This window comes from Microcaecilia unicolor, chromosome 3 (assembly GCF_901765095.1).
Source record: "Microcaecilia unicolor chromosome 3, aMicUni1.1, whole genome shotgun sequence".
NCBI lineage: Eukaryota > Metazoa > Chordata > Amphibia > Gymnophiona > Siphonopidae > Microcaecilia > Microcaecilia unicolor.
The window spans coordinates 502,636,322-502,765,336 of record NC_044033.1 but is presented as its reverse complement, the minus strand read 5'-3'; the positions used below and the strand labels follow the sequence as shown (position 1 = coordinate 502,765,336).

At 44.1% G+C, this 129,015-nt stretch overlaps 2 protein-coding genes across 2 annotated transcripts; both read left to right on the top strand.

Annotated features, from left to right (window-relative positions):
* Positions 1-9,343: 9,343 nt before the first annotated feature.
* CASP8AP2 (caspase 8 associated protein 2) lies at positions 9,344-113,194 on the top strand. Its single transcript, XM_030195174.1, has 9 exons — positions 9,344-9,494; positions 26,998-27,093; positions 37,835-37,935; positions 46,482-46,556; positions 47,623-47,738; positions 64,940-67,101; positions 78,471-81,489; positions 106,542-106,641; positions 110,066-113,194. Exons 1-9 carry the CDS (start codon positions 9,344-9,346, stop codon positions 110,123-110,125), a joined length of 5,880 nt encoding a protein of 1,959 aa, XP_030051034.1. The 3' UTR covers positions 110,126-113,194.
* A 13,580-nt stretch (positions 113,195-126,774) lies between these two features.
* GJA10 (gap junction protein alpha 10) lies at positions 126,775-127,628 on the top strand. Its single transcript, XM_030195173.1, is given in 3 exon segments — positions 126,775-126,984; positions 126,987-127,335; positions 127,474-127,628. Coding segments are annotated over 3 exon segments (714 nt in total).
* The last annotated feature ends 1,387 nt before the right edge of the window (positions 127,629-129,015 follow it).

The window sequence follows — 129,015 nt, the reverse complement described above, 5'->3', positions numbered from 1 at the left end:
CCTGATGGGTTCACATGTTAACTGTTGTGATCTGTTTTGGGAAGCCTGGTGTTATAAATATGGAACACATTAAAATTAAATGGATGCAAAGGGACCTAGAGCTGAAGAAACAATTCTTGAAAGTGTGACAGGCATACTTGATCACTCTGTCCATGAGAGTCCATTCTACATTTTTTAATACATTGGAGGTGTAACCTTGCAATACTGGCATATTTCAGATTCCATGATTAAGAACTGTAAGGGTGAATAATGGATATCAGGATTGGTTGGGGGAACATTATATAAATCTTCTGTTGTACTCACATTACAGAATTGGTTTGTGTTGTAGATTTGCATATGTGTATATGCTTGCTGGTTGTATCTTTTGCTGACTTCAATAGAGGAGTGTGGTAGCCGTGTTAGTCCACTCTTAAGGTTATCAATAGAAATCAAACAAATTAAAACATGGAAAAGAAAATAAGATGATACCTTTTTTATTGGACATAACTTAATACATTTCTTGATTAGCTTTCAAAGGTTGCCCTTCTTCGTCAGATCGGAAATAAGCAAATGTGCTAGCTGACAGTGTATATAAGTTAAAACATTCAAGCATTACTATGACAGTCTGACACCTGTCAGACTGTCATAGTAATGCTTTAATGTTTTCACTTATATACACTGTCAGCTAGCACATTTGCTTATTTCCGATCTGATGAAGAAGGGCAACCTTTGAAAGCTAATCAAGAAATGTATTAAGTTATGTCCAATAAAAAGGTATCATCTTATTTTCTTTTCCATGTTTTATTTTGTTTGATTTCTATTGGTGACTTCAATAAAATATATTTAAATTAAAATTAAATTGGAGTAAAATTAAACTCTCTTTTCATTGGGTACATAGAATCACATCTCCATCTCATCTGATTTGTAGAAGTTTACATTTTAGATACACAAATCATTATTCTGTTTTGAGCATGTTTCAGGGACAAGTGGTTTTATAAGTCAAAATAAAAATAAGTATTTTGTTTCTAAGGGGAGTCACGTGACACGTTCCACGCAGCCTAGCATCCTTCTGGCCACAGCTGTCGCCTTGTCGCATTGTTTCTTCACCTTCAGATCCTCCAACACCAACACTCAGGAGAAAGACCTTGGGGTGTTGGTGTCGGAGATCTGAAGGTGAAGAAACAAAGTGACAAGGCGATGGCCATGACCAAAAGGATGCTAGGCTGCGTAGAGAGGAGCATAACTAGCAGAAGAAAGGAGGTGTTGATGCCCCTCTACAAGTCATTGGCCCACTTGGAGTATTGTGTTCAGTTTTGGAGGCCGTATCTTGCTAAAGATGTAAAAAGACTGGAAGTGGTGCAAAGAAAAGCTACGAAAATGGTATGGGATTTGCGTTACAAACTGTACAAGGAGAGACTTGCTGACCTGAACAAGTATACCTTGGAGGAAAGGAGAAACAGGGGTGATATGATACAGATGTTCAAATATTTTAAAGGTATTAATACACAAACGAACCTTTTCCGGAGACGGGAAGGTGGTAGAACTAGAGGACATGAATTGAGGTTGAAGGGGGGCAGACTCAGGACTAATGTCAGGAAGTATTTTTTCACAGAGAGGGTGGTGGATGCTTGGAATGCCCTCCCGCGGGAGGTGGTGGAGATGAAAACGGTAACGGAATTCAAACATGCGCGGGATATACATAAAGGAATCCTGTGCAGAAGGAATGGATCCTCAGAAGCTTAGCCCAAATTGGGTGGCAGAGCAGGTGGGGGGAAGAGAGGTTGGTGGTTGGGAGGCGAGGATAGTGGAGGGCAGACTTATACTTAATGGAATTAAAACATGCATGGGATAAACACAAAGGAATCCTGTTTAGAATGAATGGTTCCGTGGAATCTTAGCGGAGATTGGGTAGCGATGCCAGTAATTGGAAACAAAACAGGAGCTTGGCAGACTTCTACGGTCTACACCCTGATCATGACTGAATAGATAGGGATGGGCTGGAGTGTAAATTTTAAGGGGCTTCGATGTTAGCTTCAGAACTTAGTACAAGAACAGTACTGGGCAGACTTCTACGGTCTGTGCCATGAGAAAGGCAAGGACAAATCAAACTCGGGTATATATATAAAGTAGCACATACCATGTAAAATTAGTTTATCTTGTTGGGCAGACTGGATAGACCATACAGGTCTTTATCTGCCATCATTTACTATGTTACTATATTACTATGATGGACGCTTGATTGAGCAATTTCCCTGTGGCGATTGACTAATTACAGCTTTTTCAGACTACCAAATTACGGTATTGCCTCCTACAAAATATTTTCTGTTCACAGAGTTGTATGCCTGCAAAATCTACTAAAAATTAGCATTATTATTCTATTTCTTCTGCAATTAAGCACTCTAAATCAGATCCTCTGATGCCTGAAAAATGTGCCCTACCTCTGGACTCACCTCTACAACATAAGTGCATAAGTGTTGCCATACTGGGACAGACTGAAAGTCCATCAAGCCCAGCATCCTGTTTCCAACAGTGGCCAATCCGGGTCACAAGTACTGGCAAGATCCCAAAATAGTACAATACATTTTATACTGCTTATCCCAGAAATAAGCAGTGTTTTTTTCCAAGTCCATTTTAATAATGCCCTCCTAATCAGTGGCTATCTACCCTTCCAGAAATCACTAAAAACCCATCTGTTCAAAGTAGCCTATCCTAACGACCCAAACTAACATTATGAATCCTACTACCCATCACATATCCAGGAGGCAATGACCTTGACTATCTTTCCAACCAAAATTCCATCCACTTATCCTGTACCTATCCCCCTCCCGCCTCTTCTACCCTTGTTTACACCTTTCCTACTCCTTCACCCGTCCTTCTCTACCTACCTATCACTGTTGTTATTCTGTTATATTTAACTTTTATTTTCTTATCAAAATCCTATAATCCTTATTACTATGTAAGCCGCATTGAACCTGCTTTGAGTGGGAAAGTGCGGGGTACAAATGTAATAATAAATAAATAAATAAATAATTACTTACAGACTTTTCTTTTAGGAAGCCATCCAAACCTTTTTAAACCCCGCTATGTTAACTGCTTTTACCACATTCTCTGGCAACAAATTCCATAGTTATTACACGTTGAGTGAATAAATATTTTCTCCGATTCATTTTAAATTTACTACTTTGTAGCTTCATCGCGTGCCCCTAGTCTTAGTATTTTTTAGAAAGAGTAAACAAGCAATTCATGTCTACCCATTCCACTCCACTCCAGCAGTCTTCTCTTGCAGATGATATTACACTTCTCAGGGATATGATGCAAAAACAAAACTTTCTGCTATGGCTGAGATAACATCTGATATTTCTGAAATATCCAAGTCAAGTTTCAGGATGAGTGAGCCCTTGGACAGTGGTGGAACAACAGTGCCTGCCCGCCCAAAGGATCAGACAGACTGTGGCAAATGGTGGACAAGTCCCTGCAGAAGGGATTACTCCAGTAGAGGTGCTGAGGGAAACACGAAGCTGTACCCAGAAATGGAAGACTGTGCTGGTGCTGGAGCTGGAAGCAGGAGCTGTGCTGGAAGCTGAGGCTTTGCTGGACCTGGATTGGAAGCAGGAGCTGTGCTTAAAGCAGGAGTTGTGCTGGAAGCTGAGGCTGTGCTGGAGCTGGAACCAAGTCTAGAAGCAGGAGTTGTGCTGGAAGCTGTGCTGGAGCTGGAACCAAGACTATAAGTTGAAGTTTGTGCTGGAAGCTGTAACTAGGGCTGGAACTGAGTTGGAAGCTGAAACAAAGTCTGGAAACTAAAGCTGAGCTGGAAGCTGGAACCAAGGCTGGAAGCTGACAGTGCGAAGATCACTGGAAGCAGGATGACCTGTTGCAAGACAAAGAGGCAGACAGCAGCGACTGCAGAAGAAGGCCTACGTTGATGATGTCAGTGAGGGGCTGAACTGCTATGGATTTACAGCCTGCCTCACTAACACAGACTACCCAATAATTACTGTGGATTATTTTGGATTCGTATCAAGTAAATAAGACCTTTATTAGAGGAGCTAAATTCTACAATGATTAAGGTATATACAATGGTTAGCACATATACAATGATTAGCTCTATACACACAATGATTAGCTGTATAAACAATCATTACATCACTGGTCTCTACATCTAAGCAATGCAAAGAGTTCTTAGACCAGGAAAAGAAGCAATACATACACTATACATAAAATCACTGGTCCTTACATCATCCAGGCTTTTAACATCAGCTGGGGGGGCCCAGTTCACAGCGAGAGCCAGGAGCTTCTTGGACCAGGAACAGATCCTCTGCGCAGTACGTCTACTCACAGATGAGCCCCCACTCTGCTGTGACAAGCCCTCCCTTTTTATTAGGCTCTGAGCTCATGTTCAAAGCTAAGGAAAATTACAGAATGCTTCTCTGTTTAGGTAAAAAAGCCATACTGTGGGAACGTGGTCACATGATTTACAACTCCAGGTGGCCAGGCTGGACCTGGAAACAAGAACCATCCTTCCCTTTCCATACCAAATTAGTTAGAGCTGTGTCTTATCTTCTGTATTCCAACTTATTTTTTGTATTTACAAGAAAAGTTACTTTCGGTCAAAGACAGAGCTGAAAAACAATCTTTAAAATTCACTTCCATTACAGGGGCTGATCTGATCAGTGTCAACCTGAATCCAGCCTCACACAAAATTAGCATGCACAGCTGTCAGCAGTCTGGAGGAGGGAGCAGCGCGTAAGACGGGTGCATCACACGGGACCCCGATGTGGAGGTAAAGGAGCATGGGGGCAACAGTGACAGTGCCCCCTCCCCAAAGGGCCCCTCCTACCTACTGTCGGATTGGGTCTATGGGGAAAGATGTGATGAAATCTTCTAAACTTCAAGAGAGCATGAACACTAGATGCTGGTTCCCACAATTCTCTTCAGGCCCATAGCCTTTTCCATGTGATAAGATATTGAAGTCTGCTGTGGACTTTCCTAGCATCCAAAATGTCCTGGACCTCATACTCCTCTTCAGGATCCACAGATATTGCAGAAGGAACAGGTGGCTTTTTCCTCCTCAGATTCAATATCACAGGCTTGAGGAGAGATACATGGAAGACATTTCGCACCCGTAATGTAGGTGATAATCTTAGTTGATAGGAAACTTGGTGAAGAATCAGATATGGTCCAATAAACCAGGCTGCAAACTTAGTAGAGGGAATTTTCTGTTGTAAACTCTAAGTGGGTAGCCAAACCAGATCTCCAAGCTGAAATTGAGGAGCAGGGCATCTCTTCTTATCGTCCTGCCTTTTGTAACGTTCTGCGGCTAGTGTCAAAAGTCTCTTAGTTTTCTTCCACTGTTCATTTAAAAATATAGCGGTTGCTTTCACAGTCGTTACTGTAACTGCATCAGCCAAAGGCAAAGGTATCCTAGGGTGTCGTCCAAAAACAGCCTTGAATGGAGACATTCCAGAGGACTTGCTCACGTAATTATCATAGCTGAACCTGGCCGAGGGTAATACTTGAGACCGATACTTTTGCTGAACAGATACATAGCTGTGCAGGAAGGTTTTTAGGATCAGGTTGACACGTTCAGTTTGGCCATTGGTTTGCGGGTGGTAGCCAGATTAAAAGTTCAGGGTATACTCCACAGAGCATATATATCACAATATCAGGCTGCTAGAGCAGGTTGGGTGCCTGTTGGCCAATGTCCCAAATGGGGGGACAATACCTTTTTTTTCATGCTTTTGGTGATGTAGTGGCATTCAAGCGTTTGGATGGTTGATTCATCGATACTTAGGTATTATTTTTGGTTGCCATGTAACTTTTTCTTGGAAAGGAGTCTTACTGAATAAATGGGAGGCCTATGGGATCACAGACAAAAATTTGCACTTACTACTTACTAAAGTGTATGCATTGGGGAAGAAATGTATACTTATGTATTGGATGCAAGAGGAACTTTCCTCCTTTTGGTACTGGAGAAACAGATTGCATGCATTTATGTTATGGGAGGCAAGGGCTGCTAGGAATTCCCCAAAGGAAAGAAAGGTTTTCACTGTTATTTGCAAACCATCTCCCATAAAGCAAGAAGCGCTGTACTGAATAGTTTTCAGAGTGTTTCCTAGGTTGATGCTGTTCTATTAGGGGTTGTTTTGTGGTTCTCTGCTTGGGTTGGGGAGGGTGGACTGGGAACAATGTACATTATTATTTAAATAGATGACCTGGGGTCATAAGAGTCCAGGCGCCGGGTCATCTCAGTTGTCTAAGATATGGGTAATGATAGGGCTGGGGGGAGGGGTGATTCTGCATACATTTGTTACACTTGAATGGAAAATAGGGTTGTGGGGTAGGAGGGCAGCGGGAGGTGTCTCACCAAATTAAAAAAGGTATTGTATGATATCCAGTCTTTTTTTGCTGTAAGATGTTTTTGCTTGTTCTTGTTATGCGTGCTCATTGCAATGTAACCGCTTGATGTCTTGTTGTTTCGTTGTTTGATGTTGGGTGTTTTGATTCTGAATAAAAACCATTAAACCTTAAAAGTTCAGGGTAATATGCAGGGATTTACATAAATTCTGCCAAAACTTGGATGTAAACTGAACTCCACAATCAGACACAATAGAAGTGGGTAACCCATGGAGATGGAAGATTTCCTTGAGAAAATAGGTAATGGAATGAAATGTGCCATCTTCAAGAATCAGTCAGTGACCACCCAAATATTTATTTATTTATTTGTTGCATTTGTATCTCACATTTTCCCACCTCTTTGCAGGCTCAATGTGCATGGAAAACCCATCAGAATCAGGGAGGTCTGTTATAAAATCCATAGCTATGCGGGTCCAAGGTTTTTCAGGGACCGGGAGATGTTGAAGAAGGCCCCAGCTGAGAGTGAGAGGGCTTGTGGTGGGACCAGACAGGACAAGAACCACCAAAATTGGGCACACCCTTCTTTATGCTTGGCCACCAATATGTCTGAGAAATTAGCTCCAGGTCTTCCAAATACCGGGATGTCCAGCCTTCTTGGACTCATCCCTATGTCAGTCTGTGTCCCAGTGGCACTTGTGAACAACCATCTTATCACGTGGAATGGGTGTAGATGATGCAGCAAGAATTTTAGCGGGATCTATGACATGCTGGAACTCAGGAGTCTCTTCAGAATGTGGAAATTAATGAGAGTGTTGGCTAATGAGAGAGAGTGTCGGCCCGGAGGTTCTTCTTGGCTGGGCGAAAGATAAATCAGAATGAGCAAAGAACAAGGATTATCAAGCCTGCCTGTTGGGGATTAAGCTGTCGAGCTTCCTGTAAATAAATAGGTTCTTATGATCAGTGGTCACTGTGAAAGGAAGTGATGCCACTCCTCCAAAGCCATCTTGTGTTGACATTCTAAGTTGTATACTATGCCATACTTTGTATTGTTATTTTAATATTTTTACTAATGTAATTGTCTATTGCTTATGTTTGATTTATTCTTACTGTACATTGCCTTGAATTAATTATTTAAAAAATGCAGTAAATAAATCCTAATAATACATAAATAATAGTCCCCAGTCACCTATGGCATAGTTCTTCTCTGCTGGGGAAACTTTCCTGGAGAAGGCAGCGTAAGGTAACATCTTGCCCACATTGTCGGTTTACATAGTAACATAGTAGATGACGGCAGAAAAAGACCTGCACGGTCCATCCAGTCTGCCCAAGAAGATAAATTCATATGTGCTACTTTTTTATTTGTACTGTTCTCTTCAGGGCACAGACCGTATAAGTCTGGCCAGCCCTATCCCCGCCTCCCAACTACCAGTCCCGCCTCCCACCACCAGCTCTGGTACAGACCATATAAGTCTGCCCAGCACTATCCCTGCCTCCCACCACCGGCTCTGGCACAGACCGTATAAGTCTGCCCAGCACTATCCCCACCGCCCAACCACCAGCCCCGGCACAGACCATATAAGTCTGCCCAGCACTAGCCCCACCTCCCAACCACCAGCTATGCCACCCATTCTAGGCTAAGCTCCTGAGGATCCCTTCCTTCTGCACAGGATTCCTTTATGTTTATCCCACACATGTTTGAATTCCATTTCTGTTTTCATCTCCACCACCTCCCACAGGAGGGCATTCCAAGCATCCACCACCCTCTCCATGAAAAAATACTTCCTGACAATCTTCTTGAGTCTGCCCCCCTTCAATCTCATTTCATGCCCTCTCGTTCTACCGAGAGGGCATGAAATGACAGAGAATAGCCCCGGCCCTGATAGAGGAAGCATCTACCTCTACACTGAAAGGCTTCTTAGGATCAGGATGCCAGAGTAGAGGTGCTGAGGTAAAGGCATGCTTCAGATGCTCAAAGGCTTGAAGTGCTTCCTGGGGACACTCCTAGGTATTAGACTCCCTGTGGGTGAGGGTGGTGAGCGGAGCCACCGCTGAGGAGTAATTCTGGATAAATTGGCAATAATTATTAGCAAAGCCTAAGAAACGTTGCAGTGCTTTACACCTTTGGGGACAAGGCCAATCAAGGATAGCAGACAGCTTGGCAGGATCCAAGTTGAGGCCCTGATCCAAAATAATATAACCTAGGAAAGGGAGCTCCGTCTGCTCAAAAGTGTACTTTTCCTGCTTCATGTAAAGATGGTTCTCCTGCAGACATTGCAGGCCTCATGTCACTTGTTCATGATGTTGGGCCAATGTCCTGGAGAATATCAGGATATCATCTAGGTAGACTAGAATACAACTCTGTAAGAGATCTCGGAAGATGTCGTTTACAAAATTCTGGAAGACAACTGAGGCATTAGCCAGGCCAAATTCCATAACCAAATCAACATGGTGGCTATTGTTCTTCTCTCTTTCCTGTCTACTCAGGAGATTAGCATGCAGTTAAACAGAACATAAGGAGTGGGGGGTGGAGCAAATGTTTAAAAAATTTTGATGATGTGATTATCACCATCCGTGTATTCAGGTTGTCTTGTTTTCAAAGGTTACAAACGGAGTTTGTCGACTGTCAATTTTGTTATTTCATCAATTAAAAATTGTTGAACCTAAAAAAAAAAAAGAATATAAAACATCACTGTGAAGACTCAGAACTCTTTTACCAAAATCTTCTTTAATGCATTTCAAACAATAGGTCACGTGATGCCGAGCTAGGGAGCAGGTGTTGAGGCAAACTCCATCACCTTTTGGAGTTTGCCTCAACACCTGCTCCCTAGCTCGGCATCATTTCTGTTAAAAAAAACCCTACCGAGGCCATCTTCTTGCTTTGCACTACTTCACATACCTGAGAGAACCTACTAGCTTTAACTTTGTGGCATGCGACTTCCATACAATGCCAATATGACCTAAAAAATATTGGTAGCAGGAGTGGACTTGTGGGCGAACAGCAGAACCCAAGATGGCGGAGGATGACTTGGTGGGCCCTTCAACTCTCAGCTCCAGCTGGGTAATGGAGATAACTCAGGAGATTCGGGCCCTCTTAGAAACCACATTTGACCAGAAAATGCAGTGGATTGTGGATAAGCTCGACTCAGTTGATAATAAGTTAGGTACTTCAGGTTTTTTCCCTCTTATTGCTGATAGAAGTACTTTAGGTTTTGGTGCTGTTATGAGCACCTTTGGTAGTGCTGTAGGAGCTCTGTGATAGCTTGGTGGTTAGGAGTACCTGTGGTAGTCTTGTATTGTACCTTCCTTGCTTTTCCCTTGTGGCTTCCTTGCACTTCTGTTAGTGTAGGGCGTAGGGGCACCCCTGTTAGTTTACTGTTAGGAACACTTTTGTTGGTTTAGGGCTTAGGAGCACTTAGGTCAGTTTAGGATTTAGGAGTACTTCTGTTTCCAGTCCTGGTCCCTGTGTCATCCGGTATCCGGTAAGTCCTGCCGGCCACTCGAACCCAAGGGCTCAACCCTTGGTGGGGGGGCAGTGGCTAAGTGCAGGTGAAGCTGTACGGACCAGTCCAGTGTGCTCCAGTCCGGTGTGCTCCAGTCCAGTGTGTGTTCTGGTCCAGTGTGTTCCAGTCCTGTGTCCTCCAGTCCGGGGGATTCCAGTCCTTGTGTTCCGGCTCGCTGGGCGGTGCCTGCAGTCTTTGCCGGTGCCGGTGTGCTTGCCCAGTGTTGGTTGGGGTGTTTTGCTTGCTGCTGACGCTCCTCGGCAGCAGCCCAAGGGCTCACGATGACTCCAGAGCCCGACCCCGCGGGCTCCAAACCTGAGAACCTGACAGATTGCAAAGGCTCCGAGCCCGGCAAGATTACCCGCCCAGCTGACCCAGGTGGGGTCCAGCTCTATCGTTGTTCTTGATCCTTCCATGATGCTTCATAAGTTATCGTGGTAAACTTTTGTCTCATCCTGTTTTGAAGAAGACCCCTGAAGCGGCAGCTGAGAGAAAACGTGTCCAGCTGCTCGGGATCGTGGAAAACCCCGTTTCGGACGTTGACCCTTTTATCACGCTCTCTAAATATCGCCGCAACCTTGTCTTGAATTCAGCTTTGTGGGATACTCCTGAAGCTGTCGCTGAGAGGAGACGTCTTGGGAATTCCACGCTCTGGGCCCAGCAAGGGTCCAGTCCAGTCCCAGCTGCGCGTCCAGTCAAGTCTACAATTCCAGTTCAAGGGGTGCTTCCACTCAAGCCTCGGAGCCTAGTCCAAGGGACTGTTTTGTTTGTATAACCGAGTCCAGTCCAGAGGGCTCTTCGAACTGAGCCTCCTATCCCAGTTCAGGTGGCGCTTCCATTCGAGTCCAGTCCGAGGGATGCTTCCGACCGAGTCTCCGATTCCAGTCCAAGCAGCGCTTCAAGCCAAGTCTCTGCATCCAGTTCAAGTGGCGCTGTCTACTGAGCCTCCTAGTACCAGTTTGGATCCCAGTTCCAACCCCATTTTTGAGCTGGATCCGTTTCTGACGCTCCATGATTACCGTGTCAAACTGTTGTCTGATCCAGCCCTGAAGAATACTCCTGAAGCTGCAGCGGAGAGAAGGTGTGGTCTCCTGGCTGGGTTCGAAGAAAACCCAGTTTCTGCTATTGATCCCTCTACCAAGCTGTTCTTTTACCGCTTCCAACTCCTCTCGGAGCCAACCCTGCGGGATACTCCTGAAGCCCAAGCAGAAAGAAGGTGGCTTCCTGACTCTGCCCGCCAAGCTTCTGAGTCTGTTTTGAGTTCCAGCCCAGATGCTGAGTCCAAGCCGAGGCCCAATTCCAGCCAGGTTCGGAGGCCTGTCCGAGCAGCGCTTCTAACCGAGCCTCCAATCTCAGTTCAAGTAGCGCCTTCAGTCAAGCCGCTGAGTCCAGTCTGTGGGATGCTTCTAATTGAGCCTCCAATTCCTGTTCAAGTGGCGCTTCTGGCCGAGCCTCCGGTCCTAGTTCAAGTGGCACGGCCAGTTAAGCCCCTGAGTCCAGTCCAAGAGACGCTTCTGACTGAGCCTCCGATGCCAGTTCGAGTGGCCCTGCTAGCCAAGTCGCTGCCAAGTTCCAGTGGCAGCCAAGATGCTGAGTCCAGAGCGAGTTGCAGCAGTGACAGCCAAGATGCTGAGTCTGGATTGAGTTGCAGCGGTGGCAGTCAAGATGCTGAGTCTGGATTGAGTTGCAGTTCCAGTCAAGATGCAGAGTCTGGATCGAGTTGCAGTTCCAGTCAAGATGCTGAGTCTGGATCGATTTGTAGTTCCAGTCAAGATGCTGAGTCTGGATCGAGTTGCAGTTCCAGTCAAGATGCTAAGTCTGGAGCGATTTGCAGTTCCAGTCAAGATGCTGAGTCTGGATCGAGTTTCAGTCCCAGCCGGGATGCTGAGTCTACACTGAGTGATGAGTCCACGATGAGTGCTGAGTCTGCACCGAGTGCCGAGCCCAGCCGAGATAATGAGTCCGTGATGAGTGCTGAGTCTACACTGAGTGCTGAGCCCAGCTGAGATGCTGAGTCCACGATGAGTGCTGAGTCTGCACCGAGTGCAGAGTCCAGCCAAGATGCTGAATCAGAATTGAGTTGCAGCTCCGGTCAAGATGTTGAGTCCGGTGAGAGTTACAGTCCCGGCCAAGATGCTGAGTCTGGTGAGAGTTGCCGGTCCCGGTCAAGATGCTGAGTCCGGGTCAAGTTGCAGTCCCGGCCAAGATGCTGAGTCCGGGTCAAGTTGGAGTTCCAGTTCCAGGCAAGATGCTGAGTCCGGGTCAAGTTGCAGTCCCGGCCAAGATGCTGAGTCCGGGTCAAGTTGGAGTTCCAGTTCCAGGCAAGATGCTGAGTCCGGGTCAAGTTGCAGTCCTGGCCAAGATGCTGAGTCTGGAGCGAGTTCCAGTGCCAGCCAAGATGCTGAGTCTACGCTGAGTACCAAGTCCAGCCAAGATGCTGAGTCCGAATTGAGTGGCAGTTCCGGCCAAGATGCTGAGTCCGGTGTGAGTTGCAGTTCCGGCCAAGATGCTGAGTCCAGAGCGAGTTCCAGTGCCAGCCGAGATGCTGAGTCTACGCTGAGTACCGAGTCCAGCCAAGATGCTGAGTCCGAATTGAGTGGCAGTTCTGGCCAAGATGCTGAGTCCGGTGTGAGTTGCAGTTCCGGCCAAGATGCTGAGTCCGGAGCGAGTTCCAGTGCCGGTCGAGATGCTGAGTCTACGCTGAGTACCGAGTCCAGCCAAGATGCTGAGTCCAAATTAAGTGGCAGTTCCGGCCAAGATGCTGAGGCCGGATCAGGTTGCAGTCTCAGGCAAGATGCTGAGTGTACTCTGAGTTCCCACTTCAACCAAGATGTTAAACTCCTGAGTTCCAGTTCCAGCCAAGAGGCGAGGTCCAGTCCGAAGTCCAGTTTGAGTCCCTGTCCGGCTTCGGACTTCAAGATGGGTGTTGGCTCTAGCCCAGTTCCGGCTGCTACAGTGGAGTGCCAGGAGGTCAAGGAAGTTGTGGACTCCTTCAGGAGATGGTTCCTGTTGAATAGAACTCCACTTGTTGCATCCAAGACTCTGATCCTGCCTAGCAGCCGTCCTAAAGAGCCTCGTGGCTGCCAAAGCCACTCTGGTTTCCAAGTTCCAGATGTACTAGTTACTTCCTGCCCAGCCGTCCAGATTTATGTTGTCAAACCCATTGGGAGATTCCATCACAGTTACCCCTGGAGACCTGGAGCTCCCGTGGGGACATGGGAGCCTTGAGGGGGAGGTGCTGTTATGATCGTGGTCAGAACCCCTCTCAAACTTATCTTTTTCCTGGGGGTCAGCTTCTTAGCTGGCTTCTGTTTCTTTTGTCTGTCCGTTCTGAGCTAGCTCTCTCTCTCTATGCTGGCAGCTTCCAGCAGCATGACACTAATTGTCTCACTTTACTGCAGCTGTGGGTGTTGCCTGAGTTGCTCTGCTCCCTTTCTGGGTGTACTGGCTTCAAGTGCTTCACGGGGCTGCATTGGTGTGGGTTGTGCCTCTCTGGGTCTGTGTGCGTTGCCTGGGTATAGGGATTGTGACATCATCTGGGAGGGCCTTGATAAGGAAGTGGTGTTCTTTCCTTCAGGGCCTTTTGCAACGTTGGTGTTTGCGTGTGCTTTAGAACGTCTGCTGAAGGTCACGGTTAGTGCTTAGTGTTGAGGAGCACTTTCTGCTTTGTTAGCTTCCCCTTTGGTGCTTAGGAAGCACCTTGTTAGTTTTGTGTCTAGCTTGCCAGAGTAGTGCTTAGGAAGCACCTTGTTAGTTTTGTGTCTAGCTTGCCAGAGTAGTGCTTAGGAAGCTTGTTAGTTTTGTGTTTAGCTTGTTAGTGTGGTGCTTAGGAAGCACCCGTGCTGCGTAGGTGTGTAGCTTCCCTGCTTTTCCTTTGTAGCTCCCCTGCTTTCCCTTTTGTTGCTTATAGAAGTACTTCAGGTTTTTTCCCTCTTATTGCTGATAGAAGTACTTTAGGTTTTGGTGCTGTTATGAGCACCTTTGGTAGTTTAGTGCTGTAGGAGCTCTGTGATAGCTTGGTGCTTAGGAGCACCTGTGGTAGCTTTGTATTGTACCTTCCTTGCTTTTCCCTTGTGGCTTTCCTGCACTTCTGTTAGTGTAGGGCGTAGGGGCACCCCTGTTAGTTTACTGTTAGGAACACTTCTGTTGGTTTAGGGCTTAGGAGCACTTAGGTCAGTTTAGGATTTAGGAGTACTTCTGTTTCCAGTCCTGGTCCCTGAGTCATCCGGTATCCGGTAAGTCCTGCCGGCCACTCGAACCCAAGGGCTCAACCCTTGGGTGAGGGGCAGTGGCTAAGTGCAGGTGAAGCTTTATGGACCAGTCCAGTGTGCTCCAGTCCGGTGTGCTCCAGTCCAGGGTGTTCCGGTCCAGTGTGCTCCGGTCCGGTGTGTGTTCCAGTCCAGTGTCCTCCAGTCCGGGGGATTCCAGTCCTTGTGTTCTGGCTTGCTGGCGGTGCCTGCAGTCCTTGCCGGTGCCGGTGTGCTTGCCCAGTGTTGGTTGGGGGTTTTGCCTGCTGCTGCCGCTCCTCAGCAGCAACCCAAGGGCTCACGTTTACTCCAGAGCCCGGTCCCACGGGCTCAAACCTGAGAACCTGACACCATGACATCTTGTCTTTGACCAAAAGTAACTTTTCTTGTAAATATAAAAAACAAGTTGGGATTTAGAAGATAAGACACAGCTCTAACTAATTTGGTATGCAAAGGGGAGGATGGTTCTTATTTCCCAGGCCCAGCTTGGCCACCTGGCCTTGGAAAGCATGTGACCACGTTAAGCATTCTGTAATTTTCCATAGAAGCTTTCTGTTACTTTCCTTAGCTCTGGACATGGGCTCAGAGCCTAATAAAAGGGAGGGCTTGACATGGTAGAGGTGGGTTTAATCTGTGAGTAACGTACAGACTGCGCAGAGGGTTTGTTCCTGGTCTAAAGCTCCTAGCTCTCGCTGTGAACCGGGCCCCCCCCAGTTGATGATAAGAGCCTGGATGATGGAGACCAGTGATGATTGTATGTATATACTGTATTGCTTCTTTTCCTGGTCTCAGAGATGTAGCGGCCAGTGATGTAATGATTGTTTATATAGCTAATCATTGTGTTTGCTTCTTTTCCTGGTATAAGAGATGTAGAGACCAGTGATGTAATGATTATGTATAGAGCTAATCATTGTATATGTGCTAACCATTGTATATATATATATATAGAGAGATATTTTAATCATTGTAGAATTTAGCTTCCCTAATAAAGGTTTAATTACTTATTACGAATCTAAAAGAATCCACGGTAATTATTGAGCAGTCTGTAATTAGTGAGACAAGCTGTAAATCCATAGCAGTACACACACACAGAGGTACATACACATACACACACACACACACATACACATACATAAACACTCACAGGGAAGTTGGAAAGAAATTCATGAGCCATGCTCTGCATGCTTTCTCTACTTGTTTGCCTATAGTTTAACTGTGTTTATAGCTAATCTGAAATTTTCCTCAGCTACTGGATGTTTAGCACAGCTTAAAGGAGCATCACTGAAAGAAGAAGAAAAAAAGGACAGTAGGGGCACTTTTGAACACAACAGGGAAGGACCCCTTCACTGACTACCAGCTGCCTCCCCAGTACCTTTATTATTAATGGCATTATGCACACTGTTGGCACTCCAGCGAACTGTGTACCAAAAGAATCAAAACAATGCATAGCAAAATACAACATATTCTGGAAATATCACATAGTTAATAACGTACTAATTCATATTTATTCATCCTTGGCAGAAATCAGTGGCATTACTCTGGGTCGGAGTGGACAGACCGCAGTTCAGTTGGGACGGAGAGTGCGAGAGGCCGCCAGTGTAAAGAATTAATGACAAGTCTAAGCCCAACACAAGTTACAAGTTATTTTCCTGAGCAAAATGGATTGGATATAGCTCAAAGCGCGTTACATTTGGGTACAGTATTTGTCTTGGAGAGCTTACGCACCTGAGGCATTGTGGGGTAAAATGAACTGTACCCTTCTGATCTCCTATTGATCTAATTTGACTTCTTTTCGGAATGCCTTTTCATCCATAAAAAACTGCTGCTTCTGCATCTGCAACTCTGGCTATTTTATCCTTTCTCTGTCATTTCTTATCCATACCACCAGATTCCACACCAAAGAACAAGGTCCTATCACACAGCTTATCATCAGAACATGACCTATTAGTAGCCCACAGAGAATTGAAACCAAAATGAATACCTCCAAACTACTCCTAGCAATTTACTCCTTAACACTGATCCACCTAACACTAACCACCTCACTTGAAGAAAGTAACATCAAACCCTATTACATAATAATCAAAGATTGATCGGATACACCACACCTCATCAATTTAAACTAAGGAAAAACACCAACATGCGGACAACCACAACAGAAGGGAAAGAAAGGTCCTACCAAACTGATACGAACTGACAGAAATCACCAATGAAATCAAGCTCAGCTTGAACATCATGGACTCATGGGCAAATGCATTTCAACTAAAACTCAAAAGAAAAAACACAGTCTCATCCTCTCATCCCAATACAGCACAGACAACCCCACAAGTATCAACACCCCAGACTACATCCTCCCTATCTCAGACAACCTGAAAATCCTCAGCGTTACAGTGGACCGTAACTTAACACTAGAGAGCCAAGTGAAATCCACAACAAAGAAAATGTTCCACTCCAATGTGGAAACTCAAACGCGTGAAACTATTCTTCCCGAGGAAAGCATTTTGCTAAGCCACGTAGACTACTGCAACGGAATTTATGCGGGATGCAAAGAACAAACCTTAAAGAAACTTCAGACCGCCCAAAACACAGCAGCCAGACTTATATTTGGAAAAACGTGATTTGAAAGCGCAAAACCCCTCTGTGAAAAACTACACTGGCTCCCAATCAAAGAATGCACTGCCTTCAAAATATGTATCTTGGTTCACAAAATTATCTACGGTGAAGCCCCGAGACACATGACAGATCTCATTGACATACCAACCAGAAACACATCCAAATCAACATGAACATATCTAAATCTGCACTATCCAAGCTGCAAACGACTCAAATACAAATCAACTATGCATCCCGTTTTTCCTACATAAGCCCACAACTGTGGAACGCATTACCAAAAGCCTTGAAAACAACGTACGACCATCTAAACATCCGGAAATCACTGAAGACTAACATGTTTAAAAAGGCATACCCCGCAGATCCAACTTAAATGCCTGATCTCTGCACACCAACAAAAGTAAAGTACGTAATGGACATAACACAACTCTTCCGCTGACTATTCAACATGACCTTTCTTACCACAACATAACTTTGTATTTGCTCACACCGGAGTCTGCGAACGCCTCCCCAGTACTATGTAAGCCACATTGAGCCTGCAAATAGGTGGGAAAATGTGGGATACAAATGTAACAAATAAATACATATCGGAAGCTTTAAAATAAATAAAAATGTTGCAAAAGAAGTTTAAAGGGAAAAACAAAGAGGGGGTGAGATAGGCTCTTTTCAAACAATGGAGAAGACGTATGATTGTAAATAAAAAGTAATGTTTATTACAACAACTTGACTCAACACAGCCGTGTTTCGACGCCGTAGCGCCTTCTTCAGGAGTCTTCCACAGGTTTTAACCAGTACTTGAATGGTTAACACACCAGAGGTATAAACGGTGCTAGAACAGTTAACACATAAAAAAAAAGGCGGAACAAACGCACTGAAGGGTACGCAGTTCCTTCTCTCCAAGAACCATAGGAGTTTTGACGTGTAAGCACAATTCTGTTTGCTCATATCTCGTATGGTTCTTGGAGAGAAGGAACTGCGTACCCTTCAGTGCATTTGTTCCGCCTTTTTTTTTATGTGTTAACTGTTCTAGCACCGTTTATACCTCTGGTGTGTTAACCATTCAAGTACTAGTTAAAACCTGTGGAAGACTCCTGAAGAAGGCGCTACGGCGTCGAAACACGGCTGTGTTGAGTCGAGTTGTTGTAATAAGCATTACTTTTTATTTACAATCATACGACTTCTCCATTGTTTGAAAACAGCCTATCTTCCCCACCCCCTCTTTGTTTTTCCCTTACTTTGCTTTGTGGGGATCAAGTGCACCTCCACACTCTGTGTGGTACTCCCACACCCTGTACGTGTTTTTTTTTTTTAAAGAAGTTTTAAAAAATTCCTTTCTTCTCCACCTTTTAAAGCACTGTTTTAGGCATTTTACAGATGGACTACGCATAGGCAGTCCCTTATTTTTTGTTGTTGTTGTTTTCAATAGCGTTTGAAAAAAAATCCTTTCTCCTCCACCTTGTAAGGCACTGCTTAGACTTTTTAAAGATGGCCCACGCATAGGCAGCCCCTTATTTTTTTTTAATAAGCTTCTTTCTGTTGTTGGGTTGGGAGGCGGGGATAATGCTGGGCAGACTTATAGGTCTGTGCCAGAGCTGGTGGTGGGAGGCGGGGATAGTGCTGGGCAGACGGTCTGTGCCCTGAAGAGGACATGTACAATCAAGTATACACAAAAGTAGCACATATGAGTCAATCTTGTTGGGCAGACTGGATGGACCGTGCAGATCTTTTTCTGCCGTCATCTACTATGTTACTATCTTTTCAATAGCGTTTGCCATTGTTCTGGGTGAACTAAAACAGCAAAAAACTGCGCTTTACTGGCTTGAGCCCCCCATTATGGTTTACATAGGCACGTCATCATGCCCGCCTCCTGTTCTCAATCTAACCTCCGTCCTTGGGCAGTCCCTTTTTTTCTAAGAATGTTTGGTTATGGTTTTGAGTGGACCTTAATGCCCGTGAGCTCCCATCTCCGCGGGATTCCCGAAAAAAAAACAACCCAAAACACAACCCGCCCCGTTCCGCTGGCGCGAGGAAGTTTGCTCTTCTGGCGTCCCGCGCTCTCTTCTGAGTTCTGACACCACTTCCTGTTTCCGGCAAGGCGGGATGCTTCAGAGCGAGAGAGAGAAGTTGTGTCCAGGGGACGGGAGGAGGAGGATACCGGAGAAGGAAAGCGGTGGGATTGTGGTGGGCGACCTCGGGTATGAGTTTGAGGAGGGGGGGGGGGGGGTGTTTGAGGAGACGTGTTGGATCGCGGACAAAGGAAGAGGGAGAGGAGAGGTGTTGGATCTTGGACAAGGAGTGGAGTGGAAGAGATAACAGATATAGGGAGGGAAAACCGGTCCCCCGACCCCCAGATGCAGCAGGAGGGGTGCTCGGCGTGTGAGAGTGGGAGGGGCAGCCGAATGCATTTGACTTGGTGTCTGGTTGGGAGAGCATGGCTCTGGCCTCTTCACGGGGCTTTCACATTGGACTGCTTTGTGGCATGTTATCTTATGTTTATATGCATTGATTATTGCCTTTAAAATGTGGCCTATTTGAGAAACATAACATTGTCTTTATCACTTAACGTATGCATATTACATTAGAGAAAGGAGCGTGAGTTCCTTGATATTCTGAAGCAGCCCTTACTGCTGAACACGGTTTATGTTGAGTCCAGCTTAGCCAAGCCCATACTGATGAAAATAAACTTTGATGTGAGTTGTTGTTGTTGTTATGTTTCCGTTACCCCCCCCCCCCCCCCATTGTTTGTTCCAGTGATTGGTTTGCGGAGGATTGGTTCTTCTGTTTTTTCTACTACTAGCATAATGGGAAATATTTCTCTTATCTTTGTGGCTGTCTGGATTGTTTGGTATTTGAGATTTTGTTGTTTTTTTTTTTCTCTCCAGATGATGTACTGACCCTGTTACAGATGTTGTTTTCGTGTTTTTTTTTTTTTTTTAACCATGTATTAAATTTCATGTCAGTTGGAATGAGAAAGTCCTGGGTGAACATATAACCTCTTAATTATCCATAATTTGTGTAGGATCACAATTCTAATACTTTCTGGTACAGTGAGGTTGTTGTCTCATTATCAAACATGTTGAACACATCTTATGCCATTCTGTATAGAAACTTTGTAGACATCTACAAGATGAGTAACAGTTTCCAGCTTTTCCTTGCCCTGCACGTAAATCGAATTATGTAAGATATAGCTTGGCCATACTGTGATTCCCCCCCCCCCCCCCCCACACACACACTTTTTCTGTGGCCTAAGAAGTATAAAGAGGGTTTTTTTTTTTAATTGACAATTCTGTAATGCCATATATAACAGAGCTGAAAAAACTGTTACATCATAGAATTTGTGCTCAGCGCACATCATTCCAGTTCCTATTTTAGGCAAGTTGTAAAGAATTACCCCCTCTCTGTGCAGTGTTAGAAGCAGAGCAGGGTCTGATGATGGAGAGTAGAAGTGGGCTTCATCTGTGAACATCTTGAAATGAGTTTCTGATCATTTCAAAAGAACGAGTAGACATGCAAAAATCTTGAAGATTGTATATGCTTGGGGTAAAGCTAATGCTTGTCTGCTGATTACTTAGCTGATTTTCAAATCTCCCAGGGTGAATGGAGCCCTTAATATTTTATGTGATGTGTTCTAAAATAGAAGAACTTTATTGAAACTGATGATGCATGACTAAATTTCATAGCTAAAATTGCTATTTTTTTTCTTCACCCACAGATGGAAAATCTGTAGAGAGAAGAAATGATGGCAACAAACAATGGTGGTGATGCGACTTTCTTCACTGACCTTTATGGTAATGAACATTTTGAGGCAAGAATTGAAACATTGCAGAATGTTAACTATACTCAAAGGAAGATGAACTGCACTACATGGTTCTTTTTTGCCTACACTGGTTGGTCATGTGATTTTATCCTTCTGTAATTTTTTTTTGTTTTTGTTTTTTTATGAGTTCTTCATAGCTGTCTGAAAAAGCTTCCATATGTGCTTGAAGGTTTCTGCTATGGACCTATTGCTTTGTCAGTTGTCTTATTTTTATTTCGCTGGCAGAAGTCTTGTCAGATGCTCCCAGTGCTACTTTTGCTCTGCAAGCCATTTTTCTCTCTGAGTTTGGCAGCTGGTGTTCAGGATATCCCTAATATGCATGAAAGAGATTTGGTTTGTACTGCTTGAATTGTGTGCTAATCCATAAGGTTACAGAGGGGGATGTCTTGAAAGCCAAACTTTTTGACCTTCGAGGATAGAAGTGGGTCTCTCCTGTCATAATAAATTATTATGTCACTTCTGTACAGCACAAATGCTTGAGTTGTAGTTTGGGCTTTGATGAGTAGTATTTGTTGCTTCTAGTTTGGTTATAGTCTTTATTTCTGATTTTCTATTTCTAAACATTTCTTCAAAAAATGTTTTATAGTCTCTTTCTTAAACAACTTTGAGCTAGGAAGTCCTGTTTCTCATTGCATCCTTAAGGGCTCTGATCCAGGAGCTTCAGCCTAGATATTTCTAAGTATTAGTTTGTGTATTTCTCAGGTCTGTGGCTACCTCCTTTACTCTTATTCTTTGGTCTCCATTTTTTATTTTTTTTGTTCTTAATTTGTTTTATCATTTTAAGCTCTTGGGGAATAAGAAATTGTTTGTGCTTTTCGTGCCACGCCTCCAGAGTCTCTAATCACGGCTGGGCACTACTCACACAATACAATCCCCTCAACCGATACCTTAAAGAACCAGACAGCTGGTAGCACTATTTAGACTGCAACAAAGACAAAAAGAGACCAAGGAAGCGCTTCCTGGGGTTAACACTGGTTTATTTAATTATCAAGAGATTAGGATAAAAAAATAAGAAAATAGTCAAGTATAGTCTAGTATAGAAAAGAGGAGAAAAACATGTAATGACAATGAAAATGGTCAGGTCAGGCTCTCTATCCCCTGGCATGGGGCAGATTGCACTATACACTGACCAACTTCTTATCTGGCAAAGACATAATATATAGAACTTTCTTTCTCTTACAGTACAAAAGAGCAAGAGAGAGGGAGGGAGGGAGGGACTTTTCCCTCAATTAGCATCTTGTAGATACAGTCAGGATCTTTTTGACAAAGGATGTGCATGGCCTATGTTTACATTTCTTTTAGAAGTTACATTTTGGTCTATTGTCATGAAGTGACAGGGTGTTTTTAGATGAATATCTCTCTTCTGGTCATACCTTCATAAGAATATATTTCAGGTCTTTTGATCTTTTGTTTTAGTATATTTTCATTTATTCTTATTTATTATTCTAATTCTAAGAAGAGGAGGCAAGAGTTAATTACTTTCCTTTTGGAGGTCATGTTTTCTCAGGCTTTTGATAGCCAAGTCATTCTTATTCTAAAGACCAAAACTGCTTCCCTACAGATAGGTGTTAGATTTCTCTCTTGCCTGCTCAGATCCTGTGTTGCTATTATAACATGGGTTTTCTTTGTGTTCAGAGAGAACTATTGTTGCCTGTCATAAAACTATTGCCATTTGGCTCCAGAGATCCTTTTCTTAAAGGAGTTCGGTCTGCCTCTCCTTTGTGAGATACAGTATGGATCTTTTGTGTTAGACAGAAATATGTCTTCTGCAAGTGTTATGTCCTCTTTCAGTTACAACAAAAAGAGTCTTTGAAGTGGACTTTCCTCAAAGGACATGGGAAAGAAACTCTGTCTCAGGAATTCCCTTAGGCCATTCACACTTAGTGGGAGAAACTGTTATGCAGGAGGAGAGAGAAAGGGTGGGGAGAATTGCTATTCCAGCAAGCTTTCCCCTGTTTTTGGAAAGAGAGAAACCTCCATTTCTTCCTGTCCAAATATGAGGAATTTATTCTGTATATTAAATAATTGGAGGCCTTCCACCTCCTACAAAATGTACAACCTCTTCAAAATCATTAAAAAACATTAAAAAAAAAAAAAAAAAAGGATATAGGCCTGGTGCATCATTAATACAAATTTGGGGGGAAAAGTTCCCTGAATTAGAAAATGGTGCAGGCACCCCAATATTAGGAGTAGCAGCCGCTCGGACCCCCCCCCCCCCCCAAGATGTCTCCGTCCAAGGGGGTAGGAGCGCAGCCAGCAACTGTTGCAGGAGCCGCCTCAGCGGCACTCTTTAAAATGGTGCGCGGCCCCTGTGGCTCAGTGTGGAAAATCACGCTCTCCAGTGAACTAAAAGGCCCATCCCCCAATTAGATCAGGCTGGCCCCACAGCAGCAGGAGATGACATACAATTAAATTTCAAACTTGCTGGCAACCTGAGGAGCATGGAGAAAGTACATAGTAACATAGTAGATGACGGCAGAAAAAGACCTGCATGGTCCATCCAGTCTGCCCAACAAGATAAACTCATATGTGCTACTTTTTGTGTATACCTTACCGTGATTTGTATCTGTCATTTTCAGGACACAGACCGTATAAGTCTGCCCAGCAATATCCTCGCCTCCCAACCACCAGCCCCACCTCCGGCTCTGCCACCTGATCTCAGCTAAGCTTCTGAGGATCCATTCCCTCGGAACAGGATTCCTTTATGTTTATCCCACGCATGTTTGAATTCCGTTACCGTTTTCCTCTCCAACACCTCCCGAGGGAGAGCATTCCAAGCATCCACCACTCTCTCCGTGAAAAAATACTTCGTGACATTTTTCTTGAGTCTGCCCCCCTTCAATCTCGTATCGTGCCCTCTAGTTCTACCGCCTTCCCATCTCCGGAAAAGGTTCATTTTCGGATTAATACCTTTCAGATATTTGAACGTCTGTATCATATCACCCCTGTTTCTCCTTTCCTCCAGGGTATACATGTTCAGGTCAGCAAGTCTCTCCTCATACGTCTTGTAACGTAAATCCTGTACCATTCTCGTAGCTTTTCTTTGCACCGCTTCAATTCTTTTTACATCCTTAGCAAGATACGGCCTCCAGAACTGAACACAATACTCCAGGTGGGGCCTCACCAACGACTTATACAGGGGCATTAAAACCTCTTTTCTTCTGCTGGTCGCTCCCCTCTCTATACAGCCTAGCAACCTTCTACTTACGGCCACCGCCTTGTCACACTGTTTCATCGCCTTCAGATCCTCAGATACTATCACCCCAAGATACCTTTCCCCGTCCATACATATCAGACTCTCCCCACCTAACACATACGTCTCCCGTGGATTTCTACTCCCTAAGTACATCACTTTGCATTTCTTCGCATTGAATTTTAATTGTCAAACCTTAGACCATTCTTCTAGCTTCCGCAGATCCATTTTCATGTTTTCCACTCCCTCCCGGGTGTCCACTCTGTTACAAATCTTAGTATCATCCGCAAAAAGGCAAACTTTACCTTCTAACTCTTCGGCAATGTCACTTACAAATATATTGAACAGAATTGGCCCCAGCACCGATCCCTGAGACACTCCACTACTCACCTTTCCCTCCTCCGAGCGAACTCCGTTTACCACCACCCTCTGGCGTCTGTCCGTCAACCAGTTCCTAATCCAGTTCACCACTTTGGGTCCTATCTTCAGCCTGTCCAGTTTGTTCAAGAGCCTCCTGTGGGGAACCATGTCAAAAGCCTTGCTGAATCTAGGTAGATTACGTCTATATCACATCCCTGATTTAATTCTCCAGTCACTCAGTCAATGAATTCAATGAGATTCGTTTGGCACGATTTCCCTTTGGTAAAACACAAGTCAGGAGACTAGAACGAGCTTGGAACAAAAAGAGAGACGAACAAACACGAAACGACTTGAAACTACTTCGGAGAAAATACAAATATACCATAAAACAGACAAAAAGACTACACTACAAAACATTAATAGGACCAAACTACAAAGACACACAAACTCTTCAACCTCGTGAACAAACTGTTAGACACCACACCAGTCACAACCAACGACAAAGATACATCAAGTGTTGACAACCTTGCGACATACTTAAAGGAGAAAATTATACTATTACGACACAGAATACCCGCCAGCCCTACAGAATACACCACTCTTCTAGACTGTCTAGATCCAGAAGAAGGAACACACCCAGCAGACAGAACCTGGACCGAATTTGAACTACTGTCAGAAGACCTCATCTCGAAAACTCTTAAAAGATATGCCAAATCCAACTGTAAACTAGACATATGTCCAAATAGCCTCATGGAATCTGCTCCTCAACAATTCATAATAGACCTAACAAACCATATAAACCACATGCTACAAAATGGACTCTTCCCAAAAGAAAAAGGAAAAATCCTACTCACCCCAATTCCTAAAGATACAAAGAAAAACACGAGCGAAATAACCAACTACAGGCCAGTAGCATCCATACCACTAATAACTAAGATAACTGAAGGTATGGTAACTAAACAACTCACAAACTATCTAGACAAACATTCAATACTCCATGATGCCCAATCAGGATTCCGTTCGAATCACAGCACAGAAACAGTATTAGTCACCCTTATGACCAAATTCAAACAAATAATTGCAACTGGCAACAATATACTCCTCCTACTATTTGACATGTCAAGCGCCTTCGACATGGTCAACCATGGAATCCTACTACACATACTTGAATACTTCGGCATAGGAGGAAATGTCATGAACTGGTTCAAGGGGTTCCTAACCCTGCGTTCGTATCAAGTCACATCAAATTCAACCACGTCCAAGGCATGGACACCTGAATGTGGAGTCCCACAAGGATCACCTCTCTCACCAACTATATTTAACCTAATGATGATCCCTTTAGCAAAACTCCTATCAAACCATAACCTCAACCCATATATATACGCCGATGATGTGACAATATACATCCCATTCAAACAAGACACCAAAGAAATCTCCAACGAAATCAATCAAAGTCTACACATCATGAACACATGGGCAGATGCATTCCGCCTGAAATTAAACGCAGAAAAACCCAATGCCTGATACTCACCTCCCAATACAACACAAATGAATTCAACGCGATAAACACATCAACCCTAAACCTCCCAGTCTCAGAAACGCTAAAACTCCTTGGAATCACTATCGACCGCCACCTAACACTCGAAACCCATGCAAACAACACAACCAAGAAGATGTTCTACTGCATGTGGAAATTGAAAAGGATAAGACCATTCTTCCCAAGATTCGTCTTCCGCAGCCTAGTGCAATCCCTCGTCCTCAGCCACCTGGATTACTGCAACTCACTATACGCGGGCTGCAAAGAGCAAATACTGAGGAAACTTCAAACAGCCCAAAACACAGCAGCCAGGCTCATCTTCGGAAAACCAAAATATGAAAGGGCAAAACCACTACGAGAGAAATTACATTGGCTTCCACTTAAGGAACGCGTTACTTTTAAAGTTTGCACACTAGTCCATAAGATCATTTACAGCGAAGCCCCAGCGTACATGTCTGATTTAATAGACCTACCACCCAGAAACGCTAAAAGATCATCCCGAACACACCTCAACCTCCACTTCCCCACTTGCAAGGACCTGAAATACAAGACGCTACACGCGTCAACCTTTTCCCACATGAGCACGCAGGCTTGGAATACACTACCGCGCAACCTAAGAGTGATTAACGAACAAGCCTCCTTCCGTAAACTACTGAAGACTCACCTGTTTGAACAAACTTACGGAAAGAGCCAAAACACATAGATTTCATACTCACTGTTCATCAATGCAATATACACCCACTTCTGATCCCTCATCCCGCAATCCAGTCAATCATACACTTACTCACGGAACTATGTACACCATATGTCTTTGTCTAACATTGCCCTTTAGCTTCCCATTGTCTCCTTCCAATGTTTCTATGTTGATGTCCCATTGTCATATTCCTAATTGATATTCCAATGTCTCGCACAACTCTCCAGGATGTAATCCATAACCAAGTTGTAACAAATGTATTTCTATTATTCATATCGTATTGTAAGCCACACTGAGCCCGCAAAAAGGTGGGAAAATGTGGGATACAAATGCAATAAATAAATAAATGTTGTCTCGGATCTTGCAACTTATTGGCTTCCAGGAAATGAAGGGCAGAAAAGAAAAGGGGTAGCACAGCATCACATTGGGTCAGGCAGGAGTTTGGGTTACCCTTAGCCCAATTGATTGTCTGGAATTGGGATGGGAAAGGAATGACAGGCAATTTTTTTTTTTTTTTTTTTTTGGGGGGGGGGGGGGGGGCGTTGGTACCTCCCACCCCATGGCAACTCTTGTGCCGCCTTCTCAGTTTTCTTCTGTTGTGAAATTGCAGAGTTGAGCCTAATAATTGCATGACTAGATTTGCTTTACAGTTAATGATCTGTACACAAAATGGAAATATGTGAGCATTTGATTTCCTTTCTCTTTATAGGTGCTGCTGGTATGGATAATGAGGAGGAGGAGGACATCAAAGATGGTAACTCTGTGGATATTTATGCTGGCTTGGATAGCTTGTCAAGTGTTAGTGGTAAGCTGCTAACATATGCGCTTTTATTGGAACATTCCAGTGGTAATTTATTAACATGTTAGAATACCTTTTTAATCCATTCACTGTCTTTTCTGAAACAGTATTTTCTCAGAGCACAAGCAGGCCATAATTTTCACAATTGGGTAACATGATCCTATGTTACCCGGTCCAGAGCTTTTAACAAGCTTCAAAAGAGCTTTTGTGGAGCTTCATGGCGTATGAGTGAGTGCCTTCCCGCCTGCCACTAGAGTGCGGTTACCGCAGTTGTTTTTCTACCGCGGTGAAGAGTGGTCTACTTTTTGTCCCATTGCTGAATTCTTTCACGACAAGGTTCAAAAGATAAACCTTGATTCCTTGTCATCAAGCAGATGAAGCCATTACGTATGGGTTGTGTCCATCAACCAGCAGGGGGAGATAGAGAGCACTCAACTTTTCTCAGTGCCTCATGGCCAGCTAGTTCCACTGCCTCTTCAGTATTCTCTGTCTCCCCAAGCAGGGTGGCTGCAGCTTCTTCGAGCTCCATCAAAATCTGCCTGGGGGTGGCTCCTGGCTTGCCAATTGTTAGCCGGGGTGTTAGAGGCTATAACAGCTTCACTTTGAAGGCACATAGGTCAGCCCTTTCCCTGCCTTACCCATGCCCCCATGGATGTGAACATATTAGCTTGCTTTTCCCTGTCCTTTCCCACTCAGTGGATGCAGGCACATTGGTTCGCCTTACCCTGCCTTTCCCACTTATCTGCGCCTCCGGAGTGTTTTTATTTACCTCTTTTGCCTCTGCTTTCCTCACAGCGTTAAAAAATAAATAAATAATTAATTAAAGTTGTGTCACGCTTTAGCGCAGCGATCTTGGAAAAGAGGTTTTTTTTCTTGAGATTCTTCTGCAGGACCGGAGCTGTGATACTCGGTCTAGTGAGGTAAGAGCGTTTTCTGACTCCTCCGGGGTGGGCCCGCGATCAGGACGTTTTTGGCGCGAACCCCCATTTTTGAATTTTACCGCCGTTTTTGGTGATGGCTGCGGAGACTGTAAAGTGCTGTTCTAAATGTGACAAGCGCAAATCAGCAGCAGGGCTCTGTAATTCGTGCTGTACAGACGGTAGAGTCGGCCCGAGCATGGCAAGCAGCGATCTTTCACGCTCTGAGCTGGCAGCGGACGCCATTTTGGATTTTCCACATGGTGCGGGCTCCGTTGCGACAGAGCCCTGAATCCGGGGGGGGGGGGGGGGGTCCTCTGAGTGAGGCTAATAATAGAGCTGATAGCCCTGGGCAGGATCCGGGCGGTGAGGGAGCGGTTTTCTCCCCTGATTTTAATGCTGCATAGGGCATACATGCTTAAAAGATCTCTTCCAGAGCATCTCAACTCTTTTACCGAGATCGGGGGGGGGGGGGGGGGGGTTTGGGGATGTTGAATATCGGACTCCTTTCAATTGCCAGTAACATGCATCACCTCACGGATTGGTTCCGGGGATCGTCCTACTTCTCATGCACGAGGGCTGAGACGAGGCTGTTTGCCCCAGAGCACTTTAGTGCCTGGTTGCACGCGGCGCCGGGGAAGCTGCGGACACCTCCGGCTTATGCACCAATACTTATGCCTATGAGGAAAGCATGGCGGTGGGTCTGTAGGTTTTATGGCCTATCCGCAGAATCCTCTCTGTTGCTGCCAATCCAGGGTAACAGAGACTTCATGCCTGGTTCCACCTCGGCAGATTTTGCCATGTGGGGTACAAAAAATTTACAGTACTTATACCAGCTATATATTGAGGATGGTACATTAAAATCCCAGGCTGAACTGCAGTTGGAGTATGGAACTAAGGGACTAAATTTCTTTTCTATGTTCCAAGTGCGTCATTATCTAAGATCCCTGCCGGCTCCCACTATGAGAGCACAGGTGTTTGAACAATTAGTCACTATTTTGGGGTTAGACGCACAATTAAGGGTCCCACTCAAATACTATCATGCTTCCCTGCGGGAGCATCTGGGTGGGGTGGAATATGGTAAAGTAACCAATTGCTGGAATAAAGAGCTAGCGACAAACCTCCAGATGGAAACAGTAAAGGTCTGTCTCTTGGGAACCCAAAGACTGACGGAGAATGTGACGTTGCAAGAAAACATTATACATTTTTGATGCGGATGTATATTTCACCTCATAGAGCATATAGGGCATCCATGGGGACGGAAGATAGGTGTAAGAAGTGTGCCCAATCCCCAGCTGACCTAGGTCACATGTTTTGGAGGTGCCCGCGGATCCTTGGCTTTTGGCGCCAGGTTTGTCGGCATGTGTCTGGGCTGTGGGGGGTTGTCTGGAGACCAACTCCATCTCAGCTATTTGAGGTGTTCAGGGTGTCCTCGTCTGCTTCTCGGGGCCTTAGATGCTTCTTGAAAAAAACAATCTTGGTTGGAAAGAAATCGATTCTTCAACAGTGGATAACCGGAGATCCGCCCACACTGCAACACTGGCGATCCAACATGATTCACCTCGGCGCTTTGGAGCGCAGGGGAGTGGAAGACTTATCCTCGCCACAAGGAGACCGGCATTGCCAAGTCTGGTCCCCCTTCTGGGACTCATTGACTGCAGTAGCGCGTAGTAGAATTTTGAATTCTTAAGTGCGACATAGGGGGGAGGTGTTCTGGGGGGGGGGGGGGAGTTGAGTCGTTCAAGGGGATGGGGAGGAAGGTGGGAGGGGGGGAGACATAAAGTAAAAATGTATTTGTACTGAGTTGTATTCTACCCACATGACATGAGTTTAGTGGTGTATGGAGCGTTGTTACAAGGACAACATTGTGTTTGTTTATTTTTGCACCAATAAAAATATTTAAACATAAAAAAGATCTCTTCCACAGGGATCTTCGGACCCTCTGCCTGCCCCCCCCCCCCCCCCCCCCGGTGGATCCTGGCCTTTTGGAGTTGGCTTTGCCTGTTTCTTATCCTCCTGATAAACGCAGAAGGGCTAATTCCCCTTCTGAGTGTGGCGCACCCCCCTTCTCCCCCCCCCCCCCCCCCCCCCCCCCCCCCCCGTGGTCGGGCTATGAGGATTCTGAGGGGTCTGGCAGAACTTCTTGGGCTGAGGAGCCAGAGTCGGGTGCAGAATTGCCACAGGAGCTTGATGATCTGTCTGCGGTGAGGATTTTCCACCGTGAGGAGCTGCCAGCGCTTATTTCAGATGCCTTACAAGCCCTCTCGATTGAAGATCCTGGGAGTGGCACAGACTCCTCGGTTAATCCAAGGATGGCTAGTACCAGAAAGCCTGCTCGAGCCTTTCCTTTGCATGACTCCATCCAAGAGCTTATTTCGGCTCAATGGGCTGACCCCGAGGGACCTTTTAAGGTTGCCAGGGCTATGGGGCAATTATACCCTCTGAGTGAGGAACATTTGGCTCGCTTTGCAATGCCTAAAGTGGATGCCCTGGTCACGGCTGTGACAAAGAGAACTACCCTCCCTGTTGAAGGAGGTGTTGCCCTGAAGGATATTCAAGACCGCAGGCTTGATTCAGCTCTGAAGCGGTCCTTTGATTTGGCAGGTCTCACTGTTCGGGCGTCTGCATGCAGTTGTTATGCTGCTAGAGCCTGCTTGGCTTGGTTACAGCAGGCAGTGGAACAGCCAGGTGATGGAGCGGAGACCTTATCTGAAGTGGCTCCGTGGATGGAGTCGGCCTTGTCCTTTTTGGCTGACGGCCTTTATGATATGGTCAGAGCTTCGGCTAAACAAATGGCTGTAGCAGTGGTGGCTCGCCGCACTCTTTGGCTACGACATTGGGCGGCAGACATGGCCTCTAAGCAAAGGTTGGTGAAGTTGCCCTTTCAAGACCTTCTCCTGTTTGGTGAGGAGCTGGAAAATAAAGGCCTGGGGGATTCCAAACCTCAGTGCTTGCCCGAAGATAGGCCGAAGCCTTCCTCTAAGGGTCAGGCGGTCCGCTCCTCTTACAGACCTCGCTTCCGTGAAGCTAGAAGGTACCGCCCGGGGCATGCTGCTGGGTTCACTTCGCGTGCCCGCTTTCAGCAGAGAAACTCCTTTCGCTCAGACAAACGTTCCGCAGCTGCCGGTTCAAGGCCTGGAGTTCAGGGGCGACCCTCTCAATGATGGTGCGCCGGCCCCCTCCTCGTTTCCTGTCATCGGAGGAAGACTTTCTCTCTTTTTTGAGGAGTGGGCCAAAATCTCCGCAGATCAGTGGGTGTTGGACCTGATCAGAGACGGATACCGAATAGAATTCGATGCCCCGGTGAGAGACGTGTTTGTGGAGTCCCGATGCGGTTCTGCCGCCAAACGGGCGGCGGTAGAGGAGACTTTGCACAGTCTGTGCCAGATAGGGGCTGTGACTCCGGTGCCTCCCGCCGAACGAGGTCTAGGCTGCTACTCCATTTACTTTGTGATGCCACGAAAAGGCGGGTCTTTTCGCCCGATCCTGGACTTAAAAGAGCTAAACAAGTCCTTAAGAGTGCGGCATTTTCACATGGAAACCCTGCGCTCCGTCATTGCGGCGGTACAGCCAGGAGAGTTTCTCATGTTTCTGGACCTGAAAGAAGCTTACTTGCACATACCAATTTGGCCCCCGCACCAGAAGTTAATTCGGTTTGCGGTGTTGGGAAAACATTTCTAGTTTCGGGCCTTGCCTTTTGGCCTCGCCACAGCTCCCCGAACCTTCTCCAAGGTAATGGTGGTAGTAGCTGCCTTTCTCAGGCGAGAGGGTATCTGGGTTCACCCGTACCTAGACGACTGGCTCATCAGAGCAGACTCAGAAAAAGAGAGTCATCTAGCTACAGCCAGAGTGGTTTCAGTCCTTCAATCTCTGGGCTGGGTCGTCAATATGGCCAAAAGTCACCTGACCCCCTCGCAATCTCTAGAATATTTGGGGGCCAGGTTCGACACAGCCTCGGGCTATGTGTTTCTTCCCGAGCAAAGGCGGTGCAAGCTTCAGAATCGGGTCCGTCTGCTCCTGAGGATGCCCCGCCCGCGAGCTTGGGACATTGTCCAGCTGTTGGGATCGATGACAGCCACCTTGGAAGTGGTGCCATGGGCGAGAGCGCACCTGAGACCTCTACAGTATTCTCTACTTCAACAATGGTCTCCAGTATCTCAGGATTATCAGTGCAGACTTTCTTGGCTCCCTGCGGCCCGCCTCAGTATGGAGTGGTGACTCAGACAGCTGTTAATAAAACCGGCCCCAAATAAAAAATAATTGCAGCTCATAGCAATCCTACTCAACTGAACTCAACCAGCACTTTGTAGGCACCAGTTGAGGATGCAGAAAAAGATCTACAAATTCTTGAAGCACATCTAGCGCGGCTTATAGAGGAATACAGATGTACAAAGAACAAACATCCAATGTTACCATCAAACACAAAGAAGATAATACTAATTCCATGGATTGTAAAATCTGGAAAAAATGCATAATAGGTTGGACATAAAGCTTAACTTCCAGCAGACCTGGCTATAAAAATCAAACATATAAATTGCGAGTGACCGTACTCACCCGCAAATGCGCAATAGAGACCGAACGTTCAAGGAGCAACACTCCAAACCCCGCCTCCACCAGCAGCTCCTGTTCCTGTCCCAAACGTAATGCAGCCAATAGGGAGGGGAGGGGGCGTGGAAATTGGAGGAGGAAGTAATGCAGCCAATAGGGCGGGAAGGAGGGGGGCGTGGAAATCGGAGGAGGACGTAATGCAGCCAATAGGGAGGGGAGGGGGCGTGCAAATTTAAGGAGGACGTAATGCAGCCAATAGGGAGGGAAGGAGGGGGCATGGACATCGTGGGGGGGGGAGGGTGGGAGGGAGGGGGGATGGAGAAGAGAACCACGATGTACAAGGGCACAGCAGGAATGACGAAGTGGCCGAGGCAACAAAAACATCCGCAGCAGAAACCAAGTAGGGATCAGAAAACGTTCTGGGGCCAACAGAAAAAGGTAAACGGGTGCATTCACTGGCAGCACACACACACACACACAAGTCCTGCTTTGCAGCATGAAGCAAAGGCATAGCTGTCCCGCCCCTTTGGCTCACTGAACAGCACGAGTCAGCAGAAGGGGCAGAACAACAACATGTATGCAGGGAAGGGGGGGAGGGAGACCGGCACACACTGAAAAATGAGCCTGCCTTTCAAACTGCTCTAACAACTGCCTAAAAGGAGACACTGCCACACAGCTCCAACAACTGACTACAAGGAGACACTGAACCTCCACTGCCGCACAGCTCCACTGACTACAAGGAGACACTGAACCTCCACTGCTGCACAGCTCCAACAAACTGACTACAAGGAGACACTGAACCTCCACCGCCGCACAGCTCCAACAACTGACTACAAGGAGACACTGAACCTCCACTGCCGCACAGCTCCAACAACTGACTACAAGGAGACACTGAACCTCCACTGCCGCACAGCTCCAACAACTGACTACAAGGAGACACTGAGCCTCCACCGACACACAGCTCCAACAACTGACTACAAGGAGACACTGAACCTCTACCGACACACAGCTCCAACAACTGACTACAAGGAGACACTGAACCTCTACCGACACACAGCTCCAACAACTGACTACAAGGTGACACTGAACCTCCAATGAGACAGGGAGTACTAACAGCTCACAAGCACTCTCTCTCACTCACTCACACACAGAGACACACGCACACACACACTAGCTGCTCACTCTCACACTCACTGTCTCTTTTCCATAGAAACACACTTCATTTCTCACTCACTCTCACATACAGACCCACACACAATATTCTAAGAAGGGGAGGGGGACAAAAAAAACCAAAACCCTGATTTGCAGCTTATAACAAATGGATATACAGAGCCACTGACCACCACCACTGTGAGAGCTCACTCTCACGCTGTCTGTCTCTTTATCAGAGAGAAACACTTTCTTTCTCACGCACTCTCTGACCCAAACACACACGCACCCAATCAAACAAACATATAAAGGGCAAGTGACCAACTCACCTGCAAATGCACAGTACAGTCATTCAGAACGCTAAGAGTGTAGAAGTTGTTGAGAATAAAGGGGTCCCAAGCCCCCCCCAGAAGGCTAGAGTGACCTCAATCTGACTCCATCTCTAAATAACACTAGTACTGGGGTAATCCAGGAGTTATGAGGTTTTGGAAGGAATTGCCACTGAGAGAGACGTTAGGTCTCAAATACCCGCATTAGTCCGCCTCTCAGCACTGGCAAGGAATAGATACCAGCCTTATGACAAACTGGATTTAGGCTACAGGTTATATAATGCAGCGAATGATAGCCTGATGTAGCAAAAGCATTTGTACTTACAGCCTTTCATCATTAAGTGAAGCCCACAAACCATCATTTAGAATGAAGAGTTTATTTGCATATCAGACTTTAATCAGGTACATTCATCAGACAAATTCTGGATTCAGCTGACCGGAGCTCTGCTGCTTCCGAGGCGTTGGAGAAAAGTTCTCCCGAGGGCTTGCATGCACCCTGCTTTTATACAATTTGGTCACTATACAAGTCTATGGAGAGGGATTTTTCTCTAATATTGCTTAATCTATGAGTCATGACCTCCGGCCAGGTGCTCTTCCGTTTTAGTATTGCAACTTGTTGTGCAACTTCCCTTTTTGTAAACACTTCCTTAGATACGGACATCCAAACATCAAAACATGAACAAAACAACTTTTTTATGAAGATATCTAAATTTGGATATATTAGGTTCATATCATTTTGTGATCTGGGTTAGGATTTTAGCCATCAATTCCTTGATCTTGGCTTTTGCACTGCTTTTGAATGTCACACCAAATTCTAATGAGGCCTAGTCAGTGCCTTTTAGCAGTTTAAGCTGTTTAAGGTATGTAAATTGACCCACCACTATTCCAGTGGATGGATCCCAAGCGGGGACACATATTAACTTACAGGTAAAGCACGTCCTTGCTCAGCCAGTCATAGATTTTTAAACCTAGCTGGTATTTTTACAGCCTGAGTCCTAAAATCTGGCCTTCCACCCTTCCGGTGGGCATCCAGTGAGGGCCTCTTGCTGTAGTATAATTATACAAAGTCTAAGCCCCGCCTCCACCAGCAGTACAGCCCAATAGGGAGGAGGGCTTGGACATGGGCGTGGAAATCGGAGGAGGAGGGAGCAGGGAGGGAAGGAGGGGGTGGAACTGAGGGAAACACGGTGGGGGGAGGGCAGGGGAGAGAGCAGGGTTGGTGGACCCGGGGGGGGGGAGGGGCATAGGAAAACAAAAAAACTAGCCCATTGTTATGGGCTTAACGGCTAGTTTATCAATATATTACACAGTCTTTCCAACACCGACTGTATGTAAGATTATGTAATGACTATACCATATTAACACCCTGTAAGCCACATTGAGCCTGCAAAAAGGTGGGATAATGTGGGGTACAAATGCAATAAATAAATAAACAGAGAATCTGTAGCTGAGACTATTGGACAACCTGGCGGATGGCTTAAATTTTTATGAATTTTAGGGAGCAAGTAGAATATTTTTAATTCAAAAGTAGAGAAGGATTTGCATCAAATATCTGTTCAGATTAGAGTAGTCAAGGATATGGTTCTGTTATTGATGATACTTGGGATGTTTTTTTGAGAAATACAAAGGCATGTTAAATTTTGAAATTTTAAAATCCTAGTCACTTTTTCTGATCCTTGTTCTTCAGTGCTGAAAAGATTAGGTGAAAATGTTGCGCTGGCCCTTAGTGAGATTCTAAATAGATCATTGTTTGAGGGTTGGTTACCAGTCTGTTTTAAACATGTTGAAACCTCTTTAAAATAGATTTTTTTGTACCTTATGATGGTCACAAATTATTGACCAGTCTCTGTTTTACTTGCCTTGGCTAAGATATTAAATCTATTCTTGATCAACTAATTGAATATATGGACGAGCATGACTTAATCTGCATGAATATGAATTTTGTAAAAGGCATAGTATGGAGGCATTGTGTTCTGTATTTGATGTCTTTAGGATGGGCTTAGATAAAATTGTTTTATGTCTTTAGACATATCCTCTGCCTTTGATACAGTTAATCAGAGTATTTTGCTTGACAGCTTACACGAGTTAGGATACAAACCAATCATATTCCAATCTGTCAGGGTATACTATACAAGAATAGTTGGAAAGTTATTGAGCCCGATGTGTATGATATGCATACGAGGGTACCACAAGGATCAGTGCTATCAGCTATTCTTTTAGATTTTTATCTTCTTTTTGTTTGGTTTTGCAGGAGTTGAAGGTAGAGAATAGAATATATGCTGATAATTTTTTTTTCCTTTTGACAATTTTGTGCTGGGATGTGTTAGGCCGAAATCTTGTTTGAAGATTGGATGGCTGTGAATATATCAAAAACTGAGGTTATGACTGAAGAGTTTTTCAGGATAGGGGTTATGCTCCAGTTGAATTTTAAAATGTATCTATTCTAATAAAAGATCACATTTTGACTCTTGGTATTATAATCGATTTTCAATCGAATATGAAAGCACAGGTTTCAAGGATAGTTCAGGTGTGTTTTTATCAAGTTGAGTAAGATTAAACCAGTGTTACCTAAATTTGATTTTCATCTTGTAGTTCATACTCTAGTAAACGTAGAAACAGCCTGGTTTGCTTAGCCTCTTTAGCATTATGAATTGGAGGAAGAGCTTTATATTTAAATCTATTTTATTGACAATAAAATCAATACAAATATGCTGTAACATACCAAGAAAATATACCATAAGTACAGAAAATCAACAAACATTCCAATAATCGTCAATTGATTTTCTTCTTTATCCCCACTCATCCCAGTTCTTTCCCCTCCCCGCATATATGTTAAGTAGTATAAAAGGAACAAGGTGGAAACCACCCAGAATGAACCATCCTCTACACACAAACTCTATTCTTATTTAAACAAAAACCAACTCCTATCCCACCCAAACCGTTACTTCATCCCGAAACCATAATTGGGAGCGAGAACAACTACCCATTGTGAGAAGTATTAGGTACACTGTAGTCTGTCTACGACAACATATTGCCAAACTTAACAATTGTAAGGGGGTTGTCTTGACTCTTATAACATCCCCCGGTATATTTATCATAGATATCTGGGGAACCCTAGTGCCTTCCTTCCACCTATTCCGAGAATATAATCCCCATTGCCCTAACTATACCCACCCATCTTCCCGACTCCGTGCCCCTCCTATAAAGGAGAGAGAAGGGGGGAAAAAAAACTAAAAACCTTTGCGATAGTGATCAGGTCATACCCGATCCTCTTATTGCATATGTGATCCGCCCGCTAAAAGGAATTTAGTACTAAACTGCAGGCTCTATGAGGCAGGGACTGGAGATATTGATCCCATGTGCCCCAAAACATTTGCTTCCGTTTGTAGGTAGAGGAAGAGTTTTAAACTGTAAATTTTCTGAAGGATGATTCGAGCGAAGAGTGTTTACTTCCTTATCTTTCTGTTCCTAGAGAATATGTAAAGTTAGATGTGTTTGTTTTTGCTTTTGGAAAAACAATCTGAACGTGCATCTAGTCCTGACGTACGTACAGCTGCATAAAATATTTAAGTAGGATAGCCTTAAATTTTTAATTAAAGCAAAAAACTTAGAGGACTTGTTTTATGGTGTTGCTATTTATTTTTTCACTTGCAAAAAAAAAAAGTTAAAATCTGATAAGTTGGAAACAATATCAACATCGCAAAAGGACAGCCTCTTGTATATATAAGATTTAAACCACTTTATGGTACTATGATCGTCAAGAATAGAAAATACAGAAATTTTTTTTTGTGTATTTTGTTTTAGAAATTTCTTCCAAACCTGGTACACCGTCTAGAAACATTTTAGATCTCTATGAGGAAATCCTAACTGAAGAAGGGACTGCAAAAGAGGCATCTCATAATGATGTATGGCTTATCTTTTATTGTTTTTATTTATGTGAAATGTAGTCTAGTTGGTAAAGGTGGAACTTCTATGTATTGTGATTGCCAGTAGAATCAAAGAGGCCTTTTTACTAAAGCTTAGCGCACACTAACAGCTCGATGATCAGAAGCCCCACACTGTTCCAAACAGTGCTCCAAAATTAGCGCTGAAACAGTGTGGGGCAATAATGCCTGTGTGATCAGAGCTGATAGCATTCAAATTTAGGCACGCTATTAGTTCTGATCATAGGGGTACTTCTGATGGAGGATTGTGCCTCGGTATGCGCCCAAGACAAATCCTCCTGTAGAAGTTGTTTGACAGGTCCAGGCTGTCAAAAAAAACAAACAAAAAACCCAGACCTGTCAAACACTGATGTGGTCTGGAGGTCCAGTGGACCTCTGGCTCACCCAACCACTCCCCCAGACAGAGGCCTTAGTGGTCTAGTGCCCCCCTGAATCCTTGCAAGAGACCCGACCCCCACCCCTGCAAGAGACTTGTCCCCGACTTCCCCCTTGTACCTTTATATGAGAGAGTGAAGTCCCGCCCAGCACATCCCAGGATGCACTGGGCTAGACGCTGCCATTTTGGAGACTGCACTGGAAGGAGGAGGAAGTGCTACACCCTCCTCTATCATCCAAAGGTATGGGAGGGATTTGGGGAGCTCTAGACCACTAGGCTTTTCTGTCAGGGGGGTACGGGGGGGGGGGTCAGGGCTCTTGCGTAGGGACGTCGGGGTTTGGTCTTTTGCGGGGGGGGGGGGGGGGCTGTGGCTCTTCTGTTGGGGAGGGGCCTGCTGTCATGCAGATGCATGCTGGACAGGGCTCCCTAATGTTCTGTAAAACCCTAATGCCAGCTCTAAGCTGGCAATAGGGTTTACAGCTGTAGCAGCGCTCTAGTTTGGCACGCTACCCACTGAGCATTGGGGAGGAATACTGATGTCCCTGTTTAGCATGCATTTGCATGCTGTTAGCGTTCAGAGCCAGCATGCGCATTGTTACATGCGCTCGCCGGCTCTGATCCTTGGACGTAGGCCAACGCAGGCAGTAGTCTGACGCTAATGGCCTCTAGCGCCCAGGTTTGCTTTTGATCATCTGGGCCTAAATGATAAGAAGCCTATTTCATTCCAATGGGCTTATCAGTATTTAGCACGTGCTAAGTTTTAGTATAGGGCCCCCAAAGTAAATGAACATGTGATTGCAGAATAAGTTTGTTAGGTATCTTTCTGTACTATGTAGCATTTTGGCAGGAAAAGAGAGTATTTTTAAGCATAGAATCTTATTAGATGAGGTGCTCTGTGTGAGATCCCAGTACAGACATGGTAACTTTTTATCTTCAGTAACTTACAAGGCAACAAAAGAAGTATAGAACGTGATTTGAACCGAATAACAGTAGGCAGCTTCTAGTTCAGGAGTGTGCAAACTGTTTTGGCCTTGGGCCAATGTTGCATGTTCTCAGCCTAGTTAAGGGTTGCAAATACCATATGTCGTTAATAGATTTTAAATTTATGTAATACAGAGGGACATTTTCAATATGACGTTCAAATGGAAAATGTTTAGTCCATAATGGAAGAAAAAAACTAAATGTTTTCTGATGTTCGAAAATACATTAAAAAAAATATGTTTTGAAAGAGGACATACTGAAAAGTCATAAGCATATGGAGATAAACATTTCCACCAATCGAAAATACACTACACAAAACATGCAATGACGGTACCGGTCCCTGTCTTAAGAAAATGTCCGCAGGAACGGCAGGACATTCACTCCATGTGCAAAACTTTGCATGTATTTCTCTGCATGTGGAGTAACATTCCTCTTTGCACAGTTATTTCACTTCACAGGGAACCCAATTTCTTTGTGTAGCTCCTGGAAATCATGAAACAGCACGACCAACTGCATCCACCCAGTGTCTCCATGGAGATCAGAAAGGAGCAGCTTGGAAAGCTGAGTGTGAAGCATTGCCCCTCTAGGATCATAGCACCACTCATGTGCAAGCACATGAAAAGCAGAAAATTCTTACTGATCGGAGACTCCATTATCAGAGAAATTAACTTAGGAACACAGTTCAGGGGTTCCAACCTAGTGAAATGTCTTCCAGGATCTTCAGCTATAAGATATACAGACCAAATACTGAAAGTGATCTGGGAAGAGAGCAAGGCTTCAAACGCTGATGTTGTAATTCACCTGGGGACAAATGACCTGGCCAACAATAGCAAGTTTACAGCACAGAGCATTCCAGAAGCTTGGGGAGGGACTGAAATCTTTGTTCTCCGAGGACAAGCAGGCTGCTTGTTCTCACGACTGGGTGACGTCCGCGGCAGCCCCCACCAACCGGAAAGAAGCTTCGCGGGACGGTCGGCACGCAGGGCACGCCCACCGCGCATGCGCGGCCGTCTTCCCGCCCGTGCGCGACCGCTCCCGCCAGTTCCTTTTTTTCCGCGACTGGAGAGAGTTGTGCTTCTGCCACTCTCTCTGTTTCAGCCGCCGGATTTTTCGACCGCGTTTACGCGGATCGTCGCTTCGCTTCGGATTACCGTTCGGTTTTCCCTTTTTTTCTTGTTTGTTAAAAAAAAAAAAGAAAATCTCTGCGCGTGTGGAGCACGCGCTCCCCTTTTCCCTCGCTTCCAGCGGGGACGCCACGTTGCGGCCTAGTGGTCGCTCGGTCGTTTATCTTTTCATGGTGTGATTTTAGCCACCATTGACGACTTTGACTTCGCCGACGCGATTTTTCCGTCGATGTCCTCGAAGGTCCCGAGTGGATTTAAAAAGTGTGGTCGCTGCGGCCGGCCGATCTCGCAGACCGACACCCACGCTTGGTGCCTCCAGTGCCTCGGGCCGGAGCACAATCTCAAGTCGTGTGCTCTGTGTCTCGGTCTCCGGAAACGGACTCAGGTTGCGAGGCAAGTTCTGCGGGACCGTCTTTTTGGAACTTGCGCCGGCCCCTCGACGTCGACCTCGACGGCATCGGTATCGAAGGCCGGTTCTTCGGTACCGGTATCGATGCCCGAGACATCAGCACCGATGGCAGCGACCCCAGGAGAACAGGTCCCGTTGGCCCGCCGGTCCGCCGGTGAGAGTGGGGTTGAGAGGCCGCGTGGGCAGTCGGCCCCGGTCACTCCCTCAGCTCGTGAGCCACGGGACCGACCCCTGTCTGACCCGGTGCCTCGAGACCGAGGGGGATCGACCTCCTCCTCCTCCATGCCCTCCGGCGCCGGTGACGTGCATCGAAAAAAGGATAAGAAGCGTCGTCACCGGACGCCCTCGGTGCATCCCGAAGAGGAGTCGACGCCGAAGCGTCATCGTCGAGAGGAGAGGTCTCCGTCGGTTGTGGAGGTACCGACGCGTCGGGGTTCCGGCACCTCGGTGCCGTCTCCTGGCTCCCAGCAGCTTCCGGCACCGACACCCTTACCGGCCCCACCGCCTTTCCCGGCAGCGGGCCTGGACGAGTGCCTCAGAGCCATCCTTCCGGGGATCCTGGAAGGGCTGATGCGCCAGGCTGTGCCGGCGCCGGGGGTGCTTGCGCCCTCGGCGCCGATGACTGTGGCGCCGGCGAGCTCTAGCCCGGCGCCGGGGCTGTCGACACCGCCGCCGCTTGCGGTGCCGGTCTCGACTGCCACGCAGGTGGAGTCCCCGTCGACGTCGATGGAGGGAGCTCCGTCCCCGCCGGCGCGGGAGTCCACCGCTCGACGACACCGAGACCTCGGTGCCTCGACGTCGAGCCGGGCCCGGTACAGGACTCAGCTACATGAGCTAATGTCCGATACCGAGGATGAGGACTCGTGGGGGGAAGAGGAGGACCCTAGATATTTCTCCTCAGAGGAGTCTACGGGCCTTCCCTCGGACCCCACGCCTTCACCGGAGAGGAAGCTCTCACCTCCTGAGAGTCTCTCCTTTGCCTCCTTTGTGCGGGATATGTCTATCAGCATTCCCTTCCCCGTGGTCTCTGTGAAAGAGCCGAGGGCCGAGATGCTCGAGGTCCTCGACTATCCATCACCACCTAGAGAGTCCTCCACGGTGCCGCTGCACAATGTCCTGAAGGAGACGCTGCTCCGGAACTGGGTGCGACCATTAACTAACCCCACCATTCCCAAGAAAGCAGAGTCCCAGTACAGGATCCACTCTGACCCAGAGCTCATGCGGCCCCAATTGCCCCATGACTCAGCGGTCGTGGATTCTGCTCTCAAGAGGGCACGGAGTTCGAGGGATACCGCCTCGGCGCCCCCGGGGCGGGAGTCTCGCACTCTGGACTCGTTTGGGAGGAAGGCCTACCAATCCTCCATGCTCGTGACCCGCATCCAGTCATACCTGCTCTATATGAGCATTCACATGCGGACCTATGTGCAACAACTGGCGGACCTGGTCGAGAAGCTCCCGCCGGAGCAGTCCAGGCCTTATCAGGAGGTGGTCAGGCAGCTGAAGGCGTGCAGAAAGTTCCTGTCCAGGGGTATTTTGACACCTGTGACGTGGCATCTCGTGCTGCGGCCCAAGGTATAGTGATGCGCAGGCTCTCATGGCTGCGTGCCTCTGACCTGGACAACCGCACCCAGCAGAGACTGGCTGACGTCCCTTGCCGGGGGGATAACATTTTTGGTGAGAAGGTCGAGCAGATGGTGGACCAACTGCATCAGCGGGAAACCGCTCTCGACAAGCTCTCCCACCGGGCGCCTTCAGCATCCACCTCAGCAGGTGGACGTTTTTCCCGGGCCCGGCAGGCTGCACCCTATTCTTTTGCAAAGCGTAGGTACAACCAGCCGGCCCGAAGGCCTCGTCAGGCACAGGGACAGCCCCAGCGCGCTCGTTCCCGTCAACAGCGTGCGCCTAAGCAGCCCCCTGCGCCTCCACAGCAAAAGCCAGGGACGGGCTTTTGACTGGATCCACGGGAACATAGCCGCCCTCAAAGTGTCCGTACCGGACGATCTGCCGGTCGGGGGGAGGTTAAAATTTTTTCACCAAAGGTGGCCTCTCATAACCTCCGACCAGTGGGTTTTCTCCAAATAGTGCGGTGCGGATACGCCCTGAATTTGGCCTCCCTGCCTCCAAATTGTCCTCCGGGAGCTCAATCCTTCAGCTCCCATCACAAGCAGGTACTTGCAGAGGAACTCTCCGCCCTTCTCAGCGCCAATGCGGTCGAGCCCGTACCACCCGGGCAGGAAGGGCAGGGATTCTATTCCAGGTACTTCCTTGTGGAAAAGAAAACAGGGGGGATGCGTCCCATCCTAGACCTGAGAGGCCTGAACAAATTCCTGGTCAAAGAAAAGTTCAGGATGCTTTCCTTGGGCACCCTTCTGCCAATGATTCAGAAAAACGATTGGCTATGTTCCCTGGATTTAAAGGATGCATATACTCACATCCCGATACTGCCAGCTCACAGACAGTATCTCAGATTCCGCCTGGGCGCACGGCACTTTCAGTATTGTGTGCTGCCCTTTGGGCTCGCCTCCGCCCCACGAGTGTTTACAAAGTGCCTCGTGGTGGTGGCGGCGTACCTACGCAGGCTGGGAGTGCACGTGTTCCCATATCTCGACGATTGGCTGGTCAAGAACACCTCGGAGGCAGGAGCCCTCCGGTCCATGCAGTGCACTATTCAACTTCTGGAGCTGCTGGGGTTTGTGATAAATTACCCAAAGTCCCATCTCCAGCCATCCCAGTCTCTGGAATTCATAGGAGCGCTGCTGAATACCCAGACGGCTCAGGCCTACCTTCCCGAAGCGCGGGCCACCAGTCTCCTGGCCCTGGCTTCGCAGACCAGAGCGTCTCAGCAGGTCACAGCTCGGCAGATGTTGAGACTTCTGGGTCATATGGCCTCCACAGTTCATGTGACTCCCATGGCTCGTCTTCACATGAGATCTGCTCAATGGACCCTAGCTTCCCAGTGGTTCCAAGCCACCGGGAATCTAGAAGATGTCATCCGCCTCTCCACCAGTTGCCGCACTTCACTGCTCTGGTGGACCATCCGGACCAATTTGACCCTGGGACGTCCATTCCAAATTCCGCAGCCTTCGAAAGTGCTGACGACGGATGCATCTCGCCTGGGGTGGGGAGCTCACGTCGATGGGCTTCACACCCAGGGTCTGTGGTCCCTCCAGGAAAAGGATCTACAGATCAACCTCCTGGAGCTCCGAGCGATCTGGAACGCACTGAAGGCTTTCAGAGATCGGCTGTCCCACCAAATTATCCAAATTCGGACAGACAATCAGGTTGCAATGTATTACGTCAACAAGCAGGGGGGCACCGGATCTCGCCCCCTGTGTCAGGAAGCCGTCGGGATGTGGCGTTGGGCGTGCCGGTTCGGCATGCTCCTCCAAGCCACATACCTGGCAGGCGTAAACAACAGTCTGGCCGACAGACTGAGCAGAGTCATGCAACCGCGAGAGTGGGGCACCCCCTCGGTGGATCTTTTCGCCTCTCAGACCAACCACAAGCTGCCTCTGTTCTGTTCCAGACTTCAGACACACGGCAGGCTAGCGTCAGATGCCTTTCTCCTTCATTGGGGGACCGGCCTCATGTATGCTTATCCTCCCATACCTTTGGTGGGGAAGACCTTACTGAAGCTCAAGCAAGACCGCGGCACCATGATTCTGATAGCGCCCTTTTGGCCCCGTCAGATCTGGTTCCCTCTTCTTCTGGAGTTGTCCTCAGAAGAACCGTGGAGATTGGAGTGTTTTCCGACTCTCATTTCGCAGAACGACGGAGCGTTGCTGCACCCCAACCTTCAATCCCTGGCTCTCACGGCCTGGATGTTGAGGGCGTAGACTTCGCTGCGTTGGGTCTGTCTGAGGGTGTCTCCCGGGTCTTGCTTGCCTCTAGGAAGGATTCCACTAAAAAGAGTTACTTTTTCAAGTGGAGGAGGTTTGTCGTTTGGTGTGAGAGCAAGGCCCTAGAACCTCGCTCTTGCCCTGCACAGAACCTGCTTGAATACCTTCTGCACTTATCAGAGTCTGGCCTCAAGACCAACTCAGTAAGGAATCACCTTAGTGCGATTAGTGCTTACCATTATCGTGTGGAAGGTAAAGCCATCTCTGGAGAGCCTTTAGTCGTTCGATTCATGAGAGGCTTGCTTTTGTCAAAGCCCCCTCTCAAGCCTCCTACTGTGTCATGGGATCTCAACGTCGTCCTCACCCAGCTGATGAAACCTCCTTTTGAGCCACTGAATACCTGCCATCTGAAGTACTTGACCTGGAAGGTCATTTTCTTGGTGGCAGTTACTTCAGCTCGTAGGGTCAGTGAGCTTCAAGCCCTAGTAGCTCATGCTCCATATACCAAATTTCATCACAACAGAGTAGTGCTCCGCACCCACCCAAAGTTCCTGCCGAAGGTGGTGTCGGAGTTCCATCTTAACCAGTCAATTGTCTTGCCAACATTCTTCCCCAGGCCGCATACCCGCCCTGCTGAACGTCAGTTGCACACATTGGACTGCAAGAGAGCATTGGCCTTCTATCTGGAGCGGACACAGCCCAACAGACAGTCCGCCCAATTGTTTATTTCTTTCGACCCTAACAGGCTAGGGGTCGCTGTCGGGAAACGCACCATCTCCAATTGGCTAGCAGATTGCATTTCCTTCACTTACGCCCAGGCTGGGCTGACTCTTGAGGGTCATGTCACGGCTCATAGTGTCAGAGCCATGGCAGCGTCGGTGGCCCACTTGAAGTCAGCCACTATTGAAGAGATCTGCAAGGCTGCGACGTGGTCATCTGTCCACACATTCACATCTCATTACTGCCTCCAGCAGGATACCCGACGCGACAGTCGGTTCGGGCAGTCGGTGCTGCAGAATCTGTTTGGGGTGTAAATCCAACTCCACCCTCCAGGACCCGAATTTATTCTGGTCAGGCTGCACTCTCAGTTAGTTGTTCTTCGTAGGTCAATTTCTGTTGTACCCTCGCCGTTGCGAGGTTTAATTGACCTGGGTTATTGTTTTGAGTGAGCCTGAGAGCTAGGGATACCCCAGTCGTGAGAACAAGCAGCCTGCTTGTCCTCGGAGAAAGGGTATGATACATACCTGTAGCAGTTGTTCTCCGAGGACAGCAGGCTGATTGTTCTCACCTACCCTCCCTCCTCCCCTTTGGAGTTGTGTGTTTCATCTTTTTGCTAGTCATTCAACTGGCGGGAGCGGTCGCGCACGGGCGGGAAGACGGCCGCGCATGCGCGGTGGGCGTGCCCTGCGTGCCGACCGTCCCGCGAAGCTTCTTTCCGGTTGGTGGGGGCTGCCGCGGACGTCACCCAGTCGTGAGAACAATCAGCCTGCTGTCCTCGGAGAACAACTGCTACAGGTATGTATCATACCCTTTTTGGACTGTGGCTTTTTCTGAAGTAATTCCTACGTTGGGGAAGGAAGAGGAAAGCCTACGCAAAACAGTGGAATTCATTAAGTGGCGTTCACATACTTTATTTCAGCTTCCCCCTCCATTTTGTTAGCATCTATAAAGTTTGAACAAATAATGAAGTAGCACAATGATTGTGTGTGTAACTGTGTCCACACTGGCATTGCTGTGTTTGTGATGGTCATATGTAATAATTCTCAAATATTTTACAGTTACAGCAAAAACTTGAGAAATGTCAGAAGCAGATCAAAGAGTTGATGAGGAAGATGACGGAAATGCAAACTCAGGTATTGTACAGCAAGGTCACAGCTGTCTGACAGGTCCTGGAAGTGAATTGATTGCTTATCCCTGAGAATTATCAATATAACAGTTGGTTTCCCCAAGCCCACATTAGTAATGGTTTATGAAATTTTTCTTCTAGGAACTTGTATGAACATTAAAAAAAAAAACCAACCCTCCCCCCCAACAACAGCAACAAAAAAAACCCCTCTGTTACATTATTACACTAACAAGTCTTACCATATCCTCCATCAATTAATTTTGGGGCACACTGCTGTGTGGCCTGAGCTTGTGTTGTCATGGGTCTTGGTGCCTTGTGAGTGTCAAAAGTTGGTCTTCATTAGAGGAGGGCGTCTAGGTCATGGGAAAGATACTTCTATCCAGTGAGTCCTTGAGTTGAATCCCCTTCTACTTAAAGCCCATGTTCAAGGAGTATCTCCTCAATGTTAGGCTATTTGGAAGAAGGTTATACGCTAGACCTGTGTTATGATGGCTTAACCTAAGCAATTTATGTGAATGCATAGAGAGGGTAAACTTTTTTTTTTTATTATAATTTGTTTTTCTGTACCAATGTTTAGCTTGTTTTAACAATAAATGTGGCTTCAATGTTAAATGGTATAAAGCAGCCCCTGACTTTCATCCATTCGCTGTAAAGGTTATGAACAAGAGAGATTACAAAAACTCAGTTTCTTTTGAGGTCATTTCTTATATCATTAAGGTTGAATGGAAAATGACATATCAAAATATCGTGGTGAAATAAGTTGAACTTGTTATTGAAAATTGCATTCCTATTAAAGTAGATGTAGCCTTCTAGAACATTCTAAGTTTGGTGCCTGAATATTGCTGCTAACATGTATACATTATACTTGTAACTGGTGCCACCCTCAGTATGCCCCAAACCTTGTCCCTTTGGATAAATAATTCTGGACATACACTGATTTGTATATCTAGAATTATGTTTAGTTACTCCCAATTTGTTTCAAGCACTTGCACAGAAAGTGGTGATCAATATTGACCTGAAAGAATGTGAATAAATATTTGGCTATACAAAAATGTATGTTTTATCCAATACAGAACTCAGGGCTGCAAAATGAAAACTTAGTCCTAAAGAAGAATATTTCAGCACTTATCAAAACCGCAAGAGTAGAAATCACTCGCAAAAGTGAAGAGATAAATCATCTTCACCAAAGGTATAATTATTATTTATCGTTTATTATACTTGCTATACCGCTTTGTTGCATGCAAATTGAAGTGGTTTACAATTAAAAAAAATTAAAAACAAGAAAAACAGAAAGGAATGCCATTTGTAAATAGAACAGAATTAACTAACTTTACCATCCAAACACTGTTTCACTCATACAAGAAACATAGCCAAAAAACAGTCATACAAAAAAAGTAATTAAAAAACAAAAAACCAGGAGGTGACTGTAGCTTTACCTTTTCTCATGGCTCTCAGTACACTCAAATTTTTTTTGAGCTCTGGAAGATAAATAACAGGGAATATTTGTATTTTGTTCAGTGAAAATTGATACAAAAGGAGCTGTACTCAAAGGAGGAGTGACCAGAGATTTTCCATTAACACCTTCATTTCACCCATATAGATATGGGCCCTTTATTACATGTAACTTGATAATTGCTAGAGAATGTAAATGGTGCGTGCAGTCTCAGTACTTCAGCTATTACAAACACTACTCTTCACCTTATCATCTACTATAATAAAACTCACCCTCAACATTCTGAGGACACTGACGTCAGTGAAGCCAAGCCCTGACTTCCTTCAAAAAGGTTTGAAGGTTCGTGGTGGTGAAGCCACCAAAATCGCTCCGGGCCCCGCCCTCGAGGGCGGAGCAATGGCAGAACAACGAAGGGGTTGGCAGGGAGGGAGGTGGGGGGTGGGTGGGAAATCGCTCCGGGCCCCGCCCTCGCGTCAAACGTCATGACGTTGGGGGCGGAGCAATGGCAGAACAACGAAGGGGTTGGCCAGGGAGGGGGGGGGGGGTGTTGGCGACGAAAACCTTGCTAGCGCCCATTTCATTTGCTCTGAAACGGGCCTCTTTTACTAGTATTATGATAAGTCTCATAAAAGTTTCTCAGATGCACAGTCGTTAGTGGTTAATGTGGACTTACGAAGTCTAGTATGTGACCCTTTTCATGGGTTGGAGAATTGATCACCTGTGTGAATCCTGGTGCTGTCATCATGTCCAGGAAGACAGCTGTGGTGGTTTCTGGGGTTTTGATGTGTAGATCTCCCATTGTCGCCATCCTAGGGTAATTCAGTGTCACTTGTGTAATCAGATCCAGTAGTTCTTGCACAGTTGATGTATTGTTACGAGGTGCTCGGTATACCATGAGCAGCCAGATTGGTTTCTCCTTTTCTAGCTGGGTCAAAAGAGATTCTGATTCATTTAGCTGGGGAGTGGCAATTCTGCTCAGTTTGATTATATCCTGAATCAGGACTGTTACCCCTCCACCTCATCTTCCTTGTCTTGGTTGATGTTGGATGTTGAAATTGTTGGACGTAGTTCAGCCAGTTGTAAACCTCTGTTTCCATCTAGCTAGGTTTCACTTATTGCTAAGATGTCAAGATGCTGTTCATGGATGACATCATGGGTCATTGAGGATTTCTTAGCAACTGATGTGGCATTTACCAGTACTATAGTTCTAAGAGGTGGTTTGGGGTCCTGGGGTTAGCTTTGATATGGCAGTGAGGTGATCTGTTAAGTACTGTTATGTAGGTGTTGGCCCTCTTGCACTTTTGTCTTCTCTTTGGTTGGTGGGATTACTTAAACAGATAATATTGGCATAGTACTCACACTGTCCATATATTCAGTGCTGCTTATGTGAACAGATAGTGGAAGTTGAATATACTTATTCATTTAAGCACTGACGCTCAACTTAACATGGTGGCTATGCTGGCCGAAAATCTGGGCCATTGTTTTTATTTTGCTTAGATAAATTTAAATTTTTACTGCTTTAAAATAAGGTATTAGATGGCCATCCTAATTTCAACAAACCTTGAATACTACAGAGAGTAATTAATGCTCAATTCAATAATGCATATGCTTTTATTCATCTTTCCTGAGACTCAGGAAAGTTCAGGGGGGCAGACTCAGGAAAGATGTCAGGAAGTATTTTTTCACGGAGAGGGTGGTGGATGCTTGGAATACCCTCCCGCGGGAGGTGGTGGAGATGAAAACGGTAACGAAATTCAAACATGCGTGGGATATGCATAAAGGAATCCTGTGCAGAAGGAATGGATCCTCAGAAGCTTAGCTGAAATTGGGTGGCGGAGCAGGTGGGGGGAAGAGGGGTTGGTGGTTGGGAGGCGAGGTTAGTGGAGGGCAGACTTATACTGTCTGTGCCAGAGCCGGTGATGGGAGGCGGGAAGTACTGCTGGGCAGACTTATACGGTCTGTGCCCTGAATAAGGTAGGTACAAATCAAGGTAAGGTATACACATATGTGTCTTGTTGGGCAGACTGGATGGACCGTGCAGGTCTTTTTCTGCCGTCATCTACTATGTTACTATGAATTCAAAAACACCAGAGAGAAAGGATGCCTAAAAATGTTTTGTAGCGCTATAGAGGATATGTCATCTACCTCTTACCTTCCTGGTAGTGTATGCTTTTCCCCTTTGGGCACAGAAATGTGATTGGGGGGGGGGGGGGGGCTCAGAGGGTGGAAGAAAAGCAAACTTTGAAGATTGTTTTAGATTGGTTACATGAAGTGCTAACATATATAGTCATATGAAGGTAGAACAGAAAATAGAATGGCATGAGATGCTGAAAGTATAAGCACAGACTAAAAGCTTTCATATTAAAGCATTAGGTGTCAAAGTGTTACTATAAACACCAGGGTATACAGTGTAATGGGTTGTAAAAGATAGGTTTTAATTGAGGTCAAGGACCACTTAGATTCTGAGGTAAATTTAAGCAAAGTGATAAATACTCTTTCTATAAAATATTAGTGCAGTTTCCTGCAGACAACACAGGAAGAGAGACTGGACCTAAAAAAATTATGATTACAAAAAAAGCCTACTGACTGCAGCTCTGATGCTATAAACGACAGGCATAATTCTTGCTTCAAAAGAAGGACATAACTCATGTATGGAACAGAAATCACAAATAAAATCAACCGTAGGTTCCAAATAATGAATTCATGGGCGGATGCATTCCAATTGAAACTTAGTGAGGAAAAGACACAATGCCTTGTCCTTTCATCGCATTACAATAGAACTAATTATGCTAACATAAATATACCAAATCACACTCTTCCCGTGGCAGACACCTTGAAACTCTTAGGAGTCACAATTGATTGTAACCTTACATTAGATAGTCATGCGAAAAATTTGCACCTTAGCTCACAAATTTGGGGCTCATTTTCAAAGCACTTAGCCTTCCAAAGTTGTGGCCTAGTGGTTAGGGTGGTGGACTTTGGTCCTGGGGAACTGAGGAACTGAGTTCGATTCCCACTTCAGGCGCAGGCAGCTCCTTGTGACTCTGAGCAAGTCACTTAACCCTCCATTGCCCCATGTAAGCCGCATTGAGCCTGCCATGAGTGGGAAAGCGCGGGGTACAAAATGAAACAAAAAAAAAAAAAGGCTAAGTGCTTTGAAAATATGCCTAAAATCATCCACGGAGAGGCCCTGACTTAAACGTCAGACCTAATAGACCTACCAGCAAGAAATACTAAAAGTTCTTCACATGCTTTCTTAAATCTCCATTACCCTAATTGTAAAGGACTCAAATACAAATCATTATATGCATCCAGCTTCTCCTACATCTGCGCGCAACGTTGGAATGCACTGCCGAATACCTTGAAAACAACACACGACCTAGCAACTTTCCGGAGGTCACTGAAAACGAACTTATTCAACAAGACCTATAATATGAATTCTTCATAAAAGACTCATTTCACATTTGTATTAGAACAATCAACACTGAATTCCTTAAATTGGTTACTTTAATCATATTGTCATTTTACTCTTTGCATATTTGTAATGTATTAATCATTTCTTCATTTCTAATTTTCATGATATCCTATGTACCTTAACTGAAATAATACTTTGTTCTTCTTATTTCGCTAATGACGATTGTCATGGCGGCATAATGTAAGCCACATTGAGCCTGCAAAGAGGTGGGAAAATGGGGGATAAAAATGCAGCAAATCTCTCTATATAAAAGGCACCACCAACGTTCTATGAAGCCTCCAGCCGGAAGTGTGAAGGGGGAGAGATATCCGGTTTCCCCATGAGTGTCTGCCCCGCCCTCTCTGTAACACAAACAAAGCACGAAATCAAATCGCTCTCTCTGTAACAGTGAAGGACTCAGAGGGGAGAGAGGGCAGAGGGCAGGGACACACACACTCCCACATGCACACAGAAGAAAACCTTGCTAGCCCCCGTTTCATTTGCATCAGAAATGGGGCTTTTTTACTAGTAAATAAATAACTGGTCACAACGCACATACTTTGACACAGTTAAAATAAAATAGTAAGTGATTGTATATAAAAACTTGTTTGCCTATGTGAGTGTGTGTATATATATGGTGTGTGTGTGTGTGTGTATATATATATATATATATATATATATATGACATACCCCACATTTTCCTGTACAATATCAAGTTCAGTGTGGCAAAAAAGAAGTCATTACAAAATATGAAACAAAATACATGAACTCGTATATATCAGTAAGGAAACAACTGTAAATATATAAAGAATTCAATAATAAAGCATAATGGGGAGAATGGAAAGGGGAGATTAGGCACCAGGATCAAGTGACAGAAACCTTTTGAAACGGAAAGATTAAAAAACTTAGGAAAAAACAAATAATCATGTTGGGATCTTATTTTTATCGGCAAGGAATTCCACCATTTAATACCTTGGTATGAAAAAGTAGCTGAATATGTAGATTTATAAACTATTTTCTTACGAGTAGGAAAATGAAGACACAGGTAGTCTCTTGCACCTAAGATTGAATTGCGAGAAGGCAAAGTAACAAGATCTGCCTTGTTGAAATTGTTCCTTTCTGTTTTTCTTCCACTTTGGGAGGATACACGTAGAAGTAAACAGGGTCTCTGTCTACCCTTCAGTGGCAATTGCATTGTTGGAAACAGGGTCTCTACAACTTCAGATCCATGGAGCTCTCTTAGATTAAGCACACCAGTCCTGGGATCAGGATTTTAGGACCAAGGTAAAGCTAAGAATCAATTGCCCAAGTGCCCTTCTGATACAACCCTCAAATAAAGGCAACATGCTCCACCTTCTACTCCTCAGCCCCTGTGTAAGAACAAAAATCACCATTCTACAGGTCATGCATAAAATAATAAACAGCTGTACTAGCATCTACTGGTTGGGGCACAGCATGGAATATTATGTAAAGGAAAATAAGCACACAGGTTTGATATCAGATAGTAAATTAATACATAAACCAATGAAGGTATGTGTCGAGCATTTCAAATCTGGTCAGGATATATTTTTGTACAGGCCCAGGTCTATTATATGAGACTAGTAAAAGAGGCCCGTTTCCAACAGAAAGGAAACGGGCGCTAGCAAGGTTCCAGGGCCCCCTCCCTCCCTCCCCCCCCTCTCTGTCTCTCTCCTCTGAGTTCCAGCCCCCCTCCCCTCCGAGTTCCATGCCCCCCTACCTGCCTCCCTCCCTGTTCTCCGAGTTCCAGGACCCCCTCCAGTTCCAGGACACCCCCCCCCCCCGTGCCTCCCTCCCTCTCTCTCTCCTCCGAGTTCCAGCCCCCCTACCTGCCTCTCTCCCTGTCCTCCGAGTTCCAGGACCCCCCTCCAGTTCCAGGACACCCTCCCCTCCCCCGTCCTCTGAATTCCATGCACCCCCCCCCCCCGTGCCTCCCTCCCTCTCTCTCTGTGGCCTCCAAGTGGAAGCAGGACGTGTGCGGCTGCCCCTCCCGTTCGTAAGTGCCGGCTGTTCTTTAAAACTTTTTACCTCGTGGTCTGCTGGCAACAGTGAAGTCGAGCAGGCACGGCATGGCGCTTCAGACTGCCTTCGCTTCTGTTTCAGCTCTGCCTCTGGTCCTGCCCCCATTTCCTGTTTGCGGAAGGGTGGGACCAGAGGCACAGCTGAAACAGAAGCGAAGGCAGTCTGAAGCGCCGTGCCGTGCCTGCTCGACTTCACTGTTGCTGGCGGACCAGGAGCGCTATATAAATGATAAGTAGATAGATAAGTAAAAAGTTTTAAAGAACAGCCGGCACGAAAGGGAGGGGCAGCCGCACACGTCCTGCTTCCACTCGGAGGCCAGAGGGAGGGAGGCGCTGGCGGTGGAACTCGGAGGAGAGGGGGGGGCGTGGAACTCGGACAGGAGTGGAAGGAGGGAGGAAGGTAGGGGAGCATGGAACTCGGGGCGGTGGAACTCGGAGGATAGGGGGGGGCGTGGAACTCGGACGGGAGTGGAGGGAGGGAGGGAGGTAGGGGGTCATGGAACTCAGAAGGGAGGTAGCTGGAACTCAGGGGGGCGATTCTGTACTCACCTCCTGTGGCTGGTGCTGGCTTCCCTTCCCTCTCACTTCCCATTGGTCCACCCTGTGACGCCATCCCCAGGGCGGACCATTGGGAAGTATGTTACGAACCCAGGCATCCAGACGGAGGTGCAAATTATTATATAGGATACCCCAGTCTGTAGGTGGCTACTGGTTGAATACTTGACTTTTATTTTTGCAACCCCAAAGCTGAGACTTTTCTCCACAGTCAACTAAAATATTTAAGGAACTGAGTCATGGAATCGGAGGTAGGGTATTATTATGGATTAAGAACTGGTTGAAAGATAGGAAGCAGAGAGTAGGATTGCGTGGCCAGTATTCTCAGTGGAGGAGGGTAGTTAGTGGGGTCCCGCAGGGGTCTGTGCTGGGTCCGTTGCTTTTTAATGTATTTATAAATGACCTAGAGATGGGAATAACTAGTGAGGTAATTAAATTCGCCGATGACACAAAATTATTCAGGGTCGTCAAGTCGCAGGAGGAATGTGAACGATTACAGGAGGACCTTGCGAGACTGGGAGATTGGGCGTGCAAGTGGCAGATGAAGTTCAATGTTGACAAGTGCAAAGTGATGCATGTGGGTAAGAGGAACCCGAATTATAGCTACGTCTTGCAAGGTTCCGCGTTAGGAGTTACGGATCAAGAAAGGGATCTGGGTGTCGTCGTCGATGATACGCTGAAACCTTCTGCTCAGTGTGCTGCTGCGGCTAGGAAAGCGAATAGAATGTTGGGTGTTATTAGGAAGGGTATGGAGTCCAGGTGTGCGGATGTTATAATGCCGTTGTATCGCTCCATGGTGCGACCGCACCTGGAGTATTGTGTTCAGTACTGGTCTCCGTATCTCAAAAAGATATAGTAGAATTGGAAAAGGTACAGCGAAGGGCGACGAAAATGATAGTGGGGATGGGACGACTTTCCTATGAAGAGAGGCTGAGAAGGCTAGGGCTTTTTAGCTTGGAGAAGAGACGGCTGAGGGGAGATATGATAGAAGTGTATAAAATAATGAGTGGAATGGATCGGGTGGATGTGAAGCGACTGTTCACGCTATCCAAAAATACTAGGACTAGAGGGCATGAGTTGAAGCTACAGTGTGGTAAATTTAAAACGAATCGGAGAAAATTTTTCTTCACCCAACGTGTAATTAGACTCTGGAATTCGTTGCCGGAGAACGTGGTACGGGCGGTTAGCTTGACGGAGTTTAAAAAGGGGTTAGATAGATTCCTAAAGGACAAGTCCATAGACCGCTATTAAATGGACTTGGAAAAATTCCGCATTTTTAGGTATAACTTGTCTGGAATGTTTTTACGTTTGGGGAGCGTGCCAGGTGCCCTTGACCTGGATTGGCCACTGTCGGTGACAGGATGCTGGGCTAGATGGACCTTTGGTCTTTCCCAGTATGGCACTACTTATGTACTTATGTAGGAGAGGTCTCACTATGCCAATCTAGATGCACATCTGCAAAAAAAACCTCTGTGAGCATTACTTATTTCTGAGGGCCCTTTTTTTTTGTTGTTGTTATATTTGTACCCCGCATTTTCCCACTCATGGCAGGCTCAATGCGGCTTACATATTATATATAGGTACTTATTTGTACCTGGGGCAATGGAGGGTTAAGTGACTTGCCCAGAGTCACAAGGAGCTGCCTGTGCCTGAAGTGGGAATCGAACTCAGTTCCTGAGTTCCCCAGGACCAGAGTCCACCACCCTAACCACTAGGCCTTTTCTCATCTGACTGACTTCTCCATTTAATTCAACCACCCTCCTTCCCCCATCAGTCACTGGGCATAGGCTAGGCAGTTACCTTTTATTTCTTAGGGGAATTTTTCTCCCCAGCACTCTGGGACCGATGAAGAAAGCTATGTGGTAGAACCCAAAATCTATGGCTGAGCGCACAGCTTCTACAGCAAAATTAACAAAAAAAAAAATACTTTGGTGATATACGTAATCAATGAGCAAGTAAACTACTGCCAGATTCCACATCTGGGGGTCAGCATGATCAGGTTTCCATGTGATTACCTGCAAGTTGGAGATGGCAGCGAGGAGACCAGAAGCGGCTACTGCAGCATAACTCTGACCAGTATTTGTGCATTAGACGCTTTACCTTACCTGCCAGTTTTTTGTATTTGTCCCTGAAGCATGAAGAGGGTGCGAGTCTGGAAGGCTATCTATTTGTTGTGGGTTGCATATTCATCCCACAGGGATGCCTGCTGGTGTCCTTTGGATTGTCCATTGGATTAGGTTTTACTACTTCAGATGTGTATAAGAGAGTATTTTTTTCATGTGTTGGGATAACAATGGGACGTTGGAGCTGTTGGGTTTGATTCTGCAGGGGCTGAGGGATTGGAGAGGTGGCGATGCTTACTTTTAGGCCTGAATTTGTGGGAGGCCTCACTTCAAATGAGAGGGAGGGGGGGTGGAGGGGAGAGGGATTTATGGCTGGGGGAGTTGATTTAGTTTCTTAAGGGGACAGTTTGGGGTTTTTGTGGGGAATACTTTGAGTTTAATGATCCTTCCTTGGCCTCTGCAACAGATGAATCCAGAAACTGGTGGGTTGTATCCATCTACCAGCAAGTGGAGATAGAAAATGCTGAACTGAAGGCAGTGATACTGGATGAGCAGCACCTCAGTCGGTCAGTATATCTCTGTCTCCAGCAGGTGGTAGACGGCTTCTCTCCAGTTCCTGGATTCTGTGGCTTTGCTTTGGGGGTGCTCCTGGGCTAGGCCTAGCCAGTTGAGCCAGGATGTGTTTTGCCAAAGGAGCCATCATTGGGGGCATACTTGGTGGTCTGGGTCCCTGCCTCACCCCAAAATTCCCTTCTCCCAGTTTTTTCTGACTTGGTTTTCTTGGCTGTGCTGTAGCCTTCCTCACAAAAAACAGCATTTCATTCGGTTTCCAAAAGTTCTGACAAACAGAAGTCCTTTGCCTGAGAGAGAGTTTCTTCTGGTGAGCTGGTTGAGCAGCAGGCTTCCTTCTGAAGACTCCACTGCTGCCGGAGAACCAGGCTATTGCTTGTCTCCTGTGGTGAGTGATTTTTTTTTCTTCTTTCTGCTCAGTTGGGGATTTTAGCAGTGTGGTATATGACAGCGGAGATGGTTAAATGCCCCTCCTGCTGTAGGAAGAGACGATCGGCAACAGGGTTTTGTAGTGTGGGATGCGTAGAAGGTTTAGTAGGGAACTGCGCTTCACTCTCTACCGATGTGGCGGTTTCTTGCGTGGAGGCGCCTGGCATGTGCACCATTTTGCCTGCTCCCGCTGATTCAGTCCCAGCCTTTCTACAGTTGGCAAATTCAGAGCACTCGCGTGCAGCACATATTCCTGAGGTGGGCTCTGGTGGGGATGTCGCTTTCATCCTCGGGATCCGTTCTGAGTGTGGTTGCAGGGGCTGGGCTCTCTGGAGACTTTTTCTCTCCAGACTTTGTGCAGCTTTTGCACCAGACCTATTTATTAAAGATGGCTCTTCCACAGTCACAGCCGGCTCAGGTGCCGGGGTCTCTGGGGGGGGGGGGGGGGTTCCTTTGGAGACCGGGTAGCTCTCGCAGCCTTCTGCTGAGGACCCCACGCAGAAATGGAGGCAGATGGCCTTCCTTTCTGAAGGCTGGTCATTGGGTCCCAATTTCCCCTGTCCCTTGCTTGCAGAGTTTTCTAGGGAGTCTTTACGGCCTTCTAGGCTAGTGGAGGAGGGTGAGCTCCTCCAGGAGGAACCAAATGACCCTACGGCTGTGTACATTTTTCATAGAAAGGTGTTGTCATCTCTCATTTCTAGTGCTTTGGAGGCGTTGAATATTTCTGATTTCGAGGTGCAGGCGGGCAGCCTCTACAGTAAATCTTAAGATGTCGAACATGAGGAAGCCGTCTAAGACTCAGGACTAATGTCAGGAAGTATTTTTTCACGGAGAAGGGTGGTGGATATGTGGAATGCCCTCCTGCGGGAGGTGGTGGAGATGAAAACGGTAATGTTCCAATCTCAGTATACCTTGCCTTTCCAAATCCTGAAATGTCCTGTTACCACTAACTGGTAGGAATATCATATTACCATGGATAGGCAAAAGGTCTGAATTTCCACAATCTGTGCCTCAATATCTAGTTAGTCTTTCCATATATCCTTCAACAGGCGTAGCAGGACACCACTCCTTATTGATTTTGGGACCATTTTCAAAGGCACCTGCAAGCGAGTTTATATGCCAGGCATCAAAGTATTCAGCCTCAATCTTTCTCGGGGTATAATCTTGTCTTCCCAGTAACCAATCTCCAAGGTGACGGAACAGCCATGCCTGATTGTACTTTTTAAATCTGGTACCCCCCCCCCCCCGCCAAATACATTAGTAGTGAAGTTTTGGGCTTGCGGCCTCACTAACAAAATTTGGATATCAATCTATTCTAGTGTTTGCAAATCTTTCTTCAGTAGTCTGAGAGGTAACATTTTGCAGGATATACAACCATTTCAGAAATCTATCGGAACATTTGAATCCAGCCAATCAGACGTATTGGCAACTTCATTCAACCTGCCAGTGTTTTAGCAATGGAGTCCATCAAATAGGATATATTTAATTGGTACAATGTTGATACTGTACCCCCAAGTAATTATGTTTCAACAATTTTTATTGATGTACACATCGTATCACAACCAGAATCAGGGGTCTACAACAATTCGCCCCAGATGCTTCCAACCTTACAAACAGTGATAACATCATTCATCAATCTTTTAAACATTTTCTCCCCTCCCTTCCTCCCAGTCCCCATGAATCTCCCAAATGAGCCCTGTACTCTTCTGGGCCCCATTGACGTCTCTCCCCTTCCCCTCCCCCCCTCCCCTCCCCCCCCCTTACTTCCCTCCAAAGGAGCATAATCTCCCCTCTACTTCAACAATGAGAGCCATAGGTACAAATATATAATCTTATATTTAACAGGTAAAATTCAAAAGCAGACTGCGTCCTCGCGGGCTTAACGTATCTATATATCCATTCCAAACTTGCATAAAGGCCTGTTTCTTTTTGGGGGATCCCCGCGTCTCTCTGGCCTCCCAGGTGGCTAGCAAATGAATTTGATTCCTCCATTGCCAGTAGGACGGGGGATCTGGAGAAACCCAGTGTTGTAGTATAGTTTTCTTGGCCACTAAACATACTTTTCGACACCAAGTCCTTATTCCCTTATCCAGCATCCGAAAACCTGAATGTGTATCTAAAATATAGTGGTCCCAGGATCCCTTTATTACCCTTCCCGCTATAGTAGACATATACGTCTGGATCCGACTCCAGAAAGCTCTGATCTTGACACAACCCCAAAATGCATGATACAATGTATGTACTGTAGTATTACACTTAACACATCTATCACTACTTCTGGGGTTTATATGTGCAAGTTGCTGTCTGGAGAAATAAGCTCTCATTACTCCTCGGTATCCACTTTCTCTCAACCTCTCATCTACCGTAAGGGCAGGAATACTTCTCAGAGTGGCTCTTACATCCCAATTCCCTAAATTCCCTCCAGAATCCTTTTCCCACATGTGCTTAATGGACTGAAAGTCCTTGGGTGTGGAAATTAATGTTAATGCCCTATGTATAGCCGACACTGTTACCCCAGTAATCTCCAATTTTTGGAAGAAATCTCTCACTTTCTCCTCCGTTTTCAACTGCAAAGCTGGCTGGTCCAAACTAAGAATGTAGTGCTTAATCTGAGCAAATGCAAACCTATCTCCCCAATGTGTACCTAGTCTGGTTTGTATCATTTCAAATTCTATCATCTTCCCTTCCCCATCCAACATGTGTTCTATCCTTGAAATCCCCTGGGCTTCCCATCTTAGAAATGCCACGTTTTCCCGTCCCGGATCGAAGTTCAAATTACCCCTTATAGATAATAATCCAGTGATTGTGGCCTTTCCCCCCATAAGTTTCATGAACCCTCTCCAAGTCTCTCTCAAAGGCTGTAATATCACACAGTGTTTAAGGTTTATCGGCAGGTTTCGCCGTTCTTGATGCAAAAGTGTTAAAGGGTCGTAGGGCGAGAAGTATTCTTGTTCAATCTCTAATGGGGTGTATTCACTTGTCTGATTCACCCAGTCTCCTATATGCCTCAGTAAACAGGCACAGTTGTAACTACGAAGGTCCGGTAAACCCAGTCCTCCATTTTGCCAGCCCCCCATCAAGAAATGCATTTTCAATCTGGGCTTTTTCTTTGCCCAGCAGAATTGGCTAAAAGCCCTGTTAACCTTCTTCAAGTCCTTCTGCAATAGACGGAGGGGTAGTGTTTGCATGGCGTAGAGCCATTTAGGAAAAATCATCATGCGAATTAAATTTATTCTGCCTCTCAAAGATATGGGTAATCCTGCCCAATTACCTAGATGTTTCTTCGTGTCCGTTAATAGGCTATTTATATTAAGCGAGTATAACTGTTTGGTGTCCATAGTCAATCTAATCCCTAGATATTTGAATGAGTCTTTCGCCCAACTCAGGGGAAATTCTCGTCTCCATCCCTTCTTTACTTCGTCTGAGGAGGCTAATGCCTCCGATTTTAGGAGGTTCAATCTAAAACCCGCATAGTCTCCATATTCTTCAAACGTTTCCATTAAATTAAGAAGGGAATCCTGGGGCTCCGTAATCATCACTAGTAGGTCGTCAGCAAAAGCTGCTACTTTAAATTGATGTTTACCAATGGGCATCCCTTTTATCAAAGGGTTTTCTATGATGGTACGGATCAAGGGGTCCAACGTCAGTACAAATAGTAAAGGAGATAATGGGCACCCCTGTCTGGTACCTCTTCTTATCGGGAACGACTCTGTCTCCAATCCATTGACTCGAATTGTAGCCCTCGGTTCATGATATAACGCTTTAATGGCTGAAGTGAACCGTCCCGTAATTCCGTATCTTTCTAACGTGGCAAAGAGAAACTCCCAATGCACTCTATCAAACGCTTTTTCTGCGTCAAAGCTGATAAGTAGTGCTGGTGTGTTATTTCTTTTTCTCATCTCCAATGCCCCTAATATTCGTCTTAGATTCTTTGCAGACGTCCTCCCTTTTACAAACCCTACTTGTGTCTCATGGATTAACTTTGGCAGCACTTTCGCTAACCGGTTTGCCATTATTTTTGCTAACAATTTCACCTCAACATTTAACAATGATATTGGTCTATATGATTCCGGAATCAGTGGGTCCCTACCAGGTTTTGGTATAACTGTAATTTGTGCCCTAGAAAGATTGAATGGCAAACGCTCTGTATCTATTATCTTATTAAAGTACTTAGCAAGCGTGGGAGTAATGCTCTCTCTCATAAGTTTATAAAACTCCATACGCATCCCGTCTGGTCCTGGAGCCTTCGACAATTTCCCTCTCGTTATTTCCAGCTCTACTTCCTCTTCTTGAATTGGACTATTCAACACTTCTCTCTCACTTTGCGTTATTTCTGGGAGTTGTAATGTATCTAAATAAAGAGAGCCCTGGAGGCCTTGGTCAACTGGCGTTTCATATAATTGTTCATAGAATCTGGCAAAGATTTCTCCTATCTGCTCATCTTGCCGTACCATCTGTCCCTGGTTATTTCTCATTTGTAGTATCTTCCTATTTTGTGACTTAGGCTTAGCCAAGCGAGCCATCATGCGACCTGATTTATTACCATATCTATGTAATTGGAATCTATAATAAGTTTGTGATTTAGCCGCTCTCTTATGCAGTAGTTCATTCAGGGCCACCTGCAGCTCCAGTAACTTAGTGCGTTGCTCAGGCTGATTTGTCTTCCCATATGACTGTCTTGCCCTACAAATCATAGAACTCAATCTTAGTATTTCTCTATTTCGGGCCTTTCGGACATGATGTGTGTGACTAATAATTTCTCCTCTAAGCACCGCCTTGGCGGCATCCCAGAACAGTAAAGAGTCAGTCTCGTGTTCCTTGTTAATGGTCTTATATTCCTCCCAACTCTTCTGAAGCCTTTCACCCAACTGTCTATCTGTAGATAATTCCAGTGGGAACTGCCAGAATTTTTGTTTAGGCTTTCTAGTAGGCACCTCCCACTCCATATATACCCAGGCATGATCTGAAATCGTGTAGGGTCCTATATTGGTTGTGGCTACCTGTCCAAACAGATCTCTAGTGACCAGGAAATAGTCTATTCTAGCTTGTGATGCATGAGCTCGAGAATGATGTGTAAAATCCCTCTCCAAGGGGTGTAGCATCCTCCATATATCAATCAAGTCTATCATTTTCCCCAGTCTTTTTAATCCCTGGTTAGATGCTGCCACATCCCTCCTCTGTCCTTGGGAGCTGTCTATCGTTTGTTCCCATACTGTGTTAAAATCTCCCCCCACTATTATAGGTGACCCAGCATATTTCATCAGATGTCCTATCACCGAGTTATAAAATTTTTTGTCATACTGATTTGGTGCGTATACATTGCAGATCACACATTTATGCCCATCTATGTCTAGCTCTACTATGACATATCTCCCCCCGGGGTCTATCATGAGGGTTTTCACTGTGGCCGCCACTCCTTTGCGGACTAAAATCGCCACTCCTCCTCTTTTTCCCAGAGCATTTGCAGCTATGCACTCTTGTACCCACCAGGTGCGCAGCTTAGCGTGTTCTTCCTGACTTAAGTGTGTCTCTTGTAACAGTGCCACATCTATTTTATATCTTTGCAATTGCTGTAGGATTTTGGATCTCTTAATGGGTGAATTGATCCCGCCTACGTTCCAGGTGATCAGTTTAACCATGGAATCTTGGTTGGTCTGCGACTAATATTGCATGCTTTCTTGCTCCTAACCCTACCCGGTGGGCATCCCAGCCACTGCCCTCCCGGGACAAAATTTGTGTTGTACCCATAGACTCGTCGAACATTACTCCTTCCCTCCCTTTTGCCTGAACCTCCTCCCCTCACTTGATTCCTCTTTCTTCTTTTAATGTATCCGTCACTCTTCCCATTCCCCCCCTCCCTCCCCCCATTCCTATCCCTATCCCTCCTCCCCTTAACTCCCTCCCATCCCCTCATCCCCTCCTCCCCTCTTTTGACCGTTCCCTGATAGGGACTCATCACGTATAGTCGCCCCCCAACCTCTCTCCCTCATTTTTCCCCCCCCTATACACTGCTTGCCGTTTTTAAGAAAACCCCTGGTCCCTCCTTCCTCCCATTATGTCTGTTTTTGTCTCTTTATAACCGTGGGAGTGAGGAAACAATAAATCCAACAGATTAACCTTTAAACATTTGAACATACATATATACTCTTATAACTCGCCCATGTTCTCATACATACTTTACTCACTCCTTTTTCCGTCCTTCCTCCCCCTCCCAAGCCATATACTTGACCTCCTGCTAACATAGTCTCTCAAACCTGTTAACTTTATATCAACTCCGGTTATTTCCTCTAGTAGTCCAAGACTATCCTCTGTATCAATAGTTACCAGACATAAATGTCCATATATTCCATATATTCCATATTGACTCTTGGCGTCCTTTTTGCCAGTACTCAATCCGGTAAGCCTCCGCTCCGATTACTCCTCTCCTCCTGTTCCATCTGATCCACAAACTCCCTGGCTTCTTCTGGCTTTTCAAAAGTGCGAGTCGTTCCTTCGTGCATTATCCTTAAGACCGCTGGATACATCAAGGTAAAGCGTTTCTTCATTGCAAATAATTTGGAACAAATGGGTGAAAAAGCTTTCCTCTTTCCCGCCACTCCCACTGAGTAGTCTTGAAAACATATAATCCGTTTGTTTTCAAATGTTAGATTCTTCTCTCCTCGTGAGGCTTGTAAAATCCACTGCTTATGGGCAAAGTTTAACACCTTCAATATGACCACCCGAGGTCGGGAATCTGTATCTCTGCGTGTCCCCAAGCGGTGTGCCCTTTCTATCCTTAGTGGGCCTAGATCAGGGGGAAATCTCACTTGCTCCATTAACCAGCGCTCCAGAGCCGATGTTAGATCTCTACCTCCCAGCTTTTCCGGTAGGCCCACCAATCGGAGGTTGTTTCTGCGGGACCTATTTTCCAAGTCCTCTATCTTTTGTTCCAATGTCTCTACTGTTCGTAAAAGTGTATTTTGTGTCTCTTCTACTACAGTAACCCGGTCTTCTACCTCTCCGGTCCTAGTCTGGAAGGCAACACATTCGCGTGTGAGATCCTCCATTCTCGTTTGTAGTTTCTCCAATTTCGTGTCAATTGGTGTGAGGCGTCTTTCAAGTAGATCTTCTAGGACCGCGGTCATCTCTGTCGTTATTTCTGAGACCCAGATCGACGCTACTGTCGGGTCCGCGCTGCTGGGTACGGCGGCCATCTTAGAATCCGTTGCCTTTTGGCGCAGCTTATCTTTCTGAGCCGTTTTAGCCGCCATCTCCCTTCGCTTTTGTTCTATTAATTCCGTATCCGAAATCAGCTCTTTTTCCCCTTCCAGGAATAGCTTACAGCAAGTCAGAATCGTGTTTCAATGCGCGTGGGGGAGAGGTCAGGCGCCGGAGCAGCGTTCAGGTGCTACCACTCTCCAGCATGGCGTCACGTGCACCCCCAAGTAATTAAATGATGGGGTAGTCTATTTTAGCGGGAAATATTAAACTCTCATAACTAATGCGTTACTGGCCAGTAGTCTGATTGTGTTACCAAAAAAAGTCAGTCTGTTAAGACTATTCATTTTTTAATGTGTACTGTTTTACTGTTTAAGGAACATGTGAATAGATCAGAATGTGTATTTAATGATCCAACTACATAAACATGTTTTGGTGTACAGTTAGTTTTATGAGTACAGATTTTTAACTTCTGTTCATCATTGAGGTTAAAAGGAAGGACAGTGTATTCAGAATTTGAATTCTGTCTGATATCAAAACATTATCTGCAAAATTCTGTATTTCTTCTGCTGGTGGTTCAAGTAGACTGGAGTCTAATGTATTTTGTGCTTTATTTGTGTTTTTGTACAGGGCAGGCTTTTCAGTTTACCAAGGAAACTACTCTAGACATCATGGTTCAGTGGCATTAAATGCTAGTTGCGCAAATATATCAAAACCAAAAGATACAAGAGGAAGGAATATAGGTTCAGATGACTTGAAAGGAGAGTTTAAACATCAAGACTCCTCAAATGAAGAACATGGCTGCCATCTCAGCACAGATAAGGACAGAATACCCCACTTGGAAAAGAGCAGATCTTTGTATTTATCTAAATCTCCTCAAGAGAGACTTCCCAAAAATGATAAGCACTCATTCTTGCAGACCTTTTCACAAGAAAGCTGTTCTCATGAACAACATAAAGGAAGGATGGAAACTAAAGACGCCGAGCATTCCAGCAAGTTAACTGATAGGTCTAAGAAGGATGGTATCAAACATTGGAATGCAGACCCTAAGCAAAATATGCATGTGCAAGCTCACAGAACTGGGACAAGTGAACAGTGTCAACAAAGCAAAAGTACAACGGTAAGCAATAGTCCAGATATACAAAATGGAATCAGCAGGTATAGCCCTATTAGGGAGAAACAAATTACTGGACGGGAGAAACCACAGGCAAGGGAAGACTCTCATGGCAGTGGAGAAATGGAGAAAAAAAATGAAAAATTGCAAACCATGAACAAGAAAGATCATAACGCATTTGATAAAGATGACAAAAATAGAACAAGAGAGAGAGAACAGGAATATCCTAAGAGATCAAGTAGAATGAGTTATACTCATTCAAGGAGTGAAGCTGTTAAGAACCCACATATGTCTAGAAAAAGCTTGATAAATGACGGTCTTCATATCAATGAGGCCATCTCTTGGAGGGACAGAGATTCTCACTGCCGATGGGAAAGAAGGCCATTGGAGCACAGCTCAAGAGATGGAAGGCCCAGCTTCCCCCATAATAGAGAGAGTAAATGTACAGACTCCAAAAGGTTTCTCAGCAATTGTGAGAGAGAGAACAAACGATCAAAACTAAACTGGCACAGAAGTGAAGACAAAAGGCTGAATGACAAAGGAAGCCGCGAAGAAAGCAGACATCACAGAAGTGAAGAAAAAGTGGCAAAAGAAAATACGTTGAAGCCTGAGAAGCAGACTAGGAGAATTGTAGAGCCGAAGAAAAACGAGCCAGCCAAGCCCTCCAAAACAGAAGAGGGATCCAGACTTTCAGAGAGTACCAGCAGGTTGTCACTTGACAATGTAGAGTTTAGGCATTACGAGGCAAAAAGCAGCAAAGACCTGAAAGTGAGCTTTATGGAGAAACTTCATCTGACCATCTCCCCTGCTAAAAAAAATACCCTATCGGTGGATGAGCAAGCCAGTGAAGAATTAGGTATTGAAAACCAAAAGCATACTCCGATGTTTCTTGCCCATTCTATTATCAGCACTGGTATCAGCAAGCAGACTGAGTCCTCATTGGAGGACTCAAATATTCAGAATCCCTTAACCTTGGAGTTAGAATCACCTGTAGCTAAAACCACAGAAAAAAGTACAGCCGACACTTTAGAAACATCTGTAACACAGCCAATACAATCTGAGCCAGCCTATACTGGTACAGAATTTTTGCCTATTTTAGAAAAAATGCAGGGCAAAATTTCTGTTGAGAACCACCCAGCTTTTGACTCCTCATGCCTCACAGAAATAGATGCAGATCGGGGAGCAATCTTAGATGATAATTTGGAAACTATAACCTCTGATGAACTTGAAACCCGCAATTGTACAGATGAGAACCAGGAAATAAAATCAGACAACTTAATAGAAATGGTCAACATTGATGGCTACGCTGAGAGCATGGATCCATTAACTAAGCAAAACAGTGCTTCAAAAACAGTACCTGGGGAAGACTATATTAAATTATCCCAGACACCTCTTGAGGATATTGCTGTTAAAAACATTTTCACTGTGAATGCAGACCCAGCTGAACCTACCACAGATTTATTGCCATTGAGCAGTGACAGGATAGACTTGAAAACCAAAGTAACTGAAGTGAAAACAGATGTCCATGATGAGAATTCTGTAATAAGTATTGATCTTAATTCAATGAGACATATCCCAGCAATCATCAGTCCACTAGCAAGTCCGTTGCGGCCTCTGGTGAAACTGAACATGGTGGATTGTCTGTCCCAAGCTTCAGTGGTGCAGAGTTTAAATAAAGGTATGACATTTTATTTGAAAAATAGATTTGAGCCTTTTAAAGATGAATAACTATGGGGCTTTTTACTGAAGTGCATTAAGGCTTATCACATGCAATTCCAAAACTAATGCTGCATCAAAAAGAGGCATTGCCAGTATTTCTTTTTATTGTAGTTCTCATGTTAACATTTAACGCTCCAGGTCAGTGCAGAAGCACTTACCACTTCCTGTTAAGGCGGTGATAAGTCCTTCCGTGTTAACTGTGGATTAGCTAGTTAGCGCTCGGTAAGTGTAACGCACTAGCTGGCTAATGCTTCCATTCCCACTTTCCACCCTGCCACACACCCTGACAGGTACATTCAGAAAAATAATGTGCGCTTTAACACACAGTAACATGCAAACAACCACAAACCCCCAAAATGTGTCCTTGTGATAGCCTGTTTCCCGGCATTTACCATGTGTTAAGTGCTGAATGCACTTTAGTAAAAGGGCCCCTAAATTATGAGCACTTAAGGAATTGTAATCTGATCTAGGGCAGTTGTTCCCAACCATTTTTCATTTCCTTCAGTTTGCCTTTTCAAGCTGTTTGCGTGTTAATGACATTCATAGGTTCCTTGTGTTAATATGTGTCCCAGTTTGAGACCCATCCACTATTCCAGTGGGTAGGGAGGGAGGTAGTGGTGGTCTTTATAGATCTGTCTGTTAATTTCAACATTGCCATCTATGACATCTTAGTTGATTGGTTGAGAACGGCAGGCTTGGAGAAAATAATTTGCAGTGGTTTAGCATGGATGGACTAAAAGTCTGTCTGAACAAGTAAGTAGCTTCGGTAAATAGTTCTGCTTTTGGACAGCTTCAGATTATGAAATCAAACCATACCTTAATCCCAGATATTTGATTAGTGTCTCAGGCATTGGTGGTGCAGGTACACCGGGTCAACATGTCTAGATGGGGCTATATTTCACAGTTCTTTGCATGACTCTTGCAATGAATGAGCAAACCCACATCAGACAGCACAAATTAGGTTTAATTAGATATATGGGGGCTAATTAGGTTTAATTAGATATATGGGGGCAAAACAGATTACACCATCTCCTAGAGGATGGTGCAAATAAGAACATGAATTCTATTATTAACATTCTGGAAAATTCTGGAATTAGGGAAAATCACACTCGTTCTTTGATTCATAGATCCAAGTCCACAGCCCCTGTTATATTGGCAAGCTCAGGACCCAAGGCCCAAGTGTTATAAAAATAAAATTAGTTTTATTAGAAGCCAAAACAAATAATGACACAGAAAAATTGATATACAAAGACAGAATTGGTACAGAGAATAAAGAACTTAGGAGAAGTAAAAAAATAATGTAGAGTAAATGCACACTTAACTTAGGCCCCAGTTAAAGCCTTCTGATTATCTCCCCATTATGATAAAAAAAAAACTTGGCTACAGCCTGGTAAGGAAGGCTCTCTCCAGGTATTGGTAGTGTCAGATCCACAGCTGCTGTTTGCTATGGTGAGTCCCTCTTCCTGGAATGCAGGCAAGAAGGTGTTGTGAAGTCTTTTCAGGAGCAGTGATGTTTTTTTGAGCTGAGAGATGATGACACGGGATCACTAGCTCTGTTCCAGTGATAACATCAAACCCCCGTGATAGCACTAGAAAAAAAATATTGTCCTTGATGATTCTAGTGGAGGAGTGGCTAGTGGAGGAGTGGCCTAATGGTTAATTCAGCAGGCTTTGATCCTGGCAACATGGGTTTGATTCCCACTGTAGCTCCTTTTGACCTTGGACAAGTCACTTAACCCTCCGTAGCTCCAGGTACAAAAACTGATTGTGAGCCCTTTAGGGACAGAGAAAGTACCTGCATATATTGTGTAGAGTGCTTTGTACATCTAGTAGCGCTACAGAAATGATTAGTAGTATTATATACAGTTCTGGCTGTAGCACCTGGCCCATAGTCACTGCCTCTTGTTCTAGACCACCAGACCCTGTAAACTACAAGGACATCCAGTTTGTGTCATTAAGGGTGAAATTCCCAGACCGAACAGTCTAGTGATGTGGGTTCTGTGGCCTTTCTTCATGCCCAGGCTCCGAGGGACTGGGTTGGCCTGACCTAAGTTCTCAGTATAGCATAAGAGGATCAGGTTGCTATCCAAGGCAGGTGACCTGAGCAGTCTTTGAACAAATTCGTGGAAAAAGCAGCTCTCTTTGGGACACTGCACTGGCCATAGTAATATCAGGAAGTTGTTAAACCAAGCTCTCACCGTAGTTATATCAGCGGGGACTTAGCTCCTACAGATACTTAGCTTGTTATTAGAAATTTGGCGTCACAAGAATCTAGCTCAGCTGCTATTCATCAGATAAGAATCAACTCGATTAGAAGATAATCACAGTAAGCATATAAGCATGGTTCTTCAAGGACAAGCAAGCCAATTACTTCTTGCACATGGATGTCATTGTCTACGGCGCCTGGCACAGAACACTTTTATAGCACAGTATATCTTTAAGAGCTTGCAGCAGCGCGCCAACTGTGCACGTGTGAGTGCCTTCCTGCCCACTGCGAGTGCATGGGACCTGCAGTCTGTCTTCATCCACGGTGAGAAGAAGACGAGCTGATCACAACTCCTCACAGCGTCTGTTTTGAGATTTGTCTTTTTGAGCTAAGTGCTTTCACTTGGGTGTTTTTTGCCTTTATTTTGTTGTTTCCTTTTGGGAGTTTTGGTTTTCCTTCAACCCTTACAGTTTTATGTAATTTTTCCCAATATTTAAGTTTCCTTTCTTTTTCTTGGGCTCACAAGGCCCTCTTTGGCCTGAGCATTGGCTGGCATTTCTTCTCTTATTTTTTGGCTATTTGCTCCTTTTTTATATCACTATAGAGCCATTTGATTTAGCCTCTATGTCATCGATGGTGCCCCGTGGCTTCAAGCAGTGTGCTCGGTGCAATCGGTCCATCTTTGGGGCTGATGCTCATTCCTGGTGTATCCTGCATTTGGGGCCAGATCATAACTCATCTAATTGCCTTCTTTGTGTAGGCAAAAAAGAACATATTATTATTATTAATTACATTTGTACAATGCGCTTTCCCACACATAGCAGGGTCAATGCGGCTTACATAGTAAATAGAATTACAAAGTCTTGAAGGAGAATGTTACAAGTTGTAGTAAACTTAATAGTAGTGGGGTTTTGAGGATATGTAAATTGAGCATGGAGAGGTAAACAAAGATAGGATGAGCAAAAGGAGAAGAGATTGGGAATGGTAAGGAGTAGGAAGGATGGAGAGGAAGAGATTGAGGAATGAGCATAAAGAGATTGTGAGACATGGTCAAAGGTATAATAATCGTCAGGGCAGGAATCATGTGGGTGGGCTTAAAAAGTTAAGTTGGGTCATTAGTGTAAGCTTTTTTGAAGAGATGGGTCTTCAACATTTTTCTGAATGGTAGATGGTCGTTGATTGTTCAGATGGATGTTGGCAGAGCGTTCCAAAGCTGGCTGCCCAAAAAGGAGAAACTGGATGCATAGGAGGTCTTGTATTTAATACCTTTGCATTTGGAAGGTGTAAATTGGGGTAAGTACAAGAAGACGATGATCTATTTCTGGTTGGGAGGTTGATGAGGTTATTTATGTAGTTAGGGGATTCTCCATATATGATCTTATGAATCAGAGTGTGGACTTTAAAATTTATTCTTTCTCTGATGGGGAGCCAATGAAGCTTCTCTCAAAGAGGTGTTGCGCTATCGAATCTTGACTAAGTCTGGCTGCCGTGATATAGAAGTCCAGAGAAGCTCAAAAAGAGAAAAGTTGTGGAGCCAGTTCCGAATTGTCGACATTGGCATTGGTACCGTTGTGCATTAGTCCCCATGGCTTCTAGACCCATGTCTGACACTGGGAGTGGACGTGCATCGAGTAGCTCTCCACCTGCCTTGAGGCTGACCCACTATGCAAGGCCCTAGGACCGGTTAGCATCGGACCCAACACTGAGGAGGTGTGAGGATTCGATGACGTCCTTGTTGGCACTGAGGGGTGTCGATACTTGGCATTGGGCAAAGGCTAAGAAGCATTGGCATTGATCTCCCTCGACGCGTGATACTGGGAGCACTGGAGCACCGAGGGATCCAGTACCCGAGAGGCATTGGCACTGGGAGGAGCGCTCCCCCTCTATTGTGAAGGTGCCAATTCAGGTGTCTGCATGCAGCCAGGACCAGGTACCTGCACCGACCTTGGCAGTTCAGCAGGCTGTCTCTGACCCGATACCTCAACCATTCCTGATGCTGGCCCTTGATGAGTGCATCCAGGCCGTGCTCCAAGAGCATTTGGCGGAGCTTCTCCAGCACAGTGCATTGGCATCTAGGGTGCTTGTATCAGCCATGCCTTTTCTTGCTGCCCCGCAAGGCTCTAAGCCTGCAGTGAGATCTGTGACCGCGGTGCCACGTGCACTACCGGCATCTACAACTGCTTATGCTGGCACCTCCTCAGTACTGATGGAGGAAGCTTCACCAGAGTTGAGGTTGGAACCTGCATCTCTGTGCCGTTCCAGGCAAGGACATGGTTTCTCTCTTGTGAGGCAGGCTTGGTCTCGACCTTCCCATGAGGAGTTCTTTGCTGACACCAATGAGGAGTGCTCATGGGTGTCTGATGAGGATCCGAGGTACTTCTCGGAGGAGGAGTCCTATGGCGTTCTATCTCACCCCCTCCCCCAGAGGAAAGGAGAAAGTCTCCATCTGAGCGCATTTCCTTCTCAGTTTTTGTGAAGGAGATGGCGGCTGCTATCCCAATTCATTTGGAGACGGAGGACGAGCCCCAGGACTGAGATGTTCAAGGTCCTGGACTATGAGTCTCCTCCTAGAGAGGCTGTGATGGTCCCACTTCAGAAGATCCTGTGAGATGTTCAGTTGAAGAACTGGGAATCTCCTCTGTTGGTCCCTGTCCTCCCCAAGAAGATTGACACCATGTATCAGATCTAGAATTCCTCAGGATTTGATAAGCCACAGTTGCCTCATCATTCTTTGGTGGTGGAATCTGTGCTCAAATGAGCCAGGAGTTCCAGAGACTTTGCTTATGCACCCCTAGGCAGAGAAGTCCTCAGACCCTGGACTCCTTTGGGTGGAAGATGCATTGGGTCTCCATGCTCATCTCCCATATACAGTTGTACCAGCTCTACACGAGCATTTACTTGTGGAATCTGGTGCACAGTGTGACCAATTTGGTGGACTCTCTCCTACTGGAGCAGGCTGAATCTCTTTGCTAGCTGCCAAGGTGCAGAAGGTGTATCGTAAATTCCTGAATAGGGGCGCTTACAACACTTTTGATGTGGCATTCAGGATTTCTGCCTAGAGTATAGCGATGGCACTCTTATGGCTGCGTGTCTCTGACTTGGACCTGGCGGTTCAGCCAAGGTTTGCAGATGTCAGGTGCTGTGGGGATAATCTTTTTGGAGAGAAAGTGGATGAGGTTATGGACCTCGTAAAGAAACACACTGATACCATTGATACTGTCTCCTGATGGGTGCCTTTTGCACCCTTCTCATCCAGGACGTTTTTGGGCAAGTCAAAGTGGGGTCCATATTACTTGCAGAGGCATAAGTACACTCCTCACCAGCCTCAACAAGCTCAACCCCAGCACGCTCATTCTCATCAACAGCATGCAATTAAGGCCCAGCTGGCTCCCTAGTCAAAACAGGGGACAAATTTTTGACTGGTTCCAGCAGATCATAGCTGCCAAAAAAAGTGGCCATTCTGCTGGTAGAGGGAGGCTGAATTTTTTCCAGGAAAGGTGATCTCTTTTAACTCCGACTGGTGGCTTCTTCAAATAGTCCGCTTCAGTTACACCTTGCATTGTGTAAAGGGGTCCGCTTCCTTCGCTCTGGGTTGTGGTCCAGCAGCCCTGTTAGGCTCATAGGTTTCCAGCAAAGAACCAGACTGCCATACAGACTTAGGACCAAAGTGCTTTATTCTCAATTCAGTTCCACTCTCACAATTGAAATGCAGTTCACAAACAGGGTTCAGGCCGGGTTCAAAACTCCAGCCAACATTCAGTTCCTTAACAGTTCAGGACCACTTCCGTTGCCTCCCCTCTCCCTCAGAAGGGCTCAGTCAAAGTTCAGCCTACTGTTCTTTACATCCCAATAATTCAGCCCTTTCACAAACAGTCTCTTCAAAGGAAGCCACTACTTAATGCCCCTGTCCTCTTCACAGCACCCAGGAGGACCCTGTACCAAATAGGGCTGGCAGCTCTCCTCCTACCTCACAGCACCACGCCCTTGTGGCCTCTCACCCTGCCTTAATGTGCTGGACAGGGCTACATGTACATTCTCCCACTCCATGGCAGCTTACTCTTTCCTCCTAGGGAAGCTCCAGCAGCAGGCCCTTTCCGTCCTCCACCTACTCCATGGCAGCTTCTCTCTCAATCAGTTTCCTCTTCCTCCTGGTGGCTGGGAGCCACCTGGAAATATCTCTCCTCTCTCACAGCTGGAGGGAATTATATACTGGCGATGCAGCTAAGGGACTGAGCTTCACCTCCCCTTCTCCCTCTAGTAGGGAAGGGAGTAACTGGCTCCCCTTGCACTGAGCCACTGCTCCCCCTGCTGGGGTTGAAATCCGTTCCACCCTTTTGGGGCTACCCTCCTCTCTCCTTCTTGCACGGGCTTCTGGGAACCATAGTTCGGGGATTAACTGCTTCTCTGTGGGGCCCCGAGTGCTAGCTTTGTCACAATTGGCATCATACTTCCAAATTGCCCACCGAGAGTGTCTTCTCAGCTCTTCTCACAAGGAGATACTTGCAGCGAAACTCTCCGCCCTTCTAAAGGCCCATGTGGTCACGCCTGTTTCACCAGGACAAGAAGGGAAGGGAGTCACTTAACCCTCCATTGCTCCTGGTACAAAATAAGTACCTGAATATATGTAAACCGCTTTGAATGTAGTTGCAAAAACCTCAGAAAGGCGGTATATCAAGTCCCATTTCCCTGTCCCTTCTATTCCATGTACTTCTTTCTGCCAAGAAACAGGGGGGATGCGTCCCATCCTAGACCTAAGGGCTCTGAATAAGCTCCTGGTCAAAGAAAGGTTCAGGATGGTTTCCCTTATCACCCTTCTCCCAATGATTGAGGCTCAAGATTGTCTATGCTCTCTGGACTTAAAGCATGCTTACATACATATCCCGATACTTCCGGGCCACAGGGAGTATCTCCGATTTCAGCTGGGGATACATCGTTTCCAGTACCAGTTGTTGCCTTTTGGCCTCCCGTTGGCTCCCAGGGTGTTCACCAAGTGTCTTGCAGTAGTTGCGGCGTCGCTACTCACACTGAGGAGTCCATGTGTTTCTCTGTCTGGACGATTACTTATTAAATAGCTGAAAAAGATATATTTCAAGAGCCTTCTTAAATAATTTGAACTGAGTTATTTGTCTGATATTAAAGTATTCCATTAAAATAAAACAAACCTTCCTATGTGTCATCAGCAGATGAATCCAGAAACTGATGGGTTGTGTCCATCTACCAGCAGATGGAGATGGAGAATACTGTACTGAAGACAGTGATCCTGGATGGCCAGCCCCTAGTCAGTCAGTATATCTCTATCTCCAGCAGGCAGTGGATGGCTTCTCATCTCCTGGATTTTTCTCCTTTGAGGGCCTCCTGGGCTGTTGTGGCCAGTTGAGGCAAGGGGTGCTTGGCAAGTAGGTGTCCGCTTTGGGGGCATACCTGTTTGGTCAGGTCACTGCCTCACCCAGCCTCCCTTTCTTCTCCTCCTTGTCTGTCTTCTGGTGCTCTGTCTTCCTCACAAAAAAAGAAAAAAGTAACCCAGAAACTGCTCTGTCAGACAGTGCAGGGACTGCCTATCCTGCACAGGAGTTGAGTGCAGCATGTTGTTGGCTGGTTCTGCCCTAATAGGATTGCAGTAGAGGAGACCCGTTCTTCTTTGCGATGATGGTGAGTGATTTCTTTTCCCCCCTTCTTCGGGCTCTCGGTGTTTGCGGCATCATCCTGGGAGCAGGGTGGATGATGCAGTCAAGTGCTGCTCCTGCTGTGGCAAGCGCCATTTGGCAATGGGTTTCTGTCCTGCAGGATGCGTGGAGGGCCTTTCTCTTTCCGGCGGTGCCAATGCAGTGGATGAGCCATTTTTCCGTGCTGACGTGCCAGGAACACACCATCTTGGATCCTACTGCCGATGTGCCACCAAGATTCCACAGTTCTTCAGCAGGTTTCAGGAAGTCGGCTCCCTCGGTCTGGATGCTCATCTGCAGTCCTGGCCCACTTTGACTCTTCTTTACCTGTTTCCTCCTTGGCCTCTGATAGGGTGAATGCTGCACAGAATCGGAAGACACCGGGGGGATGGTCATTCTCATTGCTCTGGATTGGTTATGGCATCCATGGTATGCAGAACTGATCCGTCTTCTCGTAGATATTCTGTTGCAACTCCCTCTTTTGGCCGATCTCTTACATCAGGGCCTGGTTCTGATGGAGGACCACTCCCACTTTGGTCTTATGTCCTGGCTCTTGAAAAGTCCAGATTAAGGAAGAAGGGGTATTTTGGACGCGGTCATTGCTACCCTTCTTTGTGCCAGGAAGAGATCTACTACTACTACTGCGTATGCTTGGGTGTGACGCACCTTTGAGGCTTGGTGCGCTGAACATGCCTGGTCCCTTTCCGAGCAATAGTTTCCAGATCCTGGTCTTCCTGCAGTAGGGCTTGCAGAAGGGATTGGCATATAACTCTCTCTGAGTTCAGGTGGTGGCACACACCTGTTTCTCTGGCTTCCTCTCGGGTGCCTCCTTGGCAACACATGCAGATGTAGTTCTGTTCTTGTGGGGTGCTCTTCACTTGTGCTCATCCTTTTGTCTTCTGTGTCCAACCTGGAATTTGGTTCTTAAAGCTCTTCAGCAGGTTCCCTTCAAACCTTAGCACAGGGCTTATGACAAAGATCTTACCTTGAAGACGATCTTTCTGGTGGCTGTTGCCTCTGCCCTGCGGGTATCTGATCTCCAGGCTTTGTCCTACCAAGATCCTTTCCTTCAGTTTTTGAAAGCTGGGGTTGCGTTGTGTATGGTTCCCTTTTTTTTGCCCAAGATACTTTCAGCTTTTCATATCAATCAACCACTTTTACTGCCATTCCTTTGACTACATTTTGAGGACCAGTACATTCCATGTGCAGAAATTTTGAAGTTTGATTCTGGGTTCCTGACAAAGGCTAGGCTTCCAAAACAGAGCTCTGTAGAACCTGTTTGTGGAGCCATTTGATTATTAAAGATAAGTGCTGTTGAGTTTGAGCATTAATAATTGGCTTACATCATATTTTGGCATGGCCTTGGCATGTAATATACTTGTTCATTTTATTGACTTGATTTCAGAGAGACAGTACGTTTACTATATACTTCACTGTATTAGCACTGTTTATTTTGGTGCACTTTCATTCATACATAGTTGACTAATGATGACGTGAAGCTTCAGCTGTTACTTGAACATTGTTTCAGTTGGCTGTATACCTAATTAGAGCATTTTTTCTTATATTGAGTTTGAAATTTTACACCGAGAACTCAACTAATTTCACTAATTATTATTTTACTAGTAAAAAAAGGCCTGTTTCTGCCTGTGATGAAACGGGCCCTAGCGGGCACGGGACTCCCTTCCTCTCCCCTTACGCTAGTATCCCTGGTGATGTAGAGGTACCTGTTCGCTCGGGGCAGGAAATAAAGAGCCCCCTCTTTCCTGGCCGTAGCGCTGCTGGTAGCTGCCCTGCTGCATCCTGTGCGAGTCCGGCTCTCGGCGTTTCAAAATAGCCGCCGAGAGTTGAAGTCTCGCGAGGCTGCTTCAACTCTCGGCGGCCATTTTGAAACGCCGAGACCCCAACTCACAGAGGATGCATCAGGGCAGCTAGCAGCAGCGCTACAGCCAGGAAAGCAGGGGCTCTTTCTTTCCTGCCCCGAGCGAACAGGTACCTCTAGACCACCAGGGATAGTAGCGTAAGGGGAGGGAAGGTGATGGGGGGGAAGAGGGGGCGACTGGGGGCGGGGTGCTAGCGTTAAAGGGGCGATGGCGCGAAAGGGGCGGGGTGATGGGCACGTCCTCGGCAGCTGCGATTCGTTGGAAGGGGAGGAGTAGGGAAACCTACTCCTCCCCGTTGGTTCATTTGCGTGGTTGTGTACATGTTCCGCCCTCGACGTCATCACGTGTGACGCGAGGGTGGGGCATGGAGACATGGTGAGTGTTCTGGCTTCACCACCATGAACTTACGAACCGGTGTCTGAGTGCCTGCAGTGACGTCAGTGTCCTCAGAACGTTGAGGGTGCGTTTTATTGTAGTAGATATTTCTCTCTGTTATCAGTCTTCTATGTTTGTATAAAAGGAATATATTGAGAGAGTATTATTGTGTCTAAGAGATTGTTAAAGCAGTTCAGTGTGGTCACGTATACCCTCATCCCCTTTTGGTAGTATTTGTTTATCACTTTTTATCTTTTGTAGACCACTCTCACCGGCGTTTGCTCTTGTCTTATACTACTATATTACATCCACCAAATAGCAAACTCAAACTTTACTTCTTGGATAACTATATTTGTTTAAAGAGGAAAAACTTCAGACTCCCTGTCTCAGCTTATCTTGCTATTAGCTAAACAGCTGACCGCAACGCTCAGCGTGATTTATTGTATACACGCACTGGCGAGAATCTTCATTAGTCAAAACCTCTATACTATATAAGCAATATAAATTTATTCCTTTTCTACTATTAATGCTATACTTAGCTGTGGTAGTTGTGCTGGAATAATTATTAGTGTCCGCGCCTGACGGCGAGCTCCCGCTTTGCTCTCTGCTTCCTAAGGAGCTGGACTAAATTTCCTATCACAGCACCTACAATCATAAGCAGAAAAATATTGATCAGTCATCTTTTAAGTAAAGAGAGTAATTGGATGACTCACTTACTTCTGAGTTCAGATTCACCTTCTGCAACCACCAGCCTACTCTGTAGCAATTTTTTATCTTACACCGGAAGTATTTAACTATTTCCTATCCGTGCCCCACCTAGTGCTGTTTAAAGGGGAAGGCACTATATACGATTTTTATCTTTGGCAATTGGTCAAGTGGTGTGTTGATCCTGTGTACGTTCACAGGTTTTCTAGGACAATTTTTCAAACCTTTTTCCAGCTTTTCATACTGTGTCTATCATGTAACCCATGTGTTTGGCTCCATTGAGTTAGAAGACAAGTGTTCTGTCTTCTCAAATGGCTTTTAGAATCTTATAAAATCAAACTTGTAGAAATAATGGCTTTTCACACAGGGAGAAGATGCTGCCTTAGGTTTCTACTGTTTGAAAAGATTTGGACAGCATATTGGTTATGACTTATTCCTTTTTTTTCCCTTTTGAATTTGTTTGACCTTAGGTTTGTATTTCTGTTTTTCTTTTTTATAGATTTACCTTCTGAAATTGTTGTCGGTAGTAACATCGAGCAGCATTCAAATGAATTGAACAAGGAAAATGAGAAACCAGCATTCCAACCTGATAAGTGTATGACCAAAGACTCTCATACGGAAATAAAGGAAATAGAAGAAGGGGAAATTTTAAGTAGTGAAGATGAGGAGGCAGCAGAAGAAAAATCTAAACCACAAGCAAAATCTGTTGAAGTTGTTAAAAATGTAAAAGGAAAAGCTTCTCCTGAAGACCAAAAGCTGAGCAGAAGTACACAGGACAAGATGAAAAACAAGGCGGCAGCAGCAGACAAAAACAGTGCATTATCAATTTCAGCTAAAGCACCTGTGCAGAAAAGCAGGGCAGTAAATATGAAGAATAAAACTTCTAAATCTCCCAGTAAGACCAAGCAAGAGAACAATTTGGACATATCTTGCATTAAAGGTATAAAGAATTTTAACCGTGAGCCTTCTAAAATAGAAGAAGTTATGCAGATGCTTCAAGACATCCGAAAGTACATCAGAAAGCAGTACATGAAATTCAAAGTACAGTTTACACTAAAGCAGTTCCAGAGAGTCATAGAAGTTGCAAGTTATAATTTTACATCTTTGATCAAAATCCTGGATTGGTCTACGATGTGTTGTTCTTCAGATTGCCTAAAACAGAGGCTCTGTAACACTATAGAGACTAAATTGAAGGAGGTTAAAAAGAATGGAATCGTGGATCGTATTTTTGAACAACACTTAAAGGATATGAAAAAGAAGTTGTGGAAATTTGTAGAAGAACAACTTGACTATTTGTTTGGAAAACTAGAGAAGATGCTTATCAAATTATGCAACAGAGCACAACTAGATAGGCCTGAAGGAAAACCTGAAATCAAACAGAAGAATGATAAATGCTTTACTAAAGCTGTGGAAGAAGCACCCAAACACAAGAAAAAAATTACAGAAGTCAAAGTGGCTAAGTCTAAAGATACTGTCACACACATATCATTGATAAATCCACAATCTAATAAGCCTCAACAGAAAACACAACAGAAACAAAACAAGAAAAGTAAACTTGATGCATCCAAAAATTGTCTTAAAAAAAGCATTAGTTCATTAATGGTAGAAAATACTCAGCCTAGGGAAAAATGTAAACATGACATGCAACAGGGCCACCTTAAAAAAAATCAAGTGAATACAACAAAGAACGGTATTAAAAAAAACATCAGTCAACTAGTGCTAATAAATCTGCAACCTGGAGAAAAGCATGAATCCAAAGCACAACAGTGTGATACCAAGAAAGATAAAACATATACATCAAACGGTACTTTTAGAAATATTGTAAAATCTTTAGGTAACACAATTGGATCTTCAGTTGAAATATGTAAGTCCAAGGAAGACCATATTCAGAGCAGCTTTAGTACCTTTAATGACTTGAGAGAGAGAGATAATTCTAAAATGGGGACAGAGGCTCAAAATAAGTCTTCTTTCAACTGTGAACCTTTGGCAGATCAACAAGTATCTAGCTTGACTTTTAATTTAGTGCATGATTCTCAGATGGGTGAAAAGTTTAAAAGCTTATTTCAGGACTCTAGTTTGGAACAAAATATCTGCCTGGAAAAAGGCCAGCAAGAATTTGGGACACCAGAAAAACAGATCCCTGGAAATACAAAATGTGACAGTGTTACTGATATTGAAAGCGGGGGGTTTCTGCAGTTGACAACAGCTTTGGAGGAATCTTTGTTGTCAGATGTCTCTCCTTTGAAGCCCCAGCTTTTGTCATCTAGATTTCAGACTACAATCAATCCAGATATTCTAGATGAAAGCTGTATGCTGGAGGATCCCACAGTGACGTCCTCCAGTAAAGATACTGAAACGAACAAAGAAAAAGGCAAGTCGTATGTTTCCTCTGTACTTTTAGAAGATCTAGCAGTATCTTTAACAGTTCCATCGCCTTTGAAGTCAGATTCTCACCTTAGTTTTTTAAAGCCCGAGAATATATCTCATTCAGCACCTGAAGAAGTTATCAGTGCACATTATAGTGAAGATGCTCTACTAGAAGGGGAGGATGCCACAGAGCAAGATATCCATTTGGCTTTAGAATCTGATAATTCAAGCAGCAGCTCCAGCTGTTCTTCATCGTGCGCAAATCTGACTGCACCTGCTGGATTTCAGTACCACCCCAGTCAACCAATGCAGGCAGTAATCATGGAGAAGTCCAATGACCACTTCATTGTTAAAATAAGGCATGCGTTTCCAGTTGCTTCTCCCACTGATGACCAGGCTTTGTTGACAGCAGCCGAAGCCTTGACAAATAAAGAAAACGAGGTTACAGCTGTCCCAGAGAATCTGAACTCCGCATTCACAAGTATGAAAGAGACAGAAGAATCTATTAATAATTTAAATACAGTGGTTTCCAGTGATAAGACACAAATCAGTCCTAATCGAGAACTATCTGTAGTTGCCCCTGGGTTTGCAATAGAAGCAACAAACAGTGATAAGAGTGAGTGCTACAGACACTTTGTAGTTCATGATTTAAATGTTTCTGCTAACACTGTAGAAATATCAACTGTAAAATCAGAATTGTCTTTCAGCTGTTCAACAGTTCAGGCTTCAGATGAACATTCAAAAAGTATTGCTGATGTCATTTGTATAGATTTAACTGAAGAACCTTTGAGCAACAGTAAAGCGAATCAGTCTGATTCTATCATTGAAGTATCTTCAAGTACTGATGATGTGGAGAGTAACAGCAAAAATTCAGAGAGAGGTAGTAAAAGAAAAAAGGATAAGGTATCTAAGGATTTGTGTATGAAAAAGCCAAGAAATGACCCTGACATGATGATCAAGATTGAGAGGATGAGGAGGCATAGTAGAAAGGCAGAGGAAAGTGATTTCTTAAACCAAATTTCTCCTATCAAAATGAACACACCACCACAAAAGAGAGGCTCTCAGCCCTTGCCTTCAACATGTTCACCCAACAGCCTGTCTGCAAAAAATCTTGTTAAAAAGAGAGGCGAAGTGGTAATGGTCTGGACCAGGTAGGTTGAATATCATTTTAGTTTTGTTTTCTTGATAAGTTAAATATTTATTTATAAAGTGTGCAAGATTTTGTTTAAGTTCTACGTTTTGCAAAACAGAGACCAATATTCAAACCATACAATCAGTCAAAATAACGCCGATTTCCACGCCCCTTTTTGCTTCTGCACAGTAGAATTTAGGCTCACTGCATTATAGAATATGCTTAGTAAGTTGTGTGTGCAAATTCTCTATTGCCAATTAGTGCTCATTATTGCTTGTTGTGCTGTTAAAACGCTGATTAGCTTATTAAGCCAATTAAGTTACACGTGTAATTACAGAATTCGCATGGATTTCAGTGCAGATTTCTAGGCGCGGTATATAGAATCCGGGAGTATGAGTTCTCATTTTCAAAGCACATAAACTTACAAACTTACATATGTTACTATATGCTTTGAAAATGAGCCTCTATATATCATTTCAAATCAAAAGAAAAACAAAATAAAATGCTTTGACATAAAAATTATATGTTCAAGAAATGGAATGGAGAGCCAAAATACCTAAGCAGTATCTTTTAGTGGTGTCACTTACTTAGTTCAAAGCTAAAAAATAAATAAAATAGAAAATAAGCAATAATTTTTATGTGGAAGCATTTAATTTTTTCATCCAGTTGATTTGGAATATTCTCTATATATGTAAGGAACTCTCTAAGCTGATACTGTAATCGATTTTTATTAACTTGTTTTTATATATTCAACAGTTATTAATGAGCCCCAATGCAACCCAGAAGTGGGCAAAACATGGCTGTGTTGGGCTTGTAATGTGTTTTGTTTTTTTTTTTGCTTGCTTGATTCATTTAGGGCTTCTTTTACAAAACCACGATAGTGATTCCCGTGTGGCTAATGCGACGAAGCTCTTATTTATTTATTAGAATTTATCACCTTTTTGAAGGAATTCACTCAAGGCGGTGTACAACAAGTCAAGAATAAGTCAAACATAAGCAATAGATAGTTACAGCAGTAAAAATATTCAAATAACAATACAATGTATGTCATAGTATACTACTTACAATGTCAACACATTAGAAATTGAGGAGTTCACAATTTTTGTGGTGCCTTCTCTGAGGTCCCTATGTACCTGCTGCACTATCTTTGTTGGGCAGGGGTTGAGGGAGCAAGTCGTTGGTCAAAGGTCTCTTAGAATTTTGACAAGGTGCTTCTCTATTATTGGGTTAAAAGAGTCCCATATGTCTGTGTCAGGAGGTGGTGAGTTTGTGCACTCTCGGTTAGCTGATTTGAGAGTGGGTGGGATTGCCTGTAAAGCCTGGTTGAAACTTTTAATTTTGTTGGCAAAGTATGCAGCAAAATGATTACAATTCAGTTTTGACTGAGCAGTTTAGTTCTGTTCTGGGGGTTGCAGTAGGGTGTTTACTATGCTAAACAGGTACTTGGTTGAATTGGCAGCCTTTTCAGTGCATTGAGAGAAATAATGTTTTTTGGTTGCTGTTAAGGCTTGGCGGTACTTTGTCATGTTCCTACTGTTTAGCCTGTCCTCATCCAGGCGAGATTTACACTGTCTCCTTTCCAGTTTCCATCCTTCACGCTTAAGGGTCCAAAATTCTGGAGAAAACCAAGGTGAGCATTTGTGAGTGGGGCATAAGATATTTTTTTAGTGGTGCCATTAAGGTCTTAGCTAAGTGTATATTCCAAATATCAACTTGTTTTGACTCTGTTGTTGTCTTTTCATCCACATTTTGGATAGTCCAAAGACTCTAGGAAATTCTCAGCCATCAGCTTTTTCTTGTCTCTGATCTCCTTCCAAACTCTGGAAAGTGCCATTTGTTTCAGGTGGTCACTTAGGGAAAACTTAATTAAAAAATGGTCGGTCTATGATAGGGATGTTATTTCAATATCGCTATCCTAGTATTCTGGGATGCCAACCCTTATGTTGAATACAAAGTCTAGTATGTGACTTTTCATGGGTTGGAGAATTGATCACCTGTATGAATCCTACTGCGGTCATCGTATCCAGGCAGACAACTGTGATAGTATCTGGGATTTCGACTTGTAGGTTGAAATCTCCCATGGTCACCATCCTAGTGTAATTCAGAAATTCAAGATCACTTGTGTAATCAGATCAAGAAGTTCTTGTATGGATGATGAGTTGTTATGAAGTGCTCAGTATATTATGAGCAGCCAGATTGGTTTCTTCTTTTCTAGCTGGATTAAAAGAGATTCTGATTCATTTAGATGGGGAATGGCAATTCTGCACAGTTTGTATCCCGAATCAGGACCACTACCCCTCCACCCCATCTTCCTGGTCTTGGTTGATTTTGAAACCTGTTTGACATAGTTCAGTCACTGGTAACCCCCCACTTTCATCTAGCTAGCTAGATGCAGCTCAGATCACAGGACATGAGGCGAGTTGTTAGTAATATGAAGGGAAGTGACCAAAATGATGGGGGATGGAACTCCTCTCATTTGAGAAAACGCTAAAGAGGTTAGAGCTCTTCAGCTTACAAAAGAGATGGTTGAGAGGAGATATGATTGCCGTCTGCAAAATCCTGAGTGGTGTAGAACGAGTAGAAGTGAATCAATTTTTTACTCTTTCAAAAAATACAAAGACTAGGGGACACTCAATGAAGTTACATGGAAATGTTTTTTTCACTCAGAGAATACTTAAGCTCTGGAACTTGTTGCTGGAGGATTTAGTAACAGTGGTTAGTGTATCTGGGTTAAAAAAGGTATGGACAAGTTCCTAGAGGAAAAGTCCATAGTCTGCTATTGAGACAGATGTGGGGAAGCTACTACTTGCCCTGGGATTGGTAGCATGGAATGTTGCTACTGTTTCTGCCAGGTATTTGTGACCTGGATTGACCACTGTTGGAAACAGGATACTGGGCTAGATGGACCAGACATCTGACCCAGTATAGTTGTTCTTATGTTATAACAGGATGTATTTGAAAATCAAATTTAATAGGTGACAAGAATTTAAATAGTCAATAAATTGAGACAGGTTATCCACTGAATCTGATCAAATCAAAAAATATATATAATCAATGTAATACCACCAACAGGTAGCATATTGAAACAGTGGAGATGGATATACCCAACACTCTTCAAAGGCAGCCATGAATACATTAGCTAAAGAGGATGCAAAAGCACCCATAGCTACTCCGATACCTGTTGTTAAAACGTATTAAACAATTGAGACTAATAAGATCCTACTTTACTACTATTACTTATCATTTTGATCAGTCCTCCTTCATTCTGCTTGTTCAAATGCTAAGTCTATCTCACACTGACTACTGCCATGCTCTCTATCTAGGTTTCACAGCTAAACTAATGTCTAAACTTCAACTCATACAAAATACATTCGCCTGCTTGATTTTTAGATTCAAGAAATATGATAGTCTCACCGTACCTAAAACAACTCCAATGTTTCCCCATCCAGAAGAGCATTCTGCTTAAAATTGCCTGCATACTATTCCATGTCACATATGGACTAACCTCAGTAATGCTGATCAGTATCTTTGAAAATTCCTTATTTGGTCACTCTGCATGACTGAAACATTTACTGATATTCCCCCCTCCCCCCAAGCGCTAAAAAGTTCTGCCTCTTCAAATTCCTTTATGTCCTCTCTTCTTTTATAATCATTCAATTCTGAAACTCCCAACCTACCTTAGTATGCCTCAACCCCACTTATCTCTATTTTTGGAAGAAACTTAAAACCTCCTGTATGACAATGGACACCCTACAGAACTGTTATTACCTCCCTCCGAATGTCTTATAAGGTTTGTAAATAGATCCTTACTCTGAGACTCACAGATTGCTGATATAACCAATAGGAAACTGCTTACTGAATTCTTCAATAATTTCCTGTAAAATGATCATACTCCCTTATGCACATGATATTCCGACTTGCTGCTGTAACACTGCTGATTGAATATAAACTGTAACTCTATGGATACTGCCTTCTGATTCAATGTAAACCATAGTGAATCCTTCCTGGGGATACAGCAGTATACAAACAATATTGTTATTGAAGTAATTGTGACACAGCAATTTCTGTCAGCATTACCAGAAATTGTGTAGGTATCAGATGCAGTCTGTTGTAAAGCCTCCTTGACTACCTGCAAAGTTTCATCTTGAGGGTTACAGGTATACAAGGAGTGAACATCTAGAGAAAGTAAAAGAACAGAAACTTGCACTTGTCCCAAAGACTCTAATATATGTAAAAAAATGTGGGTTGGAAAATTGGATCTAGGTTTTGGGAGTCAAGATGGTGTCGGAGTAAGACACTCGAACCTGAGCTCTGCATTGACCCGAGTAGACGGTGCCATGGAGCATTCCCTGTGATGGGAAAAAGAGGAAAGGAGCCGTTAAAGCTGTCCCGTCCCCCCCCCCCCCCCCCCCCCCCAGCGACTGACCCCACCTTGGTTTCTAGGCAGCTGACTCTGGAGGTTTGCGGGGTGAGGACTGAGTCAACATCGCTAGCTGTTTCTTTGACTGGGTCTGTGTTGTTAGACTGCAGTGTGGAGGATGTCTCGTTGAGCCCCGTACTGACAGGACCCTTACAACCCGGAAGCACTTTGTCCATTGGAGGAGAGTGGCATGGTGGAGTGGCGCCGGTATAGACACCATCCTCACTTGAGGGCTTTACTGTGGCTTCTTCCTCTCCCAGTACCAGAAGATGGTAACATCATCTCTCTTTGGAGATGCTACCTCCTGTGGGGCATCTCAAGAGAGTCAAGTGGGAGATCTGCAATCTGGGAAATGGAGGTAAATAAACTGGCTGTTGTGACTTTAGAGTTGCTCTGGGATGTGATTCAGGTAGTGAACTGTTGTTTACAAACAGTTCAGCAATTCATATCGGATTGTAAAGATATAAAAAACAGTCCAGCAGGATCAGGCTACTTGTGTGGAACAACATGCTGTGAGGTTGGAGTCCATAGAGGGAAGAACTGCTCAGATGCAGGAAGGGGTAGTTGCCTTGATGAAGGACAAAGAATATTTGCATTAGAAGCTTGGATTTTTGGAAAATCAAATGAAAAATAATTTGAGGTTTTTAAATTTTCCACATTCTCCTTTAATTACTGCTATTGATATGGCTCATAAATATTTTCTTGAAATGTTGGAGATACTACCTGAGGCATTACCCTCCTTGTTTAAAGCTTACTATGTTCCTGGTCTTGGAAGAGTTGGTGGAGAGCAAGGCAGGGAGATAGCTGCTATGCACTTGACCAGCATCCTTGAATCATCTTTGGAGGTAGTTATGCAGTGGTCTGCTTTGATCATTAACTTTACGTTGGAGCCTGACTGGGACTGAATACTACATATTTACTTTGGTCATTTGAATTAAGTCTTTTTTGAGTCATAAATTGGTATATTTCCTGATTTATCAAGAGCCACCATGCAGAAGAGACGCCAGGAGTTCTTGGCTTTAAGACCTAGATCTCTGGCTCTTGGAGCAGACTATAAACTAAAGTTTCCTTTTGTTTGTATGATTATTTTTGAGGGTAAATTTTTTTATTCTTTGATCCAAAGCAACTTCTGGAGTTTAAGTTGAGAGAGAGAGTTCACCTGCTAAGGATTCATTACTGGAGAGTTGAGCACTGTTTACTTCTGCTGATATATCTAGTGATGTTGTAGTCTAGTTTACCAGGTCCGGTCCTGGAGTATCCCTTGCCAGTCAAGTTTTCAGGATATCCACAAAGAATATGCATGAACTTGATTTGCATACATTGCATCCATTATATGCAAATCTCTTTCATGCATATTCATTGTAGATATCCTGAAAACCTGACTGGCAAGGGGTACTCCAGGATTGGACTTTGGAAACATCGGTCTAGCCCATTGATTATTTTGTAATTATTTACTATATTAATTCTGTATGACTCCTCCTTTTATAGTGGTCTAAGTTTTTCTTTAGTAGTGGTTTATTAAATTTTTTCCTTTGGAATTGTCATGGAACCCAGGATGGTGAGCCCTTGGGCTGCAGCAGACAAGTCCTCTGGGGAGGCGCAGAGCAGAGGCGAACCAGGCACTGAATACAAACAAGATACCAGACATGGCAAATAAACAGAGCACACTCAAGGCAAGGTGAAACCGGAGCCTGGCTAAAGCGAAAACCAGGAACGGAACTTAAAAGCAGGAACCAGGAACAAAGGAAGGACACTCATAAGGGCTGCAAGGCCGAACTGGAACCCACCCATAACAGGGGGAAGGGAAAAGAAACAGAAAGGAATCTCTTGAGCAAGTACTACTCAAGCAGTGCACACACAGTGCATTAAAAAGAGCCACAAACAAGGGGTCAAAAGACCCTACACACAGGCACAAAGAAACTGAAGGGATAAGGACAACCCCACTTAGACTCACATTGTAGAAACCACAAGTAAAACATAAGAAAACCACACAGGGAGGCAGCACAGGGCTGTGCTTAGAACCACAACTATAAACAAATAGTCCTAACCAAGTCAAACAGAAATCACACAGGTAGCGCAAGGCTGAGCTAGTAGTCACAGCTAAACAGAAGAACCACCCACTCAAACACAAACAGAAGCCAAACAGGGAGGACACTCAGGGCTGAGCTAGTAGACACAGCTAAACGAAAGAACAGCCCACTCGTGCCACACAGAGAGACCACTCGAGGCTGCGCTAGTAGTCACAGCTAAACGAAAGAACAGCCCACTCGTGCCACACAGAGAGACCACTCGAGGCTGTGCTAGTAGTCACAGCTAAACGAAAGAGCAAACCACTCAAACACAAACAGAAGCCAAAAAGAGAGGACGCTCAGGGCTGAGCTAGTAGACACAGCTAAACGAAAGAACAGCCCACTCATGCCACACAGAGAGAGACTACTCAAGGCTGCTAGTAGTCATGGCTAAACGAAAGAGCAACCCACTCAAACACAAAACAGAAACATCACAGAGAAGACTCAAATAAAACTCACACAGGGAAAACTCAAAGACAAGGCCACACGGCCATAGTAAAGGAACACGTATGGCTGTTCCACACAGCACTCAAGGGAAAAAGGAAGCCATTCATAGGAACACTCTAAGCTGTACCATACAGTGCTGAGAGAAAAGGGAAGCCACTCAAAGGAATACTCAAGGGTGTGCCGCCAGGCACTCAAGGAAAAGGGAAGCCACTCATAGGAATACTCAAGGGTAAAGGGAAGCCACTCATAAGAATACACAAGGCTGGCCACACAGCACTCAAGGATAAATGGAAGCCACTTATAAGAATACACTCTAGGAGAGGTCACGTGACGCCATGGTGCGGGGCTGACGCTGGAAAGCTAAGCTCCGCGCACACTCACCCGAAAATCAGATAATTAGACTTACCCAAGGAGCGAAACGCCACAATTTCAATCATAAAAGGTGGGAAAGCGACTGGCGAGTAGAGATTGAGCGAAGAAACCGAGAATGGCAGCGAAATCAGTGAGAAAAGAACGAGACAAATCGAAACCGCCAGAAACCAAGATGGCCGACCAGCGAGATCCCGGCGAATTAGCGGTGGGATCCGCATGGCTGACGGAGATCACGGCCGAGGTTACAGCAGCGGTTGAGGCCGCGTTGGACAAAAAGCTTCAGCAATTGCTCGATCGGGCGGAGGAGGCTCATGAGCGTATAGACAGTATAAATATGGAGCTAGATGAAGGTTTGCAGCGGATTTCAGAGATGGAGGAGACGGTGGAGGCACAGAAGGAGATCAACAAGAAACTGGAGAAGAAAGTACAGGATCTGGAGACAAAGATTGATGATTTGGAAAATAGGAGCCGGCGAAATAACCTCCGTTTGGTTGGTTTACCAGAATCGCTTCTAGATAAAGATTTGCCTACCTTTTTGGAGGATTGGCTGCCGAAAACATTACATATAGAGGACAAACTACAGAGTTTTTGTATTGAACGAGCCCATAGAGTTGGGCCTCCGAGACAGCCTGAGAACAGGCCGCGAGTAGTCATACTAAAAGCTCTGAACTTTCGGCATAAACAACATATTCTGGAAGCGATAAGAGGAGGCAAAACTCTCACCTACCAAGACAAGAAGATCCTTTGTTTTCAGGATTATTCTCAGCAGGTGCAGGCGAGGAGGAAGTCCTTTGCACCTTTATGTACGGACCTTTTCAATAAAAAAATAAAATTTGCGCTCTTGTATCCGGCTAAGTTACGTCTCACGATCAATGGAGTCACTAAATTTTTGGACACTGTTGAAGCAGCTAAAGCATACATTCAACAACATGGCGGTGAATAGACCCTCAAAGGGGAAGGATATAACTACAGAAGCATCTGAGGGAGCTCCACAAGACAGGGGCTTATTTGAAACTAATTTACTATGGGAAATCACCCCCGGAAAACTTATGGATTTCTCAAAGATTGAACATTGAAGGATGGAAAAGAGATTTAGTTAAGTCCTGATCAATGCTTGAACATATGGGATAGTGGGGATGATATAATACATATATACAACAGAGGAATCAGACATGGACTGTGGAATATAATGTTGAATTACAAGGGTCGTATGAGCATGGAGAGGCGGAATGCAAAATAAGGTTGAAAGAATACACAGAACTGAATTACAGCACAGTATGCTGAACCATTGCCAGGATGTGGTGAAAGAAGATGATCAAAGACTGGTATACGAAAAGTGATGTGTAAATTTGTGAATATGTTGGTGGTTAAGACTGGGAAGAGTTAGAGGGGTAAATAATAACGGCAGGGTGAGTGTAGGGGTTAATAAGTGACTAGTTCTTGGAACAGGAGGGAGGGAGGGAGGATTTGAAGGATGGGAGCTTGGGGGGAGATAGGGGGTTATATAAAATTAGGTTAACAGAACCTCAATCAGACATATGGAGTCAGAAGAGAAATATGAGTGAGTTGAATGAGGAGTGGCTGCGTACACAAACAGCAGGAGTGGTGCTGCTGGGACACCATGACTGCTCTTATGTGAATGTGGAACATTGGTTGCTGCATAAGCGAGACTTAGGAGACTGATGGGATTAAGGATATACTCTTGGAATGTGGGGGGTATTTCATCTCCCATTAAGAGAAAGAAAATCTTACATAGTCTCAAAAAGAAAAGAGCGGATATAGCACTTCTCCAGGAGACACATTTATCGTCTCAGGAGCACCTTAAGCTTAAAACCTGGTGGGTGGGAACAGTACTGGAGACCCCAGCGGTGGGGAAGAAGGCTGGGGTAGTGATATTGTTCCATAAATCACTCCAGGTTGAGGTGGGGCAGATGTGTATTGATTCTGAAGGGAGATATATTCTGGCACAGGTCAAGGTGAATAACACCACCTACCTTATTAGTAACATATATGCCCCTAATGTGTACAGTAAGAAATTCTTCCACTCTCTCATAAGTAAGATACAGCAATTTAATGCTTCGAAGAAGATAATTGGGGGTGATTTCAATATGGTAGCTGATCCCACCATGGATAAATCACACCATATAGCAGGTGCGATGGGAGGGATAGATAAAGGTATCAATTTGATGTGTGGGGCTCTGGGAGTGGTTGATGTGTGGCGGGTTCTTAACCCTAATACTAAAGATTATACGCACTATTCTAGAGCTCATCACACGCAATCGCGAATAGACTACATACTGATAGATGAAGATAGTTTTGCAGACATCTTGGAGGCAGCAATAGATCCCACGATAATTTCGGATCATGCGGCAATATCGATTGAGTTTAAAGATCTGAATGCGCAAAGTAGAGAGTTCAGATGGATATTCCCCTTAGATCTGTATTATGATCAGGATTTTAGGCAATATATTAGGAGAAAATGGGAAGAATTTGCACTATATAATGATGCACACATGGATACACCAATATTGTTCTGGGAGGCTGGGAAAGCTGTGTTAAGAGGTGAGATTATAGCATACAGTGTCAGAAAGAAAAAACAGAGAGATCGAGAGATCATTAGATTGGGGGAGCAGTTGGTGCAATTGAGGAGGGCTTATGGACAAGGGGTAGCAAATCATATCCGAGAGCAACTGTTAGCCACTCAGGTAAATTTAAATGAACTGCTACATCAGCGAGCCACTAAATCTGTTGAATATTATAGATATCAATTGCATAGATTTGGGAATAAACCCGGGAAACTGATGGCAGGGCTGGTGAGGAAGGTGAAGGGGCAGAGGAGAGTGTTGGTGATCAAGACACAGAGGGGAACCTAGTACATGATGATACAGAGATAAGAGACGTATTTAAAGATTATTATGCTAGACTATATGCCAAAAATGATGATGATGATCTAGACCCTGACATATACTTAGAAAATATCAATAAGACAAAGATCTCAGAACAACAGAAGAGGGAGCTAAATAAACCGATTGAGACTGAGGAGGTCCTTAAAGAAATTAGAGCTAGTGCCTTGCATAAAGCGGCGGGGCCAGATGGATATAGGGCTGAATTCTACAAAATTTTAATGCAGGATATAGGAGGCCCTTTAACAAAGTTCTTTAATAGATCAGTTGAATTAGGTGAACTTCCACAGTCTTTGCGATTAGCGGATATAATAGTATTTCCAAAACCTGAGAGAGATCCGACCATACCAGACTCATATAGACCAATTTCACTGATTAGTTATGAAGCCAAGCTGCTAGCTAAAATTCTGGCCTCAAGATTGGCAAAAGTATTACCAAGCATAGTGGCGACCCCTCAGGTGGGATTTATACAGGGGAGACAGAGTGGGAAAAATATTAGACTGATACTGGCATCAATAGAGAACGTACGCAGAGAGGGAGGAGATTCCTTATTGATTAGTTTCGACGCCGAAAAGGCGTTTGATCGAGTAGAGTGGGAGTTCTTGTTTGCTTCATTAAGAGCGTATGGATTTGAAGGTTACTTCACACAAGCAATCTCTATATTATATAAGAATCCTATGGCGAGAGTGATGGTTAACGGAGCGTACTCTCGAAATTTTGTAATTAATAGAGGTACCAGACAGGGATGCCCTCTGTCTCCCTTACTGTTTGCTATTACGCTAGACCCGTTGATTCGGGAAATCATAAGTAACCCTGAGATTGAAGGTATAAAACTGGGAACCAGAGAATTTAAGATATCGGCGTTTGCCGATGACATTTTGGTTCACCTAGCTAAACCGGAGAGATCGCTACCGGTATTGATGGAGGTTTTTGAAGAATATGGGGCCTTTTCGGGATTTAAATTGAATTTTCAAAAGTCAGAGGGATTGCCCACAACTAATCTGGTAAAGAAGAAATGGAAGGGCAGGTTCCCATTGAGATGGGCGAACAAGGAATTTAAATACTTAGGCATAATACTAACAAGTGATATGAGTAGCTTATATAGACAGAATATAGACCAGTTACTGCAATATACGCGACATAAATTAGCAATATGGGAGGGACTGCCCTTAACTTTAAGTGGGCGAGTGGGTTTGTTTACAATGATACTTTTCCCAAAGTGGCTGTATGTATTAAGACAATTGCCACTAGTCATACAGACTAAAGATATAAAGAAGATCCGTGGAATGTTGACTAGATTCTGTTGGAGTGGGAAAAAGGCTAAAGTTAAATTGGAATATCTCTATGGGAAAAAAACAGAGGGGGGACTGGGGCTGCCTGACATTAAACAGTATAATTGGGCTTGTCTAGCTAGACACTTAGCAGATTGGATTATGGAAACAGAAGAGCATACGGAATGGAATATTGAGAGTGCATTGTTTAGACCATATCACCCTTATTATATGATGCATGTAGAGAGTAAAATGATACCAAAGGAATGGAAACATCATATCTTATTGGACCCAATGAGAAGTATATGGCAGTACATATTGAGGAGATTAAATAAAAACCCACGATGTACGGATCTCCTCCCACTAGTAGGGAATGGAGCATTCGGACCGGGGAATAATTGTCCGAAATTTGTCAAGTGGGCACAGGAGGGAGTGGTACTAGTGGCAGATGTTATGCAAGATACGGGAAAGATTGTATCAAGAGAGGCTTTAGAGGACATGGTGGGGGCAGAGAATGTGACATGGTATGCTTACTGCCAGATCCACAGTTATATTGAGAAACTACATAGGGGAAAATGTGATAGAGGGATATATGAGCTGCTGATGAATTTGTTTTTGCCTAAGGGAAGAGAACAGACTACGGTGTCCATACTATATAAACAGTTAAATTTGATAGCCAAGCATCGTAGTTATGAAGCAGTGGCAAGACGATGGTCTGAGGATTTAAAGGTAGAGATCAGCAGTGGAGATATAGTCCAATCTCTAAAGGAGATAGTACATAAAGTGGAGAGTGCCAGATATAGGGAGATACAATTTAGAATTGTTCTGAGGGCATATATGTCTCCCATACAGGCCTATTACGCAGGTAGATTGCAAGAAACACATTGTAGTAAATGTCATTTTCAGAGAGCAACACTATATCACATGTTTTGGGGATGTCCGGTCATACAAGATTTTTGGGGCCCAGTGCTGGAATATTGTGAGGCCATGCTACACAGGAAGCTTCGGTTAGAGTCTAAAACTGTTGTGCTTGGATTAAGGGGAAGAGGGTCAATACTACGACATAAAGAAAACCTATTTATTTATAAGGTACTAATGGTTGGGAAACAATGTATATTACAACACTGGACACAAGACATAGGGCCCTCCTTCTGGCAATGGAGGAGCTCGCTTCATTCCTTGGTGCGAATGGAAGCACGTGCTATGACTAGTAGCCCTAGAAGTAGACAACGATTTTGGGAAGTCTGGGAACCATACGTACAGGCTCTATCCAGCAGAGCTCGCAGTTTATTGGTGAACACACTCATGGGAGAGGAAGGTAGGGGAAGATAAATGGCTTTATATGTTTAATGGTTAACGCTAATATAGAATTACATGGTATAGGAATAGGGGGGGAGGGGAGGGGGGGGAAGGGGAGGAAAGGAACCTTTAATGAAACCTTTTGATGACACTCTAGATTCGATTATGATAAGGAATAAACGGGGGGGGGGGGGGAAAACAGACAAAGACTTGTATTAGATAAATGTTTATTGACAATATTTACAATTGACAGTAACATCAATAGAATAATTTTTTCTCTTCTAAAATAATACAGAATAGGGATTGGGGGGAGGGAGGGACAATGTTATATGACAAAATTGATGGCTATATGTAATGATACATGTTTTCAGTGATGTTCCACTGAGTTTTATACAAATGTTTTGAGACTGCCATGTTCAGGTGGATTTGTACTTTTGGAATGGTCATCAATAAAAAACTGTTAAACATAAGAATACACTCTAGGCTGTACCATACAGCACTCAGGGAAATAGGAAACCATTCATAAGAACACTGTAGGCTGTACCATACAGCACTCAGGGAAAAGGGAAGCCACTCAAAGGAATACACAAGGCAGTGCCACAGAGTCAAATAACAGACACTAGAAACAAAGGGAAAAGCAAACAAAAAGGAAAGGCTGCTGTCAGCATTCATTGGCTAGGTCTGGTCCCGGGTCCAGTTCACAGAGGCAGTGGGTTCCCAAGAATACACAATCCACACGGGTTTGGATATATATAGAAAGTATATTGTATAGGCTCACAGCACTTAGTACAGGTAAATATTACAATGCTGTATCTGTGTGTGTGGGTTTAGATGGGAATCAATGAGAGAAAAGGAAAGATATGGGTGTTCAGAGGAAAAGAGCGAGAGAGAGCTTCGGGGTAGGGCTGAAGGAGAAGAGGGGCCAGTGCCAGGTTCTGGTGGCTGGAGATGGGGTTGTGCAGAGAAAGAGAAATGAAGAAGTAGCCAGAGCCATGTGCTCTGGTGACTGAAGATGTGTGTGTGTGCAGAGAAAGAGTAGCAGCAGAGCCATGTGCTCTGATTTATATATCTAACAGGGATCAAATACCTTCTTTCCTTCCAGCTGTTATCAGCTCTTTCCTTTACAAACTCAAGTTTAATTTCCTGGTGTAAGGAAGGTGAGCATTTTCACAGGTTCTACTTTTTGAAGTCCCTAGTTTTGGAGCCTCTCTGTCTGGCTTTCAGCTTTCATTATTCTCAGAGAGCCCTGCTCCCAGATGCCCAGAGAGGACAAAGGTATGTTAATTAGGGGTACTTGCGAAAACAAAGGGCTAGCAGGCAGCTGGGCACCATTTGGTCCATTGCCATCCTCAGAGCTTCCTGAGGGAGGGGGGAGTTATCAGAAGCTGGTTTCATATTAATCTAAGTATGTCCAGCAATCCTGACATCTGCCTTTACATACACAAATCAGATAAGAATCAGGAGACAAACACATCAGACAAAGAGTTAAAGCAGGCTAAAGGGAAGGGCTGCTTCTAATACACAAGTCAGAAAGGCTTACACTGCAGTCAAAGGTCTAAAGCAAGCAAAGGGAAAAACAAACATTGTTCTTACCAGAACTCAGCCAGCACCAACAGCCAGGTAGGGAAAGGGAAGGCAGACAAAGACAGAGCACACACAGCTGCACAGAAGCAAAGCAATCAAGGCAAGCAGCTGGCAACAACCAGCTCTCTGAACAGTGAAAGGTAACAAGGGAAACAGGACAGGCTATGCTGGAGAACCTAGTTAACAAGGAAGTAATCCATTCAGGTTCAAACCAGAACCACACACACAGAAAAACAGAACAGGGCTTTGCTTGGGAGCAAAGGTAACAGGCAAGCAAGTAATCCATACAGATTCAAACCAGAACAACACACACAGAGAAACAACAGGGCTTTGCTTGGAAGCAAAAATAACAGGCAAATAATCTATACAGGTTCAAACCAAACCCACACACACAGGGCTCAAGGCTGTGCCCAGAGGCACAGCTAACAAGTCCACCAGTTCCCTCAGAATCAAACAACAGTACAACAAGAAAAGGGAAAAATAGACCTGTTGCAAAGGCAATGCAGAAAAGCTCCCTGGGTCCTTTTAAAGAAGTAGGCTGATGATGTCACAAGTAGGAAATGAAGCAGAAGCAGGGAGACCAAAGTGAGGCTTGGCTTCAGGGACACCAAAGTAAGGCTTGGCTAACAGGAAGAACAACAGGAATAAAGGCAGACTGGAGAGGTCACAGAGCTAGATACAGAGAAACAGTAGGTCTGAACATAGAGGCACAGCCACTATCGTGACAGGAATAACTGGTTATATTTCTTTATTCACTTCGTATATTGTGAGTTAATTTCCTTTGGAATAATTGGTTATATTTCTTTATTCACTTTGTATATTGTGAGTTAATCTTTAAAGCATAAACAAAAAGTAAAAAAAAAGTATCCAAAATTTACATGTATATTCTAATAAGGAATTTCTGGCTGATACTATGGGGCACCCTGGTGGTTTTAACACATCTTTGTGAATTTTAGGCAGAATATAAAAAAAAAAAAATAGGTACCTTCAAATTCTTATAATTCAAATACTGATATTCTGCCTTGCAAGCTTCTGTTCTTTTTCTCTAAATGTTCGCTTCTTGTATACCTGTGTCCCTCAAGATGAGGCTTTGCAAGTATTCAAGGTGGCTTTACAATAGACTCCTAGACTGCATTAGATGCTTAAACATTTTTTGGTAGATTTAACAGAAATTGCTATACATCACAATTGCTTCATTTTTGATGATAAGTTTTATCAACAGATACAGGGAGTAGCTAGTGCTAATTTATTCATTGCTGCCTTGTAAGAGTGTTAAGTATATCCCTCTCCACTGTTTCGATATGTTACCTGTTGGTGGCGATACATTGACATTTGTTTGATTTGGTCAGATTCAGTAGATACTCTGCCTCAATTTATTGACTATTTAAATTCTTGTCACCCGACTATTAAATTTGATTCTCAGATACATCCTACTGTTAAGACCTGCTTAGATGAACAAGTGATGTATGATGATGGAAACCTTTGTATTTCTATTCATACTAAAGTAACTGATCGAAATAGTTACATAGTAACATAGTAAATGACGACAGATAAAGACCTGTATGGTCCATCCAGTCTGCCCAACAAGATAAACTCATTTTACATGGTATGTGATACTTCATATGTATATCCGAGTTTGATTTGTCCTTGCCATTCTCAGGGCACATTACATTATTCTAGTATGCATCCTGCATATTCGAAAACTAGCCTCCCCTATTCTCAATTTTTGCATTATTGCCAAATATGTGATTCTACCAATGAATATGTTCGCACTAATAAATTTATTTCAAGGGGCTGATATCTCACCTTGCATCCAAACCAAAGTTTCAGCGTGCTTGTCTGACATTGCTGCCTGGATGTCTCAACGCCACCTGAAATTAAATATGACCAAAACCGAGCTTCTCATTTTCCCCCCCAAACCCACCTCCCCGCTCCCCCCGTTTTCTATTTCTGTTGATGGCTCTCTCATTCTCCCTGTCTCCTCAGCTCGAAACCTTGGGGTCATCTTTGACTCTTCTCTCTCCTTCTCTGCTCATATCCAGCAGACCGCCAAGACCTGTCGTTTCTTTCTTTACAACATCCGTAAAATCCACCCCTTTCTTTCCGAGCACTCTACCAAAACCCTCATCCACACCCTTGTCACCTCTCGTTTAGACTACTGCAATCTGCTTCTTGCTGGCCTCCCACTTAGTCACCTCTCCCCTCTCCAGTCGGTTCAAAACTCTGCTGCCCGTCTCATCTTCCGCCAGGGTCGCTTTACTCATACTACCCCTCTCCTCAAGACCCTTCACTGGCTCCCTATCCGTTTTCGCATCCTGTTCAAACTTCTTCTACTAACCTATAAATGTATTCACTCTGCTGCTCCCCAGTATCTCTCCACACTCGTCCTTCCCTACACCCCTTCCCGTGCATTCCACTCCATGGATAAATCCTTCTTATTTGTTCCCTTCTCCACTACTGCCAACTCCAGACTTCGCGCCTTCTGTCTCGCTGCACCCTACGCCTGGAATAAACTTCCTGAGCCCCTACGTCTTGCCCCATCCTTGGCCACCTTTAAATCTAGACTGAAAGCCCACCTCTTTAACATTGCTTTTGACTCGTAACCACTTGTAACCACTCGCCTCCACCTACCCTCCTCTCTTCCTTCCCGTTCACATTAATTGATTTGATTTGCTTACTTTATTTATTTTTTGTCTATTAGATTGTAAGCTCTTTGAGCAGGGACTGTCTTTTTCTATGTTTGTGCAGCGCTGCGTATGCCTTGTAGCGCTATAGAAATGCTAAATAGTAGTAGTAGTAGTAGGGCTATCCAGGCTCCATTGTGAAGAAAGCTAGGAACAAACACTTTGTAATCCACAACATAAATCTCTGTTAAATTATGTTTATGAGACAGAATTTAAGGATCTTTGTGCATGTGTTTTGAAATATAATGCCTGTACATCAAAGATGGTGAATATAATTAGAATCAAACACTCAACGAAAGTGGATATATATGGATGTTGAGCTTAATAAATAAGGGAAAAGGCCTACGGACTGGACTGCAGTGCCCTAATTAAAGCAATACTCTTCAGACCACAATCTATCATTAGCCAGAAAAACCCCTTAAACTTGCCAATTTCAACTTTAATTATTTCAATAATATCAATAAAAGTAACATATTCAGACTCTCATAGTTTGTAAATATAGCGCACTTATCTTTTCCCAGTGGGAACCCGTTTCACCACCTGGCTTCATCAGGGATATAGCACTAAAAAAACATACCAAAAAACAATAATATAATCTTATGTTTTTTAATTTTTTTTTTTAATACACACGCCTTGATTCAGGAAAACAATTGACTATGCTCTCTGGACTTAAAGGATGCATATACATATGTCCCGATACTTCCAGCCCACCGGAAGTATCTTCAGTTTTGGCTGGGAACACACCATTTCAGTACCACGTGTTGCCTTTTGGCCTCTCGTCAGCTCCCAGGGTCTTTACCAAATGCCTAGCAGTAGTTGCAGCGTTGCTATGCAGGCAGGGGGTGCATGTGTTCCCTTACCTCGACGATTGGTGAAGAGAACATTGGAGGACTGTGCTCGGGAGTCCTTGCAGAGGACTATTCAGGTGCTCGATCTACTAAGGTTCATTTTAAACTATCCCAAGTCCCATCTTCATCCTGCACAGCAATTGGAATTAATTGGAGCCTTGCTAGATGTGCAGAAGGTTCAAGCCTTTCTCCCAGGGCTGAGAGCAGACACTCTAGTTGCACTGGCTTCTCAGATTTGAGCCTCTTAGCAGGTCACGGCTCAGCAGATGTTGAGGTTGTTGGGTCATGTGGCATCCTCAGTTTATGTGACGCCCATGACATGCCTTCATATGAGATTAGCCCATTGGACTCTAGCCTCAGGGATCATTTGCGGTATATCAAGTGCTGAAAAAAAAATAAATGAGTAAACGTCATCCGAGTGTCCCCACTGCTTGTTCGCTCTCTGTTGTGATGGATCATTTGATTCAGTTTTATTGTGGGACTTCCATTCCAAATTCCTCAGAGGCAAAAATTGCTGACAATTGATGCATCTCTCCTGGGTTGGGGAGCTCATGTAGATGAGCTCCACGTTCAAAGTGCTTGGTCCGCCCAGGAAACAGATCTCCAGATGAAGCTCCTGGAATGCTCTAAAGGCTTTCAGAGATTGGCTGTCTCACCAAATTATGCGCATTCAAACGGACAATCAGGTTGCCATGTATTATATCAACAAGCAGGATCACGCCTTCTGTGTCAGGAGGCCGTGTGGATGTGGTGTTGGGCTCGCCAGCATGGCATGTTCCTTCAAGCCACTTATCTGGTGGGGGAAAACAGCCTGGTCATCAGACTGAGCAGGGTTATGCAACCGCACAAGTAGTCTCTCAACATGGGCGTTGCCCAAGACATCTTCTGAACTTGGGACACCCCTTCAGTGGATTTCTTTGCCACTCAAATGAATCACAAAGTCCCTCAGTTCTGTTCCAGGCTTCAGATCCACAACGGGCTAGCATCAGATGCCTTCCTTCTTTATTGGAGGACGTGCCTTCTGAATGCATATCCTCCCATTCGTCTTGTGGGGAAGACTTTGCTGAATCTCAAGCAAGATCGTGGGACCATGATTCTGATCGCACCTATTGGCCTCGGCAGATCTGGTTCCCTCTTCTTCCGGAGTTATCCTCCGAAGAACCGTGGAAATTGGAGTGTTTTCTGACCCTCATCATGCAGAAAGAGGGATCTCTTCTTCAGCCCAACCTTCAGTTTACCCTCACTGCCTGGATATTGAGAGGCTAGAATTTGGTCTTTCAGAGGGTGTCTCCCAGGTCTTGCTGGCTTCCAGGAAAGATTATACTATGAGGTTTTACTCTTTTAAATGGAGAAGGTTTGCCATCTGATGTGAGGGCAAGGCCCTAGATCCTTTTTCTTGCCCTACACAGACCCTCCTTAAATATCTCTTACACCTATCCAAGTCTGGTCTCAAGACCAAATCCATGAAGATTCACCTCAGTTCAGTTAGTGCTTATGAACATGTTGACGGTAAGTCCATCTCTGGTCAGCCTTTAGTTGTTTGCTTCATGAGAGGTTTGCTTTTCTCAAAGCCCCCTGTCAAACCTCCACCTGTGTCATGGAACCTCAGGACAAGTAAGAGATAAGGGTTAGGACAGACAGGACATATCAGGGATAGGGGACAGTTGAAGGGTTAGGTTTAGGAGTTAAAAGCAGCATCGAAGAGGTGGGTTTTTAGCTTAGATTTGAAGATGGCCATAGATGAGGCTTGGCGTAACTGCTCAGGAAGTTTATTCCAGGCATATGGTGCAGCAAGATAGAAGGAACGGAGTCTGGAGTTAGCGAGCGAGCATTGGCCTATTATGTGGAGCAGGCAAGGCCACACAGACAGTCCACCCAAATTTTTGTTTCCTTTGATCCCAACAGGATGGGGGGGAAGCCATCGGGAAACACACATTCTCTAATTGGATGGCAGATTGCATTTCTTTCATTTATGCCCAGGCTGGGCTGACCCTGGAGGGTCATGTCAAGGCTCACAATGTCGGAGCCATGGCTTCGTCGGTAGTCCACTTGAGGTCAGCCTCCTTTGATGATATTTGCAAAGCTGTGACGTGGTCTTCAGTCCACACATTCACATCTCATTACTGCCTTGAGCAGGATAACCGACGCAACAGTTGGTTCGTGCAGACAGTATTGCAGAATTTGTTTGGGGTCTAGAATCCAACTCTACCCCTTTAGGCCCATTTCATTCTGTTCCAGGCTGCACTCTCACGCAGTTTGTATATAGTTTCAGGTTAATCTGAGTTCTGTCCTCGCCATTGTGAGGCCCAGTTGACCAGTGTTTGTTTTCAGTGAGCCTGGATGCTAGGGATTCCCCACTTGTAAGAATAAATAGGCCTGCTTGTCCTCGGAGAAAGCAAAGATGCTTACCTGTAGCAGTATTCTCTGAGGGTAGGAGGTCTTATGTTCTCACAAACCTTCCCACCTCCCCTTAGAGTTGTCTCCTATTTTTTTTTTTTAATGCTGTAGTATTTAACTACGGTGACCGTGCTCTTGCGGCAGGCTGGAAGGCACTTGTGCATGCATGGTGGAGCGTGTCTCACACTCCATAAAGCTCTTGTAAAGCTTGTCATAAGCTCCGGACTGGGCAGCACGGGACTGCATTACCCCAATTGTGAAAATATAAGGCCTACATCTTGTGCTTCCAAGTCTTTTCCACAGCAGTTTCGGCAAAGTGCAAGGCTTTCAATGCAGTGTATTCTTTGCTTCATACTAAAAAAGTTGCCTTTGTACTGCTATATCCAGCCAGGTTGCTGATTACTCAAGGTGGTATGCATCAATTTTTTCTAAAGGCTGACGAAACACTGCAATTTGCAAATCAATTGCCTGACCGGACAGATGATGTTTGAGGCTTTTGGGGACCTTGGATATTGTCCGCATTGAACTGCATGACCCATTTTTGGGAATTGATGAAGGGCATCCTCCTTCTTTGATTTGGATGTGCTTTTCCACGGCACTCAGGCTGGTCCAGCAGATTTTGGCATGTCAACATAGTGGTCAGCCTGATATATCCTAACTCAGCATGATTATATAACTGTACTGATCTTTCCTCGATGATGTTACACCTGGTTTTGACTATGTACATTATTTATAGCTTGCAGGATCTTGATAGTTTTTTTTTAATTTGCAGACAAATATCGGTATTATCGGGGTTTTGCACTTCATTCTTTGTACACTTGCTGCCTACTTCCAGGTGCTGTTCCTGTTAGAGCGTTTCTGTTTTTGATACTAGATGCTTTTTTGTTCCTTACTTTCACTGCTTGTTTCATTTGACTACAATACCCTGCGATACTTATTATGATCAGATTGTTCTCTGGATTTGTATCTAGTACTTAATTACTAATGTTTCATAGAAATCATATGCTGCTTATGCTATTTTCTGGTACTCTGGGGTGTGGAGGGGGGCACTCCTTGCAGTTTCCGAGATCCATTTGGAGGCCGTGGAATGGGGGGAGGTATTTTGGAAGAGTTTCCGTGGAATTATTTAGCTTTAGGTCTTGGACATGGGTGGGTTATGGGGGCAGTTTTTATGTTTTGGTTTGTTTGTTTTTTCTTTCTGGAAACTTGCTGAACCTCATTTTTCTTATCTTGTCCTTTGCTTGTGTCTGGCCTCTTGTGTCCAGAGAAGAATTTTTTTTTTTTCCTTTTCTACATTTTAATTTTTTTTTTTTACCACATCGGAGACTTGGAGGATCTTGGGGAATGAGGGGGGACTGGTGGCTGGGATGGCCCTCCCTCTATTTGTTCACTAACTTTTTCAATACAGGTTGTTATAGGTTGTTCAGATGACTCTCCTAAAGATTATTTCTTGGAACGTAGGAGGCATAACCTCTCCAATAAAGAGACAAAAGATACTTCAATCACTTCATAGGCAGCAGGCCAATATTGCCATGCTTCAGGAAACTCACCTAGCATAAGAAATTCCAAAGAGAGTGAGTTGGAGCTGGAGTTGCCTGCTCTGCACAGGAAGGCTAGAGTTCTTATTGTGTTCTTCAAGGTCCAGGACGTGTAAATTCAGCATGTCACTCATGGACCTGAGGGCTGCTACGTTGTTATGGAGGTTACGTTGGCATGCCAAAAATTCCTTCTCTGTAATTTCTATGTTCCCAATGTTTTCTCCAATATCGTCTTCCAATGCTTGATAAGGCTCCTGTCTCCCTTGCAGCGTGATAACCTAATCCTCAGTGGGGATTTTAATACAGTTTATGATCCCCAGTTTGGCAGATCTAGTCCATCTCCCCAAACATGTTTCGATGTTTCTAAAGGACTGCCAGTACTTTGTGACACTATATATCATCAGTGTGTGTCTAATCTTAACATTCTGGGGAGAGAGGCTATACACAGCTTTTCTGTGCACATTCTACACGATCTAGGATTGATTACCTTTTGCTTTCTAAAACACTTTTTTCCAGAATAACTAGGGCTGAAATTGGCTCATATGGGGTCTCAGACCATGCCGTGGTATGACTGCAACTGCAGATTGGCAGTGATAAAGTGTGTGTGTGTGTGTGTGTGGGGGGGGGGGGGTTCTTTTGGAGATGCCTAGTGGAGCTGTATAGAGATTATCAATATCATGAGTTTATATGTAGGAGGTAGAAGGATTACCAAACTTCTAACCAGGCCCATGTGAGCACACCAATAAGTCAGGACAGAATTGCTTTTGTGGTGTCCCCCACCACACACAACAAGGCTTCTCTACTTGCTTCTCAGGTCGAATTAAATGAGCTCCATCAAAGAGCAGTTAAATCAATAAATTATTACAAATTCCAGCTCTATCTTCATGGTAACAAAAATGGGAAGCTTTTGTCTCATTTGATACATACTCGCAAGGGCCATCAGAAAATACTCCAACTTAAGGACTCATCAGGGAGTCTGGTTCATTTGGATGTTGCTATCAATACCATTTTCAGGGATTATTATGAAACATTGTATGGGAATTCTTTACTAAATCGCTAGCATTGGCATCGCAGGACAGGATTAGGACATAATGGCAGGGTGGGTTTCCTCTTCAGTGGGTGGACTGTTCTTTCCTGTATCTCGGCATCTATTTAACAGTGTGGACATGACAACTTTATTGTATCAATGTGGAGGTCTTACTTCACCATACCTCTACTACATTATTAGGTTGGCGGCATGTACCTCTTAGTATACATTGACGGGTCCAGTTGTTTGGGATGATGGAGTTCCCCCATTGGTTATATGTAATGTAAATGTTGCCTTAAAAGATATTTGGAGCTTACATAAGTTATTGAGTAAATTCTGTTGGGGGGGGGGGGGGGAGGGCTCCAAACCTAAGATGCCTTTCCAGAGGCTTTTAGGATCTTGGCGGATAGGTGGTATGTGTTTCCTCAGATATTAAGCTCTATAATATCCAAATGAACCAGACTCCCTGATGAGTCCTTAAGTTGGAGTATTTTCTGATGGCCCTTGCGAGTATATATCAAATGAGACAAAAGCTTCCCACTTTTGTTACCATGAAGATAGAGTTGGAATTTGTAATAATGTATTGATTTAACTGCCCTTTATTATCTTCATGTTCTACCTGTTTTTCTGTCTATTTGTATCATTGCCCTCATTGAGTTGTAAGCTTATGTAACCCTGTAAGCCACATTGTGCCCGCTCTAGTGGGAAAATGTGGGGTATAAATGTACTATAAATAAATAGGGCATGCTTACTTCGTCACTTAGGCGACTGGATCCTTGACTCAGAGAGCTTTACATCTCTAGCTTTGGAGAAGCACTTTTCCAACCCTGGCATCTACATTATTTATCGCATGCACCACTTTCTATCCTCCTGCTGAACATAAGTAGTGTTCTGTTGCGCCCCCTATGAGACATCTGGCGAGAATTCAGTGGTTACTGGGCGATATCAGCAGATACGTCGGATAGGCTGCTGTTTCAGGGGAATGCCCTGTTTTTAACCGGGTAGGGACAGTGAGACTTTCCATTTTTGGGGGTGCTGGGATATTGCATCTTTGTCACATGTCCTGGGGCTTGTTGAAAGGTTGAGGCTGCTAGATCAACTGGGCATTGGTTCTACGTCCCTCTTGAGAGACGTTTTTGCTTACAATCAGATATCGCATTATGTATCCTCTCTGGAATTTGTGGCATTGCAATCTAACCATACTAAGACGTTTCAGGAGTTTTTTTGCCATGGCTGGGGAGGATCACTTTACTGTTTCTTCTTTACATAAGGCATTGCTTCAGATTTGTCCCACACAAGACTTTTTTGACCTGATGTTGAGATGGAATGCAGATCTGCAGAGGCCTGTTGCCTCTCTTGACCTTTTGGTCATGGTCAGAAGGATCCCTAGTCTTACTGTTAATGTTAATTTATGGGAATGTCAGTTTCGGGTACTAAACTGCTCTTATTTGACGCAGATGCAGTTATTTAAAACAGGGAAAATAGACTCGCCCCTATACCCCAAATGTCATGCTTTTCGGTGGTGTTCTAAAATGCACTTTTGGAAATCTATACTAGATTACTTGGGGGACCTCCTACATTCTCCTATTCCCCTTTCACCAGCGTGGATCCTTACAGATTGTTTTGAGGGTTTTGCGTTGCAGAGCAGGGGTGGGCTGTCAGTTACTTTGGAAGGCAGGTATAGTTACTAAGAAAACTATCCTGGGAGTCTGGACGATGCCTGATTCGCCCTCTTTATAGGCCTGGCGTAATAAATTCCATCCTTTAATGACATTTGAAAGAAATGAGGCCAGGACCTCACCTAAACATAAGAAAGTATTTCTTTTCATTTGGGAAGTTTACATTCAATCACTACCTCATAGGGCTCATTCTTAATTCCCTTTAATTTGGAGACTATGATGTGGTTTCACCCTCTTTTATTTATTTTGGAGCCTGAGGGGCGGCAATAATGTTCTTTTGTCTATTTGAGTGTGTGACTTTAAGTTTATCCTCATGTTGGGTGGGAGGGTGAGTGTTTATGGAGTTGGAGCACATTCTGTTGGTATAGCGGTGGGGCTATAAGAAACCAAGCCCTCCTCTAATTCATGCTTTTTTGTATTCTTTTCGCTCTGTTGACCAATGCTTGTTTATTGTTTCTGATATTTGTTCTGTGTTGGAAATTTCAATAAAACAAGATTCAAACATTAAAAAAATGACTGTTTGTTTGTCAAAGGAATGATGACAGAGCCATCCTTTTGGAGTGCCAGAAAGAGGGACCCTCGGAGCAAATGTTTATCTCCTTGGCTAGCAAACTGGACAAAACCTCACAGCAGGTATAAATTTACTATTTCCTTACCATACTGCTTAAATGCAACAGAGGAGGAGTAGCCTAGTGGTTAGTACTGCAGACTTTGATCCTGTGGAATGGAGTTCAATTCCCACTGCAGCTCATTTTGTCTCTGCTGGGCAAGTCGCTTAACCCTCTATTGCCCCATGTACAAAATAAGTGTCTGTGTATTATTATTATTTCATTTGTACCCCGTGCTTTCCCACTCATGGCAGGCTCAATGCGGCTTACATGGGACAATGGAGGGTTAAGTGACTTGCCCAGAGTCACAAGGAGCTGCCTGTGCCTGAAGTGGGAATCGAACTCAGTTCCCCAGGACCAAAGTCCACTACCCTAACCACTAGGCCACTCCTCCACAAAAAAAAAAAGTTGACATGCCTCTGGTTTATGGTTATTGTTATGATTGTGTTTTCACATAATTGTATGGAATTGTTGGCATATCCCAATAAAAATAATTATTTCTCTCTCTCTCTCTCTCTCTCTCTCTATCTCTATCTATCTATCTATCTATCTATCTATCTATCTATCTATCTATCTATATATATATATATCTATATATATATATCTATATATCTATATATATATATATATATATATATATAAACCACTTTGATTGCAACCACAGAAAGGTGGTATAGCAAGTCCTATCCTCCATTGAATCATGGTGATTAGAGCACATCAGTGCAGAAGAGCCAGTTCTGACTGCAGTTTAGGGTATCCCATCACAGGTACCTAATTGAGAGAAGGGGCCTATCGGATAAGGACTAGGGGGTACAAGCATAGGAAATCTCTGCTGACATTATATTTGTTGTATTCAGTTTGGCTACCTTTCCTATTTTGGGGGCCCCAGAGAGTAAATATTTTAAGAAAGGAAAAATTTGATCTTACTGCTAATTTTCTTTCCTTTAATCGCACCAGACCAGTTCAGCAGTTTAGGTTTTGCCAAATAGCAGCTGTTAAAAAAAGAATCTATGCAGAACGTCCAAATATGACCACAGAGGGGAAAGAAAAAGAAATGCATGGTATACAGGAGGCAGAATTAACATAAAGGCTCCCATTAACATGTCATGATCCACCACCAACTGGCCCATTGCACTTAATGCTATTTTAATTACTTCTTGTAGTCGTCAGTCACAAGTACAGGCTGCAGCATCAACATTTTAAAATGAGATAAAGCAGCTTTTAAACTAGGAACTCTGGGGAAGGCTGACAGTCACTCAAAAGCGCATGGTTCTGAACAAGATATTTTCAAAGGATATTGTCACAAATCGCCTAGCCACCTGCCTGGGGCTAACCCTGCAGCCACTTAGAGGGTTTATCTCCAGCACAGCTCAGGTCCGCCTGCACCTGCCGTTTGTGCTCTACACTAGCATTCTCCTCCCACCAACTGGGTCCCAACCGCCTCTGGGCAAGTCTCCCGCTCTCAAGATGTTTCCTGGTGATTTCTAGGTTACTGGGGCCACATTCCCAGTAGTCCTACAGTTCCTAGAAAGCACTCACAGACCTAACATAGAAACCACCAGGATTCTTAGTCTAGACAAGCAGAGGCAATAAACTAAAAAAAGGTTTATTGTCATAAAAATGTTGAACATTGAACCATAAAAATAGATGGAACAAAAACATCACATAATAACAGGAAACTGAATATGGATCAATTATAAAACTATCTAAACATTTGTTCACTACATGAGTAGTGCAGGACATATAGCTGCTCACAAGTTATAAAATATAACTGTTCACGGAGTCTCAGTGAAGATATCTCTCTCTTTTCCCTCCCAGTGTGAGACTGGGTTAAATGCCAGTACATCCTGGCTGAATTTGAGCTCCTGGGGCTAATCAGAACCCAGAACAGCAAATTTTAAAAGTAGCTGGCCACAGCACTGCAGGTTACTTTCTCTGTGTGCTAACTAAAGAAGGGACAGTCATTTTTCTGTAACAGCTTTAAACATAAACATGCACCACCTGCAGGCCAAACTAGAGAAATACACTTCAGGAAATAATACAGTTTACAGGCTTAAAACCACTGTTTTGTCACAGATATCACCAAAACAGGGAAGTTAGAGCAACCCGATAGTGGTAGTATTGTGTCAGATAGACGTAACTGATTCATGGGGCCTCGTGAATAGTCACTTTTTCAGCTGGTACACAATGCCTGCACTTTAATTCCCGCCTTCCCAAAATGTCTCAGTCATCCAATTACTGATGTCATTCAGTTTCTCAGCATTTATCTCCAGTGTTAGTAGCTATCAAGCACAAGCCAGCCTTGAACCTGTGCCCTTCGGGTTGGAAGAGAGCCGCCTTCCAGGAGGAGGTATTCTGCACTTGATGAATGTCTAGCCCCGAAGTCAGTGCAATCTCCGCTTATAAGTGTATTCAGTGAGCTAGTTAAAGGGATAGTGCTGAACACTCTGGCTGAGTATCGGACTTATAGGGCGACACTCTCTGTTGGTGTTCAGCAGCACTTGACCAGATAGTGCTACTGAACGTCAGCACTAACCGCCAAACTCATAGCCGGTGATTTTGTGGACTTATGCAGTTAAGTGCTAAATGTCATACTTAACAACATAAGTGAAAACTGACCACTGTAGCCAGACATAATGCCACTGGTTGCCAAAAAATGCTGTCTGCCATTGGCTGAATATTTACCCCCCAGTTTCTCTTCATAAATATGGCCTGTATGAGAGGGTGGCAAGAAGGAAGATAATGCCGAGGAAAAGCCCTATGATTTGCCACTTGATATTGACAAGGAAACAGGAGATACAGTATGCATTTGGGAGAAGGTTTTATGTTTTGAGACCAAAGTGAGATACTTTGGTCTAAATGTTTAGTGATACGTGAGGTGTGGAGCACACAGCGCATCAACCAATTAACACTGTTCTTATAGTAAAGCGCAGCTCAAAGAGAAAAAAGTGAATGTCCTCAAAGGGCTTAGTCAAAGCTCAGATCTGAATTCAATACAAAACATATAGCAACACTTGAAGATGGTAGTTCAGACAATCCTTAGCTAACTTAGAAGGGCTTGAGCTATGTTGCAAAAACTGCACCATCTCACTGTGCAATGTTGAGAAACACTTACCCAAAATTATTCATAGCTGCTACTGTTGTAGAGGTGTTCTCACCAAGTCTTGAGTCAAAGGATGTGAAGAATTATGCAGTGAAGATTTTTTTCCCTGATTTCTTATGCTTAATATCTTTTTGACTATTTTGATGATTGTTGTTCATGTTAAAAGTGTACCATATGTTGTGTAGAACAGTGAAACAAATTTTGACTTCAGTTCATTCTGATTTGTATTTTATAGACAGCAAAATTTGAAAAATATACAAGGTTGTGAAAACTTTGACAAGGTACTATATTGTTTGACTTGCTTTTTGTAACTGTTAACACTATCACTGTTTGTTCTTTTCTGTAGGTTTCAGAAAGGTTTCATCAGTTGATGAAGTTATTCAGAAAGACAAGTGCAAATAGCTGAAAGAGGCTTGGTTTGTGCATTGCATTTGCTTTTGTGGCTGCCTCTGTGGGTATCAGCTTATTGGAGTGATCACAGCACTGCACAGAGAGACATCTGAATCAGTACTGGTCAGAGACTGGTGTGTGTTGTGGAAAGCATTGCTATACCATACCTGGGTTTTTTTTTAACAGCAGTACTTGAAAGCACTTTGAAAACACCATTATTTAAATTTTCAAGAATTGGGTTGCCAAATTTGGCGCATTTTCTCATTCCACAGTGTGGGTTACATACTCAGAAGATTGAAGCATTACACAATATGCTGTGGTGTTTAAATGGACAAAGTAACTGTACATCCAGCCTAACAGACCCTAATATATTGATGTGGAGGCAAGTGCAATCAGATTAAATGGATTCTTAACCGTCTTGCTGTCAGAATGGAACAGCTGAACAGTTATTGGCACAGGCTGTATGCACTGGTTTCACGCTTTCCGGTAACAGTCATTGACAATGGGTTACAGCTCTTTCTTTTCTTTCCTCCCTTCCCCTAGACTTGATTATGCAGTTTCTTGATATTTGAAATTTATCATATGATTTTTATAGTTGGAAGAATAAATACACAGTAGATTTGGGGTACTAAAAACATACAATTCTCCTTCTAAAACCTTCAGATTGTTGGTTACAGCAGAATGGACTGTTAATTCTGTGGGAAGGCAACACGAAAAGTGCAGTTAAACACTATAAAGACTGAGAAATCTTTTCAGCCCCTATCTGTGATTCACATGTTTGCCCTTGGGTGGGGCATATAGGATCACAATCTTAAATTGTTATAATAGACTATGTAAGAAGATGAGGGACTTTAGGGCTCATTTTCAAAGCACTTAGACTTACAAAGTTCCATAGGTTACGATCAACTTTGTAAGTCTAAGTGCTTTGAAAATAAGCCTCTTTGTCATTTAATCTTCAGTTTCTTAAATTCTAGTTGTAAAACTTGCAACTGAATACCTGGATTATTTTGAGAACATTTCTGTTAAAAGCACAATAAAGTGCATTTATTAGCTTAGTAGATGGAGCCAGCCATCTACTAACTACAAAATGCTCATCTTTGATTGCAGAAATACTATGTGATTGACCCTGATATTTAACTGTGTTGATATTATTTTATGGTGCATAAATAATAATCCTGAAACCGGTTATGTAACGGTAATTGGATTTGAGTAGACTCATTGATAGGATGGTTATTTGAGAGAGGGATGTAGGCCAAATATTAAGTGAGAGCTGCTATTTATTTCAGTCTAATCATGTGGATTATGGAAAGCAACCAAGTTTAAGAATGTTTGTTTTCAAAATTGTTTGTAACATTTTAATGTAGTGTATCCCATGGAATGAGCCATTTCGTTTTCAGTGATCTGCTTCACGATGTTGAAAGCCCATTGAAATAGGAATTTAATTTCATGTTTGTATATGTTGCTTACTTTGAATTGTTTCAACTACAAAACAGACAAAAAAAAGAATAAATTTGTTCCAATGTGGTATTCCTTTTCTGACCACGTATGTAATCTGTAGAATACAATGGCTCTCTCTGTGTTTTAATGTTACATTTCAAGATTGAAAATTTAACCAAATTTTAATATGTGTAGTCATACTTCCGTTGCTTTCCAGAAGACTTGATACTCTGACTTTATGGTAGCTCGTTTTCTAACTATAGAAATTCTTTTGTAAATTACACCTTTTATGAAACTAACAGGAAGTCTCTTTACAAGTGGTGCTATATATGATTTAGCAAGATCACTTAGGTTCCTTTTTTCATATGTGGCCAAAAAGCAATGACCTGAGTAATTTTAGTTTTCAACAATTTTTATTAATGAAGCACAAAAATAGTGTTTACATAATGAAAGTATCAGTACAATCAACCAACATACACTAAGTACGATAATTGTGCAGTATTACTCATCTTCATTAATCTTTTAACTTTATCCCCCCCCCCCCTTTTTATGTTACTGATAATTGACATTTTATTCAACAGAGTCTGTTAACAACAATTTATCCACAACTCCTTTCCCCTATGCTCTTTCCTTCTACCAATTGACAACATATATTCAAATGCATTAACCCCCAAAGTGTAACCACTTTCAGATGTCAGCTTTACATTGCACAATCAAAAGCATTGAACTAAAAACAAGCAAAAATGTGGGGTCTTACTCCCCTCCGTAAGAGAGCCAGGGGGCCTATGATGACCTGAGTAATTTTAAAAGAACATTTTTACAGTATGATCTTTGGATAATGTCCATGCCGAATAAAGGGTTTCACAGCACGTAAAAGCGTCAGTATTATCTTGTACCAAAACATCTACTCCAGCTGTGCATATAAATAAGGTACAGTAACTTATTTCTCAGGAATGACTTAATTTAGCTTTCTTCATGGGAGAGGGGGGAATGCGCAAGGTTTGCAGTAGTCTTTATTGAAGATATTTCCCTCGTTGTGCTGAGGTCTGAGGAATATTTTAAGACTCTGTGTAGTAGTCTGAGTCAGTTCAGCTTTTACTGTTTAGTCACTTCCGAACAGGTATGAAGCTCTTGTGCAGATGTATAATGAGGAAAATAAATACGAAACGTGGCTTTCTAGATCATCTTGGTTCAATCCCCCTACCCCCACCCCCCCCCTCCAAGATGCCAACTTTGCCTTGCCAAGTCATGATTCATTTAATTCAAAATGTTGTCCAAATCTGTTGAATCCCTTAGGTCTTCAGTCAACACAGTTTTTTGGAGCTATGTTCAACCATTTCAGAGTTATAAAGGGGGAGCATATGCTCGCCTTATGAGAGAACTGCCAACTTCACACTCCTCCCCCTTCTTCAGAACCGCTTACTAACCTTTGAAAAATGGAAGAGAGAGAGTTAGTTGCAGCTGGGTTGAGATAATCCAAAGTAATAAAAGGGGTGGGGGTGGACATACATACAAAAACACAAATGTCAACATACAGAGATGTTTGGTACAATCTTACAAGCCTCTTTGTTCTACCAATCCAAGGCTAATAAAGTAGATGGATTTGTTTAAGCAAATATTAAAACATCACTGGTTAAACAGGTTTACAATGAGGCATATTTTCAAAGCACTTAGCCTTCCAAAGTTCCATAGAAACCTATGGAACTTTGGAAGGCTAAGTGCTTTGAAAATATGCCTCAATGGGAGTTTTGCTCTGTTCTCTACTATGAAATGGCCCAGTGGAAAATGAGGGGGTAATTCTGTAATCTACTATAATAAAAAGCAACCTCAACGTTCTGAGGACACTAACGTCACTGAAGTCAGTCAGTCTCCCAGAACGGTTCGTGGATTCATGGTGGTGAAGCCACCCCACTGACCCGTGCCCCGCCCTCACGTCAAACGTCATGACGTCGAGGGCAGGAAAAAAAAAACTCAACTAAACAAACGGTTCGCACCCACGCAGGGGGAGGAGGAGTAGGAGTGTTTCCCTACTCCTCCCCCTGCCAACCCACCCGCGGAAAGGGGACGCACCTCCAAAGCTACGGAGTGCAAATGACTCCGGAGACCACTGTTCCCACATCCAACCCCCCCCTCCCCCCCCACCATACCTCAAAACATTCAAGCTGTTCCCACATCAAACACCACCCCCTCCCCGCGCACCAAACCTCAAAAAATACAAGCCCCGCCCACAGATTCGTAGACCCCCCCCCCCTAAAGCTGCAGCTGAACACAAGGACCTCCAGCACCCCCCCCCCCCCCCCCCCCCGCAACAACCCCCTCCTGAGACATCCACCTTCGCATTGCTTTGCCGGCAGGGGACCCGAAACCCCGCCAGCATAAGCCCTGTCTGCTCACTACGGCGTCATCTTCGGCGTTCCTAGCCTGTGGAGGCAGGGCTTCTGTGCGTCTGACGTCCTGCACGTGCAAGACGTCAGACGCACAGAACTCCGCCCTGCACAGCTACCAACGCCGACGATGACGCTGTAGTCAGCACACAGAACTTGTGGTGGCGGGGTTCCGGGTCCCCCGCCACCAAACCAACGCGAAGGTGGGTGCGATGGGCACAGTGGGTCGGATGGCTGCGGCCGGATGCATCGCCGTGGGTGGGATGGTGCCGGGAGGGGGGGCATCGCACCTCACAGGCAACTGCTAAATGAGGAAAACCTTGCTAGCGCCCGTTTCATTTGTGTCAGAAACGGGCCTTTTTTTACTAGTTGTTTAATATTTCTTTCATTTTTTTCTGACATTTGTGCCTGGTTACCATTTGTTCAGCACGTTTCTTTCACTGGTCAATATCATAATGTGATTATTGAATTAATTTTCTCATAATGTTTCAGAAAATTGCCTTCAAAACCTTCCTGATGTAAGATCCGATAGTTTTTCTTGCATTTTGAAGTAATTCTCTTAACAATCGTATGTAATGGGATTCTGCAAGCATACATTATAATTTATTACATTTTATGTATCATCTTTAACAGTATAAATAACATCAAAGTAGTTGCCAAGTAAAAATACAGTATCGGTCACAAATTTTTAAAAATCTCCCCTAAAACAGATCTTTCCATAAGACTCATCCTTTCAGAAACAAAATTACACAATACCATAAATATTGTACTTAGTGATTCCCTCCCCAAAGCTGCTGGGCAAATAACCATGTCTTAGTTTGTTTCCTAAAATGAAGGTAGCTTGATTCTTTACTTTTAGGCGCAGGATCATTCCATCATGTAGAACTGACGTAACTGAAGGTGTGCTTGACCTATATCTTTCAAAATTAAACAATCTGAGAAATCGCAGGTATATCAAAATACTATCTCTACGACCTGTGCCTTTGAGCACTGATTCGGTGTCACTATCTAGTTTCCTAAATTTGGGTTCCTCAATAGACATAAATACGATTTTCTAAGAAATTTTGTTGAAGACCTGGTCTACATCCAATGATAGCACTATACCTGGTGGATAGCTGACTGGTTTTATTAAGGGTAGGATGTCAAACACTACAAGGGAGTTAGATGTTTGTGAATGAATAGGGGGGAAATCTGTTCTGAGCAAAGCTGTAGCACTTTTGCCATCATTTTAACATTTTGCATTAGATAAAGATACTGGGCAATATGAGGTACGGTGGGTTGGATCTTTAGCCTTAGTCTGTTGGCTGTAGAATTAGTTGTCCTTAGGCACTTGAAACAGTTTCCCTTTCCACATCATAGTAACTAGCTTAAGACCCTTTTTGTAACTATTTGGCATTTCCAAAAAGGCTTTCATGCTTTACCTACTACAGAAAGAACTACTAAGCTTGGCTGTCATCTCTCATCTCCCGGATTCTATATAGCGCGCCTAGAGATCCGCACCATTTCTATAACAGTGCGCTTAACAAGCTAATGAGTGCTGATAACAGCACTTAAACAATAATGAGCACTAATTGGCACTGATTAGAATTTAGGCGCACAAGTCACTAAGGGGGGGGGGTCTTTTACTAAGGCATACTCACGTTTTTAGCACGCGCTAAACGTTAGAGACACCAATGTATTCCTATGGGCGTCTCCAATGTTTAGCACGCACCTATTTTTAGCTCGCTAAAAATGTGAGCGCGCCTTAGTAAAAGACCCTTAAGTGTTATTCTGTAATGATGTGCGCCAAACGTCTTAACACGTGCAGGCAAAAAGGGGCGTAGTTATAGGTGGGGAAATGGGTGTTTCGTGGGCATTTTGAAATTTATGCGACTAGTTACAGAATATGGCCCCAGTGCGTCTAAATCTACGCACTGGGATTTATGCCACGTTTCATTGGTGGAAATGAATGTGTGTAGATTTAGGCGCTGAAATATCAACTTAAGTGCGTTCTGTCATGGGCACCTAAATCTAGGCACCAATTATAGAATATGCTTAGTCGGCACTGATTTCAGGGCTGATTTTTTTTTTTTTAGACACTGTATATAGTATCTCCCCCATGTGTCTATTCCAAACACGCATTCACCAGGCATTAGTTATTGGGGGAGAGGGGGAGGTCAACTTTTTTTTTCTATTTAAAAGCAGTGCTACAGTTGTGCTGCGACTAATGGGTGTGAAATACGTTTACTTGCTTTAGAACCAACTCCAGTAATTGGAAACACTGAAATTAGGGTGTTGAGGTTCCAAACTATGTAGCCTTTTTAATGTTATCTTCTTGAGTATCTCTCCGAAAAGGTGGTATCTTGGAGTTACCCCACCACATATCCATTATGGTATTTGAATGGACTTTGTAATTTTGGTTGTATTTTTTTCTCTAGTGATTAGTTTTATCCTCTTACAGAAGACTTCCCTTTGACTTTCTTTGGCTGAAACACAAAGGTTCCTGTAATCTGTAGAGAAACTTGAAAGGATTAAGGGGGTCTTTTACTAAAGCTTAGCTCGCGTTATCTGCAACAGGGCTCATAGGAATAAAATGGGCTATGTTGCAGATAACTCAAGCTAATCTAAGTGTCTTGGCTCACTGAGGCTTTTTCCTCCTCGTGATGTGTGTTTGCTATCCTTACTTTATGAGATTATAGTGGAATGATTTGTTTTGAATGGACAGATAAATGTAATTCCCACCAAGTTCTGTTAATTAGTGTATCAAATGTGTCTGGTGAATCTGTATTTTTTTTTTTTCAGTGTCATATTCTCAAAGTTGTAGTTTTAGTTCTGGCTTGAATTTTCATTTGTTTGTAAATTTTGGATGAACAGAAATGCATTTTGTAAATGTTACAGTCTTGGTTGTAAATGTGTGTACAGTTCTGTTTTCTGTAAAATATGTACATAGCTTTGTTTAGGCAGAGATTTTTGTACCTATGAAACTGTTTATTTTATACAAAACTATTAGCGTCCTTTCTGTGCTACAGAGTCCTGTATAATTTTTTTTATTCAAAATGTTTTTTAATATTTTGCACAAAATTAAATTAAACTATTTTATTTTTCATGCTTCTTTTGAGGCTAAATCTTTTTATACTTTCAGTGCATTATTTCTGTGAGAAAAAAACTGTGTGCTGTAAATGCCAGGAAGTTGATACAAACTCTTTACCCTGTTCTGTGTTAAAATGATTGAATGATGGTGAGAGAGCTGATCTCTTTTTAATGCTGTATTCATCTTGTTTGTGGATGGCAGTTCTTGCATATAGTTTCTTTGCCAACAATTGTTCTGATTCTTCTGGGGCTCATTTTCAAAGCACTTGGACGATACAAAGTACCACAGCTTACTATGGTATTTGAGGGGCATAATCGAACGGGGACAACCATCTCTAAGGACGTCCCAGCGAACGGCCGGGGAAACCTGTACTATCGAAACAAGATGGACGTCCATCTTTCGTTTCGATAATACGGTCGGGGACGCCCAAATCTCAACATTTAGGTCGACCTTAGAGATGGGCGACCTCGGTTTTCGCTGATAATGGAAACTGAGGACGCCCATCTCAAAAACAACCAAATCCAAGGCATTTGGTCGTGGGAGAAGCCAGCATTTGTAGTGCACTGGCCCCCCTCACATGCCAGGACACCAACCGGGCACCCTAGGGGGCACTGCAGTGGACTTCACAAATTGCTTCCAGCTGCATAGCTCCCTTACCTTGGGTGCTAAACCCCCCTCAAACCCCACTCCCCACAACTGTACACCTCTACCATAGCCCTGAAGGGGGGCACCTACATGCGGGTACAGTGGGTTTCGGGTGGGTTTTGGAGGGCTCCCATTTATCACCACAAGTGTAACAGGTGTGTGTGTGGGGGGGGGGGGGGGTGGGCCTGGGTCCGCCTGCCTGAAGTGCACTGCACCCACTAAAACTGCTCCAGGGACCTACATACTGCTGTGATGGAGCTAGGTATGACATTTGAGGCTGGCATAGAGGCTGGAAAAAAAATGTTTTACAATTTTTTTTTTTTTTAGGTTGGGAGGGGGTTGGTGACCACTGGGGGAGTAAGGGGAGGTCATCCCTGATTCCTTCTGGTGGTCATCTGGTCAGTTGGGGCACTTTTTCGAGGCTTAGTTGTGAAAAAAAAAGGGACCAAGTCGACTAAATGCTCGTCAGGGACGCCCCTTCTTTTTTCCATTATTGGCCGAGGATGCCCATCTCTTAAGCATGCCCCCGTCCCGCCTTCAGTACACTGCTGACATGCCCCCGTGAACTTTGGTCATCCCCACGATGGAAAGCAGTTGAGGACGCCCAAAATCGGCTTTCGATTATGCCGATTTGGGTGACCCTGAGAGAAGGACGCCCATCTCCCGATTTGTGTCAAAAGATGGGCGTCCTTCTCTTTCGAAAATGCCCCCTGTTTGTGTGTCTAAGTGCTTTGAAAATGAGTCCCTCTGTATCTGAAGTACTTCAATTTTTTACTGTAACCTCTTTATTAACAAATAAAAATATAATCCCTAACAACTCGGGGTTATACAAACACATTACACTGTCTCATATTACAAATAAACTAAGATTTTATTTAGAATCATGCACAGTATTTTGACAATACAAATCTAAAAGATCCCAAACAGTTTTTGTTTTTTAGCTCTGTGTGTGAATTATTTGAAGCCAGTCAGTGTGAACCCACTTCCAAGAATTGCTGGTAACTTATTTGGTGTAGCTTTATCTACTACTACTACTTAACATTTCTAAAGCGCTACTAGGGTTACGCAGCGCTGTACAATTTAACATAGAGGGACACTCCCTGCTCAAAAGACAAGTGAACAGTCAAGCATGATTAGCTCATTGAGCAGCTGAAGGTTCTTTTATGGAATCCCAAATAGCTGTAATTCTGAAAACTGACCATGCTCATGCTAAAATGGAGAATTATAGGCCTGTTTCCCTTATTAATGTGGATTGTAGGATTTATACAAAAGTACTAGCAATGAGGATAGCTACATTTTTGCCTTATCTGGGAGGCCCCTCGCCCATAGGGAGTTCCTTTAATGGCTTCATGCATCTCATCTGTTCCCAAATCCCTGTCCAATATTGCACTTTACTGCAGAAATAGCATCAGATGTGGAAGTCTGCCCATGAATGCTGCAAAGCTTGCATCTACAATTCACATATGAAGAGTATAATATCTCATAAGAGTTTTGAAACTTTATGGCAATATCAGGGTCTTTAGCTAGAGAATTACCAAGATGGTCAACAATGACAGGGACTCTAGGCTTATCTTTATGCCCTTTCAGATATTGACCTAGTAAATGGCCCATCTTATTTTCTTTTGCATAAGCTAAAAAGTTTTGTAGAGACTGTTTAGCTTCATTACTAAGCATTAACTTATAGGCATGCCTTGCCTTTTGCAGCTTCAAGTAAGCATCCACCCTATAAGCAGCCAAACAACTTTGTTCCAACTGTTCAACGTCCTCCTCCAATTTAGCCACCTCTTTCCTTTGCCCTTTTGCTTTCCTTGCAATATAATTAATGATAACCCTCCCCCCCCCTATTGTAGCTTTATACACATACTCCAAATGTGCATAGAGCATACTGTCAACAGGCAGTGTCCAAAATAATCCTCCATTGCATATTTCATTAATTCTACAAAATGAGTATCGTGCACCAAAACAGTATTGTCATCACAGGAACCCTTGTTTTAAAATGTTGCAAAGACCTAGCTCCATGGTCTGAAAATAGAATACCATGTATCTCTGAATATACTAGAAAATGTATAATAGTTTTAGATGCTAAATAAAAGATCAATATCTGAGTATGAATCATGCACAAGTGAGAAAAAAAATATAATCCCTCCCACTTGGGTATTGCATATGCCATGGGTCCTCGAAGGGTCATATGTACATATGATTCATGCAAGACAGCATGAGATAATATTGCTACAAAGCTATCAATAGTATTAGTTTATTAGTGTCTCAAAACCAATGAGTGGAGTGGAACGGGTAGATGTGAAGCGTCTGTTTACGCTTTCCAAAAATACTAGGACTAGGGGGCATGTGATGAAGCTACAATGTAGTAAATTTAAAACGAATCGGAGAAACTTTTTCTTCACTCAACTTGTAATTAAACTCTGGAATTTGTTGCCAGAGAATGTGGTAAAGGGGTTAGCTTAGCAGAGTTTAAAAAAAGGTTTGGACGGCTTCCTAAAGAAAAAGTCCATAGACCATTATTAAATGGACTTGGGGAAAATCCACTATTTCTGGGATAAGCAGTATAGGATGTTTTGTACTTTTTGGGGATCTTGCCAGGTAGTTGTGACCTGGATTGGCCACTGTTGGAAACAGGATGCTGGGCTTGATGGAGCTTTGGTCTTTCCCAGTATGGCAATACTTTATGTAATTATGTACTTAATTCAAGATTAGTGGTGGTTAGAATGTTAGTATAGGAACATTTCCTTCCCCCTTATTGCCATGACATGTCTCTTGATAACCTAAATCAGGAAGCAAAACATAAAATGTTAAGCATTCACAGTGAAATTAATGGTCAACTCTGCTGAAAGGAAAATAAATTATTTATTAATCACTAAATCAACCTGCTTGTATTCTTGCTGTGATTCTATCTAGGAATAAAACAGCAGTTTTAGTAATGCATATTAAACATCAAATTGTGTATCCTTAGTTGCAAATATTCAGATTCAAGACCTCTTAAAATAAAGCCTTTCAGAATTAAATGGTTGAACTTTTTCAAGCATTATCCCAATGGTAGGATAATAAGGGAATATTCTTCAGCAGTTTCTGTCTGGAACCCTTTGTAACTTAGAAGCTAACTATTTCTGAGAAAGCAAAAGACATGCTCACATAACAAGATGGAATGCCTGTTCAAACAGTAGCATGTATCAGGTATCCGAAAGATGTAATGGCTAAACCCAGATAATAAACAATTCAGACTTAAATTTTAAACAAATGTTGGTGCCTAGGTTACATTCCTTGAGAAGTAGCAAGGCCAAATGATAAGTATGCCTAAGGTAAAGTACATTTAGGTGCAATACTTCTCTAAAAACACCTAGGATACTAGAGGCTCGTTTTCAAAGCATATAGACTTACAAAGTTACCTAGGTTACTAGCAGGCTTATTTTCAAAAGAGCAAGAGGCCCATATTTCGACCCAAATCGGGAGATGGGCGCCTTTCTCCCATGGGCGCCCAAATCGGTATAATCGAAAGCCGATTTTGGGCGCCTCCAACTGCAGTCTGTCGCAGGAACGAACAAAATTGATGGGGGTGTGTCGGAGGCGTGGTGAAGGCAGGACTGGGGCGTGTTTATCGGCCGAGGAGAGATGGGCGCGCTCGGCCGATAATGGAAAAAAGAAGGGCGGCAGAAGCGAGAATTTGGGCCGCTTTTTTGGAACCCTTTTTTTTCACGAACAAGTCCACAAAAAGTGCCCCAACTGCCCAGATGACCACCCGAGGGAATCGGGGATGACCTCCCCTGACTCCCCCAGTGGTCACTAACCCCCTCCCACCAAAATAAAAACTTTAAAACCTTTTTTTTTTTTCCAGCCTGTATGCCAGCCTCAAATGTCATACCCAGCTCCATCACAGCAGTATGCAGGTCCCTGGAGCAATTGTTAGTGGGTGCAGTGGACCTCAGGCAGGTGGACCCAGGCCCACCCCCCCTACCTGTTACACTTGTGCTGGTAAATGGGAGCCCTCTAAACTGCCCCCAAAACCCACTGTACCCACATCTAGGTGCCCCCCTTCACCCATAAGTGCTATGGTAATGGTGTAGAGTTGTGGGGAGTGGGTTTTGGGGGGGATTTGGGGGGCTCAGCACCCAAGGTAAGGGAGCTATGGACTTGGGAGGTATTTTAATTTTTAATTTTACTTTTTACAAGTGCCCCCTAGGGTGCCCGGTTGGTGTTCTGGCATTGGAGGGGGACCAGTGCACTACAAATCCTGGCCCCTCCCATGACCATATGCCTTGGATGTGTTCGTTTTTGATCTGGGCGCCTTCGGTTCCCATTATCGCTGAAAACCGAAACCGCCCAGCTCAAATACGCCTAAATCTGATGCATTTGCCTGGCACTAACCGTATTATCGAAACAAAAGATGGACGCCCATCTTTTTCGAAAATATGGTCTGTCCCACCCCTTCGCGTACTCGTCCTCGGAGATAGTTGCCCGTGGCGATGGGCATTCGCGTTCGATTATGCCCCTCTAGGTGACTTTGTAAGTCTATGTGCTTTGAAAATGATCACCAAAATAAGTTGAAACCTGTTCTGTCAAACTTATTAACGCTACTTATTCTCTTAACAATTTACGAGATTCTCAAACAACTTTGTATACATATGCTGTTCAGTTAATAGGCCTTTAATATAATCAGTTCATTAACTCCACATATTTGAACATGCATGTAAACTGATTGCAATGATAACTTCATATATAATCTACCTTGAAAGACTTATTACACCTCAGATATTCTAGAATAGAACAAAGGTGTGATACAATACAAACTCCCATCCACAAGTAGGTATCTTTGTCTTGGATTTTAAATTGCAATAAACAATAGGTTAAGGAGACACATATGCCTTCTGCCTGATTTAGCTGTAAAGGGTATCTTTATAAACCTTATTAGGGAAGTACAGAAAATGAACAAGACAAAGTCTCTCTGCCTCCCCCCCTGAGAACAAAGATAGACTCCTATCTTGTAAGGACTAGTACCTCAATAGCTCATTACCATGGCTTCTGAACTATCACAGCAATACCTATCTAAAATTCCAGGTAAGTACAAGAGTGATCAGCCCTACCTACACATGATAAGATTATGAAGGGCAACACTCAGCTCTGGGTGCTACTAATGTTTAACCCCTCGAACCAGTAATCCTTGTATATTCTGGGTGTGAGACAGAAGCCATTGGCAGATTTCTGGATCCTTCCCCTGAAAGCACCTTTGCAAGGACAAAAATCACCTCACTGATGTTTATGCAAGGAGGCGACAGCCATGCTAACACTTTCCATGTTTGCCTTCATAATTTGTTTGAGCACTCATGTTTCTGAGTTGTCTGTTCTTTTGAGATGTTCAGTGCTTGGGACTGAGTAGTGGCTTGAAAGTTTCCCAACTAACTCTGTGTTGATGTCTGATGCCTCCTGGCTTCAGCTTATTTTTCCAGACCTGTGGAACAGAATTACTGTGTAGAGGGAAACACACATTGAGTCAAAGAACCATTTGTTTCCCCCAATCAGAGCCCAGAACATTTGAAAAAAGCTGCTCACATCCCTGCAAGGCACTTCCTATTATCTGTGTTAACTAAAGAAGGAATCATTCACTTATCTGTAACAGCTTTACAGCAAAGAAACACCACCTGCTGGCCAAATAGGAGAAATACACTTCAGGACATAAGACTGGAAAATATCCAAAACATTTTACAAGCTTAAAACACACTGTTTATTCACAGCAAGCTTGATCATATTTTGTATATCTGGGAGACTAATGCCCCCTCCCTGCTAAGGCCCACTCAAAAACACAACTGTGTTTTAGTTTTTTCCCAATCCAACAAAATTTAGAGATCAATCTATACAAATACGATAGGTCTTTTTTTTCAACAAATGTATGGGCCACATTTGTAAAATGTGAAGCCATCTCAGGAATAGGGTCATATGAAATAGACTGACTGACTCTACATGCAACGAGAGGGCAAAATGTATCCAACCGTTCAAGAAGTGGGTGGTAGACTCAAGAAGATGCAGCACATTTTATTCATCTAAAGTAATTTTAGTATTAGTGAATTGTATCCCTAAATAACGGAGGGAAGATTCAGCCTATTGTAGTGGGAATGGCCCTTTTCATTCTCTCCTAACCCTGTCTTCAGTAGCCAATGCCAATGACTTAGAGAAATTTAACCAAAATCCTGAGAAATCCCCCAAACTCTTTAAAACTTTCCATTAAAGAAAAAATGGCTGACAGTGCATGACCCATAGGAGCCAACTTTTCAAAATTATTGGGGGGTGCTAAGCCCAATGGAAATAACCCCTCCTTGGACACATTCAAGGAATGTTCTCAATATTGGGGCTGCTCAAGCACCCACAGAGTTGGCTCCTATGGCATGACCTAAGGCTAGCTGCTCCGATATTGAGCTCCAGATTGTACCTCTGTTATCACCTGGATGCCAAAAAGGAGAGGGAGCAATTAGGTAGCCTCACCTATTGCTCCCCCACCGTGCCAGGCATCGATTTTGCAGTACAGTGTTGCAAGTTGGCATAGGAGCCACCTTTTTAAAATTTTGGGGGGTGCTACCCCCAGTGGAGATCACCCCTCCCTGGACACATACAAGGCATTTATTCTATATTGGGGGTGCTCAAGCACCCACAGCAGCCACCGAGTTGGCTCCTATGCAAGTCGGGACTGAGATGGAGGCATCCTTGCTGCCTTGCCAGGACACAGCATTGGCGGGGCTTGAGGAGATAATTTAATTCAGCCTGCTAGCCCAAACACCTCCACAACCATTGGCAAGGGTGGTGCCTATGGAGAGCAATGCAGGGGACCAGTCCAGAGCATTTGGCACCCCAGAGGGGGGAGAGGACAGCGTCTCAACCCAGATGGAATAGATCTGGTGGCTAGATTGCTACAGCAGGAATATGGGTACTCAGGCACCTGGAGATGAAACATCAGTCGAGTCTATGCCAGTGGCTGGATTGGAGACTGGCTCTGAGATCACCCTGGCTTCTATCCTGAAGGTAATCAACAGCTGACTCAAACAGTGAGTAAATGGATGGAGCACATGGAGAGATCTGCCAAGGATGTATCTGCATGGGTTTTGAAAGTGGGAGACTATGGTGGAGAACTTGAAGAAAATTAATGAACTGGAGGGTAATATGAAGGAGAGTAAAGAGCTGCAGACTAAGTTAATTAAGACCTCTGTAGACACTAAGATAAATTGGAACAAGTGGAAACCCATCTGAGAGAGCTTGTAACCATAGGTTTTTGAAATTTCCTAACATCAATTTGAAGTCATCAAGGGAATTGTTTAAGAAGTACTTAATGGAAGTGTTACAGTTGCCAAATGATTTAATTCCTTTGATTAATAAGATCTACCACCTCCCTTTTAAAAAGATACTTGTCATGAGACCTACAGAAGTGGCATCTAATGTAGGTTTGGTTTCTCCTGATAGTTTAAATATATCTGAATTTCTGGAAACATCTCAAGAAATGGTGGAGACCAGTGCTACACTCTTGTTTTTATTTGAGTTAGAAATTGATAAAGATCTAATTCTTCAGTTGTTTTCCCAACATTGTTTAGAGCAGTTTATAGGTCAGAAATCGTGTTCCAGATGCAGGAAGAGAAACTCAGTAGCCCAAGTCCTTCCTGGCTCTCCACCAACAAGTATGACAAAATAATGATGAATTTTTCCTTCTAAGTGTTTACTTAAAATTCAGAATGGTTTAATAAAAAAATATGAAGAAAACAATAGCTTTGAAAAAAATCATAATGTCCCTTCTGTTCTGAAAGTGTGGGCACCTCTAGATTCCTTTTGTAACAACATTGTAAGATGAAATGTTTAATTTACATGTTCACACTTGCAGCCTTTTTGTATCATTTTAGATAGATAAGCATCTATGTTGTAACATAGTAACATAGTAGATGCCGGCAGAAAAAGACCTGCACGGGCCATCCAGTCTGCCCAACAAGATAACTCATATGTACTACTTTTTGTGTATACCTTGATTTGTACCTGTCCTCTTCAGGGCACAGACCGTATAAGTCTGCCCAGCACTATCCCCGCCTCCCAACCACCAGCCCCGCCTCCCAACCAGGGCTCTGGCACAGACAGTATAAGTCTTCCCAGCACTATCCCCGCCTCCCTACCACCAACTTTAAAAAGTTTTCAATAAAATGTTGAAGAAGAAAAAGAGACCAAATCACACTTCATGTGTTATGAAGCATGATTTGGGCTCTTTTTTTTTCTTCAAATAATATCTGTGGATCGGCCTGATCTGTTCAAATCGTGCAGTTTGTGGGCCAAGCATATGCCCGAGCAGCAGGTTCAGTCCAGTTTCAACCGACTGTGACATCGGACGTGCCCCATCGATTTGTGGCTATTGATTTGAGATCGATAAGGGTATGAAGAAAACGAAGCAGCCTGCCTCAGTTCGGAGGCTGTTTGAGTTTGGATGCTGGATCTTTGTGCATTACAGAAAGAAAAAAACAAAACAACAAATTCCAGATCGTACCAAGGCAAAAAAGGTGTGTACAAAAGTTTTTACCTTTTGAACAAGTAAAGTAGGGGTTTCTGATTTCATAATTACAACGCTACGATTGATTGCACTGTTTACTCACTAGTTGATCAATGGCTGTGCATCCACAAGTATCAATATTTCTGTTCCCAGAACTTATTCCCAGCTTCACTTGTAACTGGTTCATTTTTTAACCTTCATTAAATAAGCTCATCAAGTGCCCTTCAGAAGAGACTCTGGAAGCAGAAATACTGCAGGAATGGATTTGTTTGTAATTCTTTGTTTTTAATCGGCACATTTGTACCGGAGGTAAGTATCTCAAAATACTTCACAGGAAAGAGAAAAGCAGATGTGAAAATAAAAAGGTTGAGAAACAGTCCCAAATTATTCATACCAATCGTGTGATATATATATATATATTTTTTTTTTTTTCTAGAAAATAGATTTTTAAAATTAATGTTTAAAGGGTTAGTGAAAATTTGCAAATAAACGATGGAGTAAAAAGAGCAGTCTTCTTTTAGATTAGAGATGATTCATTCAGCTGCTTTCTAAGGATGTTCCCAATGTATACTTTTCTTCCTGTATTAGGTTAAAAGCACGAGCTTCTGAAAATGGGAGACTAGAACTTGCTGGGCAGCATAATGGAAGACGTCCGCATGCACTCTACACTTGTGGGCAAAATCTGGTTGGCAATTCTTTTTGTGTTCCGGATGCTGGTGCTAGGAATAGCCGCCGAGGACGTCTGGGACAATGAGCGGGAAGATTTTATCTGTAACATGGAACAGCCCGGTTGCAGGAATGTCTGCTATGATCAGGCTTTTCCCCTCTCTCTCTCATCAGATACTAGGTTTTGCAAACCATATTTGTGTCCTCTCCGTCCCTAGTTTATATGGGACATGCCCTTTTTAGACTTAGGACCCTTGAGAAGGAGAGGAAGAGAAAGAAGGCTCAACTCAGAGCAGAACTGGAGGCTCTGGAGCTTAATATGGAAGATCTTAGAAAACTGGAGAAGGAACTTAGAAGACTGGAAGAACAAAGGAAAGTGAATAAAGCACCCCTTAGAGGGTCACTTTTGCGCACTTATGTCCCGCATTTCTTCACAAGATCTGTATTGGAAGTGGGCTTCATGATAGGTCAGTACATGCTGTATGACTTGGAACTCGCTTACCTCCTTGTGACTGTGGGCAAGTCACTTAACTCTCCATTGCCCCAGGTACAAAATAAGTACCTGTATATATGTAAACCGCTTTGAATGTAGCTGCAAAATACCACAGAAAGGCGGTATATCAAGTCCCATTTCCCTTCGCTTTATAAATGTGCGCGATATCCTTGCTCGAACACAGTGGACCGCTTTGTCTCCAGACCTACAGAGAAGACCATTTTCATGGCTTTTATGCGGAGTATTGCGGCCTTGTCATTGTTCTTGAACATCCTTGAAATCTTTCATCTAGGATTAACAAAATGAAGACAAGAAATTTATGGAAGACAGAGAGAAGTAACCTGTGAGTATGAGCTAAGCATCTGGCAAATCAAAGAAAAATACTGCGGTTCCTCAGCTTTGCACCATGAGCGATTCCTCCCCGCAGAAGATTGAGGCATTGTCACCTAGTGGCTGTCAGCTTTGTCCTGAACATCAGATAGACTTGTTGGGGTTTCCTGCCTACCTTCCTCCGGTCCAAGGCTTTAAAGCTATGCAGCCACCCCCAGGGCAAGATCAGAATGGGAAGGACAAGGAGTGCCGTAAAGAGGGCCAGAGCTTGGCTGATCAGCACTGCGGACAGCTCAACGCGCGCTGCAAAGCCGGTGAGCGCCAGAGCCAGGAAGCCCAAGGACTTCAGCACCAGAGACAGTTCCACTGCAGTCCTCATGGCTGGGCGCAACCCGTCCTGCAATAGCCAGGACTCCAATCAGAAGCTTCAGCGCAGAGATCCTGGTTCCCACGAGCGCCTGGAGGGCGAGCAGCCTCTGGCCAAACCTGTCAAGCCCTGCTTACACTCAAGCCACTTAGGGATCCCCAGGTACAGCAGAGGAAGTTACTGCAAGGACCTGGTACAGGATTGCAGCGATTCAACTGAGAGCGGCCACGATCAGCCGGTGGGTGGCAAAGCCAAGGGGCTGTCGACTGACCCCGACAGCTCCGACTCCAGGAACAAGTGACGAGTCTGCCTCTGATTCCAAAAGGCGAGAAGAGAGTCCTCCTCTTACCCCTCCTCCTGCATCCGGACGCAGGACGCCCGTGGCAAGTAGAGGCAGGCAGGCAGATCAAAGCTAATGTTCTGTTCTGATTGCTGGGCTGGTGTAGGAGCCTGTTCTTGTTGTCCTTTTGCACAGGTGTTAATGCCTTACAGTTACATCGATGCATGAAATCGCGCATCGTCTTTGTGAGACCCAAAACAGAGATCAGAAACCACCCATTGGCATACTAAAGAGTTAATTAATAGCTTTCATGCTCTTAAGGGAAAAAATACCCGTACTTGGGGTATGGTAACAGACATAAAAAGAGGTTGAATTAGTAGAAATTTGAAACTTGTGAGTAGTGGCTCAAAATCAAGGATTCAACCGTTCTACAGTATATCTATAATTCATTCCATTTATGATTTCATTATTTGACCAAAAAGACCTAAGCAATTTTTATCTTCAGTCCTAGGGTCAACATCACAGCTGCCAACTTAATTTTTTTTCATGTGCTGTCCTTGGCTTCTGCCCCCCCCCCCCCCTTTCTCCTCCTAAAAGCCTTATCCAACGCCAATGAACAGTTAAAAAAAAAAGAAAAGAAAGATGGACAGTGAGTCACAGACAGTATGGTATAAAAGCAACTTTATTAACTGAATACCAAATATGGCCACATTTCA

What these genes read in the sequence shown, in the direction of transcription:
- CASP8AP2 (XM_030195174.1), top strand. Translation starts at nt 9,344, where the DNA reads ATGGCGGAGGATGACTTGGTGGGCCCTTCAACTCTCAGCTCCAGCTGG. An exon ending in AAGAGGCATCTCATAATGAT is followed by an intron (nt 37,936 to 46,481) that starts GTATGGCTTATC and finishes AATATTTTACAG; the next exon opens with TTACAGCAAAAACTTGAGAA. An exon ending in ATAAATCATCTTCACCAAAG is followed by an intron (nt 47,739 to 64,939) that starts GTATAATTATTA and finishes GTTTTTGTACAG; the next exon opens with GGCAGGCTTTTCAGTTTACC.